Source organism: Peromyscus eremicus, chromosome 13 (genome assembly GCF_949786415.1).
Source record: "Peromyscus eremicus chromosome 13, PerEre_H2_v1, whole genome shotgun sequence".
NCBI lineage: Eukaryota > Metazoa > Chordata > Mammalia > Rodentia > Cricetidae > Peromyscus > Peromyscus eremicus.
Window position 1 is genome coordinate 4,363,779 of NC_081429.1, and position 144,179 is coordinate 4,507,957.

The 144,179-nt window shown below is 45.9% G+C and overlaps 2 protein-coding genes across 2 annotated transcripts; both read left to right on the forward strand.

Annotated features, from left to right (window-relative positions):
* Positions 1-13,834: 13,834 nt before the first annotated feature.
* On the forward strand, positions 13,835-84,368 carry Trpm8 (transient receptor potential cation channel subfamily M member 8). Its single transcript, XM_059278151.1, has 24 exons — positions 13,835-13,951; positions 16,743-16,816; positions 21,121-21,277; positions 22,095-22,272; positions 24,215-24,387; positions 26,189-26,363; positions 27,803-27,870; positions 33,658-33,855; positions 39,617-39,719; positions 41,157-41,275; positions 44,064-44,354; positions 45,827-45,922; positions 46,983-47,112; positions 47,483-47,628; positions 50,614-50,726; positions 51,441-51,657; positions 56,491-56,582; positions 57,302-57,443; positions 58,618-58,789; positions 61,859-62,036; positions 72,928-73,118; positions 78,794-78,893; positions 80,188-80,221; positions 84,275-84,368. The coding sequence occupies exons 1-24, from the start codon at positions 13,835-13,837 to the stop codon at positions 84,323-84,325; spliced, it is 3,315 nt and encodes a 1,104-aa protein (XP_059134134.1). The 3' UTR covers positions 84,326-84,368.
* Positions 84,369-107,028: 22,660 nt separating this feature from the next.
* Spp2 (secreted phosphoprotein 2) lies at positions 107,029-119,537 on the forward strand. The gene is made up of 7 exons (XM_059278888.1): positions 107,029-107,095; positions 107,188-107,312; positions 111,075-111,194; positions 112,319-112,426; positions 116,064-116,118; positions 117,222-117,272; positions 119,452-119,537. Exons 1-7 carry the CDS (start codon positions 107,029-107,031, stop codon positions 119,535-119,537), a joined length of 612 nt encoding a protein of 203 aa, XP_059134871.1.
* The last annotated feature ends 24,642 nt before the right edge of the window (positions 119,538-144,179 follow it).

The following is a 144,179-nucleotide window of genomic DNA, read 5'->3' on the forward strand; positions in this document are numbered from 1 at the left end:
CCCACCTTATTTCTTGAGATAGGTTCTCTCAACGAACCTGCACCTTGCTGATTCAATTTGACTGGCTGGCCAGTGAACTCCAAGGATCCTGTTTCTATCCCTCTAGTTCTGGGATTACTAAGTGCATACACCCTACACCCAGCTTTTATGGGGATGTTGGAGATTCAAGCCAGGCCCTCATGCTTTCCAGGCAAACAATGGGTTGACTGAGCTGTCTTTTCAGTTATCAGATCTGAAACTACACTCTCCTGTTTCTACATGTCTATAGCCTGTACTCCACATATGAGCATAAACTGAAAATAATAGCCAGTACTCAAAGGCCCCCCAGTTAGAACAAAGGCATCCCATTGGTGGTGAGTCATTTAAGGCTGAAAGCTACCCACTGGCCATTCCTACATCTTCTCTTCTAGTCTAGTTTTATAAAGACAAAAAAGTGTAGAGGGGACTTACATGGAAGTAACTGTAAATTAGCAAAGCTGGTCCAGCTCACACTCTTAAGCCCTGCGTGGGCAACTCAAGGCTGAATGAAAGAGTTGAGAAGGTCTACAAATCTGTAAAAGAGCAACACCAGTTAAATCACTTCCATTTAAGAGTGTTGACCTAATCTTAATTAAGGCTTTCAATTCATTAATTAATCTCATCATCATATTTCATAATGAGCATTTCCCATCTCATTTGTGGTTTTTAAAATGGGCCACTAACTGTAGAAATTAGATTTTCCTATGAATTAATACCAGTGGCAAGCCAAGAGTGGAAATCCAGAATGCTTATCTCATTAGCATTTAATAATTACCTTCTTAGCATCTCTGTATACTCAGGCATGGCTCATCCCTATTCACTTGCTAAAACTGCTCCTCCATGGTATTAAGTTTTCTTTTTCCTTTTTCTTTTTTTTTCTTTTTGTATTTTTTCTCTTCAAAGAAGCTTAGAGAAGGAGGCGGGGCTGGGACGGCTTTGCCTATAAAGCCCTCCCTCCTCCGGTGGGAGAAGAGACAAGCAGGCTCTTTGGGGAGAGAGAAGTTCTTGGCTGATTGAGCAGATCCACGGTATGTTCTCAGCTTTTGCTTTCTCCCCTCTGTGAGTGCTGCCCTGGCTGTGGCTTGTGCAGTCTGTGTGATGAGTTTGGAACCTCTGGTCAGGGCATCATTTTCTGGAGAGATTGAAATCTAGGTCCCTTCAAGAGACAGGGGCAAGCTGCTGCTTCATGGATGATCTCCTCTCCCTTTGAGTTGGTTTATAAATGTAGGGATTTCTTCTAGAATTTCTGGGGCATGATTTTAAAATATGATTGCATGTTCCTTTTCCTGAGTGACCATTTAAAAAAAAAGTCCTCAAATTAGCTATACTAACAACTCCACTTCTCTATTGGGAATCAGAATAAATTAAGTTTATTTCAACACTGTTTTGAAATGGAATAAACTCAAGAAGGGATGTATTCAAGTAGCTAATTTCTTTTGCTAGTAAAAGAAGGAAAGTGGGCTCCACTTGTCTTTCCTCATTGTGGCTTCTGGACCTCTCAGCTGCTTGGAATGGGCATCACTTGTGTTAGTTAGGAGTCAGTGGGCAAGCGGAGGGGCTGGATGAATAATTAAAGATGTCGTTTCTAGTTCACGGTAAGAGTTCTGCGGATGTTCTTGATGTTAAGACTGTGGAGTGTCGGGTGCCCTTTGCATGTGTCCTAGTTACGCTAACACAGTTGTCCTCACCGCGGCAGGAGTTCTCCCTTCTCAGTCTTGGGAGCGGAAGGGAGGCCCTTTCGACATTGTGACTTTGTGTTTGTCTTTCTCTAAAGTTTGGGGTGAAATTTTTCTTATCTAGGACTATATTTCTTGTGTGAATTGGTGTTCTTCTTGGCACCTGTGAAGGCAGCAGGTTCCAGCCCCCTCTGAGATGTCCCTGCTGCCTGTCTCGTTCTAGAAGGCTCTTGGCAAACGGCACTTTAAGTACTATCTGCTGCCTGTGCTCGCCCATGTCTCACCTTAGAGCAGGGTACAGGGTGTGGGGGAAACCAAATCATCTTTTCTTACTTTTATTTATTTATTTATTTAGGTTTTTGAGACAGGGTCTCTCTATGTAGTCCTGGCTGTCCTGGAGCTTGATATGTAGAAAATGTTGACCTCAAACTTGCAGAGATCCTCCTGCCTCTGCCTCCCAAGTGCTGGGATCCCAGGTGTGGGCACTACGCCCACTGTGACCAATAATCTTAAACATCCACAAAATTTTCCATTTTGACAGTTTTTACCCATTTGTTCAAACATGTTGCAATTAGAAAAATAGGAAAATGTCTTCAACAACAACAATAAATTAAAAAAAAAATCAGTCTTTTTCAATAGTGAATGACAGATGAGGGCCGAGGTGGATGTTCCCCCTACAGCCCACGCACCTCTGCACACACCTCTCCAGTGTTATTGCCAGAATGAGGATTCGTAGATGTTTCTGGGTATATGTGTCCTGTGTGTCTGAAGTCCCTGCAAGTGTCACCCTCCCCATTACGATGAATAATTGATGGGGAGGAAGAGAGGAGCAGGGCTGCAGTTGGTGCCAGGCCCTCTGGAGCATTCCCAGAACACGAACAACTGCCTCTTCCCACTCGGAGCTATACAAGCGAGCGTCTTTCTCATTTGCGTCCGTCTTTCCTGAAAATGGTACCCGAAGACCAGCTTGGTTACTGTGAGAGTCAAGCTAAGAGGCAGTTGTAAAACATGCCAAATGCCATTACTGTGTGAAGACAACAGCAACACTGCTTTTCATGTGTGTCTGGTCCAGAGAACGCAAGAATGTTCCATCTCTAATGATGACATAGATTGAAAAATTATTCCTAAGCAGTAATAAAAGTCACGGGGTGCTGACGAGATGGCTCATGGGGAAGGGTGGCTGAGCCAAGCCTCAGGGAGTGGATTTAATCCCTGGAACATGTTATGTTGGAAAAAGAGAATCAACTCCTGCAAGTTGTCCTCTGACCTCCGTATGTGTGCTGTATACACACATACACACACACACATACACACACACACACACACACACACACGCACATACACACACACAAACACCACATCTCACACACACACAAACACAGACACATACATCATACACACCACACCACACCACACACACTTCACACACACATGCACACCACACCACACCACACCATATACACCTCACACACACATGCACACCATGCCACACAACACATACCACACACACACACACCACACCACATACACCCACACACATACACACACACCACACCATACAACACATACCACACATACACACACACCACACCCACCACACCTGTCACACACACAACATATCTCACATACACCACACCACACACACCTCACATACACCACACCACACACACATACACACCACACCACACTACACAACACATATCACACACACACATACACACACACCACACCTTATACCTATTACACCCATCACACATACAACACACCTCACACATACCACACCCACACCACACTCATCCCACACCCCACACCACACACACATCATTCAACACACTCTGTTTCTCTCCCCCTCTTTTAAAAATCAGCAGTAGCCAGACTCTTATTTAACAACGACAACACAAGCTTTCTAATATTTACAGTTGGTAGTGTATCAGCATAGCAATAATGACAATCCCTACCTCCTCAATGAGACATTGAAGTGGCACAAAGCTACTTACCGTTTCAAGGCTGGGCTTGTGGGACGGCCTGCTTGGGTTGGAACCCTGCATTTTCTTCTTATCAATTGTGGGACTCTAGAAAAGTCTGCTTCTCTGTTTTGTTTTCCTCCCCTGTACCAGGGAATCTCACGGGAAGGTTGTCAAGATCTCAGCTCGGAGCCTGGCACACAGTGGGCGTGCAGCAAAGCTGTTCTTTATTTCTGGCGTCTGCAAGTGTCCCTGTGCTGGCAGAGTAGATTGAATTCATTGTTCAAGAGTTGAAGTTGTTTGGGGAAGAACACCGATCTGAAATTTATCCGAGGCTGCCTCTTCAGGTCTCAGCAATTACAGGCTGTGCTTTTGAAAGATTTGATTAGATGTTCTGTGAACTTTTTAGTGCAGTCTAAGAAGAATGTTCACTGTATAACCTGTAGCATTCCAGTGTGGACCGGAAGTTCCCCAAGCGTGGTTCAGAACACAGCAGTACTGCAAGTTTATTCCCAGAGCACAGGAAGGTGAGTCTAGAGCAGTGGTTCTCAACCTGTGGGTCTTGACCCCTTTGGGGGTCACATATCAGCTATCCTGCATACCAGATATTTACATTATGATTCATAACAGTGGAAAGATCACAGATATGAAATTGCGATGAAATAGTTTTTATGGTTGGGGGGTGGGTCACAACAACATGAGGAATTGTACTCAAGGGTCCCAGCATTAGGAAGGTTGAGAACCACTCATCTAGAGTCCCAGATTAGTCTATTGTTGAGTGATGTAAACCTCTGCTGCCTGGGTGGGAAGTTGGAGGAGCTGCTGTCTTTGGCTTAGAGCCACCCCCTTCCTCCTGGGGAAGGAACGGAGCATCTTTATGGCATACTGTGAAGTTGTAGGAAATGTAGATACATTCTAAGAGCCCACCTTGATTCTATTCTTTGCTTTGCTTTTTTTTAAAAACTGAGATAACCTGCCAGTGGACACAAGGAACCCATTAAATGCACTAGATCCCTCAGAAATCTCTGAAAGCACTGCATATCAAAATAATTGAGATATGGAAGGAAATATAGAGCCCAAACTTTCACAGTTAAATAAGTCCTAGAACCACATCCTCCCCGTCCCCCGTGGGCCTGGCTTTAAGGTGCACTCACTGAAACTGTGGTGAAAGACTCCCCCCCCCCCATGGGTGTGACTTTAAAGTACACTCACTGAAACTGTGGTGAAAGAGAGAGCTTCATTCAGCGTGCTGTAGGAAGCAGGCACGTTTGTCTGGTGTCCCAGGAACTACCTGACTGGAGTTGCAGGTATCACACAATAGGAACCATAGGTGTTCCGTAATCGGAGCTGTAGGTGTTCCCTAATTGGAGTTGTAGGAATTATAAAGTTATGCCATGGATGCTTCTGACCATGAGACTCAGGATGTTGAGACATTTTTCTTTTAATTTATCATCATGTTGAAAAAAACACTGCAGAGCAGTGCCATGTGTCTTTCGCTCACCCCCTCCAACTGATGGCATCACACATAACTGGATTTTACTAGACCTAGGCCCAGGAACTGATGAGGGTACCGACCGCAGACATCACTGAAACTCCCCAGTTTTTCATGTACTCATTAGTGTGTGTAGTTTTGTCACATGACTATCAAGTTTTGGAATTGTCCCATCTGTAGAAAAGTCCCTGGTGCTGCTCTTCATAGCCATGCCCACCCTCCCTATCCACCTGTCCCAGCTGTGGTTCTTACACTGGCTTCTGCATGGTGTGGGGTGTGTGTGGCCTTGGTGCACCTTCCCAGCTTTTCAGAGCTTACAGCTGGCCATGCTCTTCTGTGGTTGGAGGAAGCCTTCACAGCCGTCTCTTTCTCTTATTTTTTCCCATTCACTTCTTTCTGTTTGCTTCCTTTCTTTGTGTTACAGAATCATTTACTTAGCTTAGCTCCGAGGGGATTTATCCTGTCCATGTCTCCTGCATGTAGTACCTTTGCTTCTTAAGTGATGATTTCTTATAGAAATCTCTATGATCACCGTGTGTCACCAGACACAGGAGCTCCCATCCCTGTTGGGTGGATTGGAGTCTACATGCAGAGCCTCACTGTGTTCTGCCTTCCTGGCTCCCTGCTGGAATCAGTGTTGATCATGCAGGACACTGTGGACAGCCGTCTACTGCCAGCTCATGTGATTTCTCTGGTCTGACCTCACTATGATTTGACATTGGCCACCATTTGATGCTGGTCATATGATGCTGCTGGTTTTTGCCATGTCTATGAGGGTACCAGCTTCCTGTAGAAATGAGGACCAATAGCAGTTCTGAAAGGCACTCTGCTGTGGATGATTGATTGATAAAGTGCTAATTGGCCAGTAGCCAGGCAGGAAGTATAGGCAGGACAAGGAGAGAGGAGAATTCTGGGAAGTGGAAGGCTGAGGCAGAGGGAGACGCTGCCAGCCTCCACCATGACAAGCAACATGTAAGATATCAGTAAGCCACAAGCCACTTGGCAAGGTATAGATTTATAGAAATGGGTTAATTAAGATATAAGAACTAGATAGCAAGAAGCCTGCCATGGCCATACAGTTTATAAGTAATATAAGTGTTTGTGTTTGCTTGGGTCTGAGCAGCTGTGGGACTGGCGGGTGAGAGAGATTTGTCCTGACCATGGGCCAGGCAGGACCAGGAAAACTTCAGCTACAGCACTCTACTCACAGATCTTACATTCAGCTCTGAGCTACCATATTCCCTCTTTCCCTCACAGTTGTCTTTGTGACCTGTTATGAATCTGAAGAAACATAATCTTGTGTGAGATCACCCATGCCCAGGGGAGGCTGTAATCAGAAAACAACAATATGATTTCCAGAAAACAAAAACAGACTTGAGTTTGCACATAGGAGACTTTATGATCAATATGAAAATTTTAGACCCATTTCTAGCCAGAATCAATATAAACTATTAACCCTGATAAATAAGGGACAAAGGCGTAAATGTGATACAGACAGAACAGCATTGATGCAGCCCATAAAGTTTACTTTACAGGGTCCAAAAATATAATGAAAACAGAATCAAGCTTGTAGCATTGGAGGTAAGCACAGGTCAAGTTGTCCGTGTGTGAACTCTCTGCAAAGACCCTCACACCGATACCAGCCTCCTGGAATGCACACTTCTTGTCATGCTCCATTGAAATCTTCCCCATGGTGTTTTCTGATGCTGATGGATGAGTCCAGGGTGGACCAGCCAGGAAGGAAGGGCCATGGCTGCCAGGAAGGCCAAGAGAGCCACCTGGGAGAGTGGAAGATGCAGAAATGACCATTAGTAGGGAGATAATATTTCTTCTCCAAGAAGAATAAGTACATGTAACAAAAAGAAGAGCTGAATCATGTGTTGGGTCAAAGTCAGATAAAGTTGGGCACTGTAGTAAAGTGGGGTGATAAGTGTCATGGTAATTGGCAGACAGGAGCGCCAACCACCATTTTAAAGGCTAGTTAGGGGCACATGGTGGGAATGTAGGTTACTTGTGAGTTCTGTCCCCCTTTTCTATAGTTAACTCTGAGTCAGGCGCCTTAGGGGGGCTTGCCCTGGGGTTACACTGTGGGGCTTGAGTAGTATTTGGTAGTCTTGTGGTCATTCTTGGCATGATATTATATTAAAAGAGTAATTACATTCGATAAATCAAGAGTACTGGCAGTGACTGTTAAATTAAAGGGTGCAGTGGTAGACAGGCTTCTGAGATTCCCCTAGGATGCCCAGCTTCCAGTATTCAGTTCTTCCAGCCTTTCTCCTTGAGTATGGGCTGGACTTAAAGTTCTGCTGCCCATCAAAAGAATATAGAAAGTGTGATAGGTTGTCGCTTTTATGGTTGGATAACACAAGAGTGTGAATTTGTCTTGCCATCATGCTTTCTGTTACCTTCTTAGCCATTTGTTTCAATAAAGCAAGTTGCCCAGTTTAGAGAGGCTCACATGGACCAGTCTCCATGTTGGAGAGGCCCACTCAGAGCAGTCTCCATGTTGGAGAGGCCCACAGAGACCAGTCTCCATGTTGGAGAGGCCCACTCAGAGCAGTCTCCATGTTGGAGAGGCCCACAGAGACCAGTCTCCATGTTGGAGAGGCCCACACAGAGCAGTCTCCATGTTAGAGAGGCCCATACAGAGCAGTCTCCATGTTGGAGAGGCCCACACAGAGCAGTCTCCATGTTAGAGAGGCCCACTCAGAGCAGTCTCCATGTTGGAGAGGCCCACACAGAGCAGTCTTCATGTTGGAGAAGCACACATAGATGAGTTCCTATGTTGGAGAGGCCCACATAGATGAGTTCCTATGTTGGAGAGGCCCATATAGCTGAAACTTGATGGTGTTCTTAGGCTCACAGCTGAGAAAAGACAGAGACCCTCAGCCTAACAGCTCTCAAGGAGTCAACTCCTGCTAATAACAACGTTCTTCATTGAGTCCAAAGGATGACACCCCTCTACCCCACTCACGAAGTCCCCCCTTCTCTTACTTGCTCTTCCACATTTGCTCCCTCTGCTTCTGGTCCTTTAGGATGCAAATCTAATTAGGTTCTTCCAAGAATTTATGTAGTACCAACCCTTCCCAACACCTTCCTTTCCATCTCACACCACTTTCGTTGCTCTTAGAAGGTCTCAACACGAGTTTAGTGGGAATAGTTCAGATCTGACACTGATGCCATTTGAACACCATGCCAAGTCTGATGTAAAGACATGTCTTCGATCTTCACCAAAAACCCACAGGGCTAGGCACAGCCCCAGGAACGAAGGACTGAGACTTGAGAGGCTATGTTAGCTGCTGACTGTCAGGGAGCCCAGCCTCAGTCTGGTTTTTATTCAGACCCACAAGCCATTGCTTTGGCTTTTTTCTGTACTGTGGTAGCTTTTTCTTCCTCCAGTGTTATGCTAGATTAGTGGATGTTTCTTAGGTGTGTTTATTTGACTTCCTTTTGACATATGGTTTTCATTGCTATGGGAAAGTGTGTCTTCCATTCCTCTATGATTCTTGGAAGTGAGGGCTTTCATGCTTCATTCCTATCCCCATGACTTAAAAAAGTATTTTTATTTATGTGTATGTGTGTATGTCCAAATGAATGTATGTGCACTCCATGTGAACAGTGCCCATGGAAGCCAGAAGGAGCCACCAGATTCCTCTGGAACTGAAGTTACAAATGGTTGTGACCCTGTTCCTGGAAACTGAACCCAGGTCCTCTGCAAGGGCAACAAGTACTCTTAAGCTTTGAGCCATCTCCCCAGCTCCCTCCTCTATGATGTTTTAGAAGCAGAATAGGGTAGTGAGCAAAGCTCACGAATTGCATGGATCCATCCTTATAAAAAACCACCACTCAGTCTTGCAGGGCACCTACCATGCTGTCTTCCTAGTGGAGTCTTTTTCATGGTGGTCATCTTCATGAGCTGGCCCACGTTAGGCAGTGTCTGTCATGTTTTTCTTGACTTCATTGTCCTATTGCTCTCCAGAGTTCCATGATTGAGAGAAATACACTCATGTGGAGCAAGAGATAAGCCAAGAGGCCCTGTACTTGAAACTTACATTTAAGGAAGTGTTCTGGATGGCAGAGAACCAGTACCTGCTCTAGAAAGAAGCAGCATCCAAGAAGCATCTCTGGTGAGCCTTCAAGAGCTTGCGAATCAAATAGCATGGGTATGTTATGCCATTCTGTGTTGTACTGTGTTAGAACCTTGGGGTTATGAATCCTGTCTTTCAAGGTCTGTGTGAAAGTTTAATTCCCAGTTGTAGGACAGGCTGACATGAACAAATGCCTCAGCTTTAAATTTTTGAGCCCTGTTCTTATTAAACTATTTCTAAGTGATTTTTTTTTCCTTGAGTGAAGCAGTGTCTCCCTCTCCATTCCAAGAGACAAGAGCTACAGAAATTCCTCTGGCCACCTGTGCAGTTATATGACCAGAGCAAATGGACAGAGTGGACCAAGGGCACCAGGGCAGATGTTTGTGTCTAAATCCTTATGCAAAAGGAAACTTTTTAGAACCACAAATAAAAAGCCTGATGAAGACTGCTTTGCTCCTATTCATATGGAGAGAGTCCCTGAGGGGACTCTTTGGAAGTTATATCTCTGGCTGCTGAGTGAGCCCCCAAAAGCCTGTGCTCTTGGCTAGACTTGTGGTTCTCTTAACCTATTTTATTTTCAATTGCTCATCTCTCCCGTTGACCCTTGAGATACCTTCTGGTCCCTGTACTGTTATTGTTAACAGTATTATATTCTGATATTTACTCTGGACTTTGGTTTCCCCCGATCTGTTAGTTTCCTTTCCCGAGACTCAAACTTGATACTTCCTCTGTAGAGCAAACGACCCATGATGACCTTCTCTCTTCCAGCTCTGCTTTCCTCTCCATGTGCTCTGGAGACAGAGACCTTTGTGTGGCCATCTTCACCCTCTCCACCTCCTGCCTCCTGGAGGAGAGGGGCTATCTTCACCTTATCCAGCTCCAAGATGCTTTCCTTTTCATTAAAGGTTTTTTTTTTCAGGTGGCATACATGATATATTTAATTTGGGAAAACATGAAAAGTTAAAGAATAGAATTAAAATCATGCATAGCCCCCTTCTGCCCACACAAGAGTGGCTAGCACTTTGATGGATCTGGATCCACATGTCTTTGAGTGTTATGTGTGCTGCATTTGATAATTACCTTAACAGCAGGCACGCTGCCTGACTTGCCTGTGTAGGGAAACTGTGTCCGGAAGCATTCATTTAAGGTCACAGGGGTAGCACTTGAGCACAAGTGCAGAAATCAGAACTTTTTTGTTACTTCCTTCATCTTGATCTTTCCCTACATGCAAGAAGCCCTAGCAATTTCCCATATCATCAGGACTCCTCTGTCACCACATCATCTTCTCATCTATTCTGGGAGAAACATTCTCCTGGTGATGGAAACATAGGTTGTTTCTAGTTTTTTCCTGCGGCAAGTAACTCACTATTGGACATCTTCCAAATGTAACTCTGTGTGTGTGTGTGTGTGTGTGTGTGTGTGTGTGTGTGTGTACAGGATCTCACACTCATGTGTATGTGGGTGCACATGTACACACATGTGGATGTCAGAGGACAGTCTGTGACGTCAACCCTCAGGCAGTCCTCAGGCATGTTTCACCTTCTATTTGAGACAAGTTCTCATTGGCCTGGAACTTCACCAAAGATCTGCTTGTCTCTGCCATGAGTGTCCTGCTCTTGGTGTGGTTGGAGCATACTATCACAGCCAGCATTTTAATGGGTTTTCTCAGGACCTGAACTCAGGTCTTCACACTTGGGAGGCAAGCACTTTACCAACTGTCCTCAGACCCTGGAATACCATCTTTTTATTGTTTGGTAGCTCAGTCAGTAGAACATGAGACTTAATCTCGGGGTCGTGGGTTCATGCCCCATGTTTGGGTGCCAAATGTAGCTGTATGTGTCTCAGGTCCCACCTGGCCCCCACGTGGTCCAGACAAATCTCTCTTACCTGTGGTCCTGCAGCCACTCAGACCCAAGTAAACACAGAGGCTTATATTATTTACAAACTATGTGACCTATGGCAAGCTTCTTGCTAGCTAGCTCTTATAACTTAACCCATTTCTATTAATCTATAAGTTGCCACATGGCTGAGGCTTACTGGTACTTTCACATCTTGCTTCTCCTGGCAGTGGCTGGTGTCTCTTCCTACTCTCTTTTCTTCTCTCTGTATCTCTGCTTTCCCACCTGCCTCTAAGCTGCCTCACCATAGGCCAAAACAGCTTTATTTACTAGCCAATGGGAGCAACACTTATTCACAGCATACAGAAAGATATCCCACAGCATTTGAGAATGCCGTACATATGATATGTTTTAATCTAATCCACCTCCATGCTCTCCTTCAACTATTCCAACACCCTTCCCTCTTGTTCTCTCCCAGCTTTATGTACTTTTAGAAACTCTCACTGAGTCTGTATCATGCTGCCAGTATGTTCATGGGTGTCGGGCCATCCACTGGGCTGTAGACATTGCATTGCAGATGAAAACTAAGTCTTTTATCTAGATTCCCTAAAGCCAATAATGATCATTCTTGAAGTTTGCTGTTTGCAAGACTTAAGCTTGCTATGTCATCACTAACGACTTTGCTGGAACTAAAGAAGTTTTTACCCTACCTTCCACCCCTGATCCTCACCCCCACTGTCTAAGAGTGTCTGTCCCAACCCTCTTCCCAACACACAATACTGCCTTCCATAAGTCTCCCTGTTGGTGCCTCATTGTTGATGAACTTTTCCTGTTTGGTTACAAGGAGGCTGAACAATGTTGATTAGAGATTGTATCCCCTGTCATGGATTTAGATTTCAGTCTTTGGCCCATTTTTTTCTAGCAGGTTCAGGATTATTAGATGTGGACGGGCATTTGGGGGTGGACATTGATTGGACATGTTGCTGCCCGCCCCAAGGCCCAGCTTTCTTTCCTTCTGTCCTTTCTGGTTTTTGTCAGTCTTTCCAGTTCCCTCTCCTTTGGGTGAGTTTAATCCTCTTTTCCTTTCCTGTGACTCCCCTAAGGCCCTCTCTTCTCAGCCTCCCTCCAGGCCCCTGGGAGCTCTCTTCCAGTCTTTTCTCTTGGGACTTCTTCAAAAGTTTGTTTTATTTTTCACACTGAAATGTGTCTAGAGGATCAGTAAACGTGCACCTGTACCATGTGTTACATGAGACATCATAAAAAGTGCCTGGATTCACATGGATTCATGTGGTCAGCTGACCTCGGACCAATGCCCGAAAGAGACGGGAGAGGCCTGCCGGCTGCACAGCTTCCATGGTTTGGTGGAGATGTGTTCTCCAACGCAAAAACACACCTTTTCCTTTGCAGGGCAGTAAAGTTTCTCATTGCAAAGCAAATGAAATTGCTTCTCGACCGTCTGGGCCCCACTCAGAAGCAATTTGCTGTATGGGAGGCATCTCGAATGCATTGCAGGATTGATTTGCGGTTTTACAGTAATGTATGTGAAGTACCTATTAATACTCTGTGCGGCTCTTTGAAATGCCTGGTAGGGGAGAAGTAAAAGAGATGTTTAGTACTTTAACCAGTTTGGGCTGTGCACGCTGAGTGGGTTCTAGGAGAGCTTCCAAGATCTGTGGCTCAGGAAGTAGGGGACAGTCTAGGATGCATGTGGTCCCTAGAGGAGAAGACAGTGAGGAGTGTGGGTAGTGTTTTTGTTCTAGAAATGTCCCGTTTGCTGCATTTACAGGTCATATGGTCTGGGTTTTGTCTGGAGCTTGGGATGTAGGTCAGAGTTTAGGAGACATGAGGGAATGGGTCTTCGGCAGCAGAGATGAGTGTCTTCAAGTGAGATGAAGAGTGAGGACAGCAAGGCCCCCTCAAGACAGAACTTCCCTGATGCCCACACAGGTGGGAGGTATGGGGTGTCCCTGAGACTCACATACCAACCTCAGAGTTTCAGGGAGACCTGGGGCATGTGACTTGTAGGCCTTGCTTGATTTGGATCAGACCCAAGGTCCTGTCTCCACTGTGGCCATGATCTGACTGATACATGATGCCAGCCAGAGGCCAGCGAGCTGGCTCAGCGAGTGAAGAAAGTACTTGCCACGCAAGCCTGAGGTCCCGAGTTCAGTTCTTGGAATGCATTGTGGAAGGGAAGAGCCTACCCCCTTAAGTTGGCCTCTGACCTCCACATGTGCCCTGGAATGGAAATGCTGATATATATATATATATATATATATATATATATATATATATATATATATATAGAGAGAGAGAGAGAGAGAGAGAGAGAGAGAGAGAGAGAAGGAGAGAGGCACATAGTAATTTTTTATATTTTTTTTAGTGTTAGCCATTCCACATTCATCAACCAAGTAGACAATTAGTGCAAACGCAGTGGATGGTACTCTGGGGTGGGTCACCCAAGTTTGTCTCAGGAATGCTGAAGTCATAAAATGCTGTCATGCCTGTTGCTACCAAAGGGCGGCAGCACTGAGGCATGAGGGGTGGGAGAGGACATAGCGCCGAGGCGCAGAAATGCCTGCCGAGTCCCGGAGGATGAAATAGGTGCAGGGTAGATGATGCAGGTGAGCCGGATGGAGCATAGTCCACTGCCTGTGGTAAGGAAAGAGAGTGGGAGGAAGGTGCAGCAGGCCACACGCTTCTGGGGAAGTCCTTTTACTGTGTGTAACCCGCTTGTCCTCTAACCTCCACAGGCAAGATGTCCTTCGAGGGAGCCAGGCTCAGCATGAGGAGCCGCAGGAACGGGACCCTGGGCAGCACCCGGACCCTGTACTCCAGTGTGTCTCGGAGCACCGATGTGTCCTACAGCGACAGTGTAAGTCCACACTGAGGCCGCTTGACGCAGTTAGGGTTATTTAGTGACCGACTGGCCGTCTTTAAAAAGATAATCTCTTGCGTCCTAATTAGTATTTGTTTTATGAGTTATTTTTTGTAGAATGTAGAAGCATATTCGTTGCTGTATTATATTTCTCTTTTAAGATGACAATTATTTTAATAAGCCATTAGGAAAAACTTTTTTTTTTTTTTTTTTTTTTTGGCTTTTCGAGACAGGGTTTCTCTGTGTAGTTTTGCGCCTTTCCTGGGACTCACTTGGTAGCCCAGGCTGGCCTCAAACTCACAGAGATCCGCCTGGCTCTGCCTCCCGAGTGCTGGGATTAAAGGAGTGCGCCACCACCGCCTGGCCCATTAGGAAAAACTTTAAACACTGTGTTTCTTAAATCATTTTTTTTCTGGTAAAATTTGAGGATTTTATACAATTATACTATATTTGTCTCATCTCCAACTCCTCCTGTGTCCCCCTCACAATCCCTTATTGAATTTCTGACGTCTTCTTCTATATTGATGTGTGTGTGTGTGTGTGTGTGTGTGTGTGTGTGTGTGTGACTTATTGAGTCTAATTAGTGCTGACAGTTTATTTGCATGGATTGTCCTCCCCCAGCAGCCACTGACTGCCTGTAGCTCTTCATCTAGGAGTGAGGCTTTATGAAATTTTCCTCCATCTGTGGTGACATGTGGATTAGTGTGGACTTTTCAGGTCTGTGCAGGCAGCTGCATTGTTGTAGACATCATGCAGACAACATCCTGGACTTCTGGTTCCTACAACCTTGCCCCTCCCCATTTTCTGATGTCCCCCAAGTGTTAGGCGTCGGGGTTGTAGTGTAGATGCCCCGCCTGGGCCTGGCAGCCTGGAGTCATTTATTCTCTTCATTTTTATCGTGGTTGTAGTGTTGATTTCACTGCCCATGATTAACACTTTCCCTCTTGTCCTGTGGGTTCAGGACTGAGTTATGACATCCGTGTCCTTGACTCAGTGTGGTTCCTTTTGTCTCCTGGTTGCTTCCTCTGGCCCATCTCTCCTCATCCTGAACCAGTACCAACACTGCCGACAGGTCGTGGCTTCTTACTGGAACCAGCTAGCGGGACACCAGGAGGCTGTCTCTTCTGAGTTTACTCATGTCGCACGTGGTCCCCTCCGGCCAGCTCTCCACACTGCAAGTCTTGACACACACTTTCGCTTGTCAGAACACTGTAGTCTGATGTCTGGCTCCCGCTGACTACAGCATGAAGTGTTGGGATGGAAGTCGGCTTTGTAAAGGAGAAGGAACAGGGGTGGGGGAGAGTCAGGGTGCCTGTCATGCCGTTGTTTTCAACGGTTGACCGTGTGGATCACTGAGCTGTCAGCAAACTCACAGAGGGGAACAGCAGAAGCCGGTGCCTTCCTCCAGCTGAGACCTGCCTTCCACGGCTGGAATGAAGGGGAGAGGTGCTCAGGACCCTCGGGTGCCGCTCCTAATCCTGCACACCCCCTTAGAGTTCGTCCCCATGTCTCACTTCAGTGCTGCCCCGTAACAGTGGACAAAGGCAATGGGGACCTCTCCAGAATTTCCAGGTCTTTCTCTCCTCCTCCTTCGTCTCCTTTGACCCCAAGTGATGAAGCACTACCGGAAGGCTCTCTCCAGAGAGCCAATGGCCTCAGGCACTGGTGCCCCTGGAAGTGGGATGAAGGCTGAGGCTTCTAGCTTCCAAGAGTTCCTGTTGGACCCCTGAGCACACACATACCTCTCAGAAAGTGCGCCTTCAGAGGGAGTTTATTCTAGCAATAAATTATTTTAAAAAATCATCACCCCCTCCTCCAGGATCATTCCATATTTCCTACAGCTATTGAGTTTCTGCCCTCCACATTAGGAGCACTCAACATGTGGCTCATGGGAAACGGTTCTCCCCACGGGTCCTCGGAGAAACAGCTTCATGTGCGATTGTCCTGAGTAGTACCACTTTACTCTCTCACTCATTGCGAGTGTGAGATCCTTCACCTTCCTCCTCATCTGCAATGCCTGCCAACTGTCATTTTGTTTTAGTTTTCTTGACCTGGTGGATGTAAAGTGGCCTCTCCACATGGTGAGTTTTTCACGTGTTTATGGCTTTCCTGTGGACTTCTTTTTTTTTTCCGTATCTGCTCTGTCTTGCTGTTTTCCCATTGGACCATCTGCTGTGTTTTTGTTGATTGACAGTCCTTTTGTATCTTGGTCACTATTTATGATACATCGCTATTGCCAATTCCCTCACTGTGAGGAATGTGTTTTCAAATGTCTTGCTCTGCCAACATAAGAGACATCTTTGGCTTATAAAGGCTTGGGCTGGTTCTTAGGACGAGATCCCAGCTACGCCTAACCACCTTGCCCACAGTAGCATATATACAAATGTAGGACATTTTGGAAAACATCTCCTTTTTAAAAACTAGGCAGAAGAGGGATGAAAATATGCATTGATAGTTTTTTCTAATTCCAAACTACCATCCAACACTTCTGTTCCCTGGTAACTGTGAAGAGAGAAAAACATTGTGTGTGTGTGTGTGTGTGTGTGTGTGTGTGTGTGATGCCATTTATACAAAAGACAACTCTAAGCAACTTTTGGAAACATTTTCATTTAGTTAAACAGCTTAAATGTATGTGTCACTAAAAATAAACCCAGAGTACACTAAAAGAAACAAAAAGGATGCCATGACAACCTTTGAAGGCAGGCTAGGACATAGCTAGTGTTCATTAATACCAGCAGGCCTGAGAACAGATGAGTAATGTATTACTCCATATTTTTTTTCTTCACAGGATTTGGTGGATTTTATTCAGGCAAACTTTAAAAAACGAGAATGTGTCTTCTTTACCAGAGACTCCAAGGCCATGTAAGCTACAGCTTTCTTCCACATTCACTTCTGTGTTTCAGAGTCCACTGTCGCTGACTGTTAGTACAGTGAACAGACACCTAGGAGGTCATTACTGGAGGTGGTTGCATCCCAAAAGTCCCCGATGGCATGTGATTGGGATGGACTTGACATGCCTGTGGAATTTCCTGGTTTTGTCCTTCCCTGTCGTCTTTTAGCTTGGGCAACACTGCAGTTGGTGAAGTCACCGAGAGGGACTGTCACTCCCTCCAGTACTCCCACGAGCTCAACGCTTTGCAGGCAGTTCTACCCACATGCTCCTATACTATCTGAATGTCCCTTCTTCACAGCTGTGGTCCTCGGGGCGTCTCTTCTAAGTGGGTGCTCCTCTGCTCTAAGTCCCCTGTGCTTGGGGGACCGGCTGGCTCCAAAGAGGCCCCACCAGCCCAACACACAGAGGGTCTTTCATTATGTTGATGAGCAGGTGAGAAAATGAGTGGGTTCCATCCTGTACGATACAAAACGAGGGGCTCAAACGAAGTGGCAAGAAATCCTGATACCCCCATTTTGTTGTTACTTGTAAACTAGAGGACACAGGCCGTACGTAGATAACTGCTGGGACCCTGGGGTTGGCACGCATGTGCTAAGCCCAGGTGGACCTTCACTTTCACCCCTAGTGGATGTCTGTCTGAGTGGTCCCTGGAGGAGGATGCTGGAACTTCTCCTCTGCTGGGCATCTTTGAGACATTATGTAGCTTAGCAGCTACCTACTAACACTCTTAACGTGGATTCCCACGGATCTGGTTTGTTCTCTTCGGCTCTTGCTTCCTTATTCAGGTTGAATCCTGTATAGAAACAGGAAGTACTCTGTCTGCAACCACAGCTCTTTGCAACAAAACTTTCCTGGTATCAGTGCTGTCAGCATGGCAGCGCCAAGTGACTGCTGATCTCCTGAAATGTGGCTAGTGTCACCAAGGAACTCCTTTACCAGCTTTAATTATTCTTCATTCAACTACAGAATCAAGTAGCCACATGGTTCATGGCCACAATAAAGATGAGTCTAACTCTGTGGGATTCAGAACTTTGGTTCTGAGGTTGCGAATTAGGATGCCAGTGTCCCCCCAGTCCTTTCCAGCTCTCCTCTCTGCTATCCCTACCCCTCCTGCACATGTCTATACCCCCAGTTCTTTTCTGGCAAGCCCTTTTCTCTGTTTCTAAACAATTTCATGCATATTGGTTCTTGGAGGGCTCCAGCCCATAAAGGAGCCAGACAACTTTTTTGGTCAATAGGTCATTTAAGATGTAACCCTATCTTTGGCGGGGAAAAGGCGTCTATCTTTAGCTGTAACAAGGACAAGCGGGGCGTATGCTACCCTACTGTGAGCTTGGGAGGCTGGGGACTTGTGCCAAAGGAGAGTGGGATGGTAGGCAGCAGTGGCAGAGCAGAGAGAGGGACATGGGAAGTAGCCTTGTCCCAGGAAGTCCCCCGGGACTTGGTAAGAGAAAGGCTTGCAGATGTGGCTCAGTCCCTACAGACTCCTTTTTCCTTGGCTAAGCTGGGTGAAGCTCCCTGGGGGGGGGGGGCTGTGCAAACAGAGGCAACATCCTGCCAGAGGGATGCGACAGGAGCTAGTCTGTAGCTCCATTTTTATAATTAAAAAAATTTAATATTTTCACAGATGCTTTAAATCAGGACAGTTTTCACACTCTGCAGTCATTAGGGGTTTCTCTTAGAGAATTCAATGAGTTGAACTGAAAAGAGGGGACTTGCTTCGAGGAGACAGGAATGTCACCTAAGAGCAGGCAGTGGCTGGGTCCCTTGAGCAGTTAGAGCTGTGACTAGGTTTGTGGGGACTCGGAACGTCCTGTCTGCCCCCCTTTTGTCTCCACTCCTTCCTGCACCTGCTTCCTCCTTCTTCCTTAGCACCCACAGAACTCCTGTACGGCCTGGAGGGAGATGAGGACAGAGCTTCTGGTCCTAATTCTGATTTTGTTCCCAAATTTCCAAGAAAGGGACACCAATGTCAAAAGTGTCCCTGGGCCTGTTGACTGTAGGCAGATGCTCAGGATTTTGGTGCATAAACAAGGTCACTCTGATGCAACTGTCCAGACGGTGTTGGGGAGCAATGGCAGTCTCTTCAGGACCAGGTCAAGTGTATGCTCCCCAGCAGGGGCCTGCAAGTGGAGGCAACAGCAATACCTTCCTGGGTGACAGTAGGTATGGTGAGGACTCCCGATGAGATGCCTTTGCTCCTCATGATAGTCTCTCCCCTGATGGCTTTGGTGGCTAGTCTTGCCTCAGTACTTCACATGGAGCGCTAATAACAGAGAAGCACTGGGCCCCTGGGATGCAGCTGAGGTCACTGCTTCCTGGCAGTAGAAACAGGCGGTTTGGTTTGGTCACAGGTCATCTACTTCTGGAGTGGTCATGACACTTGCCTCCTGAGCTGTGAACTTCTGTTGACTGTTTAGAAGGAGCCACAGAAACATATCTCACCCTCATCACCTCATAAATGAAGATATGACCGACCTACTGCCAGACAGTAATCTTAGGGCTCGCCCTACATTTTGCCATATGCCAGACAAACTCAACAGTGATGAAGACCTTGAAGCACAGAGCTTCCTCTGGTCTATGACAGTTGTGTGTATGCATCCTTGTATCTTGGAAGAAAAGCCAAAATATCTACTTTACACAAATCATTGAGAATGGTTGCAGATATAACTTATTTATAGTAAGACCGATCAATGTCATTCCTATTTGCTCATCCATTCACACAGTGTTTGCTAGATGTCAGTATATTTTTGGATAGAGAATATAAAGTGTAGAATCCAGCCAGAAAGAAGATTTTCTCAATTGACTTCTCTTTATCTGGCTCAGCCTGTTGTGGGAATCTTTGCTCCAGGATCACTTTGTACAGTTGACCGAGTGTGTAAGGTACTAGGATGTTAGAAGTGGGTGGATCTTTTACACTGTCCCCATACCCTGGAATAGGTCCACATCTTGGGTCATATACTTTATTGTGAGAGTGGAGACAGTGGTGACAGTGAGAGACATTGATCCTCTTAGCCTTGGGCAAAGGATATAAAATAGGCCGTTGGACTTTTGGTCAGCCATGATGGTGCTAGATGCCATTGTCCGGCTCCATTGTTTCTTTGCTCTGTCCTGCACTGTTGTGCTGGTCAAACACGGACTGTGTTTGCAGCTGTTTTTGCTGCGCCTTCCCTTCTTTTTGGTTGTCAGTCCTTCCTTGTTCCTTGACTCACATGCATGCCCCACCCTGAGCTGCAGGGCTCCTTGGCGGAGCATGCGCTGTGCACCAGGCCCACTCGATGCTTCGCACCGTTTCCGGCCCTCACAGCATGCCAGGCAGGAGAGGGGCTGTGCCGGGAGTTCCTCCAAAAGGAGGCATTTGGTTGGATTCTCCATGTCCTTTGCCAGACTTGTACTTAGCCACTCCAGGGGACACAGAGCAACTTGAGGGCAGAAAATCACATCGGTCTCAGCTTGGGATGCTGCAGATGTCGTTTTATCGTAAGCGGTGCTCTCAGACACTCGGTGAATGATTACAGAGTATTGTAGAAGGAAAGGATAGTCTTTACTACTTTCTGTGTGTCTTCTTCTCCTCTTTCAGTTTCCTGTCATGCATATGTGTCCCTGAGTGGACAGTTAATATTGAATTCTGTTGCACTCCCAATGGGAAGAGCTAATGCTCACTATGGCAGGTTTCCTTGTCTAGGCCAAACTATTATTAGCCCAGAGTCATCTAAGCACTTACCATCTGGTAGAGAAAGGTGGTTTCTAAGCTTGGAGAACTTTGGGCCTGTGCCAGGGGACAATGTCTCCCCCATGAGTGCAGCTCATGGAAAGAAGTTACCTCTCCTCAGAAGAGCATGACTTGCTGGGCATCTGGTGAGGCTGGCACTAAAGCACTAATGCCTGTATGTTCCTGGGCTCCTGTGAGTTAGCTCAGGCCATGTGAGATGCAGAGCAAATGGTTCCCAGATTCCTGAGTTCCACCTCTTATCAGCTTTGTGGCTTCTCACATACCTAATGTGCTCCATGAGGGCAGGGCTCTGCTCTCTGCCTCTCTGCCCCCAGCACAGGGTAAGCTCATTGGCAAACAGATAATTAGCAATGGGAACAAAACACCCAACTAGTTTCTAGACAATCAACCGAGATGAGGGAACTAGTCTGGGAATAAGAGATGGTGATAGAATTTCTTCTTGTGTTGGTTTAAGTTTATAGTGCATAGTTTATCCTAAGATGTGACAAGCCATTTAAGTAGATGGAAATCTGTTGCTTCCCCCAAACATGGCCGACTCAGGGAGAGCATATGCAAGTGTGGCTATGCCCAGAGCCAGCACATTGAAGGCACCCAGATCAACCAAAACGAGAAATGGAACTACAAGAAACATACCAAGGAGTTTCCGACAGATGCCTTTGGTGACATTCAGTTTGAGACTCTGGGGAAGAAAGGCAAGGTAAGAACCCGCCTTCTGCTTTAATATATGTACTAAGAGCTTGGGTTGCCTTAGTTGCCTTGAGTTGTCCAGGAACGTGGAGGTGGGGGGATGGATAATTACCAACAGTCGTTGCAGGAGAAGACAAGTTGTGAAAGTCAAAAGACAGTGACTAGATTGTGCTCGGTCAGAAAAGTCAGTAGTTAAGGATGACGTCATGACTGGAGCTGTAGTCTAGTCATGTCGTGGGTCCCTGTGACATCTGCTGAGCCTAACTGGTAGAGGATGGGAGAATACTTTGGTGAGTAGTCCCTTTAGTTTGGGATAGCGTTCCTGAGGGTATTCTGTAGCTCCAACTAAGGTGACAATTCTTTATATCTGTGAGTTTTACAAGGATCTTTCCATTAGAAACTCATCTTCCCCACGTATTCCCATGCTTTGTTTCAATGATAGCTCAGTCCACAGGCTGGATGACTGGACCTTGATCTCATGCGTCCACAAGCTCTGTCCTAGTGGTCCCTGCGCACATCCAGCTCCGCCCACTGTCTGAGGCTCTGCTTCATGCTGGGTCAGTGACTTTCCCCACAGGCTGCCCATCTCCTTGGCTCATCCAGGTGTGCCAAGATGGCAGTTTGAGGACCCCTTCATCATCTCTTGCCTACCCTGCTTCCAATACCTCAAAGGCCAGGTGGAGTTTCAGGGTCTCCATCTGGCTTGTGGAAGAGGCCCTGGTAGCAGCCTTGCCTAGGACACCCTGTCTCATGCCCCAGGAGCAGGCAGCCACCCAATACCCCAGGGCAGAGCACACAAACCTGGTGCTTTTATCTTGCCCCCACAGTATATCCGCTTATCCTGCGACACGGACTCTGAAACCCTGTACGAACTGCTGACCCAGCACTGGCACCTCAAAACACCCAACCTGGTCATTTCTGTGACTGGTGGTGCCAAAAACTTTGCTTTGAAGCCACGCATGCGCAAGATCTTCAGCCGGCTGATTTACATCGCACAGTCTAAAGGTATGCAGGCACTGAGAGAATGTCCAGGGATCATTATTCCTGGTCCGCACTGCATCTTGGGTGCAAAGGACAAAGTTTCCACATGTCGCTTTCCTGCAGAATCCAGGTGCTCCTAGAACTATTTGCGTCTCTGTGGGTATGTGCACATGAGTGCAAGTACCTGCAGAGTCCAGAAGAGGGCGTTGGAGCTGGAGATACAGGCAGTTGTGAGCTTCACTTTGGGTACTGGGTATTGAACCCTGGTCCTCTACAAGAGCAATATGTACTCATAATGGCTGAGCCATCTCTCCAGCCTGGGGAAATATAGTTGTTTTATTATTATAAATAAAATTCTCAGGTAGGTGGAAAGATAAGATGTTTTGGTTGGCAGATTTACAGAGTAACTCTCAGTTGGCATTAAGGAGGTTACCTTGATTACAAAAAGAATATCTCCCAGTAGTTTTATTTCATTATTTACACATATAAAATTTTAGTCAGAATATTCTAGTAAATCAAAAAGAGCATTTTAATAAGATTTCTCTTTAATCTTGGAGACCACTGATGTACTTTTGGAAGCAGAGGCTGCAGGATAGGTTGTAAGACTGTGTAGTTGTATGACCCAGATAATGGTAGCTTTGACTTCATGTATTCAACTTAGTATGTTCTCTCTTTTTATGTTTTTTAATTTAAAACTTTCAAGCATTACAGAAATGTTTCAAGAGTAATATGTTGAACATATGTGCATGCTTCTAGATTTACTGATGGCTGGTATTTCCTACATTTGTCTTCTAATGTTTTATGAATATTCATGTAGTAGGGTTTGGGGCAAAATAATTTGAGAGTAGACTGCAGACATCATGGCTCTTAGCCCCAAATTCACTGCATGCATCTCCAAAGATTGAGGGGACCGCCCTAAGGATGGAGAGTATCCTCCAAGTGGGGACTGCCCTAAGGATGGAGAGTGTCCTCCAAGTGGGGACTGCTCTAAGGATGGAGACTGTGTTCAGGGTGAGGACTGCTCTAAGGATGGAGACTGTGTTCAGGGTGAGGACTGCTCCAAGGATGGAGAGTGTTTTCAAGATGGAGACTGCTTTTAGAGTAGGGACTGCCCAGGCAACAAGTCACACTGTAGTCATTTCCATTGTACTAAATAACATTCCTGTTGTTGTTTGGTGTTGGGGTTTAAACCCATGGTCTGACATGTGCTAATAAAACACTCTGAGCTACAGCCCAAGCCTATAGATCTTTTGTTTCTTTTATTTTGCATTAAAACTCTGGCCCGTCAGTGGTGGTGCACGCCTTTAATCCCAGCACTCGGGAGGCAGAGGCAGGCGGATCTCCATGAGTTCGAGGCCAGCCTGGGCTACAGAGTGAGTTCCAGGAAAGGCACAAAGCTACACAGAGAAACCCTGTCTCAAAAAAACAAAAAAACCCACAAAAAAACAAAAAACAAAACAAAAAATCAAACAACTCTGCAACGTGCTTGGCATTGAGAAGATCATTAGCTATAAACCTTTAATAAAAATATGCAAAGTTGTGAGAAGCAAAGCAGAATTGCTGGGTCTAGGAAGGGTTACTCTGTTCTGAGCAGCATGAGGTCTGGAGAGGGAGCACACTGCTATCTTTGGATGCACTGGCCAGCTCTCTTACGGGCTCAGGCCAGGCATTCACTGTTCATGAAAGCATTCCCCTGGAGACCCATGAGTCCACCTTCTGTAGAGGTTGAGAATGCATATCTAGAATGGGGCCCAGAACTTGTGCGCTCTAGTGCGTGCCTCTCAGGAGCCCTTGATGACCTGGGACCCTCTTCTTGTCTGCCGTGTGGTCCCATCCCATAGCCCAGCTCTCAGTGCAGACAGAATCTTAGAGCTCATTGCCGGAAGGGTTCCTTAGGAGTCTGGAAATAGGACGAAAACCTCACTCAGCGTCAGGCGATGTTCAGCTCCCGCTCCCTCGTCCACAGGTGCCTGGATTCTCACAGGAGGCACTCATTACGGTCTGATGAAGTACATAGGCGAAGTGGTGAGAGACAACACCATCAGCAGGAATTCAGAAGAGAACATCGTGGCCATTGGTATAGCGGCCTGGGGCATGGTCTCCAACAGGGACACCCTCATCAGGAACTGCAATGATGAGGTACCGGTGGGGCAGGGAGGTCTACAAGGTTCTATGGGAGAGAGACCAGGGCAATGGCTATGCCTGAGTGCTGGGGCTCTGTGATGGAGCCAGATCGTGGGAAAGCCCGGCTTAGGAGAACAGCCTATGGACCTCAGCAGCCAAAAAAACAAGGGGGAGGGGGTATACTTAAGGGACTCCAAAGCAGGAGCTAACAGTGGAGGCATTTTGTCATTAACATCTGTCCCCAGCAAGCTCATGTTAGATTTGGGCCTATTGTTTTTATAATTTATGATCCAAATCCATCTCAAAAGGGTTCACTTGAGGGTGCAATCCTGCACTGCTGTGCTAGATTCTTGAGAGTTCAGATCCATTATTGCTCTCTGTCCTTAAGCCAGTAAGGAGAAGGCCTTGAGACCCACACCACCAAAAGTTTCTTGAGAACTGATTTAGAAGGTAGCAGACCTCCCTCCAATCATGTCCAGAATGCACTGTAGACATATGATATCCACTGTCATATGCGTGACGATTTGGAAACAGTGAGAAACTCCTCAAGTCCTACTCAGATTTGGGCTAGATGTTCAGAAATCTAAATTCAGTGCATACCTCATTCCATCTGTGGCTCACTAGACATTTAGATAGTAAATGTTAAGGGCTGTGGTTTTAAGAAAACATGTTTCACTTTCTTGACTCTGTCACTATTTTTAAGGCTACGAAGGGGCACAGGAACCTAAGAGTTAAGTCTATGTTCTTCCCAGAACACTGTTTAGACATGTATCAGGAGTGTAAAAACTATTTATAGGAAAGTCCAACAATTACATTAATAAACTTGTCCTTAGAGTATTTAATATTCGGGCAAAGATGTTCATTAAAATATTTCTGTAATAATCAAGAATTGATACAAATCTAGATATCCAGCAATACTTGTGACTAGATATTTATTATTAGATATTATAATCTAGTAATGTTTATTGCTAAAGAGGGAAGTCCAGACATATTACCACACAAATCAAGAATAATCATAGAAGTAGGAAAATACTACTTCTGAGGCTGTTTTGACAGCACGGTTTAAAATGCTTATAAGTGTGAAATTATGAACCACACAGATATATGCATAGAAAATAACTAACTGCACGTAACATCTTAATGACGACAACCCACGGCTCTTAGAATTAAGCATAATTTATATTTTCATTTATATGCTACAGTCTTCATTTCTGTAGAAGACATAGTTTTTAGAGGCTTAAATTATACTGCTAGTTTTTATTTGCTTTTTATTTCCGATGACAATCTTCAGTAATATCATGGTTTTGCCATAAACTCTTGTGATATTGTGGCTAGCTTCCTGGTTTCTCTATTATTTTCCTGGGTGACAGTGTTTGGTCTTCTGTATGAAACAAAGTGATCCTAATAATCTTGTTGGCCACATCTTCTGATGCAGGCTCACAAGGCTCACTATAGCTCTCTCTCTGCTATGGGTGGAACAGGATGGAGGCTCAGCCAACCTGAAAAGACAACTGTTTGAAACGCTTACACTGTACTACATTTTAGATCTGCTTTAGAGAATTTTCTTAGCTTAAATTCTTGGATCAGTATTCTATTTTTGAGTCATGAGAACATTATATGCGTATGAAAAAGACAGCACAGCTCTCCTCGGTTTTCCGTCTACCCTAGGCTGTTCGTGTTTTTTCCACTTAAACTGGTCTTCCTTGTCAGAACAGTCACAGGAGGACACACATAACAAACACAAGTTCTCTAACTTCAGTAGGGTCATGATAGTGTCACCCTGCATCCCAAAGACAAGTGTCCCTGTGCTTTGCAGGGCTATTTCTCAGCTCAATACATCATGGATGACTTCAAGAGAGACCCTCTATACATCCTAGACAACAATCACACCCACTTGCTGTTGGTGGACAATGGATGTCACGGACACCCCACGGTGGAAGCCAAGCTGCGGAATCAGCTGGAGAAGTACATCTCTGAGCGGACCAGTCAAGGTCAGCAGTTAGGAACCGGGAGGCCAGCCATGCATGGCTGTTGTGGTGACAGCTGGGGGAGCCCTCTTGATTCTGCTAAAGAGGAGCTTATATTTCTCCTCTTTCTTCAGCATCCCAGGAGTGCTCTGCCAGGGTGACATGTCCTTCAGTGTGCTGAAGGCAGTGACAGATACATTCTTGCATTCATTCATTTAGGAAGCCTGCTGGCTTTTTTTCTATAGGCGTCTGGAACAAGTGAAGCCCCTAATGGAAAAATATGTGTTTAAGAAGCAATGCAGTTGTAGATGAATGAAAAAAAATAGGAATAAAAGGGAAGGAAGAGGACATGACCATTCCTAGGTATGGTGGAGGAGGAGGTTTATTATTATAGATATGTGGGAGAGCGTAGCCAGAGGCAGAGACATCTGGGAGAGTCCAGAGTGGACATGATCAGACTGAACTGAGCCCTTGGGTAGAAGGGGAAGGGGAGACAGAGGGAGAGAGAGAGGAACAGAGTGTAGCAGTTGAGAGGGCAGAAGTACAAAATGTGGAAGGTAACCAAAATGTCTGGATTATCTAGGGAGGAGCCTCTGGGGGAAGAGTAGCCCAGCCCAGCCCCTGGGCTGGAGAGTTCAGGGTTGAGAGCTGGGTATGCCAGCCATTCTCTGTAGGGTAGGGACTGAGGGATGCTGGGAGAACCTGGCAGCCTGTGTCAGTGTTGATATGTTAAATAGGCAGCTCAGCCATTTGCCCTGGGTTTGAGACTCAGCAGTAGGGTTGTTAAGAAGCCACCCACTAGTGTCACAACTGGAAGGCTAGCTGATGTTTTAAGTTTGGCTCCTTCTGTGCTCTACCAGAATAGAATCACCTAAAACATTGGTTTTGCAGAAACTGAGTGTCAGACCTTATCTGCTAAGCTGCACACGTCTTCCTTTCCTGTGGGCAGGATGCTGAGAGGTGCCCTGCTTTGGAGCAAGGTTGTCCTGTGGTTTAGTGATAGACTGCCTCCTAGGACATAGTCTCAATTGTTTTCCCTTCAACTAAGAGATAGCTTGGGAAGCTATTTATAGATGCACTAAGCTCCATTGCGAGAATGCCTCATTATGCAAATTTATCACCCACTTAAGAAAACCTGGGATTATACAAATGAGGGAGAGAATAAGAGCCAACTTCAACCCAGTCTAATCAAACCCACAAATGTTACTGAAGCACCAACTTTAGCATTTTAAAAAGCAGTGACCAATGACAGTACTACCCATGCCACCCTGAGGACGGTCTGGCGTACAGGGACTCCTTCATTGTGATCTATCAGCTCAGGGTCAAGGTCACACCCAAGCAGTTATTACCTACTCCATGAGCTCTCCTCTCAGATGCTCCTCCCATCTCCTGCCCCATCCTACTTCCTGTCATACCCACTCTTTAAGGCCGAATCCAAAACAGACTTTGCTCTTGTTTTACAGATTCCAACTATGGTGGTAAGATCCCCATCGTGTGTTTTGCTCAAGGAGGTGGAAGAGAGACTTTGAAAGTGAGTTCTGGCTTGGTTTCCTAAAAGGCTTACCCAACAGCTGCATCCCCCCACTCCCTAACCTCCCCCACCCAGTCTTTTGGGTTTGTCTAATCACTGAAAGCTACATTTCCAGGTAGTGTATAAAATGGGTCTCACATGGCCTGTTCACACATGGTTATTCCTGTACTTTCCTCATGTTCGGTAAACTGACCCCTCCCCACTTCTTCAGTCTCTTCTTTCCTTCTCCCACACAGTCCGTTCTCCCGTGTGTGTGTGTGTGTGTGTGTGTGTGTGTGTGTGTGTGTGTGTGTAAGTCTAGATTCTGCATACAAGAGGAAATACAATTTGTCTTTTCTCATTCAACATTATTATCCACAGTTCCACCAATTTCTCTACAAATGACAAGGCTTCATTTTTTTATGGCTAACAACACTCCCCTGTGTACACATCCAATACTTTATCCCTCCATCTCTTGGGTGGCTTGTCCGGTTACATATCTTAGCTATTGTGAACAGTACCCTAGAGATCATGGGCGTGCTGGTGTCTCTAGTGCCTGCTGACTTCGGTCCTTTTGGGTGTGTACTCATGAGAGCTACACTAGGTCATATGGTTGTTCTGCTTTTGGTTGTACTTTGAGGTCCCTCTGTATTTATTCCTATAGTGACCTCACTAATTTAAATTCCTGTAGTGGCTGCACTAATTTAAATTCCCACCGGAAGTGTGTAAGGATTGCTTTTCCTAGGCCCCTTCACTGGTGTTTGGTCACTTCCTTTCTTGATGCTGGTCAGTCTGACAGCACTGAGATGCGCTCTCAAGGTGGTTCTCATTTGTGTTTTCCTGATGGCTAAGGATGTTAAACATATTTTCTTTTTTGCCATTTGTATTTTTCTTTTGAGGACCATCTGTTGAATTTGTTGTGCCCAGATCGCAAGACCACCACAGAGCCATTATCCAACAAGCACACAGAGGTTTTTAATAACAAAACAAGCAGGCTTGGTGCATCCAACATCAGACACAGAGGGTGGAGGAGGACGCCCCTGAGCACTCACTTTAAGGGGTTTATATAGAAAGGTTTACATGCAGCTTGGGATTGGATGAGGGGGCTAAGGGTGAGGTAGTTCTTTGAAGTTACTGGCTGAACTATAAGCATGAGGTTACTGATGGCTAGCACGATTCAGGGGTATCTACTTTTGTTGAAAGGTATCCTGCTTTTGTTGAACCCAGGGTATATACATTCAGATTTATTGTTGCAGTCCTGTTCTCCTATAAGTTCAATTTCTGGTCAGTTGAGCCCATTACTCCCCATATCTTGTTCTGCCAAGTCCAGGATACATAGATTTATTGTCCCAGCCTTATAAGTTCAACTTCTGGTCACTTCTAAAACTGCTGGTCAGCAAATACCTTTGGAGGAGGGGAAGGGGAAGGGTCTCTCAAGATGGCTACTGATTTTTCCCTTTCAGAATTCAGTTGCTCATTTGCTGACTGTACAATTTGGGGCTTTGGGGCTTAACTATTTGAGTTTATAGGTTCTAGATATCGATATCATGTCAGCTACATCAATAGCAAAGATTTCTCTCCCGTTCTGCGAGCTGTCTCTTGACTCTGTTAACTTTCTTTTGCTATGGAGGAGTTGGTTAATTTCATGCAATTCTGTTTCTCAACCCTTGCTGCTGTTTCTGGACCCACTGGAATCCTTTCCATCAGGGACTTGCCTACGTATATATCTCGAAATGTTCTGCCCGTGTTCTGCTGTGCCAGTTCAAAGTTCCAGGTTGGGTATTGAGGTCTTTGGTCCATTTTGTTCTGATTTTGGTACCAGGGGAGAGAGAAACATCTCTCTAGCCCCCTTCTTCAGCTTTAAAAGGTAACTTTTTCAGGCATGCTAATCTTTTTGGCAGGTTTTTTTTTTTTTTTTTTTTTTTTAACTTCCAGGGATTGAAGTTTGCCATTCCTGACTTTCCTGACTTGGGGTTTCTCCCAAGTCATCTGGTGTCTCTAATGGGGTTGTATTTGTGAGTTGGTGTCTTTCTCCATAACTTTAGATATTACTTCTTTGTGGCCTTGGCATTTCAGCTCTAATTTGCTGTGGCAAGATTTTTCCTGACAATATGTATTTAGGCTTAAAACATTTCTTGTGTTTGGATGTTCCTTCTTCTCCCTAGTTGGATTTTTTTTTTTTGGCTATAATTTCCCTGGATGGCTTTTCTGTGTTTTGAGTTTTAATCATAGCTCCTTCTTCTCTCCCACAAAGTCACTGATTTGGTTCTTTTTGATGTCCCAAATTCTTGAAAGCCATGTTCATGAGCTTTCTTGACTTTGTCCTCTATACATCCTAAGTTCTTTCCTGAAGCAAGTAGGAAATGTTTTCTCACCATGTGTTGGTCCTTTACTAGATACAGGATGCTCCTCAGCTGAGAAAGTTAGGGAGATGCATCCAGAAAGGCAGAAATAACTTCCGGGATCCTAGACTCCACGTGTAGGAATCTCACATCTAAGTGCTGCTGCCGATGTGAGTTCCTGGATGACTCTGCACCTGTGAAACTCACTATCTTGGCCAAGACTCCATGTTCCCACCATATCATGGGTTCTGATGTTACTGTTGCATCTGCCCAATCCAGGCCTCTGGCTCTCTAGAAATGAACATTGGTGTGACTGCATTGTAGTTAGTGTTTAGATACGTTGCCTTCTGAGGTTTTTTTTTTTTTTTGTTATAGAAATAAGATCTTATAAGAAAATAATGTCCAACTTCTCTCTTAATTATTTCCATGCCCCCCCTCTCCTGTTTTAGTTTAAAACTGGGGTTAGAATAAGCAGATCTACACACAGTTACTGGCTCTAGCCCAGTGACCAGACCACACTGGAATTCCCAGTCCTTGACGGCAAAAATGTCCTGGAATTGTAGAGGAACACTCACTGTCTTTTTTTTTAATGGTGTTCCTTTTAGTTTATTCCTTCAACAGATATTTATGAGATATTATGAGAGCTGCTGTTGAGACTGCTGTTGGAAAAAAAAGCCATTCAAGAGTCTTTCAAAGAAAAAAGTTTTAAAAGAAATTTCAGGGAACAAGTAAAATTGGCCATTTTTTTTTTTCAGTGTGAAATGATCACCAGATAAATGTTGAAAAGCAGCCAAAGAAAGAGGAGGTGGAGAGAGGGGGTGTGAAAGAGATGTCCCCCTTAGGGCCAAGCATTGTGCAGTCTCTCATTCTCTACATTTTGCCCAGCTGTGGGTGGGTCTCCCATGTGACTCATCATCTACCACAAAAAAGAAGCTTCTTCGATAAGGGTTGATGGATGCACTAATCTATGGGTATAGCAATAAGTCATTAGCAGTCAGTTTAATACCATGCCTGTTTAGCAGGGTGACAGTCATAGGTTCTCCCCTAGGGTCTGGGTGTCTCATCACAGGTTCCTGACTCCAGTGCCAATTCTGGATGTGAGTTTCATCTTGTGGAGTAGGTCTTGACTCCAATCAGAAAGTGATTGGTCTTCCCCGTGACACTCATGCTGCTAGTGTCCCAGTGGCATGACTTGCCAGGCCAGTTGCTATTACCACTCATGGGACCCACAGCTGGGTAGGACTGATGAGCACTTTCCTGCACCATGACTGCTTGTCAGCAAAGATGAGGCTTCCAGGTCAGTATTAGCTTGATTTCTCCATGTTCTGTAAGTCATGCGGATGGTGTCTTTAGCAATAGGCTCTTACGGTCAAGTACAATACCCCGTAGTGTTTGGGGGTCTATGGAACCTCACTGGCCCACAGCTCCCCCAAAGGGAACCCATTCCTGTCCCGGGACTTTTTATTTATTAGCCCGTGGTGTCTTGTAGGGCCTTTGCTGCCCACTTGTTGGTTGGCTAGAGAAACAGGGAGGGAATGATCTGGGAGGAGCTGGAGGAAGGGAGTGACCATAATCAAAATGTATTGTCTGAAATTCTCCAAGAACTAAGAAATGAGAAAAACTAAAGAGGAGACAGGGAGTGGTGTCAGATTAAAGAGGCGGAGAGATGGTGGATAAGTGAGATGGAGAGTGACGAACTGGGAGATGGCTGTATGCCTACTCTTTCTCTGGAACTTAAGATTTGGAAAGAAGATCCATCTCTTGTCCTAGAGTGGAGGGCAAGATGTTTCTTTCCTGCTGCAACATAATGGAAGGGATCTCTATCTTCGAAGATCTGTGCAGCTCGTACCCAATGTTAGGATTCTGCTGCGTCTTACATCATCAGTATGGTCACAATCTGCGCCTTAAAGAGCCGGACTCAAACCCCCACCCTCTCTCTCTGCCCTCTGCTCTCTGCTCCCTCCCACCAGGCCTGGCTCCCCTCTCTTCCCCCCACCTCCACCTTTTCCCTCCTAATAAGCTCTGGATACTGATATTGGGTTCTGTTGTGACCGTGACCTTTCTATGTGGTAACCAGCGCCGCCACCAGCGCGTTTATCTTTCACTGAGTCCTGGGAAGCAGGGCCAGGAGAGATCGGGAGGCTAACTAACATCGAACTAATGTTTCTTGGGCTCCTCAGTCCCACATCTTTTAGCTGCCATCCAGCACTTACACTTACATCTTGAGTGTAGACTCTGAGGCACGTGGATGGACACCCAGCCTGCTGCCTCAGACTCATCATAGCTCCATGCTCTCGGCCCGATAGACTGTGTCTTCTCTAGGGAAAGCCTTAAAGAAGGGGACTTACAAGTTTTTCTGTGCCCATATGTAGACTAACCCCTTGATCTTGAAGTCAGGTGATGAAAGTCTGAGTCCCCTCTACCACCTTCTGAAATTCTTGCAAAGAAAACATTGGTGTGAGAGGTGTTTGTCCAGCAAGTAATTCTATTTCACTTTCTCACAACAAGTGAAGAGGAGAACAAATACATAGAACACACGGCCAACTGCTTTTAATGTATTTTCAGGGCATTGATAGCTTCTTTTCGATAAGTTGTCAATACGATTGTGTTGGATCAAATCTTCAGAGTTGTCACTTAAGTATCACACCAGTTTTGGGAGTGAACAATTTTGTATATAGGCTATTTTCAAAGTACTTCTGTATGGAAGATGTAAATATTACAGGTGTCCTTGGTGTGGACTGTTTGTTTAACTAGACAAAGATGTGTTGCATTTGTTTATGCTGCATTTGTTTAACTATGTAAAGATGTGTTGCATTTGCATTCATTAAATAAAATTAACCTGGGCCCAGAGAGGCGGGGTTAGCAACTGGCTAACAGGAAGTAGCAGGGAGGAGAGAGAACAAAGAACAGGGTTTTTTGTTTTTTTTTTAGTTGGGGCATTGTGGAAGGAAAGAGGCTTCTGGGGTCACCAGCTGAGAAAGAAAGTTAGCCAGGTGTTATTGTAACTCTCTGCACTCACAGGATTTCATCCTAGCCTTTGAATCTTGAGTTTTCTTAGAATGATAAAGATTTAGTTAAAACTACCTTTAGCGGCAGCAACAGAGCCATTGTCTGGGGAACAGAATTCCCCCCAGGCTAGGGCCTGGAGAATTCCCCCCAGGCTCCCGCTCCAGCAGCCAGTGTTAGTAGTTGAAGGCGTAGCCGCTGTGACAAAGGTGAACCAGCATGCCCTTTTTATGGAATTTGTCTTTTTTCTCAGGATGTCAAACAACTGGTTCCCTTACCCCATTCATGAAGCCACTGCGGTTGGTTTGATTTTGATTTGAAATAAAAGCCACAGTGGGAAGGGCAGTAAGAGGCGTCAAAGCATCTTATGGACCCCCTTGATTTAGAACCTTGGTCCTGAGCTGGATCGTGTTGCTCACTGCAGCCCCTTCCGTGTGTCTAACTCTTTATCCCTCCCTAGGCCATCAACACCTCCATCAAAAGTAAGATCCCCTGTGTGGTGGTGGAAGGCTCAGGGCAGATTGCCGATGTGATTGCCAGCCTGGTGGAGGAGGAGGATGTTCTGACCTCTTCCATGGTCAAAGAGAAGCTGGTGCGATTTTTACCACGTACTGTGTCCCGGCTGCCCGAAGAGGAGATTGAGAGCTGGATCAAATGGGTGAGTTTGGGGAAGATGCTGGAGGCTGGGTATGGGGAAGGCAGGTTCCTGGGATGGGAGAATGTCTCATGTTATCGATTCCACCAGCAATGGCAAGTATTTAGTTTTTCTCCACAACTTTGAGGACATCTCTACCAGGTGTCTTGCTGGAAATTGAAATTCAGATAAGTTCCGTGACTCTCCAATGATCTGTTCTTTAAGTTCAAGTCCTTCACAAAGCTTGTCTTTCTCTTGTGCCACAGTGCCAACACTTGTGCTTCTGGGTTTGGTATGCATCACTGATAGGGAGGGAGGAAGTCTCTGGCAGTGATATCTGAGAATTGCAGACTCTATCCAGAGTCTACACCTACTGACGTCATCAGTGTGGAAGAAGTGCCTTGCTATGCTCTGACTGTGGTTGCTTTGAAATCTCTCATCTTTCCTAGCAGTCTTGTGAGAAAAGCTGACATACAGGGACACTTCAGCTTCTGGTTGATAGTCTTATGAAAACATTTGGCCATATTAATTTTGTACGTTCTTCCTTTTCTTTATTTCATGATTGCTGTTCATTTGTAACAACTCCTTATCCAGGCTGCTCAACACACAAGAAAGCTTCCATTTCTGTCAGCAGGTTTATCCCCACCAGCTCATTTAGAAATGGCCACATGTGTTTGGGTATTTTTAGGAGCATATTCTGCCACTTAATTTTTTTTTCCCAGAGGAAATAACAAACTTAGAGCACAAGGGTTATTTTCATCATGGAGTCAGTGGAAAGCTGGGTTTAGTATAAAGGATAATAATAAGATTTTTTAAAAATTAGATAGCAGTTCTGGCAGTATTTAGTAGAGGCCCTCAAGATATCACATGCAGCAAACTTTAGTCTTCAACATAAAAGATCACTTTTCTTTTTTGCTTACAATATTACTTACTGCAATCCTGGATAGGCCAAATACTGACTGTGAGCTGACGCAAGTTAGCCCTGCTGCCTGTGTTGCTGGGCACTCTACTAAGTCCCACAGAGTGGGGCCTTAATGGCCTCCTTTAATTTTACCTGAGAGGGTGGCTAGCTCATAAGCCTAATGGAATGGTGGGATCCAAAATGGTCAGAAAACAAGTTGTTTCTAGATTAAGTCCCATTGTCTAAAATTTGGAGCCTAGAAATATGGTTGACTTTTCACCTCCACAGCTGAGGGAAAGCACCTGTGTGGGCCAGGCATTGACTAGCGATGGCTTTTGTGATCTCCCTAGAGAGATACTGCAATTTTTAGATTTTTACACCAAAAGGTAAAACTGGTGGTTTTGTAGGAAAGTCCTTGCAGCGATTTTTTTTTCATCATGTCCAAGTCTAGCACAAGAATCAGGAGAATAGAGATGAAGATTGAAAAGTATGGAAGGTGAAGGCAAAGTTGAACAAAGAGGCTGAGAGGCATCCCGCCGTTGGCATCCTTCCTTGTGCTGAGTCCCAGAGTGCACTGGTTGAGCCCACACATCACAGTCAGTGTGAGACAAATACTGGCCTCCTTACACCAGAGTATCACATTCTGCAAGTACCAGATACCAATGAGAATAATCATCAAAGATCCAGCTAGGGAAGATCAAACTCACTGTCTACTGGGAGATAGGGAAGTGGTAGAGAGTGGCCAGGTGACTCAGCCCTTGGCATTATTTCCATGTGGAAATCCACAGTGGAGGGTGCTCACTCTCCAAAGTGGAAATATTGCATACCTGGATAGCTTTAGTTAATTCTAACAGGGACCAGACCAATCTTAGTCATAGGTAGTGCATACTTATCGACTCTCCATTTCCTGCGGTGGGTGGAAATAATCAGTGGCCAATGCAAGGATACTCAGAGAGGAAGGAGTAGAGAACTATTAGTTTGTCTACCTAACACAGACCTGGGTCCATTCCAGTGGATTTCTTTTTTAGCCCTTCTACAAGTTGACACCTGGAGTCTGGTTCATGTTACAATCAAAACCCAGAATGGTCCTAATGGTCCTCTATTCTTTATGAGGGATTTGGATTTCTACTTCAAGAAAACTATCAGAAACAATTCATCTTAAGCTAAATGTCAGGCTAATTTTGCTGCCTTTGATTATATTATCATTTCTGTGATTCATATCTAATTCATATTCACATCTGATTAAATATATTTATTTCTAATCATGTCAACCAGAAGACATACATAAAAACGGAAATTACTCTGGCATTTTAGCTATGTATTCATATGGAATTGTGAAATTGGTACAGATTTCCCAAAGGACCAAACTTGAGAGTAGGATTATTAATTAATTAATATGTAAATCAGTGAAATATATAAGTAGCCTTCCAGTGTAGTCTTGAGTGACCTCGCTGGTCATGTGGATGGCTGACCACCAAAGCTAAACTCATCCTTTCTCAATCTTTCCAAAAAAATCCCTCTCCTTCTGCCCTTGGGAGCTTGCCCAATGGCTCCTGCACAGTGACGCCACACAGCTACTCCCAGCCCATCAAGATCCTGACTTTCCATAGTATCTGAATATTAGCCTTGCCATACACCATTCATTCAAACATCTAAAGCTATTCCATCTTCTGTTCATCAGGTTGGTTCTTATTGTGTGTATGTCATGTGCTAGATTTAGTTTGGTCACACCAAGAATTGTGTGTACATCAGAAACAGTCTATGGCCTCACATGGGGAGCATAAGTTAAAAAAGACTTCATGTGAAGTTATTATAGAAATTGCTCTATTATTTCAAACTGAAGCAGGTATGCATTAGTTCTCAGTGCTGTGCACAAATGCCTGGCAGGGAGTAACTTAGAAGAAGGAAGGGTCTGGTTTAGCTCACAGTTCTAGGGGCTACAGTCTGTCATGGTGGGGAAAACATGGTGACTAGAGCATGGGACAGCTGGTCGCTGTGCCTCTTATGGAGTGCCCAGAGTCCGGAAAATATGCTACGTCTGGCATAGGATATCTGAGGGGAAAAAAAAAAATCTATGTACACTATGTTCTTATTTCTGTTAACTTTATTCCGCTAAGACAAAATTCTATCTTTACAGCTACAGTTCCACCGGGCATTCAGGGCAGGAATAAATCTAGATACACCAAGCTCCTTGTCTGTCTACTTTATTCCTCTGGGGTAAAATCCTATCTACACAGCTACAGTTCTGTACTCAAGCCTAGTTCCTTTCTTGCCTGATTTGTCTCTACCTTTATCTGTTGTCCCCTGTAAGTTCTATCTTAATTCTCTCATCTTAGTTCTGCCTCACCTAGGTCTTTCTCACCTCGTTCTTACCCATCTAGAACTTTACCCTCTGGCTCTTCCTCATCTTCCATCCTGACCTCCAGTTCTCTAGTCAAAATCCTCTCCAGCCAAAATCCTCAATATCCTCTCTTCATTCTCCTTATACCTCAGTTCCTCTCAGTCTCTGAGGTGTTCAGTTATAAACCCAAGTCATAGTGATCCTCTGGCAGAGCAAGGTCACCGGGCTTGAATTCTTACAGGGTCATAAAGGTAGGTAAGAATTTTCCTCAGGCAGTGACCCTCAGGCTTTCTTTTACAACCCAAAATGGGAGTGGTAAAAGAGGAAGTCAACTGAGTGCTAATGACTGGTTAGTATATCAAAAAGGGGATTTGTGTGCTTAGTCTACATTCCTAGAAGTGGTTAGGTGTCTATTAGTAAGACTGTATAAGAAAGGAGGGTCTCACCCTAAATAGCACAAGAAATAAAGCTATCCCCGTGGCCTAGGAAACAGATGTTGTTTCATTTGGCCTTGGATTCTTGATAGGTATTTTAGATAAATGCACTGTTATGAGTTCTTAGAACCACACATAGCATTACAAGAAAATCATTGTAGGAACCAGCTAATATCTATACAAAAGCTAAAATATCACCAAGACTTCTTAAGCCATGGCTTGACCTTTGGAGAAGTCCTTGACTTTTCCAAGTAGTAGTTTTTGTGATAGTAGCTGAATTCCATTATGTTTTCCTGTGGCTTGCAGCAGCCTCTATAATCAAAAACAGAGAGAGAGAGAGAGAGAGAGAGAGAGAGAGAGAGAGAGAGAGAGAGAAAGATGAATGCCAATGCTCAGCTCTCATTTTCCTTTTATCCAGCCCTGGACCCCAGCTCATGGAATGGTACCACCCACATTTAGGCTGGATCTTCTCACCTCAACCCAGTCTAAACAGTTCCTTATAGACATGCCTGGAGTTTTGTTTTCTAGGTGGGTCTAGATTCGGTCAAGCGGACAACCATTGTTAACCATCACAGGGTATTCTGAAGAAAGGCAGCATGTATAGAGACAGGTGTGTTATGGTGTGGGGCTTTGTGGAAGGCTCACAGCTGAAGTGATGTGGGAAGCAGTATCTGAATGATGGAGAGTGAGTGAGGTGAGGATGGGCATCACAATGGTGGGAGCAGCATGTACAAGGGTCCTGAGGTGAGAAGCTAATACATTTGAAGAACTGAGTGATGGCAGAGGGGACATATTTGTGAGCGGAAGCTGAAGTGCTTATGAGAGTCCAGAACAGGCAGCTCTCTGAGCACTGTTTTCAAGTTTGGGTCTTGATCAGCTGTCGTGAGACATCATTGGGAGCCCAGAAGCAGGGAGAAAATGAGATCTGGTTTACAGTCAGGAACTCACACTGGTTGCAGCCAGGCTCAGGATGGGAGGAGATAAGGTGTGTGGGAGGGGATAGAGTTAGGGAGTCTTTGGAACCCTCTCTAGGTCTGGTGCTGTGCTCTGTATCCATGCTTGTTCTCTTTTCTTCCCTTTTCATTACAAAACCTAAGATGTCTTACCCCCATGGAGCTGCCCACTTCACATGTGCTCCACAACCCTGGGCCCTAGATCCGCCTCCTCACTGATCCTTTGGCTTGAACAAAACATGGTGAAGGGTCTTTCCTGCTGTGCTCATCTGTTCCTCTCCCTCAAAGTCCTCATGATTTGTATTTTGTTGAAGCTCCAGTTTCTCTCTCCCATCACCACTGGGTACACATCTTCTGAACCTAAATCTTCATCATCACCCTTCCCAAGGAACAGAGGCCTTAAAAGTTCACCTCCCAATAGCCAGGCCCAAGAATTTTCTCAGCCCACATCTTTTTCAACCTTCCTGTAGCAAGGCTCCGAGACCCCTGGCTCTTTCCTAGCAGAGACACAGAAGGTCCAGGTCTAAATTTTGCTAGGGAAATCACTATCATCTAAAACTAAGCTAACCAAAGCAGACCTGATCATCCCATAGAAGGAGAAGTTCCTTTGGGTAAAAGTTCATTCTTGCCAGTACCTGGAGCCTTGGAATTAGATGCTTTTTTAAAGAATCTGTTTCAAATTTAAACACAAAAAAAATGATAATGGATAATGTACTTGTCTCTCAAAAAGGATAATGTAAGTTATTAATCTCTCTAGCTCCAAGTCCTCTTGCTTCTTGTTTGTCACTAAACTGTTCCTTTCCTCTGTTTCAGACTTTACGACCGACTGCACTTAGATTTCCACAGTTTTCTACTGCCTCTTCTTCGTTCATTTACTTATAAGATGAGAGAGAGAGAGAGAGAGAGAGAGAGAGAGAGAGAGAGAGAGAGAGATTGATTTCAAAGTAGTAGAAGGGAGGCCTGTTGGGAAGAAGGAAGGGTTTAGAGGGAGGGGTAGAGAATAAGAGAGGGAGAGAGGGTAATAGGGGGTTAGGATCAAAGTATATTGTTTGGACATGTATATATGAAATTGTGAAATAATATATACATTAAAACGTTCATATTCATCATGCTCAAGATCAGTTGGTTGACAATATTCTTCCTGACGTATTACCAGCTCAAAGAAATTCTTGAGTGTTCCCACCTACTCACAGTTATTAAGATGGAAGAGGCTGGAGACGAGATTGTGAGCAATGCCATTTCCTATGCGCTGTACAAAGGTGAGTGGAGTCAGTTCCCTGAGAGTACATCCTTGGAGGACAAAATGAGTGCTATAGAAGGTGAACTTCCTTAGATGGATGTATTTCACTGAATAAAAGTTTTATGTCACTAAAAGGCTGGTCAAGTGTAACCAAGGTACTCTGCAAAACTGTTTCTAGCAGTGTTTTAAAGTACTTTTGGAGTCTCAGACCCCTTTAAAAAATGTTGTAAAGACTGTACCTCCAGGAGTGTGTGCACACATGTTTCACATGCACACATGCTCATGTACCACACACACACACACACACACACACACACACACACACACACACACACAAATAACTTAGCATTCAACTTCAGGAGTTCACACATCTCCTGAAGCTTATGACTGACCTCTAGGAAAAACAATTCTCTTTAGTCTTTGCTGTCTCTTAGAATTCCATCAAAGTGAGAGGGGCATGATCATGGACGCCTTTAATCCCAGAATCTGGAAGGCAGAAGCGGGTAGATTTCTATGAGTTTGAGGCCAGCATGGTCTACATAGGACCATAGGTCCAGCTTCCAGGAAAGCCAGAGCTACATAGTGAGACCCTGTTTCAAAAAAGAATTCCACCAAAGTGGGATTACCTATAATAAATAGCAAAACCTTGCCTTCTGGATTGAAATACTTAACCAACAAATGCAAAGTATACAGAGAAGATAGGTAGATAGATAGATAGATAGATAGATAGATAGATAGATAGAAGATAGATAGAAGATAGAGAGACAGACGACAGATATATACATACATAGATACATAGATAGAAGATAGATGGATAGAAGATGATAGATAGATAGATAAATAGATAGATAGATAGATAGATAGATAGATAGATAGATAGATAGATAGATAGGAAGGAAGGAAGGAAAAGAGTAGGGAGAGAAGGAGAAGAAAGAGATTAGGTTGGAAGTTGGGCCTCTAAGATATGCCTCCCTTTGGCCCACTTCCTCAAGCTAAGCACCAACTCCTAGAGGCTCCACAGCCTCTCAGCACAGTGCCAGTAGCTAGAGACTAGGCATTCAAGCTCAGGAGCCTATGGGGGAACATTTTACACTCAAACCATAACAAATACATTGTTTTAACATGGCTAATTATGTTGTAGATTTAGATATAGGATAAGTCCGATACAACATTTGGAATATAATACCTATGGAGCCTTAATCTACAGAGAAATGTCAATATATCCTAGTTATACTATATTTGTATGTAACAGGAAGATAACAGGAAGATCTGGGTTGATCATTATAGACTTCAGGACATACGCAATGCATGAGTGACAACAGAAGGAGATGGACAGTGTCCTCTGATCCCAAGAGACCTGCTTTGATGACTGACTCTGGTATTTGGAGGATATTAATAGCCTGGCTTCCTTATGTGTGGCCTGTTGATCTATAGTTTTCTTCCTGCCCACTTCCAGCCTTCAGCACTAATGAGCAAGACAAGGACAACTGGAATGGGCAACTGAAACTTCTGCTGGAGTGGAACCAATTGGATCTTGCCAGTGATGAGATCTTCACCAACGACCGACGATGGGAGGTAACAGAAGCCTCTGAGGTTATTCCTGGGTTAGCCTGGACAATGGTCTCAACAGTAGGTGGTTGGATCCAACAAGGTCATCAGTCTAGAATCTCGTGACTGATTGTTTAGTTCTAGCATATCAGTGGTGTCCAGCTTCCCTTTCCTTGATTGTAGGGTAGGATAATGATGTTGACTTAGTAGATTTCTTGCAAACAGATAATATAGCCAAAGACTCCCACGCAAGCTATCCTAAACACGTAATCCTGTTTCCAGGAGATGAGAGATCATCTGGTATGGAGCTATGAGTCTGCTCTCAGGAATGGATGGGTGGAGGTATGGGGACTAGAGATGTGGGATTATTGATCTGGCTTGACTAAAAAGATCAAGACAGCAGCATTGTTTGGCCACCTCCCCACCCAGCCAAATTCTGCTAAGAGATTTGTCAGGGATGGGGAGGTATGAGGGGAAGGTGGAATACTATGCTGAAGACACCTCCACCAGTGTCTTAGAGTGAGCCAAATGAATACCTCCAATATGGGAGTTGCATGTGTAGTTAAAAATCTATAATTTCCCAGCAGATCATTTTTCTATATTTTTTCAGTTTGATAAATGTTTACGGTCCCATTTATGGGAGACCACTTGCATGCATCTAAAGTTCAATCAGCCTTGGAGGCTCTGTTCAGAAGGAAGAATTAAACCATCAAACAGAGATTTACAAGGGTGCATCTTTGTGTCCAGCTATTCTCCATTAATTGAAGTCATTATGGGCAGTGAGGTTATATTTGATTTTATGTGTGTATGGATGGATTTGAAGGCTTACATAACTCAACTTCCATCTTCAGCAGCTAGCTTTAGAAAACACCCTCATACATACCACTGTGTCATCAAAGACCAGGATTTGATTTACATTAACATATGATCAATTTTAATGAGAGTAGTGAAAATAGTAATGGCTCATGAATTCTTGAGTTATTCATCCCTTTAGCAAACATTGTCTGTGTTTGGTCTTTGCACCATAATGAACCTATTACACATCACAAGGCTTTCGTGAATGGAAAGCGAGTAGAGCTGTAAGTGCGTTAATGAATTGATTCATAAGTGAATCCCTCTGTATACATTGTTTAAATAAGGTCAGGTGGTAAATAAACAAACTCGGATGTGTATTCATGTTGTCCATTTAATTTTGTTAACTCAGCTGAAGGTGGTTAGGATGAAGGGCATAGTGCTGAAGTCTGAGTGCTGGAGTAACGGTCGGTGCGTCCTTGGGCAAAGTTCTCAACTATGCACTGGGTCAGTTCCCTTTTAGAGTGGCATGCTGGAGCCAACTCATCCTGGCTTGCAAAAACTAGCTGCTAAATTTTTCAGAGATTTTTTTTGGGGGGGGCGTTTGTTGTTGAATATAGTCATTATTAAAAATCAAATTATGTAAATTTATAATTTGAAAAAATCTTATGAAAATCAAAGGTAAGAAATAATCAAAGTGAATGACTTTGTGGGCTGTGGAGATAGCTCACTGGGTTAGAACATTCACTCTGCAAGCATGAAGCCCTGAGCTCGAATCACCAGCAGTCACATAAAAATCTGGGCACGGCTGTGTGTGTCTGTAATGCCAGCATGAAGGGAGACTGATGGATCGCAAGAGTTCTCTGGCTAGACAGGCTAGCTGAAGAGACAGCTTCATGTTAGAAAGAGATCAAGACTCAGGACAATAAGGAAGCAAGGAATAGATGAAGAGATGTGGTGTCTTGCTCTGATCCTTGCATGAGTAGGAACAGGCACACATCTGCACATACACACACACACACACACACACACACACACACACACACACACACACACACCCCACGTGTACAACACTCCCTCCCCATGACTTTCTAGTTATTTTGCTGCACTTAGGAATTGTGTTCCGGGTTACTTCTGTTCCTGCCATGTACTGTTATATGGTGATGTGACCCTCTGTGTCTATTCCCAGTTCTGCATTCGCCAGTGTCACAGTAGGAGCTGAAAAATCACCATGGTGGAAGTATGCGCATCATGAAGATCGGCAGACACTACATCTGTGTTCTCTCAGACAGCTATTGATAAATATCTGTCAGGCTCTCCCCAAAATGAAGGGAATTACTGGAGTCCCTTCCTCGTGTGTTACACTGATTAAATTAGATGATGTTTCTAAAGGACCCAGAACACTGGCTCCTTCTAAGCTCTATACTAGTATCCACTTAAAATTTTGTTCCAATGCTTTGAACTAGAGAATGGTAGGATCAAGGTTTGGAAACAGATGTATGTCTGTCTGCAAAGCTTTTCCTTTCCCATATGCAAGTGGTTCTCAGTTTGGTCCTAGGACTCATGACAATATAACCTAGAAATTTGCTAGTGGTGTAAACTGCCAGAGTGTTTCTCTCTTTCTCCTTCCTTCCTTCCTTCCTTCCTTCCTTCCTTCCTTCCTTCCTTCCTTCTTCCTTTCTTCCTTCCCTCCTTCCTCCCTTTTTCCTTTCTTCCTTCCTTCCTTCCTTTTTTTTTTTTTGAGACAGGGTTTCTTTGTGTAACAGCCCTGGCTGTCCTGGAACTCACTTTGTAGACCAGGCTAGCCTCGAACTCACAGAGATCTGCCTCATGCTTAAGTGGGCATGCTCTCTCCTGGGTAAGTAAGAACCCAGGTCACATTCAAAGGTTCCACTTTGCTGTTTTCCCACCAGGATGCTGAAAAGATGAATTTTACTGTCAAAGTGGGATAGAGAGGGAAGCTGGAGCCGTTAGGACTTTATTGGTCTTATGGTATGCACTCTCTCCCACTCTTTCCCTTTAGTCGGCTGACCTTCAGGAAGTCATGTTCACAGCCCTCATAAAGGACAGGCCCAAGTTTGTCCGCCTCTTCCTGGAAAATGGCCTGAACCTGAAGAAGTTTCTCACCAATGATGTCCTCACGGAGCTCTTCTCCACCCACTTCAGTACCCTGGTGTACCGCAATCTGCAGATCGCCAAGAACTCCTACAACGACGCACTCCTCACCTTTGTCTGGAAGCTGGTGGCAAACTTCCGTAGAAGCTTCTGGAAGGAAGATAGGAGCAGCAGGGAGGACTTGGATGTAGAACTCCATGTACGTAACAGTGGAGCTGTCTGTTTGAATTCAGTTCTCTGCTTTCATATTTCTATTCCCAGAATTCAGTTCTCTGCCTCCACCTTTCCTGTTCTCTTCCTGATTGCCATAAAGCAGCTAGAAGGGTGACATGCATTTTCTCTACCATCTTTCCTAAAGAATAAAGTCACTGGTAAGTTTTCTGATGTCTTGCTCTAGCCCCTGGCTCTGTTTAGTTACATCATTTTTAGATCACAAGATTCATGTGACACACTTTCTAAGTCTATTTGATGGGGAACAGGGACAAACAGATGGCTTCCTGCTCATGTTTCAGCCTGTTTACAAAAATAGCTCGCTGCTGCCCAGGTGAAAGAATGAAGGACTGCCAGTAGTTCTACGAATAAATGGAGTAGCGGATATTTCCATCAGAGCAGATGTGAATGCCCTGTGATTCCTTTTTGAGTATGGGCAGGTATGGGCAGGTCCAGTTCCACTCAACAGCATCAGCAATTATTACCAGCATTTGCTCTGATCAGAGTCCAGGGCTACTGAATGCCCCAACGGCCCCCCATCTAGAGGAGATGATTCGGGGGCACAGTGAAGTGAGCTTCATGGCAGCCTGCTTGGTGATGAGGCTTCTATTGGTCTCCTTCTTTTCTGACTTCATTTCTTCACTCTCTAAAACACTTTCCTCAAATTCTTACCTCAGGATTGCTGCTGGGGAAACCTCAATTAGATCATTATCATTTGTAACTCTGAGATTTTTACGTGTGTGTGTGTGTGTGTGTGTGTGTGTGTGTGTGTGTGTGTGTGTGAATGAGTTCAGTGTGTGGTTGGATTGAACGTGTAGATCTTCGGATTGACATTATTTATGTTAAAATTTTTGAAACACAGCAAACACTGGGCCTCGTATGTACAGTTTAGAGTTTAGTAAGTCAACAGGGGAGCTGAAGGGGGGCACACACAGCCACTTTCCATCTGAAAACATTCCTTCGAAGATACAGAATCTTAAATATGAGCCAGACCTCCAATCTTCGAATAACAGTCCGAAGAAATAAGCACATTTTATGCGGTGACAATTGGATGTAAGCCACAGGAAAGTTAGATTTAATCTGACCACGTTTTTCCTCTAGGTGAGAAACTGATCTATAGAATGGAGAATTGCTTTCTCCATGGCGTATCCAAAGTCATTTAGTCTTTAAATTGCTCTCAGCACATTTTCCCCTTCATACCGTCTCATACAGTAGTACTTTGTCTTTTATGCTTGATGAAAGATTTTGTGTCAAATCACACCACCTGCTGATCTGCAGTGAACAATGAGAATCACACCACCGTGCTGCTAAAACAGACTCAGCCCTAAGCCCTAGAGGTCTCCAAACAGAGGGGCCTGTTTCTCATCTTTCTGACCATCCCATTTCAGTGATAGAATAATGGACCTAAAGTGGGTTACATTTGCATGTGGTGACCCGATGTTCTGACCCCCCCCCCCCCAGGATGCATCTCTCACCACCCGGCACCCCCTGCAAGCTCTCTTCATCTGGGCCATCCTTCAGAACAAAAAGGAACTCTCCAAGGTCATCTGGGAACAGGTAAATGTCCAGGCCCACACTAAACTGGTGCCAAATTCATGCTGTGTTATAGGAGTCTGGTCTAACATACACTCATATGCCTACTTTAGAATTGGGGGATTCTGGTGCACAGGTCCATGGCTATGCCTCTGGTTGCATGTCCTTGGAGGTGTGCCTAGGATGGGTGGTCCCCAGAAAGGAGTCAGGTAGGGGTCCTCCAGTACACTCCTGCTCCCCAGGTGACTGTGCATTTTTTCCAAGTATAAGAAGCTTTGAAATTTAACTTAAGAAATTAATTTCTAAGCCCTTACCTCACATGCACAAGGCCTTAGGTTTGATCCCCAGTACTAAGTAATAATAAGATTAAAATAAAAGCCGGGCGGTGGTGGCACACGCCTTTAATCCTAGCACTTGGGAGGCAGAGGCAGGCGGATCTCTGTGAGTTCGAGGCCAGCCTGGGCTACCAAGTGAGTTCCAGGAAAGGCGCAAAGCTACACAGAGAAACCCTGTCTCGAAAAACCAAAAAAAAAAAAAAAAGATTAAAATAAAAACAATGATCTCTAGCTATATTCCATTATGAATCAGGAGGTAGGGCCTATAAAAAAATTCTGCTTTGAAGTAGTTATTGAGAATTTTCTTACGGTTTGGTACGTCACTATTTCTATAAATATGGACTTCTGTCTGTACTTCAGCCCTTGAGTGCTGAATTCAGACACAGCCTTTGGTTACATGGCTCAGGTCTTCAATGTTCTCATTCACTCTCCCTGTATCCTGGCTGTTCCAGCATGATAACATTGAGATGATGGGTTAGCCAGGCTTCCTGCCATCAGAGACATAATGTCTCCCAATATTTATTCAGGGATTTTCTTTTTATGTCCTGATTCTACCTACAAGACCAGGAATAGTTTGCTGAGGTCCAAGTCTGTCCCAAGCACATTTCAGACCTGACTTTGAATCGCAATGAGTAGTTGACTTTGCCATTTCCTGCTTGTCTATATTTTTCAAAAGTTAATGTCCATGTTACTGCTTCAAGAGATTATGAATTAACCAACATTTCCCCATCCCTGCCCCCCTCCAAAAGACCAAAGGCTGTACTCTGGCAGCCTTGGGGGCCAGCAAGCTTCTGAAGACCCTGGCTAAAGTCAAGAATGACATCAATGCTGCTGGAGAATCAGAGGAACTGGCCAATGAGTATGAGACCCGAGCAGTGGGTGAGTGTCCCATAGCGTTTGCCAAGATATCTCCCTCAGAAGGCTTGGGAGGGGTAGAGGATCCTGAGTCCTTCCCAGAGAGCAAGGCCCTTCTGCCTGTGTCCGGAGAGAATCCCGTCACAAGAGGGCACTCCCTAGGTGTTGAAGGCAGATTTGAGATTCCGTAAGCATGTATCAGTACCCTCTGCATTAAAGAGCCCTGACGACTAGTTGTGTCTAAAGAAAGCATCTCTGTAGTAAAGGTCACATTTGGACAGCTTTCTCTATGCCTGGATCCTCATGCCCCATCTGCTCAGGTTTTGACGGGGGTAGGCAGGCTAGACTCCATGTCTACCAGCTGAGCCCAGTCCTCCCCTCCATGATGATGCAGAGTTGTTCACCGAGTGTTACAGCAGTGACGAAGACTTGGCAGAGCAGCTACTGGTCTACTCCTGTGAAGCCTGGGGTGGGAGCAACTGTCTGGAGCTGGCGGTGGAGGCTACAGACCAGCATTTCATCGCTCAGCCTGGGGTCCAGGTAAGCAAGAGCCAGACCCTGAACAGTGTACCCAGGAGTGGGCCTGACATCACACACTACCGGTAGCACTAAGAAAATGACATTGATAGTATACTTTTCTCATCCTGTGTAAAGACCATGGAGGGAGTGCCTGGGTGACAATGAAGGATGGTGACACATTTGCTTTTGTGAAAAGCCTCACCTTAAAGATGGTACAGGAGTGTGTCAGTCAACTCTCCACCACTGTAGCAAAATGCCTGAGGTAATCGTCTTAAAAAGAGGAGAGGTTTGTTTTGGCTCACAGTGTCTAGAGGTTTTAGCTCATCGTTGGTTGTGCCCATTGCTTCTCGGTACATGATGAGGCAGGGCGTTATGGCCAGAGCACCTCATGGCAGCTAAGAAGCAAAGGGGAGTGGGGGAGAGGAGGAACCAAAGTCCCTTTGAGGGTCCCCCAATGGCCTAAGATCTTCCCTTAGGTCCCATCCTCTTAAAGATTGTACCACCTTCCCAAGTGTCACACTGGAAACTATGCCTTTAGGAATGGACCTTCAGAAAATATCTAAGACCCAAGCCACAGTGTGATGCCTAGCTTTAATTGTCAACTTGACATACTGGAGAATCACCCAGAAAGAGTCTCAGGAAGGGATTGTCTAGATCAGGTTGGCCAGTGGATGTATCTGTGGGGGGTTGCCTTGATTGCTTGGCTGATGTGGGAAGACCTGGCCCACTATGGGCGGTACTGTTTCCTAGGTTTGGATCCTGGACTGTAGAAGAGTAGAGAAGGCTAGCTGAATATGAAGTACACATTAATTTCTCTCTGCTTTTGATTGTGGATGTGATTGTGCCTCAAGCTCCTGCCTTAATGTCCCTGAAATGATGGACTACGATGTTGGACTGTGAGCTAAGATAAAGCCTGTCTCTAAGATAAAAACTGTGCTTTTTGTCAGGTGATTTCTATCATAGCCACAGAAATGAGACACATGGCAAGGAGAAAGAATTCTTTGGGATTCCACAAAGCAAAATTACAATGATGAGCTGTCTCTGGGTCCCCCACCTAGGCCTTGGTCCATTAAAGCAGATGTGAGATGATGGACCTCAGTTTTTATCTGTGAAATGGGCAGAGTTGTGCATGTTAGGTATTTTTCTGTGACAAATTAATGGCAGAGACGACTTAAACAAGGAGAGACCTGTCTGGGCTCATAGTTTCAACCCATGCAGCAGAGTTCACAGTGGTGACACTTCAGTCCCGGTGGACTGGGAAGCAAAGAGTGGGTGTGGGACCCAGCTTAGGCTATAACTCTACAAGGCCTACCCTCAGTGGTCCACTTCCACCAGTCAGACTCAAGAATCCCCCCCACCCCCAGCATCACCAGCTGGGGATGAGGTGTTTAAGCCCATGAGCCTGTGGGGGATTTTCTTACTCAAACAGCAGCACTGTGGTTGTCAGAGGGTTGCTATGGTGATGCCACGAAATTCTGTGTGAAAGGGAAGGTCAGCTGGGTCGGCCGCTACCACTGCCGTCACGGTGAGTGATGGAGAAATCACGAGACGGACGAAGCTGGTCCTGAGGCGGGTTAATCAGGCAGCAGCTGAACTGCGTCCACAGTTGCATTAGACTGTTGTAGATCTCGCCAGGTAGGGAGAGAGGGAAAGGCCGTTGCTTGTTATGTGTTTCATCAGCACCTTGCTTGTGGACATGGGTGTAATTCATTTTATTTTGAGGATTCAGGGCTCAGAGAGGTTCTGGAATATTTCCCATGCTTGCTTGCTAGGAGGTAGTAAGTAGTGCTGGGATTTAATCCTCTGTGGATTGCCTCCTATTTGCATTATACCAGGTGGCGGGCAAACAGACCCCAGACAAGGCTTTTAGTCTAGCTCTGGAGGTGAGCTGGAAGTGATTAGCAGGCAGTGAGTTGGGGGAGGAAGAAGCAGACATGATGTGTTAGGAAGGAAGGTGGCCCTTGGAGCTCTTGGGAGCCTTTGGGTCCCCTGTAGAGCCTGCTGCAGGTCCCAGGGTGTCTCAATATGCTGCTTGCTGGGTGCTCTTTCCGGGGTCTATCTTTTTTTTTTTTTTTTTTTTTTTTTTTTTGGTTTTTCGAGACAGGGTTTCTCTGTGTAGCTTTGCGCCTTTCCTGGAACTCACTTGGTAGCCCAGGCTGGCCTCGAACTCACAGAGATCCGCCTGGCTCTGCCTCCCGAGTGCTGGGATTAAAGGCGTGCGCCACCACCGCCCGGCCCCGGGGTCTATCTTGCCCCTCCTCAGTCAAGCACATATCTGTGGAGTAGCCCCAAGAGGACATACAGGGCACACAAGAGAAGCACTTGTCCTCCACCCAGTAGAAGAGCAGGTACAGGGCTAAGTCCAGAGCTCACCCCTGCCTGGCTCGCTTGCTTTGCTTTACATCTGTGGGTTTCTTTGATGTAGTCAGGTCCTTGTCGCTGTCTATCTTTTGGTGGCAATATGATGTTTCCAGTTTCCACGTCAGGGAAGCCCTTTCTGCCCCCATCTTCGGGGGCCGGCACAGTGAATAAGGGGAGGGTCCACATGCATTCCATCTTGACTTCATCAGCCACTCCTTCCCTGACTTTCTTTTAGCTTCAGAATGAAAACATCTGTCTGCTTCCACCCAGGAACCCCTGGGGACTCCACAGACTGCATTGGCCCTGCCTTTGAACTTAGCATCACTGAAGACCCATACTTGTTTAAGCTTACACAAATAAGAACTATAGTAGTTAAAAATTCATAGGTTTAGTGAATTTTCAGTCACACCACTTTCTTTTTTAAAGCTCATTGAATTGAACTTAGAAAAAAAGACTTGAAAATCAAACAGAATTTTAAGTTGCTTCTTCACTCCTTAGAATCCAGACAACATTTGAAAAATTAAAGACATTAATGTAGAGGTTAAATATTTCAGGGGTGTGCAGGGCTGGGAAGAATGGCTGTGTCCTGTTCCCTGTATACTTATATCAACAAGGACTGTGTTTTCTATCTCTGTTTCCTTCTAGAATTTTCTTTCTAAGCAATGGTATGGAGAGATTTCCCGAGACACAAAGAACTGGAAGATCATCCTGTGTCTATTTGTCATCCCCCTGGTGGGCTGTGGCCTTGTATCATTTAGGTGTGGACTGGGGCATCTAATCATGTGTGTGAGCATCCGTGTGGTGTGTGTGTTTGAGCATCTGTGTAAGTGATTGTACGCCTAGAACTTAGAACATCCATTGTGGCATCTGTATGCTTGGTCCGGCATCTTCCTGGCTTTCTCTAGGTTGGATTTCAAGCAGGTGGGCCTGAGGTTGTCTTCAGTATCTGAGTCTGAACTTGGAATCTCTGATTACAAAAAAAAAACAAAAAACAAAAAACAAAAAAAAAAAAACAAAAAAAACCCCCAACCAACCAAACAACCAAACAACCCAAAAAACAAAAACAAAAACAAAAAAACAAGGGTGTGTCTTGGCTTGGTCAGCTTTAGGATCTAGTTTTGTCCTGTCTATCTGTCTATTCCTTGTCTGTGATGGGAAGTAAGCCATAGCTCTTCCTGTGTGTGTGTGTGTGTGTGTGTGTGTGTGTGTGTGTGTGTGTGTGTGTATGCGTGTGTGCGTGCGTGTGCGCGTGCACGCACGTGCCTGTACATGTGTGTATGTCTGTTTGAGTACGTGTGAGTGTGCATGTGTATCTGTGTATGCAAGTATGTGTGTTTGTGCATGTGTGAGTGATTGTGTGTGACTGTATCAGTGTATATGAATGTATGAGTGTGTGTGTGTGACCGTGTGGGTGTGTATCAGTGTGTGTGAGTGTGTGTGGCTGGTGACTCTGTCCTGCCTGCTTGCTCCAGGAAGAAGCCCATTGACAAGCACAAGAAGCTGCTCTGGTACTATGTGGCCTTCTTCACGTCGCCTTTCGTGGTCTTCTCCTGGAACGTGGTCTTCTACATCGCCTTCCTCCTGCTGTTTGCCTACGTGCTGCTCATGGACTTCCACTCGGTGCCACACACCCCCGAGCTCATCCTCTACGCCCTGGTCTTCGTCCTCTTTTGTGATGAAGTGAGGCAGGTAGGCAAGAGTTGCATCGCTCTTCCCAGGGAGATTGAATAAACGTCTGTTCAGGCCAGACGAGGCACTGACCACACACCAGAGAGATGATTCCACACGAGTCTAGTTTACGGAACCAGTGACCTTACCGGGGTAACTGACAAGAGAGTGGGTGACTCAAAGGCAGGTACGTCATCAAAAGTCCACCCAGACACGTGACAGCTGCATCTCAGGAACTCAAAGCCTAGTCCGGGGACACATTGCTCCACCAGAGTCTCCTGCCCAGTGACTGTAACTTGTTACATATAACCTTGGGGAGGCGCCTGTGAGTCCTGTAACTTTCCGAGTCCTCTGAGCCTCCTTGCCACACCAACAGAGAATGTTTCAATTTGGAGCAGAGGATGTTTCCATAACACTGGGCACTTCCCCAGGGTGCGGGCAGTGGGTAGCAGCTTCCCGACACCAAGAGCAATTGGAGCTGTTTATGAAGTACAAATGCAGTCATTATGATGCAAGTAGATTCCTACCCGGTCTATGGACCTGAAGGTGATTTTCAAATTCTAGGCACCCCAGTGAGATCTCCTAGCATTAAATTCATGCCATGTTCCCTAACTAATGTTAACTGACAGGCATGGCTCAGCCAAGGAAGATGCCTGCCGTAGCTTTAATTGCCAGTGTGACACAGCCTGCAGGCATCAGAAGAGAACCTCCACTGAGGAGTCCTCATCTAGATAAGACTGGCATGAGAATGTGTCTGTGGGGGTTGTCTTGATAGCTAATCGATGGAGAGGTCCCAGCCCACTGTGGGCAGCACCATCCCTAGGCAGGTGGTCCTGGGCTGTATAAGAAAGCCAACTGGGCATGAGCTTGTGAACAAGCGATGTTCCCCTGTGTTCCTGCTCTAGTGTCACTCAGCAGTGTGACCTAGAAGGAGAGGTCAAACAAATCCTTTCTTCTCCGAGTTGCTTTTGGTTAGAGTATTTGTATCAGAGCAACAGAAATAACCTAGGACAGAGGAAGAGGTTGAGAGACCTTGGACTGAGCCCCTCCAGCATCGGGAGCCTTCTGCACACCCACCTTCACCATCACCAGGGACAGCTTGCCAAGCAACGGGATCTGGGGGCCTGTCCATCTAGAGCACCCTAATTCCTAGCACATCAAGTCTTGTAATGATCCCTGTGGGTTCTTTCTGGTCCTTGTGTGTAGTTTCTTGGAATGTGCAGGTTCGGGGATCCTTGCTCTGCCATTGAATGCACAGTCTACCCCAGGCCTTATGGAAGCAGGTACTTAGCAAGGTAGTAGACGTTGAAGAAATTCATATGGATGGTGAAGATGGCCCTGTCCTGAACCATGATGAAAACCGGTCTCAGGATGTCCTTTCAGATTCTGCTGTCATTTTGTTGTCTCTTCTGGACCCGAACCTTAAAATACACACCATTTAGCAAGTATGTGCTAGGTACACAACTTACGGGCTATTTACAGTTTACAAAGGCCTGGTGGTGGAAGAGATTTGAAAGGGCAGCAATGCTGCTCATGCCCTTGTAGGCCCTGACTAGTCTAAGAACACGAAGTTGGCTTAAGTTGTCATGACAACTCTCTCCGATGGATCTTTATGTGCAGTCTCCAGAGCTCCTGGGTCGCGAGGGATGCTGAGGACTTGTTTGTCGGTTCTCAGCATGGGTATGATTAGTGATTATGGATGTGGGGGCTGGGAGGGGTCTTGTCACCAGTGTCCATGTCTTCTTGACTAGTAGGTAAGTAGGTAAGTGGTGTGGAAGGTGGTGGGGTGTCAGTGGAGGTGGAGGAAGAAAGCCCCAAGACACAGAAGATAGCTTGAGTAACAGTGGACTGCCTACAGTTCTGGAGGGCTGAAGACCAGGAGGAGGGTGCAGGCTGGGCTGGCCCCATTTGGTTCTAGGAAGGAAACCATTCTGTTCTATCCCCGGCTCCTGGAAGTTTTCTGGCCGTCTTTGCCATTCTGTGCCCCTTGGATGTGACACTTTGACCCCTGCCTTCAGGTCCATATGGTGCCCTCCCTATGTGCAGGTGTGTCCTAATTTCTCCACTTCCTGGGGACAACAGTCATGTTGGATCAGGACTCCATCTTGACCTGTCCATTTCCATCTGCAGTGACCTGATTTCCAAACAAGGTCACGTGCCCAGGTAGAGGGTTGAGGACTTCAGTCTGGAGGTATAACTCAGCCCACAGCACTTCCGTACAACCTCTGTCTCTGCGGCAGGTCTTTACTCCCCAATCCTCTTTGTGGCTTATGATGAGTCACTAGCAGAGTGGGGCTGAAGTATTCTGTGTGATAATCAGAGTGAGGGGACACTCAGCATTCGGAGAAGAACCGCCTGGGTTAGAGAGTCAGTGGACTCAGAGCCGATAGGGGATTAAGTCCTGAGGACTGGGTGGGGAGGGGAAGGGAGGGGCAGCGAAGGAAAGGGGAGGGGAGAGAGAGGAAAAACCCAGCTGGAGCTGCAAATAGGCAGTAAGTGATGTGTAGTGATTTGGTTTCTTCCCTTTCTTTGGGTGCATTTCCTACTGAAGAAACTCCTGAGAGAAGCAGAAACATAGATCGTGTTGCCTTCTCTTGTGCTGACCCCGTCAGGGAGTCCTCTGAGCTCCCCAGGTCCTGACACATGCTCTGGTGGTCCTCAGAACAGCATCAAGCGGGGGTGATCTACTTTAGACTTCCATTTGCTGTGCATACCTGAAGCTGAGAATGTTGTGTTAATACAGGAAGGTACAAGCAGGGTGCTCATAAGTCACTCCTGAGGGTCACCATGGTCATAGCTACTGAAGCCAGGGATGAGAAGATACACAGAGGGACCCTGTCATCACTCCCTTTTGAGCAGAGAAACCCTGGTGGCCTTTTCTTGGAATGACTGATAGAACATGAGCAAGACTGCAGGCTGCTGCACTGAAGTTTTGTCCTTCAGGAATATGTCACTAGAGGGCGCTGTTTCCCTTCATTTCTGCAGAACCTTCTCTTTTGAGTCCTAAACTGGGTTTAGTTTCTTTCAAGGAAAAGCTCAGCAGGCCTGTGCAGTTTTACCAGACAAGATTCACGGTTGTTAGGCAAAACCCCTAAACAGGACATTGTCTGTTTTAAATTGTACCTGGGGCTCAGAAACCCAGTGCTCTCTGGTGACAGGTGATGTCCCCTTGCCCAGGGAAGGATGCTCACAGCTAACTGGGGATTCCTAACCTAGACAGTCAACAGTGCAAACCCAGCTAACTCACTCCTAGCAGAGCTAAGCAGATGCGGTGAATGTTGGTTTAAAATGTGGTAAGTTCCACCCCGCCTTCTCCAAAAGTTCCTTTAGTTCCTGGGCCATCACGGTGAAAGAAGATGATGGATGAAAACATCCTGGCGTTTCATGAACACAGCTTAGCCTTGCACTTTCCCCCTTAGACAAGAGCTTCTTTTCATTTAAAATCCGAAATCTTTTCTCCCTGTAGTGGTATTCTAGTGGCCCAGGGTTCGTCTATTATTCCTGTAATACAGGTCAGGCGAGTCCTTCAGGTGAGGATGGGCTGGGTTAGTAAGGATCAGAATGTATCAGACTCCCAGCAGGGAGGAAAAGGAGAACAGGTGGGCAGGGCCTGTGCCAACCACTCTGATCTTAGCAGGCATGGAGTAGTAGCAAATGGCTGCTGGTGCCCTGGGGACCAGCACTGCACAGACAAATGGATGCTCCTGTGTCCTTCCCAGGGTCCTAACCTTTGAACCAGTGGGGAGCCATGGTGGAACACAGTCTGACCCAGGCTACCCAGACCTGGGGGAGTTCACCATTCCATCGTGATCTGGCAAAGGATGCTCTCCTCCTTTGCCCACTCACGCTGTGTACCCTGCCTCCCTCTGCATTCCAGAGTGCAGGATATTGATGGATCTGAGAAGCCCACTACTCCCAGGATGGGCACCTTAGCCACCTTGTCTTGGTCTTGGGGTCTGGGATACAGTAGGAGACAGGATAGCTGAGATCCAGAGAGACTTGATGGGTGAGTTCATGGGAAGTCACGAACATTCGTCTTTTATGGGAATCAGTACCACACCTTGTTGAATCCACTGCCCCCTGTTTTGAGCTGTCCCAGGATCTGGCCCTTGGGCTCCTAGTAGCCAGATTCTGAACAGGTAGGTAAATGGAAGGGCTGCACAGCTAGGCTAGAGTTCTTCAAACCTAGTCTGTGGAGTCCAGTTAATAATCTTCCCTCCCGGGGCTGGAGAGATGGCTCAGAGGTTAAGAGCACCGACTGCTCTTCCAGAGGTCCTGAGTTCAATTCCCAGCACCCACATGGTGGCTCACAACCATCTGTAATGAGATCTGGTGCCCTCTTCGGTGTACATAATAAATAAATCTTAAAAAAAAAAAAAAGAAGTACCACTTATAAAAAAAAAAAAATCTTCCCTCCCTGTACATATTTTAGAAAGGTTTCACTAATCAAGTTGTCCTACTATGTGCATTCTATTATATTTTTTACAGTAGATACACAAATCTGTGGTGACGGCAGTCAGGACGACACTTGGTAATTGCGCAGTGCACAGTCTACACTGCTGTCCACAGTTACCCGGCTGTTTCATGTTTTCCCACACAGATCACTCTCGTTCTCTGTGGCTTCATTTCGAGAGAACGGGAGAACACAGCCCCTTCTCTCGACTCTGACAGCTGCACATGTGTAAGAGAGCGGCTATCTTTCCGGTGCCCTGGGGACAATGGGGTTCTGGTAGGTAGGGCTCACTTGACACAGATATCTCGAAAGTGCCCTGGGAGGAGCTGAGTGGACGTTTCCAAGTCTGCAGGACTGGTGTCCAAGCTGCCCATTCTTTGTCTGCCCCTTTCTTGTCACAGTGGTACATGAGTGGAGTGAATTATTTTACCGACCTGTGGAACGTTATGGACACTCTGGGGATCTTCTACTTCATAGCGGGTATCGTTTTCCGGTAAGTGGCTTCTTCCACCTTCCTACCTTTAGGCGTTTGGGCACAAAAGATGGAGAAAAAAATCTTGGACATCTCAAGTCCATGGATGGGCCACAAGAGGCCATTGCCCCAGCCCTGTGGAGACACAACTTGACCAACATAAATTACTCCTTCCTCCCCACCCTGGGTTCTTCACAATTTCCCTTTTTGTTTTTCAAATAGACTTTGGGGGGCATAATTAGAATCCAAGGAGAAGGTTCTGGGGTGGTTGAGTGTCTTCCAATGTTGATCCATTTTGGCCCACTTAATTTAAGGTGCATGTGACTTTGGCCAGCATGCTGGCCCCGCAGTCACCCGTCCAACCTCACAGCCAGAGTGTGTGAGAAGACAACTAAATCTCAAAAGATGACCAAAGGCTAAACTGAGCTGGGGAGACGGCTCAGTCAGAAAAGTGCCCGCCATTCAAATGTGAGGACTGTGTTCAGACCCACAGAACCCATGTCAAAACTGAGGATGACAGTTCCCATCTGTAACCCGAACCCAGGCTGGGGCAAGATAGGCAGCTCACTGGCTGAATGGGTGAGCTCCAGGTTCAGTGTGATACCCTGTCTCAAACCTCGAGACACACATCACAGAGTGGGATACCCGCTGTGCACACCAGGATGCACGCACACACACACACCATGGTGGACTGTGAAATGCTGTGTCGTGTCCCACACATTCTCTTTTTCTCTCCGTAGGCTCCACTCTTCTAATACCAGCTCCTTGTACTCCGGGCGAGTCATTTTCTGTCTGGATTACATTATATTCATCCTAAGGCTCATCCACATTTTTACCGTTAGCCGGAACTTAGGACCCAAGATTATAATGCTACAGCGAATGGTAGGAGCCAGCAACCCCAGCAGGTGTCCTGCTCTGTGTCCTTGCTCTGCTCAGAGTCCATGGCTGACGGGAGGATGTTGTTCACGGCATAGCTTGTGGGTTTTTTTGTTTGTTTGTTTGGTTTGGTTTTACTGTTTTTTTACCAGAGGCCACTTCCAGCGGAGATTTTAGGAAAGAGGACTATAAAGAACCAACAGCGCCGGCAAGTCACTGGGGTTTCCTGAGAGTTATACTTTGTAGCATCTTGCATTTGAGTCTGAACAGCTCCCTCAGAGTATATGCAGGGAGGGCCTTTTATGCCATTTTTAATAGATGGGCTTGTTCTAGCTCAAGGAGGTGAATGCGTTTCTCTAGAGGCAAATGGTAAGCCAGATGCCTACAGATGATGGGGTCCTAAATCCCTCACCCTGTAATACCAATGTGGGAGAAAGGCCCCCACCACCGGGTTTGTGCTACACACACACCAGGAGAACATGGCAGGCTGGGCTGTTGCTCCCCAGGGCTGGTTCTGTCTGGAAATCAGGTGGGTCACTGGATGAGCTCATGTGGACATCCCTTTCCAATGCTGAGGCTGAGTGTGTGGTTTTAACTCCAAGCACCTCTCAGGCATCCAGTCACCTTGATGTCAAGCTGTGTGTGCAAAACACAGCAGGAAAGAAAAGTAAATTGTTCTTGTCTCACAAGGGCTGCTTTTGTTTTCTGAAAAAGTAATTCTGTAAAAATAATTTGGGGGTTGAAAGAATGCAAGCATTGCTGGGTGTGGCTGGAGCCAGCTCGTCCCCGGCAGAGGTTTTTGAGCTGGACCTTCCCTCACAAAGCTGCTGTGTCTGAGCTTTTAGAGCTCAGCAAGCAATACTGCAGGGTTTGGGTTTCATTCTGGAGACATCTGCAAACCTAAAGGTGATATTCTATTTTTAAATTAGTGGCTAAGGGTTGGGAATGTAGGTCAGTGATAGGGTACTTGCCTGGCATGTACCAGGGTCTTAACTCCCATAGCTAAGTCAATCAGTCAGTATGAGATAAGTAAAGAAGTGGCCAGGCAGCTCGGTGACTTAAACTCTCTGGGTCCTTGAACTTCTCTCTGCCGGTCTCCGTGGCTGGCTGGAAACGGCCAGGCTTTGTAGCCAGCCTCCATGGGCATAGTTCTAACTGTTCTGATCTCCTCCCTCGGCAGCTGATCGACGTGTTCTTCTTCCTGTTTCTCTTTGCTGTGTGGATGGTGGCCTTCGGCGTGGCCAGGCAGGGGATCCTTAGGCAGAACGAGCAGCGCTGGAGGTGGATCTTCCGCTCTGTCATCTATGAGCCCTACCTGGCCATGTTTGGCCAGGTGCCCAGTGACGTGGACGGTAAGCCTGGCTCTGTGTGGGCAGCGGTGGAGCTGGCGGTGATGGTGCTGGCATCCTGGACCCGTCCCTGATCCTTTCACCTCCTTTCTTTGCTCCTAAATAAGATCTTACCTTGTTCTCAGTTCAGTCTTCATGTCTTTTTATTTCTTTACCAGTATTTCTGAGATGAGGTCTCTAGCCTAGGTTGCCCTTGAATTTCCTATGTAGTCAAGGATGACCTTGAATTCCTGATCCTCCCACCCCTGCTGAAATTATAGGCATGTGCCACCATGCCTGGTTATTGTCATGGTGGGGGTTGAACCCAGGGCTTCATGCATGCTAGGCAAGCACTCTACCAACTGAGCCACATGCTCAAGTTTTTAAAAATCATGACATATCTCAGTTAGCAGGGTAGAGTGGGACAGTCCTTGATGGTTCAGACAGGAATGTGTCGACTGTACCTCCCTATACGTCACAGTGTCCAGATTCCCATTTATTCCTAACAAGCATGTAGAAGATGGACCTTAGCACCTTCGGTTGAAGGTTCCTCCATCATTAGCTCACTCTCCAGCAGGCTGTGGAGTAAGGCTGACGGTGACATGGTGGCTGTAGTGTGCCCATACTCAGGCTGTAAAAGTCAGGTACGGGGCATACACAACTTTGTGTGCTGGGCGGACTGTGAGGAGGGGTTTCGTGATGTTGACAGTAGTCCTGACTTCTTGTCTCCCATCCTGCCAGTATGAACTACGCTGACTGACAGTCTCCACGAGCCAGGGCTGGGCCTGGCTGGTGGCATTTCTCGGCTCCTCTGATTTTCCCTCCTGTACTCTCTGCCTCTCAGCTGAAGCCTCTTCCAACTCTGAGAAACAGGACTTTTCCATGCATGCAGGGGTGGAAAGGCCCTTGGGACCCTCCAGTTGGCACCGTGATGCACTTGGTCTCAAGGAGAGCTCCTTGTGCTGGTGGGTTGGGTCCTACAGAGGAGCAACACTTAAGCCAGGGCAGGCATGTATGCCGTGTGCATATTTCATCCTCTGGGTTCTTTCAGGGGCCACCTGGCACAGCACCATCTTCCCACACAGCCCGGCTGTCAGGGCTGAGAACAGGGGCTCTGGCTGGGTGCCCTCCTCAAAGCCAGAGACTCTGTCTCTGTGGCCTTCTCTGAACTCACACAGATCCATATTGGCTAGTTCAAATAAAAGGTCCCCACCTCCCTTGCAGACCTGGGCTTCCTCTAAGGGCCCTGCTGGGCTTTTCCCACCAAGGCCACAGTGGTGTGCATCAGAGCCTTTTTGTGACATGCCACTCTGGTCCTGGGGACCAAACGGGGCCTTATACTAGCTAGGGAAATATTCCACCACTGAGCCATATCCCCTGTCCCTAGTATGTCAGACCTCTGAGGTCCTTGACAGACCTGTGTTACTGTCACTTGCTGTGACAAAACACTCAACAGAAACCAGGTAAGGAAGAAAAGAGTTGTCTTGATTTACAGTTCAAGGGTGCACAGTCAGTCCATTATGGCTGGGAAGGCGTGGTGGTAGGAGAGCGAGGGGGCTTGTCTCATCACATTCATAGGAAAGAGAGAAAGAGAGAGAGAGAGAGAGAGAGAGAGAGAGAGAGAGAGAGAGAGAGAGAGAGAGAGGACTGCTGATGCTCAGCTCTCTTCCTCAGCCCATGGGAAGGAACTGCCCATACTGAGGGTCGAAATCTCTGGAAACACCTTCGTGGACATGGCCAGAGTCACATCTCCTAGGTGACTGCAAATCCCATCAAACTGGCAATCAAGATTAACTCCCAACACCTTCCCTGACACAACTCCTAGATGCTGGCGCTCGGCCGGCTTAGTTGATTTTCATAATCCCACAGCAACCCCACGTAGAGCGTTCTTATCGCCAGTGCTCTGGCATCTACTCAAGCTCTCCTTGGGTCCTCTGGATCTTTTAGCTGTGTGCTGCAGCCACAGCAGTCCTTTGGTGAAGAATTGCTCTCTGTCACAATCCTCTAACAGTGCCGTGACTTCCGCTATAAGCACAGCGATCCGGCAATACCGTGCAGCTCAGTTTCCTCCCCCAACTCTCTGTCTTACGACCACAGGGCCTTGAGTGTGCCGCCGCCACTGCTTTGGGCACCTGTCCCCGCCCATTTGCTCACTCAGCTGTCACTCACCCTTCTGTTCTTTCCGAGATGGTTTCTCTGTGGGAAGCTGTTTCTGGGTGATCCAATTCAGATTCTGGCCTCCTTGCATGTTGCCTACTTCCTTTTGGGGCTTTGTGCAGGTTGAATCTTCAGACTGACTGAAGAGGTTGGATGCTTCTTGCAGCACAGAATAAGGCCACACTCCTTGTTCTAGTTTCTGTTGCTGTGGTAAGACATGCTGACCAAAGGCAACACTTCCAGCTCATGATTCATCACCGAGGGAAGTCAGGGCAGGAGCTTGAGGCAGGAACCTGGAGGTAGACCCACAGAGGAGTGCTGCTTGCTGGCTGTCTCGCTGGATAATGCTTAGCTAGCCTCCTAATACATCCTAGGTTGTACCTCTATCCTCCTTCCAGCTGCCTAGAGATGGCACTTCCCACAGTGGGCTGGGCCCTCCCACGTCAATCATCAAGTAAGATAATCTCTCATAGACATGGCCATACTGATCTTGGCAACCCCTCTAATGAGACTCCCTCAGATGACTCTAGGCTGTGTCAAGTTGACAACTGAAGCTAACTAGGACATCTTCTTCCTTTGATCTTAGTCTTTTTTTTTTTTTTTTTTTTGATTTTCCGAGACAGGGTTTCTCTGTGTAGCTTTGCGCCTTTCCTAGAACTCACTTGGTAGTCCAGGCTGGCCTCGAACTCACAGAGATCCACCTGGCTCTGCCTCCCGAGTGCTGGGATTAAAGGCGTGCGCCACCACCGCCCGGCTGATCTTAGTCTTAATGAAGTCCTGATTTCCCAGTGGCTGCTAAGGAAGCTGTCTGGTGGGCATGGATTTCTGACGGTTGTACCCAAGGCATCAGGTGATTCTGATCCCACATCCCCTGGCCTGCCATGGTCCTTGTTTCTCCAGAGGGGCCTCGTTGACCTCCTGGTTCTGTGTCCACAGGAACTACATATGACTTTTCCCACTGCACCTTCTCGGGAAACGAGTCCAAGCCTCTGTGTGTGGAGCTGGATGAGAACAACCTGCCCCGCTTCCCTGAGTGGATCACCATCCCTCTGGTGTGCATCTACATGCTCTCCACCAACATCCTGCTGGTCAACCTCCTGGTCGCCATGTTTGGGTATGTCTGTGTCACACATTCATGGACTTCTCTGGGCTGTGCCTATGACAGGCAGGCGGGAAGAGTGTGAGCAGAGGTAACACCTACCTTGAGGAGCTGAGAGGAGAGGCCATTGGGAGCCTGGTAGTCTTTGGTGGTTGGGGGCCTTAAAGGGACCGTATTAAAAACAAAAACACAGGGTACTCTATAGGCCATTCTTTGAGTGATTTGACACCACAGACAGACAACGTGACCAGTTCCATTAAATCCAGGCCATGCTTAACATCGAGTCATAGTTCTCCAGAGAGCAACTGAACTAACTGCTTTTCTTATTGTTGTGGCAAAACAGCCAACATAGGCAGTGAGAGGAAGGATGGGTTTGTTTTGACTCCTGGTTTGAGGGTACAGTCTATCATGGTGGGAAGTGGGGGTGGTGGTGGAAGGCAGGTGGTCACATTGTGTCTGGGTTCAGGAAATAGAGAGGTGAATGTTGCTGCTCATCTTCCTTTTTTTTCTTTCCCCTTTTTTATTCAGCCAAATACCCCAACCCATGAACTAGTGCTGCCCATGTTCAGAGTGGGTCTTCTTCCCCTGTTAAACCTCTCACAGACACCCCAACAGGTGTGTCTCCTAGGTAATTCCAAATCCAGGCACGTTGCGACAATGGCTGTAGTGCAAGTCACCTCCAAGGTTCCTTGTGTGTGTGTTTTTTTAAAAATAAGACAAACTACCAAAACAAACAAACAAACAAAACCAAACTGTAAGCCAGGTGGTGGTGGAGCATGCCTTTAATCCTAGCACTTGGAAGGCAGAGGCAGGTGGATCTCTGTGAGTTTGAGGCCAGCCTGGTAAGTACAGTACAGAGTAAGTTCTAGGACAGCCGCAAAGCTGTACAGAGAAACCCTGTCTTGAAGTCTTGAAAAACCAATAAATAAATAAATAAATAAATAAATAAATAAATAAATAAATAAATAAATAAGACAAACTTACACAAGACCATACGTAACATACACAACAACCTGTAACACCTCCGATGTATAATCCAAAAGTTAAAAGTCCCAGGGGTGCCATTCATCCTGAAGTTGGAATGTGTAGATATCAGAGATTGCTTCTGGCACAGTTTTGTCTTGACTTCTCCTGGGAAACACTTGCCTAGTTGCTCATGAGGTTGCTCACACAGGCTTGCTTCCATGGGTTTGCGGGGCTTCATTGGGTCTAAGCCCCACATTGTTTAGGTGTGGTGGGTTTCTCAGAAGCATGAAAGATCCTTGAAGTGGCATCTAGATCAAACAGAATGATCTTAGTGTCTTTAGCTGTGAGGAGCCTCCCTGATGGTTCCATTGTGCCTCAATGATCGTTACATAATCTGCCTAACTGGTTCACAACTTACGGATTTGTTCACAACCCATACAGCTGTTATAATTTAAAGTTTGCATTAGAATGTCGATGAATGAGGGGACAAATCTATAACATGCAGATTGTTGATCTGGTTCTGATGGCCAGTTATGGTGGGGTTTCCTTCTGAATGTTAGTTCTGAGGCTAGCTAGTTTTCGAGGGAAACCAAGTGTTCCTTGGTCACAACCTGAGTCGATCCATCTGTTTCAAGAATAATGTTCCCGATGGCTCTTAGTGTAAAGACACCTGGGGTAGAATCTTCAGAAGCTTCTAAGAGGCATAGCTGTTTTCATAACCATTTTAACGCACGCCTTTGGATCATCTGAAAGATGAGAAATAGCCAAGTAGCTGTCTGCCAATGCTTCCAAATTGTTGTGATATAGGAGACAGATAAATTAGGAACACTTAGCTCTACAGCATCTAATACAGTCGCAAATTTCTTGTGCAAAGAAAATCAGAGGTTAGAAGATGTCGAGGTAATGTTGCCTAAGCAACCACATGCTAAAAATGATATCCCGAGCCAGAGAGCCAACACTGAGTTAATGGCACCACACTTGATAATCGAGTCTCAGAAACTAGCCTGTCACCTGCAATGTTTCCAAGATTACACACAGCCTGTCCACTGCTGTGAGCATGGGCAGAAGCCAGCAGAACACTGGCATCAGGGGAAACTGACCAAATAGATCTGCAGAAATTGTGGTTTAAATGTGAACTGTCCTCCACAAGCGCACATGTTTGAACGCTCCGCCCCCAGATGGGGGCGCTGTTTTGGGAACCTGCAGAACATTTAGTAAGGCCTGGCTAAAAGAAGTGAGTCCTTGGGGGCATGTTTGAGCTATGCTTCTGGTACCAGTTTCTTTCTCTCCCTCCCTTTTACCCTCATTCCCATCTTCCCTCTTTTTTGGTCCTCTGAGATGTGAGCAAGCCGCCCGGCAGTTCCAGCTCCTAGCTGCTCACACTGTCATACCATGATGAACTGAATCTTCCCTCCCTGAACTTGCTTCCTGTCCGATCACAGTGACTAGAAGAAGGGCCACCAGCAGCCAATGCCACGGCATGGAGTTGTCAGAGGTCTTAGGATCTTTGTGCTGGGAGCTGTCATAGCAGCTGCCTGCACGGAAGGACCTCGTCCTAACCACTGGTCATCTGCCCTGTGGTTGGGAAACAGGAATCAGGGCTGTGCTGGAACTTTCCTGTTAAAGAGATACCGGTAACGAAGAGCTGCACCTGTGTTCATGGAGGTGCGTGTTCGTGGAGGTGTGTGTTCATGGAGGTGCGTGTTCATGGAGGTGTGTGTTCATGGAGGTGCATGTTCAGCTTACGTCAGTGTCTTTGGAGGAGTCATTACACCCCACCCAGCTGTCACCTCACTCAGGGCTTCAGTGTGATGGCTCTTGTCACCTTCCCCTGGGGCACCTCTTCCAACATCCCTGGCTTAACTTCCTTTCAGTGATCCTTGGCTAGGAGCCAAGAGCAGCGGAGACCCTACTATGTTCTGTGAGCCAGTCCCTCACACCCCATTTCTAATGAGTGCTAAGCTGTCCGGAGATTGCTCCCTGAGCAAATGGCCCCAGGATGTCACCCCTGTGTGAGACCACATCACAGTATTTAGTGAAAAGCTTATGCACCCACAATGGGGACTTCATTAGCTGCATTACAAATGTGTCCGTGGGGATGGTCTGGGGTCTTAGAGTACTGGGGACTGACTAGATGGGATTCCACAGAAAAGCCAGAGGCACTAACCAGTCTGTGATGAGTCTGCGCTGAACTCAGCCCTCCGGGAGGAAGGAAGGGAACCTAGAGTCAGGGAATGACTCGGACATGTGCAGGTGTCAGGCTCCAAGGTTGGCGGGCAGCTCTGAGAAGCACTCCCTAACCATGCCAATTGGTGTAGCTTCTAAGAGCCATCTTCTTGTACCCTAGGAAAAATGCACATTTATTACCATATGTAGGAAAGTAGATAAGAGTACCCCCCAGGCACAAGTTAAAAGTTTGGTTGTGATATCAGTGGTCTGAGGGAAGCTATGGAAATGGAGTTTAGATTTTAAAAAGACAACAGTTAACTGTAATGATAACAGATATTTATGGAGCTTTCCCATCCAAGTGCCTTGTGTGTGCCATTGTGGGGGCCCAGGCTCCTGGTGTTGTCACAATGAAGAGGCAAAGACAGGTCAAGTTCCTGCTGTGATTGGAAGAAATGACATGCCAATATTTAATATGGCAGCACATATTATAATAAAATAGTAAGTGACCATCAGGCCTGGTGGTACAGTCCTGTGAACTCTTCTACTTGGGAGGCTGAGGCAGGATGATTTCAAGTTCAAGTCTTGTGTTTGGTTCAGTCTAGGCTGCATTACTCTATAGCAGCGCCACGTACTAAACCGAATTACTGATTCAAAGGCAGGTGAAGGAATCGCTGGCGCCTCTTCCATTGGTTGTTGGAGGTTCTGTGCCTGCTCCTGCCCTCACCTCCCACATCATGATAGTTACAATTGTTTTACGTCATCAGTGGCATCCTTCGAGATCTTCTCTGATCTATTTCAGAGCCCCATTCACTCTTTCCTGTCCCTCTTACAAAACCTCTTCACGTTGAAAATAGTGCAAATAGCTATCATTACTTTTTTTTTCAGCTTGCCGTTCAGTTGCTTAATAGATGTTATTCTGGTCTGAACTGACACATAGCACTATGCCTGTTCATGCTTATGGCGTAATGTTGGAATGCACATATACAACACACAATGATTGAACTGCAATTTGAGTCTCCATCTCCTCAGACCACCATCATATCATCTTTTTGTGTTGGATGCTTTGGGCTCCTCCAGTTACTTTATTTTAAATAATGTTTGTGTGTGTGTGTGTGTGTGTGTCTGGTGTGTGTGTATAGTGTATGTGTGTGTATGTATGTCTGGGGTGTGTGTGTGTGTGTGTGTGTGTGTAGCAGTATGCAGTATGTGCATGTGAGTGCAGGTACCCACAGAGGCCAGAAGAGGGTAGCTAATCCCTTAGAGCTGGAGTTACAAGCAGTGTTATGGGCTACCCAATGTGGATGATGAGAAGCAAGCTTGGACCTTCTCTAAAAGCAGTATATGCTCTTAAGACTGAGTCCTCTCCTCATCCACATCTTCTAGTTGATTTGAAGCACATTGATGCTAATGATGAAAGGGGATTAGGAGACAGCAAACATGTCAAATGTACATGCTGGGCAGACACAGCTCAAGAGCCAAGGCTATCCCTGGGAACAGAAGCAGTTCTGATTGGACATTACTGGTGCGCTTGGGAAGGAGGGGCCTTAGTCCTCTGTAACACATTGAAGGGGTTACTTGTTGGGTAAAAATCTAGCTGAGGGACAGAGAGATGGCTCAGAACCAAAGAGTGCTTACTGGTCTTGCAAAGAACTAGGGTTCAGTTGCCATCCCCCAGGTGGTGGCTCACACCTGTCTCTAGCTCCCTTTCTGGGAACTCTAACACCCTCTTCTGGCCACTGTGGGCTCCTGCACACACGTGGTGCACATAAACTCATGCAGGCTCACACACATCCACTTGAAACAAAAATAAATAAATCTTTGAGAAAGGAATCTAGCTGAGAAATCTATTTGGATTTTAATTTATTCTAAAACCTGCTGCTGTTTTCACATCTATTTTTTTCTTTATAATTTTTTTTTTCAGACTGTGCATTCTGATTTGATCACTCTTTCTATTTTGGTTTTTTACTACCAAATGGTTTTCATTACTGAAGTTTGGTGTTTTAAGTCATTAAAACATCTGTTGAACAAGTTCTCCCCTCATTACTCTTACTCAAAACTCGCCTCGCTTTTCGTGCATATTTAATTGTACAAAGGAGCCCAACACTCATCTTGTGAGTTTTTTCTTCTTTCTCCTTTTGAAAAAAATATCTTGTGGCTCTTTGTGGAATTATTTAGGAGAAACTGGATTCCTACTCTCCAGAAGGAGTGGCATATTCACAGTGTTCAAGTATCTGTAGTTGTCAGTAAACTTTTGTGGTTCTTTTTGCGTGGGGCTCACAGGGGTTTTTGTTATTTCTAGCTGTTTAGGGCTGTGAGCAAATGGTTTTTTTTCTGTGATTTTTTTTCAATGACTACTTTTTGCTATATGGGAAGGCTTGTAAAGATTCGCTCATTCACTGTGTGACAGGTCTCCTTTGTGAATTGTCTCCCTTCTTTTTATTACCTTGTGGATGGTATCCTCCCCGCAATTCCTTCTCTGTCTCCCTTTCTAATCACAAGAAGACGTTCTGTGTTCCACAAGACTCTCCTGTAACTATTGAAGTATTTCCCTTTTGATCTGGAGTTACGATGCATCACACAAACGATGGATTATAGCAATGTCGTAAACATTCCACCATCCTTCTGCTCTGTGGTCATGGCATGTTATCCCTTTAATGTACATCTGGATTTCATCTGTGCACAATGCTATCTGAATCCCAAACATCTGCTGAAGGCTAGCAACATCTCTGATCTCAGCGAGTTTCTCCCTCCAAGGGGCTTCTGCTTCTCCTCTCTCCTGTCATGCTCCCCAGACGGTACTCAGTTGGTCCTGAGATGACCTTCACTGCCACTACCCACCAGGAGCCCATGGAGATATTGACAGGGACAATACCTTCCTAACAGGGACTTGGAGAGGTGGTGTGGAGGGGCAGGTTTTAGGGTTTCTTGAGGAAGACGCAGATGGCCAGTGATCACCTGGAAGACACTGAACATGGTCTTGAGTTGGTGTGGGTGAGGCTAACCCCAAGCCACTCTGATGCCTGTGTCACTGAGAGGCATTTCCACACATCAGTCACAGAGGGCCTTTCTTTGCAGAACCTAGCCTCTTCTCTACAGAAGTTAAAACCAACTTCTAAAGACTATACAAAAAATCAGAGAGCTGTGGTGGTCGCCCAGATGGTAAAGTGCCTGCTCTGCAAGCCTGAAGTCCTGAGTTCAAGCTCCGGAGCCTACATTAAAAGCCAGGCACGACAGCACAGTTGTCAGTCCCATGCAGATCCCCGGGCTCGGCTACTCAGTCAACCTTGTGAGTTGCAGGTCAGTCAAAGTAACTGTCTTAACAAAAGAAAAGGTTGACAGTACCCAAGGAACAACACCTGAGCTTGATCTATGTTTTACATAAACACACACACACACACACACACACACACACACACACACACACACACACTCACACGCTCATGAATACATGTAAATAATACAAAAATTATCTTGGTAAAGCAATTTGATGCTTTATTATCAGCCTCCAAAGGAGGACTCCCATGTCTATTTGACTGAATCTGGAGCTGATTTAAAAGAAAAAGAACAGACTGGAAGCTGATGTCATGGACCTTGGCTTTTAGGTGCTCATCTAGCTCCTTCAAGCCTCATGGGAGGTGAATCCAGGTTTTCACCATTTCTCAGGAGTGCTGCTCCCGGGGGTCATCTTGCCCATGAGGTGCAGAGGAAATTGCTGTTCTGACAGGAAGGGCCTGGAAGTTTGGTGCTCCAGAGGAAGAAATAAGACAGTGACACACGGGCTCTTTGAGGTGGAGAAGGATAGCACAAAGGCAAAGCTGTGATTCACAGGCCCTGCCCATGTGCCTCAGAGGTAGGGACTGCAGGCTGTCTTCACAAGGGCCTTGGGCCAAATGGACACAAAATGTGATGCTCCACGGCCTTGTCCCGGTCTGTACCTCTCGCTGTTCCTAGTCTTTCTCAGGGCTGTGGAGAAACCAATGAAGGGTTGCAAATGGCCTCATCTTCCAGGTCCTGCCCTACGTGATCTGGAAAACACGAAATGTGTCTCATTGAGTCTGAATGGCCAGTTCAGCCCAGGCACAGACCTCGTCCCCATGGGGCTTTCATCAGAGTTCCCCTCTGAGCTCCCAGAGTGAGGACAGGAGGGAGGCACTCGTTGCTACCTTACTTGCTGCAAGCATTGGATGTAACGCTCCCCCTCCATCCGACAGCGATGTCTCTTGTATAAAACTTTGGGAAACCACATTTGACGCATCAAAGTGGATGCAGTTGCTCTTGTCTGGAGTTTGGAGTTTTGAGCAGTCTGTCCATTTTGGAATAGGTGTGTGAAATTGTAAGACGCTCTTAGAATTAATGACTGGAGTAAAGATGGTTGTTCTGGCAGAAGGCAGAGAGCTGTGACTTCTGGAAGGTTCTTAGCTGAAGTGTCACTAATCTGGGGTGCTTCTGTAGTTCTGAGCCACTGCTGTGGCAGATGAGGTCCGTGTTCTTTGTCAATGGCAAAACCAGCTGAGGACAGGGAAGATGGTAACGACGACGGCAGAGCATTAGCCTCCCAGCAGCCTGACCTATACTGGGAAGAAGTGCCAGACAAGCTATGAGATCCATTTTCTGGATCCACAGTCCTGTTTGCTTTGTACCTAAAAGTTCTACTATGAAAAGTAGATGAAAGGGTCAGTTGGGCCGCCACTGGCCTACCTCACAGGAGCTTATACGTGTGGGCATTCAATAAGCATGGGTTTCTAACCTTTAAAGACTTCAGTGTGTTCAAAATGCACACTGCCCAAATTGCCAAATACTTTGTAGTTAACCCAAAATGACAAGTCATCCAGTTAAACTCCTTGGAAACGGAGTGGAACTATCATAACACCACACATTTTGCTCTACTAATGTGGGGATAGATTGCTAGACCAAATTCCAGCTTTAACACTTCAATTTGCCCACCCTTTCTGTGCCTCAGTTTCCCAATCTGTTTATCATAGATGATAACAGGACTTACAGAGTTATTTGCATATTAAATTAAGCAGCATAAATGGGCTGCCTGGAATAGCGTCCTGTAGGGACTGGGGATGTAGCCCAGATGGTAGAGGGCTTGCCTAGCGTGTATGAAGCCCCGTGCTGGATCTGAAGCACCACATAAGCCAGGTGTTTGTGGCTTATGCCAGCAATCCATTCCTGAGAGATGGAGGCAGGAGAGGGAATAGTTCAAGATCATCCTCAGCTCGTAGTGAGCTGGAGGTGCTTGGAATAGAGGAGAGCCCAGACAGATGAAAAAAAATCAGTGCCTTGCATATTGAAAGTGTTTTCTATTTTATAGTTTTGGTGTTTTGGTAACTCAAAAGTCATTACCATAAAGAGTTATGGATAGAACATAAAATCGACATTTTAGTAATTATGTGCATCACTCAGACTTCTTACATGGTGCTTGGAAAGTGGAAGGGCAGGAGAAGCAAGCCTAGCTGTGATACTGGAGATACCTCTGCCAGTGACAGATCCACTTCTCCCTGGAGTCATGAGTTATGTGGTGAGACTGTGCCCAAAGTACGAGTTCGAGCCTCGTTATTTCCACTTAACATATCAAATTTTTCCAAAGTACAAAAATTATTTATAAATGTGATTTCAGTGGTTGCATAATGAAATCACACTTATCATCCAATACCAGGAGGCCTGTTCTCAGTGTTGAATGTAGAGATGGTTCTTTTCACTTAGGTAAGGGGCACAGGTGTCTCTCATCTGCAGCATGTGAGGAGCCACGTGCGTGCATCCATGTCTGTATAGTTTTATAATTCTCTCCTTATCCCTAGCTTGAACTCCCAGGAGTGAAGTCAGTGGGTCAAAATGATGAATCTTTTTAAGGCTCCTTAAAAAAACAAAAACAAACAAAACGAAAAACTTTTAAGTCGAGCTCAACATGTTCTAAGCTAGTAATCAGTTACCACATCCTCTCCCCACCACTATCCTGCTATTGCTGAATTCAAAACGGGAAAAGAAGCAGAGATCAGAGCGAGTTTCTCGGGGCTCAGCAAGATTCAAAGAAATGGAAAAGCGTACTTCTGGCTAGAAAATTGAGAGCCCGTGTCTCCATTAAGAGACAATTTTTCTTTGGAAATGTTTTTTTTTTTTTCCTTTTAGAAACTGTGCCTTTCAGATTCTTCTGGGCTGTGGTGTTGTATATTTCACGGTGCTCACGGTTCCTATAACTCTGTGGTGTCTGGCAGAGACTTCCGTTAGGCTTATCAAGAGTTTGAAGAGGGCTGTGAGTTCTTGCCTGGTTAGTTCCCACAATGCAGCTGTTGAACACTGCCCCACCCAAAGTAACATATACTTACCCAAATGAAACATGGTCTCTAGTTGGCTTGCTCAGATGAAACACTTGTATGAAATTTCTAAACTGTGGATGAACTGAAAAACCACCTCCTGGTTCGTTCTCAGCTCCATTAACTCCAACTGTGGTGGAGAGAGCTGAGCACTGCCAATAGACTGGCTTGTAATCTTCACAGTCAATGAGACAGCGCTGTTCCTTGGGTGGAGAGAGACAGCTCTTTCTCGTCTTGGTTTCCAGAAATTGTGCATCTGTTAATCTCCACATGTTTACTGAAAGGAAATGTATCGTCCCAGGGCCCTCCAGACCAAGTTCTCAGCACTTGGAGATTTATTTGCCCCAGAGGGACAGAGGGCAAGGAATAAGAGACAAAGACAGGAGGTGGAGGACAAGGGAGAGGGGGAAGGGATATCTGTCTATAGGACAAAGGACGGCCTCTGTCTAGAGGAGAGACAGACACGGCACACAGGCAAACGGTGGCTTATAAAGGTGAAGGGGAAACCAGTGTTAGGATGAGGTGTTTCATTTTAATTGGGCATGTTAATGAGGTGAGCCAAAGGGGGATTTTGATTGCTCGACTTTGGTAGTCGGCCTCAGGAAGGGGGATTGGCCTAATAAGGGAATGGACCTTGCGGACTATAGTTTAGAAATTACTAGAAAAAAATTAGGGGACTGTATTTAGGAATGTAAAGGCAGAGGGAATTGGGGAGAAGGGCGAGGCCTGCCAGAGTCATATGCTGGAGTGGCCTAGGGTCCCTTGAGTGGCCTAAAGTCCCTTCATTTGCAGTTCACACAAAGTCAGATCTGCCCTTCTTGACACACCATAGGACAGTCCTCAACATTTCTTTCCAAATATCATTGTGTATGTCTCTAACTGTAATCTGTGTAGCTCACAGATGACAGTCCTTGGTGACAGCCTTTCCTAGAGTCCCTCTCCCCTTCTCCTGCCAAAGCTTGCTCCCCAGCCTTCCCTAACCCTAGGGGAAGGCATCCTAGGGGCAGCCATTTTGTTAGAGGCTCCTGAGAAATGCTGAAAAAACTTTCTCCAGACTGTTTCAATTAGACACATAAGGGGGATAAAATATTCCCGAGGGAGTCAGCATCCCTGGCCGCTTTGCGACTAGCACAATAACAGATTGATGAGCAAAGGGTATCATTGAAAGGTTTGTAAATCAAGACCATTTTGAAGTTCACTGGACATTTTTCTTGTGCAATCAGAAAAAAAAAAAAAAAAAAAGAAAGAAAAGAGAAGCAAAGCCAGATCGACACTGAGGCCAGCAGGTGGCTTGTGCCAAGTTGTCCTGGCTGTGGTATCAGCATGGATCGCTCTGATCTGCCTGGCCTAGGCCACCACATGGATGGCTGCTGCCCAGCAGCGTTACCACCGTAGGCAAATGGAGTGATGGATAGTGCACATCTCTCAGCCATGTCTCCCCTCTCTCCCGCCAGCTACACGGTGGGCACCGTGCAGGAGAACAACGATCAGGTCTGGAAGTTCCAGCGGTACTTCCTGGTCCAGGAGTACTGCAACCGCCTCAACATCCCCTTCCCCTTCGTCGTCTTCGCTTACTTCTACATGGTGGTGAAGAAGTGCTTCAAATGCTGTTGTAAGGAGAAGAACATGGAGTCCTCCGCCTGCTGTGAGTGGGGTCCCTGCCTGGGGCTCGGGTTCTGGAGCTGTGGTTCATTTCAAGGGATGTGTGGTCTGAGTCACTACAGTCGGTTCACTGTGTGTCTCTGAAGATCGGGGTCAGGCCAGCCAGTGCATGCCTCAAGAGACAGAGTAGGTTGGGAAGCACTCCAGGGCTGCTGGGCACGACTTGGGGACAAACATAATAGTAACAACATAAATAAGGTATTTCCCTAGTAGGATTCATGGATAGCGTGAAACCAGGACTTGGGTTTTAGGATGTTATTTTATTTTTGTCCCCTACTATTTCTGTGAAGTTATTTTTTGGGGAGGTTTAGCCAGACTTTCAACAGAGTGAAGGACTTTTGGGGTTGCTTTCTATCACTATAATGAAACACCTCAGGTAATTAACTTATAAAGAACAGTGGTTCACTTGGCTCGGTGCTGGAGATTCCAGTTCAAGACTGGGTGGCTCCACTGCCTTGGGCCTGGCAAAGAATGTGTGCCAGAGCAGATCACTTATATCACTAGCCAGGAAGCAGAGGGTGACTCAGAAATGGGTTTCAATATCATCTTTAAGAGCACACTGGGCCCTTCCTCTTGAAGGTGCCACCACCCCCACAGTGCCATCTTAGAGGGCAACCTTTAACACACGGGAATTTGGGGGAAAACTCATCCAACTGGTGTCATCCTACTTCCGGTCCCCAAATCATCATGTCTGTCTCACAATGCAAAACACATTTATTTCATTCTCACGGTCCCTGGAATCTTAACTATTATTCCAGTATTGTTCAAGCATCTAAACTCAAAGGCTCATCTAAGACTTCACGAGACCTCAGATGTGAGCCTTTGCCAGTATCAAAGTTACATACTTCTAAGGTCCAGTGATGGGGGCAGACCCAGATAAACATTTCTACCCCAGAAAGGAAGGATAAGCGATAGAGAGGAGACAGCAGCCCAGGGCAGAGGAAAACCCAGAAAGTCTAGTTTCAAATCCTAAAGCTCCATGCCTAGCATCTGGGGAACACCGAAGCAGAGTGACCCCCCCAAAGGGCCTCCCTGCCCGTGTGAATTCACTGGTTACAGTCCACAGTGCGACTCTCCAGAGAAGGTTTTGTTTGCTGCCCACTGCCCACAGCACACTTTTGGCACCTCTGTATCCTGGGTCTCCATTACAGCACCTTTCTTCACGGCTCCACAACACCCTCTGACAATGGTCGACTGTGTGTGGTATTCTGGTCATTTGCCCCATGGTATGTGATGAAATGGATATGAACTTCCATTACCAGATTTACATATCATGTTGGGTTGACCACTTCTCTTTGGTGGAATTCCAAACATTATGATTTAGGAAGTTAAAATATTACTTTCCTAGATATGAAAATTGGTGGCAAAATGACAAATTTTATGCAGAAATAGCCATCATTTTTGTGGGATCCTTCACATCAAACTGGGGGTAAGATATTCATGGCTGACCTTCAGTCCCATCCCAAGACTTGACCTACAGCCTGGCTTTCAGAATATAAATGCACCCCCAGTTTTCAATCAGCCTGCAACAGGAAGGATCTTCATACTCAACTTTAACAGTGTCATCCCAAGACATTAAATGCCACTTTGAGGGTGTCATTAACCAGTACACAAGTGTAATTGTCTTTCTTGATGAAAATATTTTGACAGCTTGGATAAATGGCTGTCTTTTTCCCTATTATTTTGCCTTGGAAAATGAATTGAGCCATTATTGATAAAAGAGTGGAAGTCTTCATGTTCAGGATGGGAACTGTTAGAGCAGACCTAGAAATCTAAACATCCTCAAAACCCACATCCAAATAGCAGAGGCATTTAGTGGCATGCCCAGGTCTATATTTGATTCCTTCTTGATATCGTGTAGATGAGTGTCTCCAGGATCTGGGAGAAGACTGAGGGGCAAATCAATGCCTTTGGAGGGCTTACACATTTCCTTGTTTTTTGAACAATGAATAAAAGTCATAACGAGGAAGAGAATTTGGAGAGATGACTCCATTGACAAAAGCCTCATCTCCCAAGTGCAAACACTTGGGTTCAAATCTCTGGCACACACGTAAAAGGCCAGACATGGTGGTACATGCCTGTAATTCCATTGCTGAGGAGGCAGAGACAGGAGGATCCCTACAGCTTGCTTTCCAGCCACTCTAACCAATCAGTGGGCCCCAGGTTTACTGAGGGGCACTGCCCCAAAGAAAAAGATGGGCAGTGGTTGAGGAAAGCACCTAATGCTTACTCTTTGGTCTCTACACACATGTATATGCTTGTGCATGCACACAGGTACACAGGCTATGTACACATGAACATGTACACACACACACACACAGATGCGCATACATGCACATATATACATAGATACACACATGTATCTCTTTTAGTGAGGATGGTTTTGACTCAGTATAAAGACAAAAGCAGAATCTAACCAACATTCAGTATTTTCTGGAACTGGAATGAATATTCTAGAGAATTGCTCATCACACTGACTCAGGCTGGGCATGGACTGATGGGGACTGGATGAGGTAAAGGTCCATCCTCTCAGGATCTAATCCACTCAGCCTGGCATCAGCAGAACCAGGGAACTCAGCGTCAGGAAGGCAGATCAGCTCCTGGCTTCAGGCTTGGAAGAGGACGAAATGCATCTCATGGAGGCAAGATAAGAACATTAACTGGAAACAGAACTCCCTAGCCTAGCCAGGAGGAAGGAGTTTCAGCTTAAGGAAGCAAACAGGTGTGTCAGAAATGTCTGTTATTTATCCGTCTCCCCAGGGAGACACTGGGAAAGAAACGCTCTCTGGACAGTTGGAAAAAGCCATGGCGCCTGCCCTCTCCTAACAGATCTTACTCTAAGGAGGACACAAAGAAACAGAAGGCCAGGCCCTCTCTCCCCAGTGGTGGTGGTTGATGGAGAGGGAGCCAGAGCCCAGTTCCCTCACGAGAGACTCTCCAGCCAGCCCAGTCACTTCCTGCTCACTTACCGCTTCTTGGAGAGGGCTCATTCCAGAAACTACGGCACTCTGCCTTTCCAAGGGACTTCAGCAGACAGCTCATTCCCTAAGTGCATTTTGTGTTTGCCTCCAAATGGAGGGTAGGTTATTAATTTTGAAATTGCCCTTCTTTGGAGGAAAAACTACAAGATTTTTATTTTTATTTCAAATAATGCTCAGAAAGTCAGACTCCAAACTTCCTTCCTTTCTTTCTTTTTTACCCTTGTTTGGCAATATCTTCAAGTCAGAAAAAAGTATGCTACTTGGTAATTGCACTTTTAGAAACTGTGTTGTTTCTTTTCTGATTTGAAAGGCAATATATAGTCTTTATAGAACATTTGAAAAATGCAGAAAAACACAAGTAAGGATATGCCCACCATCCAGAGGTAAATATCAACAACTGTCATTGACTTCTGTGGGAATATGTATTGCCTGGACTGTTGTATGCATATACATTCACAGAATAATTGGTTCATTTATATAGCTGATGATATACCGTAAACATGTTTAATATCTATAAACAAATAATATGTATGCTAAGAATTTTAACTAGGAAATAGTCTAGTGTATGGGTGTACCATAACTAATTTTAACCAAGCCCTTATTGTTAAACGTGTAGTTTGGCTAGGCTCTTATTTCTAACTTTTGATTGTGTGTGTGTGTGTGTGTGTGTGTGTGTCTCCATGTGAGCTTGTGTAGATAAGGGCAGGTGCCTGCAGAAGGCAAGGCACTGGAGTCCCCCTGGAGCTGGAGTGATAAGTGGCTGTAAGCTGCCCAACATGGGTACTTGGAACTGAATTCAGGTCCTCTGGAAGAGCAGCCAACATTCACAACCACCGAGCCATCTCTCCAGCACCTGGTTTGATTCTTAGTAATCTATGACGTCATGATAAAAAGTGAAATATGTGCATTTGAGCGCACGAATCATCTTAATGTTAATTCTGGAAGAGAAATGTCTAGACAAAGAATATGCATTATCTCCAATTCTTTGGGTAATGTCTCCCACAGCCTTCTCATGCTCTATTAAGTTGTAGCAGTGGATGGATTTTTCCTATAAGATGGGTGGGTGCTTCTACATATTTTTGCTGGCACATGTATGTACTTTAGAGCCTGCTAATTTCTCAGTACAGTTGGTGAAAACAACTGTACTGAGAACAGCTAGCCTAAGGAAGCAGGCCGTTTTTCTTGGCTGTTTGTTGTTCTTGTTCTGGCTGCCTGTGTCCAGGAGTTTCAATCTTGTATTGTTGAGTTCTAAGATTTAGTCTGAAGGAAAGACATTGGAAACTACTCCAAAATGCACTTGAAAGGAAATTGGTTAGGAACTCTTTTGAAAAGTAACAACAGCCATTTAAAGATAAAGGCATGTTTGCTGTATGGAATTTTCTCGAATCCGGTCACTCACATACTACTTTAATCCCCAATTAACTTTTTTCAGTCCAGTAAGGCATTAGAGTTTATAGACTCTAACATGAGAATGCACACATTTAAATGATAAGTTAAGGGTAAAACCCACACAAATCACCAGGTATGGTGGCACATGCCTTTAATCTCAGCACTCAGGAGGCAAAGGCAGGTGGATCTCTGTGAGTTTGAGACCAGCCTGGTCTACAAAGTGAGTTCCAGGACAGTCAGGACTGTTATACTGAGAAACCCTGTCTTGAAAAAATAAAACAACAATCAAACAAACAAACAAACCACAAATCCATTCCAAGTGGCCACCTACACAAACATCTCTTTCTTGTCCCCGTCGATTTCTGGGGTTTGGTGTCCACTGCAAACATTAATCATCTTAATGATGTGGTTTTTGTTTGGCCTCCATCTGAAAGGCCAGAAACCGTAAGAAATTGAAGTAAGAATCTCCTGGAACAGGTCCCAGGTCAGTTTGTACAGTTCGCCCTGACTTAGAGGAAAGGGGAAAAATAGCGGTAAGGCTTTCTTCATGACCCACTCCCAGACCGCCTGCTTCAGAGCAGAACCAATATCGTCAGGTTACTCTCCTCTAAAGACCTCCTGATTTTAGATTGAGAGTTGGAAAGCCTGGAGTAAGTATCCAACTGAGTGGTTTAGTATTTCCATGTCGTCAGAACAGAGGGGTAGAACTCACCAAACGTGGGCACCCAAATCATTAGTGGAGTGATCGAAGCCTCAAAAGACAGATGAGGTTCAAATGGATCTCTATTTAGAATAAAGATCACTGCATGTGCTGGCTGTTTGGAACCTGGGGCTTATACAGGGACACTTGGCTCAGCCTGGAAGGAGGGGACTGGACCTGCCTGGACTGAATCTACCAGGTTGAACTCAATCCTCAGGGGAGTCTTTGCCCTGGAGGAGATGGGAATGGGGGGTGGGCTGGGGGGAAGGTGAGGGCGGGGGGCGGGAGGGGGGGAGAACAAGGGAATCTGTGGCTGATATGTAAAATTAAATGAAATTATAAAATAAAAAAAGAATAAAGATCATATTCATAGTTCACATAGGCAGCTCCCACCCTCATTCTTACTGAGAAATTCATTCATATCCCGTCTCTCTGCTTCTGTCACTAGTAAGAAATGGTAGTCAGATCTGCTGCTGCAGACAAATCTAATTGTCTTAATTCCAGAATCTCTCGGATGCCTGGAAGGCATTGGTTTGGGAAATGGAGGCAGACAAGGCAGTGAATGGTTTCCTTTTCTCATTACTTCAGGTTTCCGAAATGAGGACAACGAGACTTTGGCGTGGGAGGGCGTCATGAAGGAGAATTACCTTGTCAAGATCAACACGAAAGCCAACGACAGCTCAGAGGAGTATGTCAGTCACTCACTTCTGTGGCAAGGCGCCCTTTGTCTATGTGAACTGGAAGGACAGAAGCAGCTTATCTGAGCATGCTCAGTAACGCATGTTTTCATTGGAGGGCCAGGCTGCCTCAAAAGTACTACTGAGGCAATTGTAGATGACAAATACTTAGACATATGAAACTCCCTCACCACAGGGAGGGGTCGAACCTCAGTTAATCTGCTTGTGTCCCTAAAGAGCAAGGGACAGAAAGGGGTGCATGGAGGCTACATCTTTCTCTTGGGACAGTGAGGTGTCCGGTGTTCAAGGTGCTGAGATTTTGAATGTAGAAGGATAGACATTTTTGGTTGTGAGCCCAGCCTTTAACGCTGAGCAGGATGCTGGTGCACACCTTTAATCCCAGCACTCAGGAGGCAGAGGCAGGCAGATCTCTGAGTTCAAAGCTAGCCTGGTCTACAGAGCAAGTTCCAAGACAGCCAGGGCTACACAGAGAAACTCTGTCTTCCAAACAAAAAGAAGATGAGGAGGGAGAAGGATAGATAGTGGCATCCACAGAACCCAGAAACAGGAGCCACAGCTGCAGAAATGAGCCCAGGAAGCCTCGGAGGTCATGGGTACCAGCATTATCTTGAGGAGCCACTGGTGCGTTGGTCTGCCATGCTGAACGACAAACAGAGGGAGAGGAAGCTTGTGGCAAGCCATCTCCAGAAAGTGCTGACTATCATGTTTAAATTGTGGGGGGCTTTTTATAAATCCCCATATGACCCCCCAAGTCATTCAATTTCTTGCAGATGGTATATAAGTAGTGTGTTAGGGGGTCTTTGAAAGCCTGCTCCTCCTAAGGTTGGCCTTCCTCAGTGACAGCTGTCGCTTTTTCTAAGTGCTTAAACACACCTCAAAATGTACTCTAGCCAGTAGGAGTAAATATGAGTACAGCTAATCTCTTTGTTAGAATCAACCCAGCGACTGAGGGGTACAAGATGCTCTTTCTCTAGAGACAGCATAGATACCTGTATTCTAGACTCCTGTAGTTTGGATGTGGAGGAAGGCAGATCTTCTGAGTTAATTTTTACCACCCTGTCATCAGACATAGCATGGCTTTTCTATCTTTCTAATTGGGGTGAGAAAGGAATTCTGCTTTGCTTGGGGATGAGGAAGAAAATCAGAGAAAATCTCTCTGATTTTCTGGCCTGAGCCCAAACTGAAGACTACATAATCTGTCTTCTGTCCTTTGAAAGATGAAAAGAGGGCTGAAGAGCCTCCCTCAGACTCTTTCTCTTAGTTTATTTTCTAATTTCCTTGCAGGATGAGGCATCGGTTTAGACAACTGGATACGAAGGTATGGCTCAGAGTTCCAGAATGATTTATCTGTGATATCTTGGAGTGTTCAGCCACAGGCTGGTGTATAAAGTCCGACAACAAAAGAAGACATGCATTGTTAAAAAATTAGACATGGTTCTGTTCAGCTGTCTGCATGGTTCACCTAAGGACTGGAGCCTGGAGCAGAAATACTTCTTAAACTCTCAGCCCTCATGTAGCATAGCCCAGAAATGCCACTTCCAGTAGATTTAACTGTCAACTTGACACAATCTAAAATCACCTTGGAACCGGGGTCTCAGTGACTATCTAGATCAGTTGGTCCTATGGGCATGTCTGTAAGGGACTGTCTTAATTACATTAGTGAATGAAGGAAGACCCAGCCCACTGTGGGTGGCACCATTCCCCTGGTTTGGGTTCTAGACTGTATAAGAATAGAAAAAATGAGCTGAGCTTATATATTCAGGTATTCATTTCTCCTGCTCTTACTGTGGATGTGATGTGATGAGCTCCCTCAAGCTTCTGCCACTGTGAATATATAATTAAGGTATACAGTTGGATGTTTTGACACATGTATACATCACAAAATGATCACCACAATCCAGTGTTTGAAGCCCTAGCCACACAGTGCAGGGCCTCCTGTATCCCATGAGCTGCCTTACTGCCTCTACCTCCCTTTCTGTCTCCTTCTCTGTCCTCTTTCTTCCCACTCCAAACAACCAAAAGTCCCTCCTTTCCATTCATAGAATTTTGGGGACCATGTTCTGAGCTTTTGTTTCTAGAGCAAGCATTTAGCATATTTTTTTTCCTTTTAAATTGACTTTATTTCTAAACAGCTCCATTGAGATATCATTGACATAAATTCAATATATTTGAGGTATACAGTTGGTTATTTTGATTCATGCATACATTGCAAAATTATCACCACAATCTAGTCCAGCTAATTTACATACTTATACAGTTACTATCTGCATGTGTCCTAGGATTCAATTAAGACCTGTGATCTCAGCACATCTCATGTATATAGACAATATTAATGTCTAGGTGGATATTAACACATGAGTACAGTATAATAGTAATCATTCTCACCTCAGTGTACAGTAGATCCATTGGCATTCCTCCTTTCCCTAAACCTTTTGCCTCTTTTAGGCTGTACATGCCAGCGAGATCATATGGGAGGGGGTTACCTGGCTGTGCCCCGCTTATTTTACTCAGCCCAGTGTCATCTTGACCATCTGTGTCCCTTCAGATGGTAGAATCTCCTTCCTTTCTTCAAGGTGAAATTGTTCTCCACTGTGTCCATGAACCACATTTTACTTGGGTTATTTCTGGGTCTGTGACTAGTGCCGCAGTGAACAGGACAACATAGGATGCCTCATCCTCCTGACATCAGCTCTTTAGCTGTGTACCAGGAGTGGGGAGTGGGGCAGCTAGGTTGTTTTTTTTTTGTTTGTTTGTTTGTTTGTTTGTTTGTTTTGCTAGGTTCTTTTTAACATTTTGAGGAACTTCTGTATTGTTTTCTGTAACAGAAATACCAATTTTACCAAGTTCATTCCATTTTTTTCCAGGAAAAGTTTTTGGTGGTGTCTTTGTTACAAGATACTATTTAATACCCTATGCAAACAGATCTAGATAGTTTTTATTTCCTTTTCTTACCTGATCACGTGGGCTATGGCTCCCAACACCATTTAGAATAACAGTGGTCAGAGTGAGCAGTTTTGTCTTAAGATATTAGAGATGATGGAATATTGAGTATGGTGATAGTATTCTTCTTTCATAGTCTTTGTTGTGTCTACATAAGTCCTTATTTTCTTGAGTTTCTATTGTGAAAGAAATCTGAAATTTTGTGCTGATTTTTCTGCATCTGGTTTATGGATCATATTGCCTCTGTTTTCCATTTTATTCATTTAGTTTACTGCACCCATTGGTTTTCATATGCGCAACCATTCCTTCTGCTTGTTTGTATGTTTTTCAAGACAGGGTTTCTGTCTTGTGTGGCCCAGACTGTCCTGGGACTTACTCTGTAGACCAGGCTGGCTTTGAACTCATAGAGAGCCACCTGCCTTTGCCTCCTAAGTGCTGGGATTAAAGGCGTGCAACACTACCACCTGGCATGCAGAACCATCCTTATATCCCAGGGATAAATTGCATTTAGTTGTGGTGTATGGTCATTTTCATGTTCTTGAATTGAGTTCCCTATTATTGATGTTTTTGCCTCTTTATTCACTGGGATGTTGGCCTGTCGTCCTCTTTTCTGTCTTTATCGGTCTTTGGGACCAGGGTAATCTTGGCCTCATGCATGGAGCCTGGAAGCAGTCCCTCTTCTGTTTTGTGGAAGGGTCTAAATAGGATTGGGGTTTGCTCACCTTTAAATGTTGGATGGTATTGACTCACGAAGCCACCTCTGTTCCTGAGCTTTTCTCCATTAGGAACGTTTGATGTTGATTCTTCTTGTTTGCTACTAGTTTGTTTGAGCTTTGTAGTCTTTAAAAATAGTTATTACATTTTCATTGTGTGTGTGAGTGTGTGTGTGTGTGTGTGTGTGTGTGTGTGTGTGTGTGTGCCACACTGTGGGTGCAGAGGTCATAGAACAACTCTTATGATTTGGTTCTCTCCTTCAACTGTGTAGGCCTGGGGGATCGAACTCAGGTCACTAGGCTTAGTGGTAGGTGCCTTTACCTGCTGAGCCATCTTGTAAGTCCTGGGTTCTGTATTCTTGATTCAGTCTCGTTAGGCTGTATGTATTTAGAGAAGCCCCTGGCTAAGTGAGTTTCCAGTACGATAGTGGCTTGCAACCTGCCCTCCTGGGAGATGAGAACTGGATGGAAGTGCTTATTTCATAGGACACCTGTTTTATCTAGCATGTGGTCTAATGACCTGTGACCAGCCTGTCCCTGGAGCAGGAGTTTTGAATGGACTTGCAGGTGCCTTTGTGGCCCTTGGCTAGCCAGGTGCATTTTATACCTGTCTGCCCATCACTCTAGTCACTGGAGTTCTGTGACTGAGTTCTGGAGAACTGTGTTCTCCCCACATCCAAGGAAAATCCAGGCCCAAGCAGCCCCTGGTTCTTTAAGTCAGCACATGGCTACAACAGAAACAGTTTTGATTGCAGTCTAGCTAGAGGTTTGTTAGTTTTGTTTATCTTTTCACAGAACTAACTCTTAGTTTTGCTTATTTTCTTTTCATTTCTCTGTGTCGCTTATTTTACTCTTAGAGTCTTGCGCTCTCCTCAAAGTGGCTTATTAATACCATCTTACTAGTGACAAAATCCCCTGGGGGGAGCAAAAGCCTTTCCATCTCATTATAACTGAAAACAAAGTTAGTTACAGCTGACCTGAAGCCTGGAAGTGGCTTCTCGCTGTGTCGTTTTCACTGAGGCTACCACGTGCTAGCCACCTCGGGCTCTCTTGTTCTTTTTTTGAAATTAAAGGAAGAGGTTCTCACTGGAAGCAGGCCCAACTTTAACACACATATCTGTCGTGTTTCCCTCCCCCCCCCCCAGCAAGTAAGTCACCCAGCAAGCTAGGAGCCAACTATACAGAAATCAGAACCTGTCCATTCACATATATAAAGTACATCAAGGTGGCCCGTGACTTAAAATGAGGCCACAGACCTCATATGATATGCAGAATAATCTTATAAATCATTTAGGTAAGTTATATTTTGGAGTTTACTGTGTGTGTGTGTGTGTGTGTGTGTGTGTGTGTGTGTGTGTGTGTGTGTGTTAGGAAGCATACAGTCATATCTTACTAGCATCTTCATAATTTTTAGTAGTGTTATATTTTTGTACAGCAAAACTTCATTAGTATCTTATTAGTAACATCTTGCATACATTTGCACACATTACTTCTGTGCTGTCATAGTTTTGTGGGTCTAGGAGGAAAGAAACCCTTTTTGACTTGCATTTCATGGAGCCGATGTTGGTATTTTTGCTAACTGCTGACCGTAAGTAAGCAGTAAGCAGGGTCTGCCCTGTCTTCCTGTGTCTCATTTACTGGTTAGTGTGCTTGGCATTTAAAATGGAATGCTGGAAATCTGTCTTAAGACCGAGTTCTGTTTCTCCCCTCTTCCCAAGCTTAACGATCTCAAAGGTCTTCTGAAAGAGATTGCTAATAAAATCAAATAAGGCGTGTGAGTGCTCATGGAGAGAAACCAGATTACAACAAGGTGAGTTGGCTGATGTCTTTTTTCTTTGCTCTGAAAATTTCAATGTTTTAAGGATATTTTAAAACTGTAGTAGTCTTCTCATTTTTTTTGTATGTTATCAGCTTTGATGATAAAACATCGTACAAACAAACCAAATAATTCACCGTCTAGAGATGGTGGAGTGGAAGTTCCTTCTCACGTCCCTCCCTGATGGCGGCTCCAGGGCACAGTTTCCTGCAGGGTCTGTGTAACATTTGCCAGCCTTATAGCCAGTTTCACATATCGAAATGAGGTCATACTGACCTAATATTTGCTATTTTTTCTTCCTTAATACTTCATCATAGATGTTTTTGTGGAAACATGCCTAAAATGTCCCTTATTCTTACGGTTTCTTATGTCTACTGCTGTGGGGTAGGTAGATGTATGCTGATCCCTTTTTGTTAACTGAAAAGGTTCCAGGAGGCATGGGAGGGTTTTAACAACAGCTCATTTGCACAATAATGTGTAATTCAATTAATTGGCAACATTGGACTCAAGGCCTTGCTCCAGGATCTCGCCATTTGTTTTAATCGTATTTTCCCAGAACCTGTCCAAATCCTGAGACCAAATGTTGAAAATTTTGGGAGCATGGGGAGGTGGGGAGAGAGGGGCACAATTATGGGCATTCTATTGGTCTACAAGTAAACTGTAAGGAATAGAAACACAATGAAGAATTCCCTTCTCTGTTGGTATTGGCAGTGTGGCAGAAGGGTTAGGACCGTGTGTACTGGCCTCTTGCATTAACCTCTTCCTCTGGTCCCTATTGCTGACCCCTCACATCAATGTCGAGCACCGACCCCTCATACTGACCCTTTGCACTGACCCCTCACACTGACCCCTTGCACTGACCCCTCACTCTGACCCCTTGTACTGACCCCTCACGCTGACCCCTTGCACTGACCCCTCATGCTGACCCCTTGTACTGACCCCTCACACTGACCCCTTGTACTGACCCCTCACGCTGACCCCTTGCACTGACCCCTCATGCTGAACCCTCACACTGACCCCTCACACTGACCCCTTGCACTGACCCCTCACGCTGACCCCTTTGCACTGATCCCTCACACTGACCCCTCGCACTGACCCCTCACACTGACCCCTCACACTGATCCCTCGCACTGACCCCTCACGCTGACCCCTCGCACTGACCCCTCACGCTGACCCCTTGCACTGACCCCTCACGCTGACCCCTTGCACTGACCCCTCACGCTGACCCCTCACGTTGACTCCTTGCACTGACCCCTCACGCTGACCCCTTGCACTGACCCCTCATGCTGACCCCTTACACTGACCCTTGCACTGACCCCTCACGCTGGCCACTTGCACTGACCCCTCATGCTGGCCACCTGCACTGCCTCCCACTGGCCCCTTGAGCTCATCCCTTGTGCTGTTCTTTGGCACTGGCCTCCTGTGCTGCCCTTTGTGCTGATCCTTACCTGCAGGAAGCACCTGGACTGTAGAGTTTCCCTCTGCAGAGTGGTCATGCTGCAGGGAAACGCTGGGGTCTTTGTCCGTTTGTCCTTGTTCTTTGAGCCCTGGCTGTCCCAGCTCGTATCTACAGACCTCCATGAAAGACTTACACCTGATAGAATCTGAAGCTGATTGGCACCTCCTGAATGTCCTGAAGAATTCAGCCCTGAGCACTCAGGAGGAGCCCATTTTAACCAACACCTTCACAATGATGCTTAATTTAAAAAATTAAAGTTTAAAATAAACTGTACTTGGGATTTTGAAACAGTTTTTCTTAATGTATGAACTGGAAAAACAGGAAGGAACAGACAAAACAATTCAAATGATAAAAATAAATCTAAATGTGACTAAAGAGTAGAAATAATCACAAGGGATTCAAATCCATACTAGTTCACCCGCCCGGAAAGCTCTGATCTCTTCCTTTCAGGTTTTTGACTGTGAGATGGACAGACAGACTGGCCTCTGACCCACCTACCCTGCACTTAGCTTTGGCCTTGGTTAATATGTGCAGAGTTGATGAAAGGCTGAATAAAAATGACTTTCAGGGTGTGATATTTACTCTTGCATGTGTGCACCATGTACTGTGTGTACACAGTGTATGCACAGTGTGTGCATGTGAAAAAGAAAGACAGGACAGAGAGAGAATCTAGGAAAACAAGTATCAAAGCCAGGTGTGGCCGTGGCACTGGTGGAGGTATCTCCATCACTGGGGAGGCCGAGACAGGTGAATCTCTGTGTTTGCTGGCCGAGCAAATCAGAGAGCTGTGGTCTGTGAGCTGTGAGAGACATGGTCTCAGAAGGTGGGCAGCGTCTGAGGAACTACACAGGATACTGTCCTCTAAGTTCCACATGCAGAGGCACACACACACTAACACACACTAACATATACACTAACACACCTAACACATAGATTGGTACACTAACATATATTAACACATACTAATACAGTAGTATTCACTGACACATACACAGCCATATATGCTGATACACCTACCGAGACACACCAACATACATGAACACACACACTAACATGTATACTGATACACTAACATATACTAACACACAATAACACACTGACATACACTGTAAAGCAGACTAACACACAAACACATGTTAATGTGCATTAACATGCACACTTACACAGAATAAAAACACTAACACATACACTGACACACACACAGAAGAAAATACATGTCCCGTGAATTTCACTCAGTGACATCTTTAGAGACAATGAGTTTGTCAAATGCGATCTTTGCATTCTTTTTACTTCCAGATAAGTTCTTGATGTTCATACCCTTAAGAAAAAGCTTTGCTGGCCGCCAGCCCTAAGTGTCTCAGACTTTGGTCTCTCTTGGTTGGTTCTGCTTTCTGGGGTCACGGCCTTTCCCTGGGATGGTATGACAGGCAGAGAACGTCAGCCTTGGAGGACTGAGAGCTGGTACAGGGTTGGGCAGGCAGACGGGTGTTTAACACTCCTCCCATCTCCATCCTGGTGTCAGTCTTTGGTCCAATTCGTGTGCCTGTTTTTTCTTTCTCCTACACTATGGCGGAAGTAAGACTCCAGAGCAAGACTCGCCATTTGCTTTCTGTACTTTGTACCTCAGGAGTAGGCAGCCTCTCCCAGAACCACAGGGCGGGGAGGGGGGTGGGCATCCTTGGAGACAGCCTGTTTTCCAGAGAACGGGCTCCTGGTTGCATCATTTCATTTTCTTTCTGAAAAAGGAAGCTTTTGATGACCTTTCGAGAGTCATTTGAAAACTGCATTTTGATCAATGTTTTGGTTTTCAACTTGATTATTCTATATTTTTGATTTCATGGAGCAACCGCTGAGCAAAGAAAGTCCTTACTGGTTCTCTGAGACTTCACTTGGATGAGTCGGGGCTTGCTCAGTGGACTTCACAGGGCGCACCCAGGCAGACTCCCAGACTCTTGGTTGTGGTGGCATACTCAGACCTCTTCCCAGCATATTTTTGAAACAAACCTGGCTATCAGCGAGCGGAGGTGTGGAACTTACTCTGAGTTCACCATTTTCTTCTTTTCACAGGTAAAATCAGCCATCTGGATTGGGAGGCTCATGGGACACTGATGGACAGTACGCTATTGACTTCTGAAGGAGAGTTTTCAGGTTCCTGAGCACAGAGCCAATGACTCGTAGTCACCCTTGAGGGCAGAAGTCAGGGAGCAAAGTGTATGGAGGACTTTGTCCACGAAGAGGGCTGTAAAGGATCACATGTTCCTCCACGAGGGTCCCTGCACATTCTGCATCTCGGAGCCCTGTGCTGACATCGAGTGTTCAAGTGTTTGCACATCTTCTTCGTCCCTTGAACTTGACCGCCTTTGTCCCGTGCATCTCCCGTGACAACCATCCTGACCCTGGCTTTATACCTGTGCTGTTATTTCCTATTTTCCCCTTTTCTGCATTGTATGATGAACTCATTGACATACTGTTAAAAAGTTCTACCCCCGCCCCCAGTCAGGCCAGATTCTAGAGGAACCCTCGAGAGGCATCCTCGCTCATTTCGTTTTTGCTGGGTGTGCCCCTCCTCTGCTCCCATTCTTCCCCATTAAAAATAGCAAATGGATATGGCGGGGAATTAGACAGTGTAGATGTACATAAACAATCCCCCATCCCCTCGTGTAATCATTGCTCACACTTCTGTGTGTTTGCTCAAGTCTAGCTTTTTCTATGCATGATATACTTCACTTTTAAAAATCTTACATAACGTCATCATCTGCATATACGGCTTGTATAGGCCTTGGCACCAACTATTTTATCAAAGTTATTTTCTTCACAGTCTTCACAAGCATTATCAGTAATTCAGTAATATTCAAGCCTCTAGCAATTTCCATAATGTAGGTCATTGATAGCTGACTCCACCTGGCTATCAAAATGAACACCTTTGAGCATGTGTCTTCTTTCTGCATTAAAAGCATCAAGAAATCTCTCTAGGATTCTAGATTCTTTGGGATATTTGTTGATTATCAAACCACTTACAAGACCTTTTTCATCAGTGTATAGAAAAATAGGAATTACTGACAACGCATAAGGCATAAGATATGTGGAGCTCTCTCTATTAAGACATGGTGTTAGATTTAGCCTTTCCATTAGGAAGAAGCCAGTGTTCTTGTTTGGGCATTGCGGAGTGTGCAGGCATTGGTCCGACTTCCAGCGGTCATCTCTGCGAGCACTCCACATCTCCTTGAACCGGCAGCATCTGTGCTCAGAGATGTGCTGGGAGAGCAGAAGGCGCGTTAGCACTTGTAATTAGCTTTTCAGCTTTTTCATCGACTGTAGGCTTCGCACTGGAGGAGGGACCCTCGGCGGGAGGCCGGTGAATGAATATTTAGAGGAATGACCAAAGCATTAAGCCAGACGTGTTTATTTTTATTTGGTCTGGCTGGCTATTCACACCCTGCACAATGATAGCAGAGACCAGAGGAATAAAGGCTGCCTGTTACTTAAACCCACCCTGACCTCACAGGGCTCTCCTCAGGGTGAGAAAGCAGAGAGTGGATGAGACGAATTTACATAATGAAAATGGCCAGTGGGTGGAAAGTTGAGCATTTCTCTGTTAACAAGAACATTCCACTTCCATTTCATCCTGATGACCAAGGTGCTTGCCATGGCTGAAACCACCAGGAGGAAGGCTCCATCCTCTCCTTAGGTATTTGCAAAAAATAAAATTTATGACAGCACATAGACTGTGTGGACATTAAGTCCCAGGCCCTTCAACTAAAGTAAGGAACCGGAATAAAAGAAGTAAATGAAATTTAAAATTCCCTGTAAGACCAAGTTAGCCTAGTCTGTCTGCCAGTCCACACTTAGTGAATGTGTCCACATGTTCATAGTTCCATTCCGCGTCTCAACTGGCTTAAGAAAACAGCCTTTGCACACATTATGCTCCTGTTGACCCTAAAGAAGAATTAGACAATGCTCAGAGTTTTCTCTAGTTCAGTGTGGAACTATCAAGCTTTCCAAGTGGGATCTCCACATGCTTACTCTGCAGGATGTATGCTCATATGACATTATTTCTACTGTATCTCATGAAAATATCACGTGTGTTTGGCTGTTTGTCAAATCAAAGGTGCTAGCTACATACTTCAGTCTGGTACTAGCCATCTGTAGACTTGTGCACAACTCCAGGGAATCCTGCAACATGTCTTAAACAGTGTGTGAGAGCATTAAACTATGAAGGAACTGTCCTGGCTATGGGTGTCGTTCTAGTGAGAGTGGAAAGTAAAAGTCACTCACCGAGTTATAGTTGCTCCGAAAGGGATTCGGTTCAGAGTTTCGGGGCGGATAACTGGACCACTCTGGGTGCAGGAGAAGCAAGCCCCATGGCTGCACTGGGCATCAAGAGATTTTGATCCTGCGGTAATCCTGGTAAACGTATTAACTACTTTCCCATTGTGTGATGAAGCACCATGATCAACAGTAACTTGCTGCGGGCATGGTGACAGGAGCAGAGAGCTGAGAGCTCACATCTTAAACCACACACACACACACACACACACACACACAAACCAGAGAGAGCAAGCTAGAAGTGGCGAGGGCATTTTAATCTCAAAGCCGGCCTGTAATTTCTGCAGCAGGACGATACCTCCCGAACCTCCCCAAACAACATCACCAGCTGTGAATCAACTGCTCAAAACCACCACAGTAGGTTTTGCTTAGGCACTCATCTGTAACCTAAGGGTCTCCAGCTACTGACCCAGAGGTACCCCATTGTGTTCCCCATGCTTTGTGAGGTTACAGGGGTTTAGATGTAGGCTTGTCAGCAGGCTGGCAGATTACCCTGGGCTAACATGGAGTCTTTCATCCACAGCCTCACTCCACAATAGAGCCACCTGTGCCCAGTGTGGGACGAGGGTTGCTTGATATAGTTATGTCCCTGCTGGTGTTCCTGAGTCCTTCTGCTCCAAAGGTGCAAGTTTTTTATTTTCCATGAGGAATCAGGGAAATGCATCTTCCCCCACCTGCTTCTTTGTGGTCTGCAGGAGACTGAGCATGTGGTTGTCATGGAGACGGTTGCTGCCTACAGCCTCTGTCTTAAAAACAAGCTGCTCAGAAGTCAGGCCCTCGGTCTGTGCTGGAACTGGGCATCTTTCTTTACCCTCTGCTCCAAGCATGAGGACATGGGACTTTATTCTCCTGAAGACAAAAATTTCAGTGTTTGGTAGCCTACCCCATTTTTCTGATCAGACACCTCTGAAATTCAGGTAGTTGGGGTCCAGCTGGGCTATGTGAAAACATCCACACCAACCGTCAGCACCAGTGCATTTGATCAGTTTGCATTTTCCCCTAGAGAAGTCTAGTTTGTCAAGTTCCCCTCGTTCCGCATACATGGCTGTGTTTTTGTATCTCTCCTGTGAACACTTCATTGGGAAGGGATTGGCTTCAAATAATGGGGAGGAATTTGGCTCTGCTTTCTACCATTTTATAAACCTTTGTGGGTAGAAGAAGTGAATTTAAGACAGAGAGTCAACACCAAAAGGTGGAATATTAACTAAATGCAGGGTAGGTTCGAACACAGAGAGACTGAGGATGAGGACGGGAGGGTGAACGGGCTCTCCCAGGATGCAGCCTTGCTGTAGCAATGAGATCGGCTTCCTCTGAACTCCCCTCAGGGAGACCATCTGGTCTTTGCACTTAGAGTTTGCCTCAAGAAACGGGATGAGGTGGGGACAGGGCATGCATGATGGATGCTGGGTAGTCACTGCTAGGTATCAGGCAGTGATGGGGCATTTGAATTCGTTGGAGAATCTTGTGAATGCAAGGAGAAGAGAGAGCAGCTGAAAAGGAATGAGTTAGAGGAATGAGTTGAGGGGAGTATGTTTAGGACCCCTCAAATTTGTGCAACAGTACAAATCTTTTCTAGAAGATGTATACAGATCTGGGCTGACCTAAAACTCAGGCTAGAGCATTTGTCCGATATGCATAAGGTCCTGGGTTTGACTCCTAGCATTGTGTTTATACACTCATACGTGCCCGACATACACAATGTAGTCAATCAGATCAGGAAGTCACAGAGAATCTTCTAGAACATGGGGCACATTTTGTCAGGCTGTGAGGTCCTGTATCTCCATCATGGTGAGAGACATCTTCCTCGGATTCAGGGTGGAGCCTCCCTTCTCCTCTCTCAAACAATCAGTGACTCCCCCGTGACTGTCCTGCCCTGAGTCCTAATGCAAGGTGTTGGGGGACTCGGTAGCCCTGCCTTATCTCTGTAGCCTCATTGTGTGACATCCCATAGCTATCTCACGTCAAGACAGCTGTCTGGGCATAAATGTCATGGTAGTTGCCCAAGAGCCCTCTTTCCTTGTGCTTAGCGTCATGTCTTCCCAGCAGGAGCTGACCGCTGACCACCCAAGCACTCCATCCCCCAGGAAGAAGACCAAACTACTCGTGTTGAGCTTACTACTCATGGACTTTTTCCCCTCCTGTGCTTCACACCTCAGTAGATCTTCTAGAAGAAACTGTAGAGACTCACTCAATGATAGGACAAGTTGCCTTCACTGGAAGCTTCTGTGCCTGAGGAGATCATGCAAGCGCTACGTCTTGATTTGCTTGTCTGTAGAATGGCCTCCTTTCCTCAGAGGGGTGAGAGGATTTGATGTGGTAGCTGGGAGGTTCTGGGGTCTTGGCATGGCACTTTATTATAGCTCATGTTAGCATTCCTTACCTCTGCCATTCTCTACTATTCCTCTTACCCAAAGTCTCTTCACCATCTTTCCCTCTGGCAAACTCTTAGGCTTCTGTCAGAGCCCAACTTGAAGCTCACGGCCTCCAGACAGCCTGCCTTGAGAGCCTCTGCTCACAGGGCAGCCCCTGGCGTTTCTGTCCTGTGGAGCCTCCCTGACTCCTCCACTCAGGTACCCACAGGTCACCCACGTTAGATGAAAACTTCAGGGCCTTGGCAGACCTATAACCCATTCCTCATCTGCCATCCTTGTTGGGATTCTGTGGTTACTGGTCTCCAACACAGTCTGTTTAGAAGGCCCCCAGCCGATTTGTCTGATTCATTCTGTATGGACACTGCAGGTGCCCAGAGGGCAGTGTGGCTGAATGGCACCACTCTTCAGCATGCCCTGAGATGCCCTCCAGGCTCTTGTTGCTTCTCTTTTCTTGCCTGGTTGAAATATTTCCAGCCCTAGCTAAGCACCCCCTATTTCCTCAGGCTCCCAGCCCACCAGTTCTTCCTCACAGAAGGATGGAAGCCAGTCTATAGGTTTAATGACAACCCTGGAAGCCTGTCATGTGGTATTGTGGTTACTGTGGCAAGGTTCTCTAGAACCAATGGAAGGTGTCTTCAGAATGGGGTTTATCAGGAGGCTAAGAAGTCCCACAATCCACTGTCTGTGGTGATTTCAGTTCCACCCCAAGTCCTGTCTTATGAACCAGGGCTGAGAGGGTTCAAGTCCCAGTCCAGGTGCCAGGAAATGTGGGTGACACAGCTCACTAGTCAGGAAGTGCAACCTCTCCCCATTCTTGCTATGTCCAGGATAGATGGGGATAGAGGATACCTTCCACCCCAGGGGAGGAAATCTCTCCTCTGATTACAGAAATGCACACACTAATCCTATCCTGCAATACACTCTAAGACAGCCCCAAAATAACACCAATCAACTGGAAACAGAAAAATCACCATCCCAGGTCTCTTTCTCCACTGGATCAGGAGCTTTTACAAGATAAAGACCTGGACTTTTTCATTCATATATTAACCCATGCATATGACACCTAAGTTGTGTGTATCATTGGATACAGCCCTGAATCCATAGGGAACAGCTGTCCACCATAGCTGTCATCCAGTCATGAGCTATGGTGGGGCTTTAGTAAAAAGGATGTGGAAGCAGCGAGGAGGCACCCAACTAGCTCTGAGGGAGAAGGCAGGGAGACATCCAGGACCCGTGATGGGCAGAATGGAATTCACTGAAAAGGAAGGGTTAAAGAACACAGAACACAGTGTGGCCAGTGGTTGAGAAGTCAAGCTCTTATTGTCTCCCCGGGGCTCAAATGCCACCTCTGGAATGCTATGTAGTCCACCGTGTGCTGTATTGGCTATTGGAGCTTACAAGTCACTGGCAGCCTTTGCACTTTCTTGTTCTGGGCAAATGTTTCATGATGTGAGCTTGTATGTCATGGGTGGTTTTTCTAGGGGCAATAAAAGCAACTGCTCACGGAACTGTATAGGGCATGAGGGTCCTACAGGACACAGAAGACTGTCCAATTGTGAGGTTACTGAAGCCCATCTTTTTAATTATTATTATTTTCATTTTCCTTTATTAAGAAATTTTCTACTCATTACACATGCTATCCACAGACCCTCCCTCCTCCCTCCTCCCACCCCCAGCCCTCTCTCCTAAGCCACCCCACATCCCCACATCCCACAAATCGAGGTCTCCCATGGGGAGTCAGCAAAGCCCAGCACACTGAGCCTAGGCAGGTCCAAGCCCCTTCCCACTGCACCAAGGCTGTGCAAGGTGTCACACCACAGGCACTGGATTCCCAGAAGCCTACCCATAGAGCAGGGACAGATCCCGATCTCCCTGCCTTGGTGCCCCCCAAACAGTTCGAGCCAAACAACTGTCTTCTGTATCCAAAGGGCCTAGTCCAGTCCCATGGGGGCTCCACAGCCACCAGTCCACAGTTCATGGGTGAAGCCCATCTTCTAAGCCTCAGCCCAGAATGCATTCTTCATGCAGCAGAAGGCTTTATTAGCATATTAAAAATAACAGAACTTCAGGCCTCTACATTAAGAAAGAGTCCAATAGCACTTTTAACTTAGGAGACCAGGAATAGCGTGTGTAATGATTTTATGTAAATAAAAGTAAAATTCCACATGCTCTGGGTTTGCACTAGGTCCTCTGCGTACATGCTGTGATTGTTAGCTTGAGGTTTTTGTGGGACCCCTAAAGGTGGGAGTGGGGGTGTCTGTGACTCCTCTGCCTGCTCTTGGGACCCTTTTCCTCCCACTGGGTTGCCTATTCCAGCCTTGACAGGATGGTTTGTATCTAGTCTTATTGCATCTTGTTATATTGTGTTCAGTTGGTGCCTGTTCCTTTCTCAAGGGAAATGGAGGAGCAGTGGATCTGTGGTAGAGAGAAGGTGTGGGGGGAAACAGGGGGAGTGAAGGGAGGAGAGGCTGTAGTCATAATGTACTGTATAAGAGAATAATAAAGAGAAAAAGAAGTTCCACATGCTCATTTGGCCAATTGCTTTCAAGTAAAATCTACCACTACTAATAACAACCACAACAATAATACTAATCAATGTTTCCCAATCTCTTGTTCCTCAGGGGTGAGATGTTCCTGTCCCTGTTGGCCGTGGTCCTCTCCCAGCCTCCCCTTTTCTCCTCCTTTCCTTTTACTTTGGTGCTGGCAAATGCCTGTAATGCCTCATTAATTTTTCTTACATGAGTGAAGAATAAAAGAGTAATCATCCTTTTAAGATGGATATAGAAGCCTTCTGTCTTCAGTCTTACTGCTTCCAGCCCCTGAGACGTCTCCTTATAGAGGCAAAACCACTGCCAAGTGCAATATCCCTGGGGCTTTCTTGATTTTGCTCTGTATGACGGCTGTTCTTGGTTGTCAACTTGACTACATCTGGAATGAACTAAAACCCAACACTGGCTGAGCATGCCTGTGAGGGATTTTTGCTTAATCCTTTGAAGTGAGAAGACCCACTTCTAATGCAGATCTTTGAGATGGGAAGACACACATTTAATTCAGATCATTTGAGCTGGGAAAACCCACCTCGAATGTGGGCCACACCTGCTAAAAGCCTATATAAAAACATGAAAGAAGGAAGCTTTCTGTCTTTGCCTGCTTGCCCTTGCCTCACTAGCAAGTCCATTCTTTCACTGGCATTAAAGTCCACTTCTTTAGAATTCTGGTGTATACTAAAAACTAGCTGAGACATCCAAACTTGTGGCCTGAACAGCTACTGAATTCTTGGCTTCTACCCATAGGCAGCCATTGTTGGATTAGCTGGACCACAGCTTGTAAATCACTGTGAGTCATTCTAATAAATTATATATATATATTCATTCATTCTATAAGTTGTTACTCTAGAGAACCCTGTCTCTGAAACTGTAGCTCTCCAGTATCCTTTTGGAAATAAGAAATGCACATCATGGGCAGCCAGCTGTCAGTTTTCAGATGCATTAGGCAATGTCTACATGCTTTATTCTGAGATGAGCACCCTTATTGACCTGGAAATTATGAGATTCTGGAGTTTGTGGCATGGGGACAGGAGGGGAAGGGGAATTCAGTGTCCCCAGAAAGCCTAACCTAATGGAGAACCCCAGGGCAACAGTACACAATAGGCCTATGTTCTCTGCTGAGCCCTGTCCTTCACACACACACACACACACACACACACACACACACACACACACCATCCAGGTCAAAGCCCAGCTGAGCTCCTGGCTCTGACCCTTGCTGTTCTTTGGCATCTCTCTGGAGGTTGCAAAGCTCTCGCTCCAAGTGTGGACCATTTCCAGGTCAGGAAACAATTTCTTTCCCGCTCCTGAGAGCCTCTGCCTTGCAGCTCTGAAATCCTTTTTTCATTCTTTTTTAGGTTTGCTCTTCTGATCCTTCTGTAATTAAGTGGCACAGTTCCTCAGCCTATTAGAAGCCAGGAGGCTTTCATTACCAGAGCTGAAGTGCACATGGCTTGAACTTGGAGAGGGAGGTGAGTTCATTTCCATCAGTTTGATCCAGCACCCACTGTGTGCCTGGGGCTTAGATGGGTCCAGACTAATTCCCTGATATTTCATGGTCTCCAGGATGCAAGGTCCCTTCTGGTGGGTTGGATTGTGACACCTCCTGGGGTTTGAGCCGCCTCATTAGAAAAAGGGGGCCTTGAGTGAAATAATCACTCAGGCTGTCCCTTCTCTGGGACACTAGTGTTTCATCTCTGGATAGAGGAAAAGGAGAAAGCCTTTGGTGAGAACATCCATCCTTTCTTCCTTCTTGGTTGTGAGTTTCTCTGAGTTATTTTTGTAAAGGAGGCAGATGTTAGATGAGAGAGACCAGGAATCCTCCTCCCACCTGTCCCCCTGCAGTCTGAGAGCAGGGATTCTTGCTCTGCTATTCAGCCATCTTTGGGGGTGGGGATGAAGTAGCTGCTGGTGGGAAAATGAGGGGATGTGTAGATGTTGGAGGTCAGGTGGGCAGTGGGGAAGGAGGCCTGGCTGGCTAGATCTGGAGTAGAATATATGGGTTTGAGATGGGAGGTGGCATGGAAGGACTTGACCCCACTCCGTGTGTGCATGTGTTCTCAAATCCTGAACTCCAGCCTAGATTTCCACGTGAACTCTGGGTGAGCTTACCCAGATGGTTGTCTGAACTATGTTTAGATTGTAATGCTTTGACCAACTGGCTAGCTCTATGGAGACATCTGCACTGTGTTCTCTCTCTCTCTCTCTCTCTCTCTCTCTCTCTCTCTCTCTCTCTCTCTCTCTCTCTCTCTCTCTGTGTGTGTGTGTGTGTGTATGTACCCCCAGGCTATACCTGACAGTACTTTTAAAATCTAAGCACCTCTCTTTTTCTCTGCTGCTTGTTCACCTTGGATTGTTGCCTTGGCTTGAACTGAGCAGCAGCAACTTCATCCCCACCCAAGCAGGGGGAAAGGTGGGAGGAGAAGGGGTCCCAGTCCCTCTCATACGATGCCTGCCTTGTTTACAAAAGTAACACAGAGTCTCAGGTAGGAGCCTCTGGTTCTTATTCCCTTCCCCTCTAACGTCTCTATAGTTAAGGCCAATCAAAATCTGACTGAATAGTGTTCATGTTTAAGACCCTTTAATAGCTTCCTGTTGCCATGAGATGCATGGTCAGGAATGTTGTCAAGAATCAGTGTGGCTTGGCATATTCCTATTCACTTTCCCAGCTTTATCTGATGCAGGACTCTGTGCCTCACCCTGAACTCTGAGTCTCTCAGTTTCTCATGAGACACTAATAAGAGGGCTTGGGATGCTATTAATGATTACTCTAAGAAACAGACATACTTCGGAATTATCTTAGGCAAACCATGTGACTTTATCTAGGGCTCAGGATGCTATTAATGATTACACTAGACTGCAGTGGTTCTCAATCTTCTTAATGCTGTGATGCCTTAATACAGCTCCTCATGGGTGTGATGACCCCCAACCATAACATTATTTTTGTTGCTACTTTATAACTGTAATTTTGCTAGTGTTATGAATCATAATGCAGATAGCTGTGTTTTCCAGTGGTCTTGGATGACCCCTGTGAAAGGGTTGTTTGTCCCCCAAAGAAGTTGTGACCCACAGGTTGAGAACTGCTGCTCTAGAGCAACAGATACACAGCAGAATTGCCTTAGGTAAACTGTGCGACTCTGTCTAGGGCTCAGGATTCTATTAATGATTACTCTAGAGTGATACAGAGGAATCACCTTGGGCAAGCTGTGTGACTCTGTCTCTGGGGTAACATGCTTGTTCCTGCCCCAGAACTCTACTGCCTCTAGTCTGTCTGTCTGGGACTCTCTTGCCCTGCTTTTCTCTCTCATCCATTCTGAATCATCCTTTATGTATCAATCATATATCAGCTCATATATCAGTACTTGCTTTTCCAAAGAGCCTTTCCTAACTATCTCAAGTCCACCCATGTTATACCTTTCTAGAACCTTCTATGAAACATCCCTCTAGTGTGACTGACTAGTTCTTGGAGGGTCTTCATTGCTGCTGTCATTTTCCCTGCACTTATGAAAGCCACAGGTTGATAATCACTCCCCTCTGTTACAGGTGCTCAGCAGTCAGGAACTATGGTGGGCCTTGCTCACATGTGTCTCCAGCACATTGGTGACTGAGTCAATGAGAATGACCTCCATCGCTGGGAGATGGTTATTCATTGGTTCCCAATGTGAGAGACTTGCTGACTGCAATGTTCCTGTCTAACTAATCAAGGATTTTTGTGTAATGAATACAGCTTTGGAAGACAGAAATGATACCCCCTCAGAACAAGAGACTAGCACACTAGCTTTCCCATTTAATGATAACACATTCTGGAGGAAGAAAGGCCAGTGTGCTGGATAAATGCTTTGGGCTCTGAGGTCAGTGTTCTGTAACACAATTGGCTGCAGACATGGGTAGGATGTGGAACTTCGCATATTATTCATGTCCATGGCAAAACCTGCAGAAACTCCAGCTGTGAGGGATGGCCTGTTCTTCACCTTGGATTGTGTATCTTCCAGCATCCATGCCACAGGCATGAGAGGCCTCAAACTTGTCTCGGGTCTTGACATGAATTAATTGGTTTTGACTATTCTGTGTTGTTCAGTAACAATGTGCACGGAAGTGAACCATGTGGGTACTTTGAGTGCAGGCCTCTGATGCTCTTCATGCCAGACAAGAGTCCCATTCCTGGACCATTTCTCTGTGATAACCTGAAGCAAGAAACAGTCCCCACCCTCTCCCTCCCTTTCTCCCTCCTCTCTTATCTCATGTGGGTTAGGCTGGCCTCACATACACTAGGTAGCTAAATATGACTTTGAATCCTCATCCTCTGCCTCTACCTCCTGAGTCCTGGCCTCACAGGAGTTTGCCATCAAGACTGGTTGATGTGGTGCTGGGAGCTGGACCCAGGGTTTTCTGAGTGCTAGGCAAACCCTCTACCAAATGAGCTGCATCCGCACTGTGGCCATCTCTCTTTACTGTCTCTCTGCTCTCTCTGTCTCTGTGTCCCTCTCTGTATATGTGTGTGTTCTCTTTTCTCTATTTCTAGTTTTATCATGTGTCTTCCTCTGTCTTTATACTCTATTCCTTTTAAGATGTCTACACTAATTTCTCCCATGATGTTAGCTGAATTTTACAGGGGACACATTTTAAAATGGAAATACCCCTAAGGCTTAGAAAAGTATTGTAGAAAAAGAAACATAATGTTTAGATGAGTACCAGTGCATCTCATATGATATAAAGCAGGTCAGGAGACTCCAGATCCATTATCTGAATTCATTTATTCATTCATTCAAAATTCATTAACTTAATTACTGGTAATAAGTCATGTCTCTGCTGCCTCCCAAGGACTCACAATCTGAGGAGGAAGACAATTCAAGATTCTGACAGAGTGAGCAAATCATGACAGCAGAGGTTGTCTGTCGCTGAGGCTGTATCAGGCCTGTGGGGCAGCAGAGGAGCAGGGAGGGTCAGACCGTTGTGCCGAGGATCTGGAGTCTGAGATGAGCAGAGCGAGAGGCAGTGGCCTGGCCTGAAGAAGGCAAGGTAAGAAGTTTTAGTGAACACAAGCTCTTTGTGGCTTCTATTGAGGTTTTCCTTGCCTTTGCCCACATAACAGGCTCTGCTTCCATGCTCGGGTCTCCCCCATCTGGAATGGTGGTCTTGGGGTGAGTCTCTACCAATAATTCTCACACTAGGAGTAGACGATGTAACAGTTGACAAGAGGAGCCAGGCACCTGCCTCTCTGAGAAGCCTCCCTGTTGGCCCCAAGGAGACCACATCATGACTGTTCTATAGGGCAACTGGGATGCTGGGAGTGTTTAGTACAGTCCTTGGCCATGGAAGCCATGTGGCTGCATTTAGACTAAGGGGATTAGGCTGGATTCAGTGATAACAGCTGTAAGTCTGGTATTTGGGAAGCAGAGAAAGGAGGATTACGAGTCTGAGGCCAGCATTGGATATGCAGTAAGTTCCAGAATGAGTCCCCTGATTGGTATTCAATACAAAATGGTCAGGTCTGGAACCATATGTACACAGACAGCAAAAATGGACTCAGCAGGTTGCATGTACACACAAATACATTATATAACCATAATAATCAAAGAAAAAGGCCATCAGTTTGAGAGTGGAGGGGTTATGGGAGGATCTGAAAGTAGAACAGGAAGGGGGGAAGTGAGGTAATTATATTTTAATTAAAAATGTATATGAAACAACTTAAGCTAAAAAAATGTAACTTCCTGGAACCTCACTACGCACTGGTCTCTGATGGAGTGGTTCAACAACATGAATTTGACAAAAACCCCAAAATAAAATAAGGCCTAACTTCGATTCCCCCCCCCCCATCAAAGACTGAATATCATAGCTGTGGAGAGCTGAACTGTTTCAGATCAAGGCATTTTATCTTGGACTGACTTTGGCTTCTTAATTGTCACTGGTGTCCCACCTCTGTGTCCCACCGAACATCCTTGCCATTTTAGGATGTTAGGAGATGGCCAGCTCCCACCAATCCAAGAGCTAAGTATCTCTTCAAACAGCATCTGAGGCCCAGGGCAGATTTCTTTGTTTCACTGTAACCTTGTCAACCTGACGTCTCCATTAAGGTATTTTTAAAAATCCTTTGACTTATGTCTTTCTGCTGTTCTGTAACTATAAAACCTTCATGAGGCATTTCCATGTCAGAAACTTGGGCAACTGGAATCAGTGTTCCTGGGAAATAGCCATTCATTTATCTCCAGAATAAACTGTTTCTTACTCCCTCTGAGATGAGAGCTATGTTCTGCATTGAGACATGTGACCTTATGGTGCACCGCACGAGGGGTTGACCTGTTACCAGATACAGTTACTGAAGGCGTCAAGGCTGCAGAGTATCTTCAGATGGAGGTCATTCAGTTCTTCAGTGGCGGCCATTCCATTCCTCACTTCCTTTGCCCTGACATCGTGTGCTGGTATGCTTGCTGACAGTGAAGGTGGAACCAGACACAGGACTTAACTCTAGGCCTTCCGTCCGCAGCTTCGTGAAAGGTCATAGAATGGAAGGGTTGGTAGGCCATCTCACCACGTGCTTTCCTTTTCTCCCCCAGGTACTGGTAGCAGATGGAGGGAAAGCTAGATTCTGTATTGGAGGCTGGAGTCAGCACATACACGTTAATAGGTCAGCACCAACACTGCTCATGGTGTGTTGGTTTTGATTCAATCCTCCTCCATCCCAGATGCCCCTGGAGGAGTACAAATTGATATCAGCGTACATTAACTAGACTCAGTAATTTGAATTTGGGAAGTGCCTGAGCCCACGCACCCAGAGAATGAGGGAGGAGTGAAAGGGATGATAATGAGAGCCAGACATCACATGTCTCCGAGACATAACTTGATCAGAGGGCCAAGATCGAGCTCCAGGATGCCTGACTGCCTCTGTTTCTCCGGCCTCCTGAGTCTCCCTACATAATCTGCTGGCTGATGAGCTGGAAGGCAGGATTTTTTTAGGGTGTTAATCCACTGATTTCTCAGATTGCCAGGTCTCTAAATAAAACACAGTTGAAAGATTGAGTTTCTGTCTCTGCTCACTGGCATTTGTGGTGGTAGCACCTATTCAGCATGCCAGTTGCAGGCTGACACATGGTGCTGATGGGCATTTTAAAGAGCTGAGACCGTCTATATTAAGTACTTGGGGTATTTCTCCTAGTCTTGAGACATCCAGTTTATTTTTTTTCTTTTTCACAGCTATATTTGAGGCGGTCTCATGAGACGCCAGAGATTATTATCACGTGTTCATGACCGCCTTTCTTGTACATGTCTCTCACCCTCTCTTAATGCTCAAGCTTAAATTCTACATTTAAGACAAACTTCTGTTTCATAAAAGAAATAATATTTGACCTATTTTAGAAAACCAAGAACATGGGGCTATTTCTTTTTTTCTTTTTTCTTTTTTTAACACAGGGTTACTCTGTGTAGCCCTGGCTGTCCTGAAACTTGCTCTGTAGACCAGGCTAGCCTCTAACTCAGAGATTCACCTGCCTCTACCTCCCAAGCGCTGGCATTAAAGACATGTATTCCCACCATCTGGTAAATATGGGGCTTATTAAAAAGTAGTAATCCTTGCCTACCACATGTTAACAGAAAGCTGAAGACATCATTCATGACTTTGGGGGAAAAAACAACTTTTTTGCTTTTTTCCCCTGCTCTTTATCTTCATATTTCAAAATGGTAGGCTTCTCTTGCTATTTCTTGAATCTTCAGATCTTCGGTGTCTGGATGTAGAGAGTGGACTCTTGGCTCTTTTCTGTCGCAACCCCAACCTTACCTTGTACAACTAAATTTTTCCAACTCTTTGTTCTCCCAGGAAAACTACATTACAGTTTTTCTCAAGTGCTCCAAGGCCACAGAGGTGTGGTCTGTTTGTGATCCTGACTACACTGTCCACGGACTAGCACGTGGCCATCCACGGCTGGCTCTAGTGTTCTGTGACTCACATTTGCTTCTGTCTTAGTCAGTGTTTTATGGCTGTGAAGAGACACCATGGCCACAGCAACTCTTACAAAGAAAGCACTTAGCTGGGTCTTGCTTACAGTTTCAGAGGTTTAGTCCATTTTCAACATGGTGGGGAGCATGGCTGCACCCAGTTCTAGGCAGATATGGTGCCAGAAAAGTACTTGAGAGTTCTACATCTGAATCTACAGGCAGCAGGAAGAGAGAGACATTGGGACTAGCTTGGGCTTTTAAAACCACAAAGCCCACCCCATCCCCAGTGACATACTTTCTCCAACAAGGTCACGCCTCCTAATCCCTCTCAAGTGGTGCCACTCTCTAATGACCAAGCATTCAAATGTAGGAGCTTATGAGGGACAGTCTCATTCAAACCACCACATCTACCATGGGAGTACAAGATGGGCCATGCTTTCCTGATGACTTCAAAACCGGAGTTAGTCAGAGCCATGTGGCCAGCTCTAGCCAAGGAGTTAAAGGCGGGAGAGTTTCTTGGTGTGTATAAGTCCTCCAGAGCTTTCTCTGTCTGGCCTTGCTCACCTATGAGCACAAGATGATCGCGAGTGGTACCACACAACAGGACAGTAAGTCTCAGATTCTTCTTCCCACAAAGTAGGCACTAATTTAACATCGTAGGACAGTATCAACATAAAACCTGTGGCTTTCATCTTTAAAGGAACAAGAGATAGTTGATTCTGGAGCCATTTTGAGTAGCCATGGCCCAGGAACACAGACTTAGGTGACCCTAAATTCCATGTTCCAATATGGAAGCAGTTTAATGAAGCTTTTATAGTTTTTACAGAACAAAGAAAGTCATAAATCAAGGCAAGTTTAAAATGCGTTAGTGGGTCCATCCGAGAGGTGGTTACAGCAAGATGGGGGAGCTTTTACATAGGTCTAAGATACTATCTGATGACATTTTTAGCTTCAGGGTTAGTGGAAGCTAAGCCAAGAGATTTCAGAATGTTTCTAAATCACAAGATGTTAGTTCAGACGCAGCAATGGACAAGGAATGGCCATTCCAGGGCCTACAGCTAGCTTGAGATAAAGTCATTAGCTTTGAGACCCATACAATTTTAATCTCTCCACAGTACTGAACTCCTAACCAGTTACCCTGTCTCTGCAGACACAGCTTCTTTTCAGTCTCCATCCCTAGTGAGTTCCTTGCACAAGAATGTCCAGAGCTAGTGACGGGGTCTGGCCCCAACTTCAGAAGGGAAGTTGTAGGGCGTCCTGTCCCCCAGGCAGCACTGGACAAACAGATGAGAGGAGAGACCCACCGGCCACCTTCCACCTGGGAATTCACAGAGGCAAAGTCCAGTACACACTGTGGCTGCCTGGGGGGCTGATTGGGGGACTACTCGGGTTTCGCTCACCTTGGGGAGCTGATGGAACCAACGCCTCTCTAAATGCTCAAATTGAGAGTTCAAGGAACTAGAAAAAAAAAATCATGTCCCAAATCAGCTGAAGGAATAAAGTAATAAGGACCAGGGCAGACCTAACCAAAAATAGAGACTAGAAAAACAGTAGGAGAGAACTAGCCCCACTGTGAGCCACCACTGGAAAACAGCAAATTGATAAGCCTCTGGCTAGCTGACCTAAAGGGTTCAAATGAATCCAGCCAGGAGATGTGTAGATGATTGATGGGAATGTGAAAAGATGCCCAACCATCATGAAGAAAATGCAAATTGAAGGCAGAGTGAAGCTTCACTTGACATTTGTTAGGACGGCCATTATCCAGAGAAGAGAAAAGAACAAGTGTTGGTTAAGATTTGTGGACACTAGACCCTCGGAACACGGTTAACAGGGAGGTAAGAGGGATCGAGCTGCTGCGTGAACAGACAGCAGGCAGTTTTCTCAAGTTCTTAATTTTCTTAACTGAGTTGCCTATGGTTCCTCAGAACATTGTGTCAGGGGGTTGTGGAGGCACAAAGCTGACCCTGTCAAGGCAGCCGGAAGTTGAGAGAGCTGATGAGACAGGAAGAAAGTGCTCCTTGGGGCCCACGTGTGAGGTACTTCCTTTGTTTAGGCCCCGCCTCGTGAAGCCAATAACACCACCAGCAGAGGTAGCCAGTAACACAAGGACCTGTGTGTGTGTGTTGGGGGGTCATATTCAAGACATAACACTCACATGGGCAAAGTCCCCCGGCTGAGAATCTCTCTTCTGTATTAGCATTTCTCAGACATGACTGTGGATCTGAATCAAAAAGGGGGAACGAATTTCTACAGGGTGGTGGTGGGGTTTCTGTCAAATAAAAGTGGCTGGTCCTGTATCTGGAGTCTCTGCTGGCTTCTTCTGGATGGGTCTGAAAGATATACATTTTCAGCAAAATCCTAGGTGGTTCTGAAGCTGTGGGTTTTGCTGCTGCAGTGTGACGATCATCCTAACGACGCCATTGACATTTCCGGATCACAGAAATACTGAGATGAGGCCAGCAAACAGACTCTTGGCCATGGAGCTCAGTTTAGAAACCATGATGCCATAAGAAATTAGAAGGCAGCTGTGAAGTTCGTGGTTTGGGGATCAGTTGAAGATTCCATTTTTACATTTGTTCTAAATTTAGTGATCTACTCACCACCCCTCCCCGTGCAAATAATATGACAGCAGAGATGAGAAAAAGGAAGTGACCTTGGGGGAAAATGCATCTTTGTTTATGATGCAGCCATTGCCCACTGGTCCTTGCTCAGTGTGTTTCCAGGTCCTTCTGTTAAATGGTCTGTGATGCTCTTTATATGATTTTCCGGGGACTTTGCAAAAAGCGATACGATGCTTCACTTACTGCCACCTAATTCCGAATATCTTGGAGCAGGCATCTGAGGTTGGAATAGCAGAAAATTGCGGGGATGAGTGTGGCACACATTTCTGCACATTGGAGTAAGAACAAGAAATCACCATAGCATGAGCGTGTCTGGATGGCTTACATTTAATCTTCTGGGTTTACAAGACATGATGGAATTCTGCAGGGGCATTTTAAAAACCATCGCTTTTTAGCTCTCCTCAGAGCCCACCCTGCATGCCTGGTGCTAACACTTAATTATAGCCAAGAGAATCTGAGCAATCCAGCGCTCCCTCCTCACCCCAGCAAGCGTCAAGCAAAATCAATAGCCCCGTGCTGGCAGCACGAAGCTATTGTCGCCTCCTTCATCCCCTCCACGCATCCGCAACTGCTTTTATTACTGCAGTTCATTTAACGAGACCAGAGTGTTTGGAGCCAGATGGTGATGTTCCTTCAATCTGGAAGAGTCTAATGGAATTGAGTTCAAACCAGGTTAAAATTAATGGAATTACACATTTTAGTGGTCATTTTCTCTTAGCAGCACGCTCTGGGTACTTGTTATACAGCAGAAGTTAGTGCCAGCTTCAAATGAAGGACCTGAAAGACAATTCAGTGAGACCTGGTATATTCATACACTCCCTCATTCAACACATACTTCATTATGCTCTGTGTCACAGACACGGCCATTGCGGTTTCGGAATCATGGTCCCTGTCACGCACTGGGGGTGGCAGGCAGAGCTAAGCAGGCAGGCAAAATCACTCTGCGTGTGCGCGGTCTCTAGGGAGGAAGGAAGCTGGCATCGAGAGACGAGGGTGCAGGAATTTGAGGACCAGGTAAGGAATAAATACACAACTGCTTTAAATTCACCATTTTGCTGGGTCTACAGTTCTGTCCCCTCCCCCAAAGAATGAAATGCAAAGAGAGAAAATAGTCACCGTGCATGGAGACCTGAGCTTCTCTGGATGTCTCCTGCTGTGGGCTAAAGTCCCATGGAAAGGTCCAAACTTCAAAAGTGGCCTCAGCCTGGACCTTTTCCATAGGAAAAGTCAGCAGTAAATATTGACACCAGAATCAATCATCGCTGTTGAAGTTCCGGACTGCTCCAGCCAGCCAGGGCAGCCAGGTCGCAGGTGACAAGGATAAGACAGCCATCCTCAGAAAGAACTGTCATCCTGAAGCTTTGGAGAGGCCGTCTCCCGGGCTCTGGGTCACAGTTCTCAGGATGAAGTGGGCCACGCTGCGGACGCTCGTTATGTTGGTGCTGGGAATGCGCTACCGGTGTGCCTTAGGTAAAGGACCCGCTTAGCCACCTGCTCTAGGGGATCAGAGCCCTCTCCGGGTTCCATCGCCTCTCACTGCGGCCTCTGTTCTTGCTGTCCAGGTTTCCCGGTGTACGACTTCGACCCTTCCTCCCTGCAGGAAGCCCTCAAGGCCTCAGTGGCAAAGGTGAACTCTCAGTCCCTGAGTCCTTACCTGTTTCAGGAGACCCGGAGCTCCCTGAAAAGAGTGAGTGACTGGGGACCCCTTCCCCCACCTTCTTTGACATCTCTGCCATGTCCTTGCTTACTTTCTTGAATAGATCATTTTTATCTTTCTGTTTACAAAGATCACAGCCGGTCCTTTTTCATGCTGACTGTTTCAGAGAAGAGATTTTAATTATAGTTTTTGCCCCGAGGTTCTCCAAGCTTCTTGGGACATCTGATTCTTCCTTCTGTGTTTTGCCTCTGACCTTGGCTTCTCTCTGTGCGTGTCCTGGTTTGGGGTGAAGAGTTCTGAAGCCCTCCTGGTTCCTAGGATGCCGTTGGATTGGTAGGAGCTGTTCTAGTGAGAAGCCTCTCTTCCCACTCAGCGTTGGGCTCCCAGTGTTTATAGGAAAGAAACACTGGCTTCGGAGCCAAAGAAACGCCCCACTTTGTCAACCTGATAGTGCTGTTTCCTGATCACCCAGAGAACTGAGCAAAGTGACATTATCTTGGGCTTGCTGTGACTTGGTGTAGCAACAATGAGGGGGAAATGGAGCAGTATCATAGAGGAGCATCTCTCCTTCCTGCCCCCTGAAGATTTCACTGTCTTCTTATTGGCTTAAGGGGGCTCAGAGGAAGGTAGGGACAGAAATGCTCTCTAAGCAATTGATGTTTATGCTAAAGATGAGGAAGAAATAGAGCAGATAGGCTCATGGACACAAGAGTGGAACCACGTGGCCACATGACCAGGCTGCCACTACCACCACGGAGAGGCCATACTGCCACCATAGTCTCTATGGCTTCCTTTCTTCTCCACCCTACTCTAGACCCATGGCTTCTTACACTTAGCTGTTCCTCTGCTACTCAACAGAGTGCACACTGCACTTTCCCAGCCTGCCTTCACGTAGGACAAGTCCCTTTGGCCTCCCTTTTCAGACACTGGTTCCGTGTTTTCTTTTCCGAATGCAAAGCAAATTCATTGACCAGCTTCAGTTGCCTTTTATAGCTGGGTGTGGTTATGGAGATGTGGGCTGAGCTATAATGAGGCACCAGCCCCCAGACCTGACTGTCAAGGCTGGCACTGAACACTACTGTGGGGAGGCACTTGGAGGCGGGTATAGGCAGCCGCCAGCCAAAGGCCACACTGCTTCTGAAAGAAAGCTATACCAAATGAAGTTGCCTCTTTCTCCAACCCTGCTTTTGCTGGCATCTAGGCCGTGTTCTGTTGGCGCCGGATGCAATTCTTTTAGAGTGTTGTAGAACCCCCATCCTCTTGCCAAATTTGCAGATCAACAGTTTAAATTCACTTATAGTTTAGCTATTGCTCACTATAGAACAAGGCAATTCATTAAATAGGAACACAGGGACAGATCCAGAGAGAACTAACCGGGGACACCATGGACAGGTTAGCCAGTGAAACATGGCTAACCCAGAATATTCGGACCATCTTGGCATGTGGCCATCTTGACATGACTTGGCCCACGTACCTAAAGGTAAGTCACTGACAGATGACTTACGTGATCCTAACAGATACTTAGTGAGAAACTTGCTGTCCCAGAGTATTGCTCCCCCACTTCGTGCTTTTCTGCCTGTTCCTGCTCCTCCTTCGCTCTCCCCCATCATTTGAGTGTACTGGTCAAGCAGCATTCTCCATGACGGTTCCTCAAGCTCTGCATTCCACAATGTCGCAGGAAGTGCACACAGGGCCACCGAAGTTTCTGCAAAATTACAGAGCAGAGATGGCCTTTACTCCTCAGTATTGTGTTCTTCCTCTGTGAGGGAGACTTGCCCAGGCTTCCTCACGAGCCAGATGGCCTTTCTTCTCTGCACCCCCTTACAACCCCATCAGAAAACCACGGCATCTGACAGTGAGCAGCAAAGTGCCAAAGGCTGCGTCCGCCGCTTGCATCCAACGGGAGGAGAGCTAATTAGTATAAAGACAGAGTTTGGATTCAAAGAGAAGCCAAATACAAGGTCCTGGAAACCCAGCCCTCTAGCCTGGTTGCAGAAAGAATGAAAAAGTATGTTTGAGAGAGAATCATAAGGGTATGACCGAGTGGATGTTGGCAGCAGAAATGACCGTGGGTGGACAGAGAAGCCTGGGTTGCCTCCGTACTCTGTAGACATCCCATGGCTGACAAGACTACAGCTTGTCTGACATTCCCCATCTCTCCAACACTGCAGTAAATGAGTTTCCCCTCTTTACACTGCGCTGGTAGCATGGGTCAGACTTTGTCCCGGGACACTGGGCTCTGCTCTTCCCTCAGACAACAAGGCCCATCCTTGGAGTCTCTGCTTACATTTTCCCTCTTCTGGAAGGTTCTTCTGTGTCTTTTTTTAATAACACAACTACTTCCTCCTTTCCCCCATCATCACACGCTTACTTGCTGTCATTCTTCAGCACGAACTTCCAAAATGGTCTTGCTTATTATTATTCATTTATTTATTTTTTGCAAACATTTGTGGAGTGGTCCCCACTCTGGAATCACAGCTGCCTGACATCTTTACTGCCCTGCCTCAGGTGCCCAGGGCACAGGGAGGGGCTTGGTGCATCATAACATCCCCTGTTCTCAGACCACCCACGTTCTTCAGGAAGTTTGAAAAGAATTAGAAAACGATGTAGATTTAGTCACAGGTCAAAAGTGCTCAACCAGGGGATGGCCTGTGGCTCGTTTACTTATTATAGGAATTGGTGCACATGTATGGTGCCTCCATTAAGAAAATGTCACTTGGAGTCCATGCAATCTATTCTTGCTGTTTTCTAGACTGAACTGGCAAACACTAGACTCCTCGGAAAGATCAAGAGAGGGGTTCCCAAGAGCTTTAGGACACAAGACTTTCACTGACACATTCAATATGTAGCCTTATTTTTGTGAGTTTTTTTTTTTTTTTAGCTTATTGGTGCCTAGTACAATATACATTGTAGATTCATTAGAATGGAACTCACTGCCCAGGAATCTAGGATTTCCGCCCAAAGAACCCTTACTGAATGCATGTGCTCTCTACATAAGGCACATCACAGTCTCTTACTCTTGATGCCAGACAGACTCTAGCACTAGCCTGGGGACCAAGACAACCCAAAGAAAGCACCCAAACGCCAATCACAAGTTTCCCAACAGAACACAAGCACTGTATTCACAGCGCACAGGCTGGAACAAGAAGGCAGACCACTTCACCTCCTCCTTCCCGTTAGTTGAGGACATGCACATTGGGTAACTCAAAGCTTTGCCAGTTCGTGTGTTTCCAGGAACAATGGCAAAATCTAAGTGACTAATTTAGGAGTTACAAATAATATTTGGTCACTAGGTCAGTTCATAAGTACGAACTCCACAGAGAAGGAATTGCCAGCGTAAATCTTTAGAAGCAATGTTGGCCTTGGTGTGAAGGCATACATTCTATACCATCCATCCCTCCCTCCCTCCCTCCCTCCTTCCCTCCCTTCCTCCCTCCTTCCCTCTCTCCTTTCCTCCTTCCCTTCCATTAACTATTGTTTGGTGACAGGATCTCTCTATACAGGCTAGGTTGGCCTCAGCTTGGAACTTGCTGCCTCGGCCTTCTGAGCGCTGAGATTTGAGGGGTGCCCGCCACACTCAGCTTGTGGTTCCACAGCTGTCAATGTTGCATGGCTTTTCTCTTCAGGCTTCAATGTGAGTGCATGCCACCACATGGATGCTAAGATAACACTTAACTTTTCCAGTGAGTAGGTGATTCTGTCAACATTTTCTCGTTGGGCAGAAAGAATCATGCCAGCACCGTGAATCTCAGAAACATGTCTATTGCAAATCCATGCTTTGCTTTTGTGAAGGTCAACGTCCTGGATGAAGACACCTTGGTCATGAACTTGGAGTTCAGTGTTCAGGAAACTACATGCCTGAGAGACTCTGGTGATCCCTCCTCCTGTACATTCCGAAGGGGCTACTATGTGGTAAGTGACCCAGAAAGTAATGCAAGGGAGACCCTCACTACTTCAATGGCCAGGAGTGGGTCAGGGGTCACCAGAGGAGCTTGGCCACTGCCTGTCTGGCACTCAGCCACACACTGGGTCACTACAGAATTTTCTGCCATGAACTGTGTGTTCTGTGCTTAAGAGAGCAAGCTCTTGATCTTGAAATCTGCAGTCTTTGGTGATACTGGTCAATTTTTTAACCCTTACTGCCCCAGTGTCCTATTCTCTAAAGTACAGATGAGCGCTCCCATACATATTCTATCAGTCTCACAAGGTGGGGATGGTTTGTATCAGGCACAGTGGATGCAAAGAGGCCCACAGCAAAGAGAAGCCCCAGCACATTTGAAATTGCCCAACATGAGTGTGAAACTGTGAGCCTCACTTTGGTACACTGTCCATGATTGAGTGTTGCCCTCAGAGTGTCTCCCCTTCTCCTTCAGGTCACGTGGCCTATTTGTTTCTGCATTCTCGTGACCAGAATGGTCAGCCGTTGTGGGGTGGAACCCTCGCTGATCAGAAGGAAACCACCGGTCCAGATCCAAAATGTTTCCAGCCAAATGAGTGACTTTCCGAGGTCTCATTAGAAAGGGAATAATTTGGTTATGTATCTCATAAACTTCAATGGGATTCTGTCTTACAAAGGAGGCATGCACTTCTAATTAAATCTTAGGGCCAAGTGACTTATCCATATCCATATATATGGCATATACACACATGCACACAGAGATATATACATGTGTGTATATATGTATGTATGTGTGTACGTACATACCTATGTATGTATATGTCATATAGTCAAATATGTGGCATCTCTCCCACTTGTTTCTGTTAAAGCAAGACTAGATTTCAGACAGCCCTTTTGTACTCATGAGGGAAGGAGGGCTTTTCTCAGAGACTGGTATTAAATTCATGGAGATATTTAAACATTCTTTTTATTGCTGCTTAGTTCTGCAGAGTGTTCGCTTTGGAAAACTGAACCACCTCTGTGAATTTCCCCTTTCTGCCTCATTTTGCAAACCCTGCATTATTTCCCAGTTTGTTGTCCAGGGGCCAACCCCTCCCACAGGGTGCTGAAGAAGCAACTCATGACTCTGTCTTTGCAGCCCACAGCTGCTTGCAGGAGCACCGTGCAGATGTCCAAGGGACAGGTGCAGGATGTGTGGGCTCACTGCCGCTGGGCCTCCGCATCTGATTCCGACAGCAGTGAGGAGGTACGACGGGGCCTGTCTCCTTCCAGCTGGGTCTGGGGATGGTCTGTGAAAGCTGAGCTGTTTGATGAGATAGCTGGATCATCATTGGGACACCAGGAAACAGAGTTCTGTGCACACAGCTGGATTCTCCCTTGAACAACTACTGTCTCATTTTCCATAATCCTTACTTCTCTCCACCTCACTCCCCCAACACAAAATACAGCAGCACAGCTCTAGATTAAGGGAATAAGAAGTAGTTCGTTTGGGAGCTAAATGTAAGTGATCATGGCCTGGGAGCACAGATTCAGTGGACCCCAAATGCTCTGTCCCAGCGTGGTAATTTGCTTTTTTATTTCATGTTTTTATAGGCACAGAACAATTAAAGTACAAAATCAAGGGATTCTCAATAACGTTTGTGTAGATGTGATACAGCAAAGAGGGAAAACCATTGGGGGCCTCGGATGCATGTGATGTCGCTTTTAGCTTCGGGGTTGCTGGGAGCTAGGGATCTGTACATTCCCCAAAGGATTTGACTTGATGATCACAAGGATGTTAGGCCATACATAGAGGTTGGCAATAAAAGGCTATTGGGGGCTAAGATAGACCAAGAGAATTTGATCTAAACCAGAAACTTTCTAGCTGTCCACAATCACCAAAACATAACCAGTCAGCATATTAGTCAGGGTTCTCCAGAGGAACAGGGCTGGTAGAATCTCTCTCTCTCTCTCTCTCTCTCTCTCTCTCTCTCTCTCTCTCTCTCTCTCTCTCTCTCTCTCTCTCTCTCCTGTTCTCTTCCTCTTCCTCCTCTATCCCTTCCTCTTCCTCTTTTTCCTTTTAACCCTCTCATTCTCTCATTCTCCTTCTTTCTCACTTTTTCTCCCCGAGATTCAGGACTTGATTTCAGAGCATCACTTACCAGATTTCAAAGTTTCCAAGTCTGTAGCTCAGTGGAGAGCACAGAGGCGTTTTTGTTGGACCAGTGTTCAAAACTGTTAGATCTGCAGCTCTAGGTCAGGATTCTTAGCCTTCTTTTAACCTCCATGATCTTCAACTTCTTCACTTATTAAATGCTGAGTAATAAAGACACCAGCTGTCACCAGAGTTTTTAGGACAAAGGCCTGGGCTGCAGTCCCAGCAGGTGTGGTGGGGCAACCATTCCAATAAACCAGTGAAAGAAACAGTGAAAAGCAGAGAGAGATTTGTTTAATGGGGCCACAGTGGGAAGAGCAATAGGCCAAAGGGTCCAGTGACCTCCATGTCCATCTTTGAAGTCTAGACATGAGTCTAGAGTCTAGGTTTAAAGAAAAAAATGGAGCAGAAGGTGATAGGCATATGCATGACTAAGCAATTCTTAGCAAGATGTGGTGCCTCCATCACTGACCCATCATTATTTCAATCCCAATCTGTCTTGCAATCCAATCAAGTAAATTGATAAACTATTAATCACTTTCTTTGCCGAAGGGAACCAGCCTAGTTCCTACATGTGATGACTTCTATTCCAGGGTGTAGTGGGTAGCCTCGCCTTCAGGATAATTGCTCTGCAGGGTAGGGTGAGGGGCATCCTTGAAAGTTTTGATCCTCCTGGAATGGAAAATGACCTCAGGTTTAGGATATTGACTTGCCTCTGAGCCTTCAGCCTTGAAAGGGAATGAGATAGGTTAGATAAACACTTCCAGAGTGATTGACGTGCTAATCTGTAGTGTAGAGACACCTTAGAGTCTGTCTTCATTCTCCCTGTGAGCCCCAATGAGGCGTCAAAGGATGTGAAACACAAACTCCAGAGTCTGATGGGTCAGAGATGTTGAGTCAGTGGCAGAAGCAGCCTTTTTGTCCCTAATTGCTGTGGACAATGTATTAGTGACAAAATCAACTTAAGGGAGGGTTCCTTTGGGCTCACAGTTTGAAGGGACAGCCCATCATGGAAGGCAAAGCATGGCAGCAAGGACAGCCTTAGCTGTAGTGGCAGGGCTGTGAGGTGCTGGTCACACTGTGTCTGAAGTCAAGAAGTAGAGAGGTGTGGGGGTGCTGGTCCTCAGCTGGCTTTCTTCTTTTCCCCATTTTATTCACCCTAGGACCCCATGCCATGGCATGGCACCACTTGCATTTAGTGTGGGACTTCTCACTTAAACGTATTCATAGACTCTACAAGAGGTGTGTCTCCAAATCCCATCAAGTTAACAGCCAATATTAGCCATGACAAAGTGGTTTGCATTATTACTATGAAATCAATGATATACATTTATGACTTGATCTCCCATTACGTCCTTGACAACTTTCCCTACTAGACTGCACCTCCTGAGGCTGGGGGATGCTAGTTTTCATCTACCTCATTTGTACCAGATAGGTGCTCAGTAAATACTTGTTGAAAGAATACAAGAATGCTGGGGAAGAAGTGGTCAGGAATACGGCACAAAGAAGAACCTTCTAGACTCCAATGGTGTGATTAACATCACAGTTATATCATTTGCTCCTTTGTAGCAGGGTAATATTCTTGACTGGTGTTTAAATCTTTTCTACTACTGTGCAGCTGTATAATAATTTTCTCTACATGTCCTATTTTTATTCAGTTTGCCGAGATAGAGCTTTATTATGAACATTATATTAAAAAGTGCATAAAACTCTAACTCAAGAATTATAGCTGGGCAGTGGTGGCGCACGCCTTAATCCCAGCATTCGGGAGGCAGAGCCAGGCAGATCTCTATGAGTTCAAGGCCAGCCTGGTCTACAGAATGAGATCCGGGACAGGCACCAAAACTACACAGAGAAACCCTGTCTCGAAAAACCAAAAAAAAAAAAAAATTGTATATGAGCATTAATGCCCTCTGTAGAGTCTACATACCCACCCCTCGGCTGTTTCATAATGAAGTGTGTGAACTGTGGAGTTTTCTACAAACTACTATTGATCTCATGAGTGTAAATTGGAATTCTCACAGAGACATTTCCTCTAAAGCTCTATGTTTTGACCTGAACTTGGTCTAATTATCAAGTTCCACTTCTGCTCTGCAGCGTTTAGCAGCAGTGAAAGCTTTGGCTTTGACTGAAATTTCATGTAACTTGCTCTTCTCCATGGGATTTCCTGCCCTCTCCCTCCCTCCCTCTCGCCTTCCTTCCTGGCTTCTGTCGTTTCTTTTCTTTGTGGGAAGGGCAAAGTCTCCCTTTACAGCCCAGGCTTGTCTTGAACTCATGATCTCCCTGTCTCTGCCATTTGACTGCTTGGATTCAGGCATGCATCATCCCACCTGTTTTTCCTGAGTTGTCTTTTTCTGAAATTGTTTTAATTAATTAACTAACCACTGAGCCATCTTTCCAGCCTCCTTTTTTTTTTTTTTTTTTTTTTTTTTTTTTTTTTTTTTTTTTTTTTTTTGGTTTTTCGAGAGAGAGTTTCTCTGTGTAGCTTTGCGCCTTTCCTGGAACTCGCTTTGGAGACCAGGCTGGCCTCGAACTCACAGAGATCCGCCTGGCTCTGCCTCCCGAGTGCTGGGATTAAAGGCATGCGCCACCACCGCCCGGCCTTTCCAGCCTCTTACTGTGCTCTCTTTAATATACACATTAGATACCACAGAGACCTACCCTTATTTCACTGAATGCATTATATATCCGAGTCCTCTATGTAGCATTTACAGTTTTCTCTTTCATCCTGATATCTAAACTTCTCTAGATGACTTTTGGGGACATGGCAAGATCCTACAGACGGAGAAATGATTATCTGCTTGGTAAGTTGAGAACTATGACCTTTAAATATTATTTTTTTTCCTTCATACAACTTCAAATCACAGTTCTCTGGGAAGCATTTCAAGTTAGATATGTCTAAATTTTCTACAGATAACCTTTGAACAATTAAAGTCATTACAAAAAGCAAACACTTGGTTTTACTTCTGTTCTTTCTTATCTCACTGGGTAATGATGCAACCATTTGCTTAAGTATTTCTACAGAGTTTCCCATGCAGGATTGCATTCAGTGGTCCCAGCTTTGGACCGGTAGGGTAAATGACAATTTCCCCTTGTTCTAGTCCTGTTTCTGTTGCTGGGATAAAATACCACAACCAAAAGCAGCTTGGGGGAGGAAAGGGCTTATTTGGCTTACACATCTCAATCATGGTCTATCATGAAGGGAACTCAAGGCAGGAACCTGGAGACAGGAACTGAAACAGAGGCCATGGAGGAGTGCTGCTTACTGGCTTGCTCTCTATAGCTTGCTCAGCCTGGTTTCTAATACAACCCAGGACTGCCTGCCCAGGGGTAGCACTGCCCGCAGTGGGCTGGGCCCTCCCACGTCATTCATCAATTGAAAAATGCACCCCCATAGACTTGCATACAGGCCAATCTGGTAGGGGCATTTTCTCAGTAGAGGTTTTCTCGGATGACTTAGTTTATGTCAAATTGACAAACAACTAACCAGCATATGCATTAAGAGGACCTTACACTTGAACATGCTCATTCCTCCCTCATGCAAGCCGTAGGGTCTAGCATGTGGTTCTGTGCCCAATCAGGGTAGACTCAGCCATCTCCAGTCATGGGACTGGTGTTCATGTCACTGTCTCTCAAGGTGTTTTGGTTGGGTCATAGAAGGCTCTTCACTTTCCCTCCCTGCACAATGTTTAGTTGTAAATGGCATCAGGTTCACGCTCTGCCATTTAGAAGCCCTTTTTTATGTTTCTGATGAGTTTTCCTATTGGTGTTAATGTCAATAAACTCCTCTGCTGTCATACGCGGCTCCTCTGTCTAAGGAGCCTATTTGCAGGTTCAGCTCCAGGATTACAGCACTCTCTGGACATGGGTGGGGAAGTCTGGCCTGATCTCTGTTAATGTGTTACAGGTTTTCTTTCTGATGAGTCCAGAAGCGAACGATTCCAGGACCGGTCACTCGGTAAGTGGTCTGTTTCCTCCTCCTGGGAGCTGGTACCAGAGCCTTTGCTCATCATCGGGGCCCACACTGAAGCCGTTGCACAAAGGACAGACCCTGAAGTAGGAAATCACATCAACAAACCAGAACATTAATGTATAGACTTGCTTTGTAAACCGTGAGAAGGGAACATTGAGACACTGGCTGACACAGAAGCCTCCAGAAATCAAATATTAAGTCAACTTGGAAAGTCATCACTGGCCTTTCTTCTTGTCCCACCTGGAGCATTTTCTGGGCCACCTTCTCTCTGACTATCTCCCTCCTTTCAGACTTGACCAGACTTCTCAGTAAATGAAGAAACTGGAACTTTAGTCCGTCCTTGTACGGTCAGTTTCCTTATTCCAGTCTTCTGGGCGGCTCTGTCAGCCCTGTGGTCACCACTTACACCCAGAAGAGCTCAGTTCTGAGAACACTTGGTGTTAATTGACAGACACAGAGTACATCCCCCACACTTGCTGCTTACCAGGGCTTCCCCCTCTGACTCTCACACCCATACTGTGGCTGCACTGGGTTCTCACCCTCCTTGGAGGCTTTTGTAAGGTACTTCTCTCTATTTCTACAGATGTTTTTCCATTCAGTGGTCCCAACGTCTCTGCAGGCAGGAGGGGCAAAGGTTCCCCTTAAGAGGGTCTCGTACTTGTACGCACTTATTCCTCCTGCGTACGTTATCTGAGTTATAGGGGCCAGTGTGTGGCAATGTTCCCCTTGAAGGGTCAGGACCCAATCTCATCTATGTAGTCAGGGTGGATTCTGTTGTCCCCAGTCATGTGACGAGCACAGAGGCCAGGACTTTGAACCAGGTCTGTGCATTCTCCACACTTGTTTCCAGCATTGTGAAATCCACCCTGTGTCCAGAGCCCTGTTATAATAAGTGACACCGATATCCACACCTGTCTCATCTTCACGCTCCAATTGATCCTGAGTGCTAGAAATTAAACCTGAAACTTCAGTTTTTAAATCCCCCCAAGGTTTGCCTCTTTGGGAGAACATGCACACACACACACACACACACAGAGTTGACATAGCCATAATCACAGCTCAAGTGTTCTTTTCGACATTTATAACAGAACTGCCTTCAGAATCCACAGCCTAGTCCTTGAATGTCTGCTACAGTAGGAACTGTTAGCTCTTGGGATTTGATTCTGGAAATGGTCAAAAACAGGAAATAACTCTGATGAGTCGGACTTTTAATCTACATGGGAGCTTTACTACCAATTGCTACACACCAGCATATTCCCAAATTCAGCATCTCTGACAGCAAGCCATCATTACCTTGTAGTTTCTGGGGTGAAAAACATAGGAACAGCTTAGCTGGGTATCTCTGCATCAGAGACCATATGAAGAGGTAGACAGGCTATTGATGAGCCTTTCAACTGATGTTGACTGGGACCAAAGGATTGGTATTCAAGTTCCTGACTTGCTTGTTGGAAGGTCTCAGATCCCCATGGGCTTTGAACTGAAAATTAGTTTCTTACTACATGGGTATCTTGACAGGGATGTGTGAGTGTCCATAAAACATGTCAAATTTCCCCAGTGAGGAGAAAGAGGAAGAGAGAGCTAGAGAGCAAAAGACAAAGAACACTGGAGAAACAAGAAGAGACAGAGACACAATCAGATGGACACACAGACACACACACACACACACACACACACACACACACAAAGAGGGTAGTGTACAGAGAGAACAAGGGATGAAAATAGAGTACAGATGTAAATTCATGTGACCAGTCCTCTTGTGTGTGTCAGAAGGCATCTCCAAGCCAACACTTAAGCACATTTGGGCCTTGGAGCATCGTTAATGCAGATGTACAGCTGTCTCCGAGATGCCTTTGAACATAATGATTTAATTTCATTCCACAAATGTGTCTGACAAGCTTGAGGTGGCTTCCACGGAGGACTGAAAGAGAAATGTGACAGTTCCTGCCCTTGAGGGCTTGCAGTTGCGGCTGAGGGTGTCACGTGGGCTAAAGAGTGAGAAGTCAGCTCTGGGTGCTGCTGTGACATGAGAGGGCCTGAGGCTTGTCGAGGAAGACAAGAGATGGTGCCTTGGGTGTTCCGTGGGCAGTGAGGGCTCTGGATGTGCTTGACTTGTTCTCAATAATTCATGCCTGACAAAGTCTCTGCTTCCCCCTTCCATCTTTAGAGATGGTGAGAAGGGGACATCCTCTTGCATATAGAAGGTTCCAGAACCTCCATCATAGAGCAAGAATAAATTCTGGCTTCGAGTGACATCCTGGAGGTAAGAGAGAGCATTTACATTACGATCATTTAGAAGCACAAGGAACCTGGAGTAAATGCCGTGTCTTCGGAGGGCTCTGGCTCTCCTTCCCATGCTCCTTAGTGCCCATTCTGGCTTTCCATTGCCTCCTGCCTCCTCCAACCACTGTGCTTCCATCTCATGGACCCCCGTCTTTCCCCTGTGGCATCTGCTGCTATTGACATGGTCAAGTTTCTCCACTTTATAAACCACAAAGAGAATAGGCCCCTGCTTTAACCAGCCTCTACCCCAACCCTCCTTCCCTCCGTTCTTTCTTCCCAGGAGGCTCCATAACGTTTTTCATGGAATCTTCTTTTTGTCATTTCAACACTGCTGGCCACGTGTACTTTCTCAGCCCCTTTCTTTCTGTCTTCTGTAGATCACACTACCATCTCTTCCTCTTACTTGTCCATCACTGTCATTGATGGGTAGATTATCTTAAAATGAGTCACACTGACCCAAGACCGGGGTCCTTATGTCAGCTGCCTGTGGGAGGCACTGGCCATGGGTCTACTGTGAGATCCAGAAGTTCTGCTACCCTCCTTTCTTTTGATGCCATTGCTACCTACCTAATTTTCCCAACTTAAAGATCTGGGGAGCATCACTGAACACTCTTCTCTGTCCTTCCTCATCTCCTGGTATCTGTGGGATGCCAGGTTGGTTGTTGTACAGGCACATTTATCTGACTACAGCCTGCCCTTTCTTTCCTCACTACTGACAACTGACTGCATCCCGGCCCCAGGGCCCCATCCCACACTGCCTGCCTTGCCTGCTGTCCTTGAGTTTGTCCTGAAAGATGAGGAGACCTTGATCTTCCTCTGCTGCCCTCTGATGCTGACTTCACTTGCGGGGTAAAGCAGAGGTGTGCAAAATCAGACAGTGAGAAAAACAGAACAATGCCTTTTACACTTTCCCTGGTGCTTTGGGGAACTGTAGGCCGAGCCCTGGTCTACTAAACTGTCACTCAGCATGGTGGAGTCTCACCGCTATACACATTCCCAATCACCAGGCATGAGAGCAAGCAGATAAGTATTCTGAAAAGTCACAAGCATCAAAGGGATTCCATGAAGGATGCGGTTAAAAGGAAGCTTACAATCCAATTGCAGAGGCTGGACAGATGGCTCTGTGGATAAGAGTGCTTGTTGCTCTTGCGGAGGACCTGAGTTTGATTTCCAGAACCTACATGGTGGTTCACAACCATGTGTAACTCCAGTTCCAGGGATCCAGCCCCCTCTTCTGACCTCTGTGGACACCAGACATGCATGCGGCATACATACATGCATGTAGGCATTCATACACATAAAATAAGTAAGTCTTAAAAAATTAAAAAGTAAATAAAAAGTTGGAATTACAGGTGTGGATTCAAGGGCACCCATGTTTACAGGAAGACACACAAACTACTAACAAAATTACTAACAAAGCCTTAGTGTTCATGCACTTTACATTTTTACAGAAAACATTTATTCATTTTATGTGGATGAGTGCTTGCCTGCATGTATGTATATGTGCCATGTGTGTGCCTGGTGCCCTCAAGTACTGGGAACTGAACCTAGGTTTCCTGCAAGAGCAGCTCTTAACTGCTGGCCATCTCAGCAGCCCTTCGCTCATTTTATAGTGTGTACAATACTGCATGCTTTCAGACATGATCTGAATGCCCCAAAGGCTCACAGTAGCCTTCCTGCTTCAGCTCTGCACACACGTCTAGCTTTGTCCTTCCCCTCCCCCATACCCCTGAGCTCCCATGATGCCCATGTTCAGTTCCCAGCACTGGAATGGTAGTTCACAACCATTTGTAACTCCAGTTCCAGGGGATTCAATACCCTCTTCTTGTCTCTGAGGGCACCAGGCACACACACACGGTGCACATACATACATGCAAGCAAATACTCTCATTGCTGAGTTCAGGGAGCTTCCTGAGCGTTCATTGCAGGACCCTGTAATCAGCCCACGACACTGGGCACATCCATGCTCAGTCAGTGTCTTTTGAGCGGGTGCTGGGATCTTTCACACTGGGTTCTTGAGAGGCTTCTGCCTGAAAGGCAGCTAAGCATGGCATAATTAATTTTAACGACTTACAATTTGAAAGAAGTCAACTGACATTTTACTAAAATAGAGAGAAAATTCACTATGGATGAAAGATGCAAGCAGCAGATTTTCTTTTTAATCTAAAAATAAAAACCAGCTTCTTACTGAGATCAGGAAACTATGCATCATGAAGAAAGAGACTCATTGAATTCTTCACATACATGTGAAGAAAACTGCCCTGGTAGAGCATCTGGAGCGAGGGCAGGGTGTGGGGAAAGAATTCTCAGTGGGTCGGCTGTGCTTTGTGTATTGATGATATGATTACCTCGAGTGTGCATGCATGCATGTGTCACAATAGAGTTGCCTCATCTAACATCTGCAGAGAAATGAATCACCCCAAACACGTGTCTTTAAATGCAGCACAGACTGAAGGCCAAACGCAGCAGCTTTGGCCTGTACATTGATTTTTGCTAGTGTCCCGGTTACGTCTCTGCCCTCGTGTGACCTTCAGCAGGGCAGGTTTTGAAACAGTCCACCATGTTGCAGAGAGTCACAAAATGAAGCTAGTCATGGTCACACAGTGGGTCTAGCGAGGAGGCAGCCCCGGTGTGCTCTGGGCTCAGCTGGTCTCTTTCTAAACCTGCACCGTGGCCTCTACCAGGCATCCAGCCCTGAGAGCAGGGCTCAGCACCTCCAAGGCTGCGTGTCAGGCTTGATTTATTTTTCTTCCCATTAGTCGGTGAACTCTTTGCAGGTGCCTTACCTAGCCATCCTTATTATTTTAGTTCAATGATTAGTGGAGATATCCCTAGTGTCCATATAAAATTATTTATGAAAAAATCCTTTATTAATTTCATTAAATAGCCAGGATAGAATGAGTGGGTGATTGACAATTAGTGAGATTACTATTTTTAAGTTGTGAATGAATCACATTTTTCCACTTTATCATGAGCCTGCCCCAGTCCCTGGATTAAAATAGAAGCTGAGGAAATGTGTCTATTGCCGCAAATGATTTAATGCATGAGTAGAGAGTGAAACGTACTATTTAATAAAGTAGCCATGGCATTGTTTGTTAGTGGGACTCCAAAATAGGAAGTTTGGAAAAACCAGGGCCCAATTCTCATGTTGAGAAGGATCTGCTTGAGAGTTCTACACTTTCTTAATCTTTGTAGCGCGACAGTTCTGTCTTGTCAACTGTGGAGTAGCCAGAAGAATCTGAGCCAGGGCGTTTTTTTTTATTCTGCTCTGTGGCTGTCCATAGGCTTCTTATCTTGTCCCCAAGAGCAGTGGCAGAGGCAGGTGTAGACAAAACACTTCAGCACAATCAAAATATCACCACAGGCAGGTCTGATGGTTTTGTTCTATAAGCCAACAGTGAAAAGATCAGTCCCATGGTTTTCCCACTCATTTCTTCAGCCACTGTTGATCAAATGTCCTCTCTGTGCCTAGCCACCACACCCAGGAAGGCCATCACTCACATGTTTAGTCCCTTCACACACATTGCCTCATGTCAATTCTATAGCAATCATCTGTTTCTTAGAGAAGGGGGCAAGGTGCTCAGACAGGTCCTGCTTGCACAGATGCTGTTGGGATTGTTGTTTACCTTCTCATCTCTGCTTCCTACACCTCTGGTTTTTTTTTTTTGTGATACATCTCTACATGAAACTTCAATGTTTGAGCTCCATTTATGACGTGCTGAGCGGCCCTATATGTGTTCTTGATAACTAGCCATAACTTGAGCAGCGTACCTACCACCACCAACCAGGTGGGGGCACTGTTCCCTAACACCTGAGGCACTTTGGCCTCTTGGGGAGGGATTTCATTGTTCATGTTTCAGACTCATTAGTGAGAATTTCTTATCATCTCCAGAAGATACTCACCTACCGAAGGGATCCAGAACCCACAAGAAAAGAGGCGGGGAACCCCACTAGTGCCCAAGAGGCAAGAGCCTGATCACTCTCCACTTTCCCCTGGCTTTCATTCCTGCACCCTGCAGCTCTTAACAATTGTTTTACCAGGTCCAGTGAGCTCCCAAGATCTGCATTAGTTATGGTCTACACACGTGAGAACGTGGACTTACTAAATCACTGCATCAACGAGAAACATAAGGGGAGGGAGCGAGTAGGGGCTGAGGTTCAGACCCTAGAAAACGTGATCATTTGAGGAGCAGGAGGAAGAGTGCTCTATGAAGAACAGGGAGTTCTGGCCAGAGGGGGAGCCAGGGAAAGGAGGAAGGAAGTCTCAGCAGCAACTCGGAGCTGTGTTCTTGACAGTTCCTTAATAGAGTAGTATGCAACACAGTTTCATGTGTGTTTCTGACTAGACGCCTTATTGAATGTATTTTATTGATTCTTCTTTTTTTTTTTTTAAACATTAAATGCATGCCCAATGTGTTGTAACTCTGGCTAGAGAAGAACACATTCAAGCTGAGCCTGGTGGTGCAGGGCAGAAATCCCAGCTTCACAAGAGGCTGAGGCAGGAGGGTCACAAGTTCAAGACCTTCCAGGGTTACAGAGAGAGTTCAAAGCCAGCCTGGGCAGCTTAGTGGACCTTTTCTCAGAATGAAAAACAGCTATCAGAAAGGCAACGGCTGCAGCCCAGTGGCAGAGTGCTTGTACATCATCTGAGAGACCAGGACTCTGTCACCAACACACAAAACATCACACACACACACACACACACACACACACACACACACACACACACGGAACCATAGAACATATAGGTTTGCCCATAAAGTCCGCCGCAGCCTTCTTGGATTTAGGAATACTACAAAACACTACCCTTGCAAGACATTTTAAACAGTAACCCATCAACACAAAGTTAAAACATGGGAAAAAATCCGCAATAGCAAATAAACTTTACAAAGGACGCTTGTTTCGAACATAAGAATTGAGACAAAAAGATAGGATGTTTCCTTGCTGGACCTTAGCAGGGAACACACAGACAGGATGTCTCAAGGATTGGGTCACTCTAAACTTGTCCACAACCGAACAAGAGACCATGAGAATTGACTTGGGGGTACAAGCAAATATGAGTGAGTGGGTGAACCCACAAACAGAGCCGAGACTGTGGACTGACTGTGCCATGGTATATGCACTCTGTAGCTGGGGTATCCTCGGCTCCTTTGAGCATCTCTTGCTGTATGTCTCTTCCTATCCTCTTGAAATGCAGTTCATATTGTCTGAGTTCTGAAGGGCCCCCCTAACCTGAAGGGTGTGTCTGAGCTCCCGAGTACTATGGCACATGGACAATGACCCCAGTAGTGTGGTCTCTGCCTGTACCCCTTGTTTGTGTCCTGGTTTCCTCCCTCACACAGAAGGCTCACACAGTACGCAGTTCTTACTAGACCCTGGGTTTCACCTCCATCCCCAGGTCCTGTCCAGCTTACTTGAGGGCATTTCACTCACTGCCCTCTCCAGGAGCTGATTGCCTTGAGTGTCTGTAGTCAGACACCTGAAACCTCAGAGACATCCATCTTCTCCACTACTTTCTGACTTTAAATATTTTGGGATGTCAATACTGTGTCTTTTTTTAATCTCTACAGTCCTCAATGTTTAATGTATTCTTGCTTACTGAACAGATTAACTGATGGATGAATGCGTGGGTGGATTTGTGAAAATTTCATCTCCAGCCCCATCTCCTCAGATTACCACCACGTCTGGTCAGCCACTGCTTTCCTGGGCTCCTCCATCCCCCAATTCACAGGCCAGCACCTGGCTAGAGTCTTTGCAAGGAGTCTCTCTGGTCCTTCCTGTTCTGAGAAATGAACTCCCTTTGTGAGGCTGTGTCTTTGTCTCCTGACCAGGTCACCTCATCTTCCCGTGGTGTCTCTCACCCACTCTTTGGTCTTAAGCAGGCTGCTTTGTGTAGCTGTTCAGGTCTCCTGTGGCATTTGGATCACTTTTTGAGCAACTCCCAGGAATCCCAGGCCGGGCCTCCAATGCAGGGATGCTGACGCACATCAAGGTGGTCTAACCTGCCTCTCTTTCTCAGGGATGCGGATGCATACCATGGTGGTCTAACCTGCCTCTCCTTCTCTCTTGAATAGAATCCGTGACAGGAAGAGAAGCCAAAGCAGCCATGAAGAAAGGCGTGTGGCAAATTGTGTAATTTTCTCTTTGATGAGCTCCGCTCTGCAATAAATGCCTTTCTCTTCCCAAAAGACTCTCTCATTGTCTGGTTCGGAAAAGAGTATCATTAACTATCCAATTTCAGATGAGAAACTAATGTCACAAGGAGGGTGTTAGGGATGGAGACTCACAAAGTAGCTGTGTTTCATGTGTTTTTGCCCAATGCACGATGGGTGTAAACGCCTTGTTATTCAAAGCAGGGGGGCTCAAGCAGCTTGTTCTCCTTCCTTTAAAGTCAGCATGATGACTTTTAGGGCAGGAAAACTATCCCGTGTGATACTGCCAAGGTGGCACACGACACCATCCACTCTTTAAGTCCCAGAGAACAGAGGAGGCCACAAACAGCCGTGCAGCAGGGTGTAGTTGGCAGTAACACAGCAGCCTGGGTCACCAGGCGGCACAAATGCTGGCGGTAACACAAGCGGCTAGCAACAGAGAACACCCTTGGGTGTGAGAACAGGTTACTCGGTGTCCTGTGTGTCTGCAGACCTAAAACTGCTCGGAGAATAAAGTTTAGTGGGCTATGGATGGCTCAGTGGGTAAGACTGCCCGATGCCTAAGCATAGGAACCTGAATTTGAATCCCCAGACCCCATCTATTAAAAAAAACAAAACAAGGCTGGGTATGGGCACGCATGCCTGTAATCTGTGTTGATGGGCAGGCACACCCCCCGCACTCATTGGTCAGCCACACTTGCTGAAATGGGGAGCTTTGGGTTCAATGAGAGATGTCGTCTCAAGGAAGGCAGAGGGTGAGGGAGCTAGACACCTGGCATCCTCCTCTGGCTTCGGCACACATATGTTTTTAACAAATAAAAAACTCGTCCAGTGGCTAAGGAGTAAGAAGTATTGTAGCCAACAACTGTCCCTACAGGAAACATCCCCCCACCCCAACACACACACGCTACTGCTTTTCCTTTGGCTTTCTTATCTAATAAACCAGCTGCAGAATGAATTATCTTTCACAGCAGGTATTCCCAAGACACTCCCCACTGCAGGGAATAGGGCTATATGCTCAAAGCCACGTGTTTCGATACCACTCACAGTTTGGTGTGTATGTGTTATATATGTTTATAACTATATATATATGTATGTATATATATATAATATATTTGTAATCATGAGATGGCATCCATTCCACCATTAAGAGTTTAGCATGCAGGGCACAGTAGTGCTTGCCCATGATGCTTAAGAAGCTGAAACAAGAGAATCATAAATTTGGAACCAGCTTAGGCTTTATGGTGAGACCTTGTCTCAAAGGAAGATGGAGCTGCTTGTGCCAGCCTTCCAAAAGCAATCAAAAGTCAAGACGTTATAAAGGAACGGTTCTTGTGCTCAGCTTCCTGGCACAAAGAGAACGCACTCTAACCTCGGCCCCCACCCATATTCTGTTCATGGCATATGTTTTAGACGCAGACATGTGTGCTTCAAGACTGAAGAATTAGAGCGAGGAGTTGGGGTATGGAACTGGCCTGGCAGGGATGAAGGTATTCCCTCCCACTGACTAACTGGGAGACAAGGCACTCCAGGGAAGTGGAGTTTCTTCTAGGAATCAATCTCACACGGGGAAAGGGGGAAGGCTGGAGCCTGGGACCAACCCAGAAGTTACTTTCTGGAAAGAGATTCCACCCCTTCGCATTCTTGGAACCCCTCCATCAGCTGGTCAGGATTTTGAGGTGTTTTGCTGTTAGTTTAGGTTCTGTGGTCTTCCCAGTGGGAATACTGGACTTACTCCTTTTTAAAAAATTAAAACTTTTTTTTTTAATTTCCTGCATTCATATTGTATTCACATCTTTTTCTCCTTCCTCTCTTCAACTCTTCCCAAGTCCTCCCTACTCCCTCTCAAGGTCATGACCTCTTCCTCTTTAATTATTATTGTTATAGAAGCCATTTAGTGTTGTTCCTGTATGTATGTGCTTAGGGCTGACCTATCGGGGGATCACCCCAAGAGAAAACTAATTCTCTGTCTCTCTGTTTGTCTGTCTCTGTCTGTCTGTCTGTCTCTTTTTGCAGCCATTAATTGCCTATATTTCTTCCTCTGGGGGGCGTGCCCACACTGACACATGAGCCAATGCTGTCATTGTGCAGATCTTGTTTAGGTGACCATATTAAGACGTCCTGGCTGCAGCTTCTCCGTTCCATACAGGAGACACTATCTCACTGCAGACATCCTGCTCCTCTGGCTCTTACAATTGCCACACCCCTATTCAGCAATGTTCCTGAGCCTTAGGTGTAGGGGTCCGGTTGTCAATGCATCAACAGGGGCTGGGCACACCACGATTTGTTGTTCTTGGCATTTTGCTCATTTATGGCTCTCTGTGATAGCCTCCATCTGCTACAAATGAAGCCTCTTTGATGGAGGGAGGGAGCTATATACCTGTGTGCATGGGGATAAGTTTTTAGAATGGAGGTGGAGATTATAAATGTGTTCCTGCTTCACTTAGAATGCTTACCCCAATATTCATAAATCGTAAACTCTCTTCTGCCTTTATGGTTGAACCCAATCACTTCCTCTGCCTCAGTAAACTGCTGCACTCTGGACCCACCGAACACCTCATCTGTAAACACCTGTGTGGGGCATCAGGGATTTCCTTTATGGTCAAAGTAGGATAAAAGCTATGCACAATTTAGTTATTAATTTCCATATTTTTGTAATTTGCAGTCTTTAAATTCACTAAACATTTCTTCCACACACACCCCAGAGAAGACAGCAATAAATACACACAGGTGTGGAACGGCTGGTCCTTGCTCAGCAATTGTCATTGGTCCTGGAGAAAGCTGGGGTGGGTGTGAGGAATATCTGTAGGCAGAACTGTTTGACCCTCATGAGTCTGTGCCTTGGGAGAGTAAGAGCCAACACCCCCACTGAGCACGCCTAAACGCACAGCTGAGGATCCCAGGCCTTCTTAAAGGGTAGCTGTTTCTTCGAGCATTTGCTAGCAAGCTAAAATATGAACAGTCACTGGAGAAAGTGGCTTCGTCAGCTGCTGCCAACAACGGAGACATCAGGAAGATGAGCCGAGCAGGTGAGATCCGTAGACTCAGAACACTCAGCCCAGGCTGTTTCTAAGACTTGACATATGTGACCATTCCCCTTCAGACCAGCACGATGTGAGGCATTTTCAATTAAACACATCAGCCTTTTAGCTGCTCTTGGAGGAGGATGAGGAATGTGCTCCATGCTAGGATTCTCTCTTGGCTCTGTCCACAGTGAAGACAAACAGTGACAGCCCTCTCCACAAAAATGTCATTGTGCCACCATAAGGCTTCCAGCAGAGAAATCGGGCTTCTCCCTAGAGGCAAGTGTGATGGGAGTCACCTGCAAAAGTGACTATTTTTTTTTTAAACCACAGGATCAACAGTCACATCAGGCGTGACACTGTTGCGTTCTTCGGAGGTCCTGGGAATACGCGCACAGCTTTGTGGATGGTGTTTACCCTCTTGTCATCCCACAGCTGGGAGTTAAAAGTTGCCCAGAGTTCAAATGTTTAATTCTCCCCTTGTGTTCTATCCCCAGCGGGTCTCATGTGTGGCCTGCTGACATCATGTACTATACTGTCCCTTCATCACCTGGTTCCTCCTGTGGGACAAGCTGGCTAGTTGGTGCCCATCCTTCTGAGGGCTTCCTCAGCCTGGAAATCAGTCAAGGTCTTAAGTTTGGAGGGAACTTCCTCAGACTTCCTGTTGTATGTTGTCTTCCTTCCCAGATTTGCAATAAGAGATGGAATTCTGATCCTGAGAATGATTTGTGCACGTCTTATAATAAGGGTCTCATTTCCTCAGTTATGAGCTGTTGGTAGCTGTAGAAAATGAACATAAGAGAAATGTGAGCTGGGTGGCGGTGGCACACGCCTTTAATCCCAGCACTCGGGAGGCAGAGCCAGACGGATCTCTGTGAGTTTGAGGCCAGCCTGGTCTGTAGAGCGAGATCCAGGACAGGCACCAAAACTACACAGAGAAACCCTGTCTTGAAAAACCAGAGAGGAGAGAGAGAGAGAGAGAGAGAGAGAGAGAGAGAGAGAGAGAGAGAGAGAGAAATGTGAAGGTCTTACGGTCAGAATTATTCTGCAGAGTGTCCCCTGCGGCAGATGGGGCTCAGTTCTAGTCTAGCCCTTTAAAGTGAAGCTGGAGTTAAATCAGAATAGACTGATTGATTCTGAGTTTTCAAGACTACTTCTGTCTTCCCCTCCTTTCCCCTCCCCTCTCGTCTCCTTCTTCCTCTGTTTTTCCCAACATGCCTGTTACATGCGATGCTTTAGAAGAGGGAGGAGAATCTGAGTGAGGATGTGATGTTTCTATGCATTGAGCAGAGCCCACTGACCTTTGAAGTCTAAGCGAAGCCTACAAGAGGTGCAGTGTGGTCAAGGGCCCAGCTGTGGTTGCTATGGTAACAGCTGCAGCCACCAGTCCAAGTAGCACATGATCTCTTGTTGGAGCGCATCCCAGGGGCTTATAGAATGACTTAGGAATAGGGGAGAGCCAGAAATATCTTGGTCTGTCTGGGCTGCTATAACCAGATACCACAGACTTAAGTAACAAAAATTTTTTTTTTGTGAGTCTGGCTCTGGGAAGTCCAAGATCACGATGCCATCAGTTCCTAGTGAGTGCTCTCTTCAGGGCTTACAGATGGTGGACAGCAAGCCCTGCTTTCACGTCTCCTCCTTAGAAGGACAACAGTCCTGCTCTCGGGACCTCATTTAAGACGGCTCACCTTCCAAATGCCACCATATGGGGAGTTAACACGTGCATGGAAGGGACACAAATATTCCTTTCAAAACAGACAGTCATGGGGCTAGAGAGATGACTAGGTACTAAGAGCACTGGCTGCTCTTTGAGAAGATTCAGGTTCAATTCCCAGCACCCGCTGGTGGTTCACAACCTTCTATAACTGTAGTTCCAAGACATCCAATGCCCTCTTCTGGCCTCTGTGGCACAAGGCACATTGTGATGCACAGCCATACATGTGGGCAAAACATCCATACACTCAACGTAAAAAATATGACAAATTGAAAAACAAAACACAAAACAAACTGACAAACAAAAACTGAGCCATCATGAAGCATTAGACGAATCAGACCCCAGGAGCTTCGAGAGCAGTCACCACCTACTCTGCCCCAGTCCCTGCCCTGTGCTATCTCATCCCACAACAGGGGACATTTCTGGCTCACAGTCTTGACTCCACTCTTCAGCTCATTCTGTAAAGAAATGGGTCCCTCCTTTCCTCTTGGAGACACAAAAGAAGAGAAGCGATTCAAACCAACTCATTCTGGCTGACTTCCCTAGGACAGTGGGACAGTGGAAGACACCGCCATTCTGGGATTCCCGGACTTCTCAAACGCACACACGTGGGTTGCATATTCACCACAAACCCACATCTGTCCTCGTCCCTTCTTCTAGCCCTGCTTTCATCTCCTCTCTCCACACCTGGCATCTCCACGCCACCCCTGAGTGTGCCCCTAACAGCTGACTTCCCCTTTCCTCTGTCCTAATGCCCTCCCCGCATGGAACGTGGGGTGGGTCCTGATGTCTGTTTGGGTTTTCATGCTTTACTTCCATTGTCCTCTAATGAGTCAAATCCTGCCAAGCCCCAGAGAGTTACTCACTCTCTCTTAGGTCAGTGTTAATGCACCAGGCTTCCCCCTCCCCCTCGCTGTTCTGTTCTGTGTGTTGTGCTAGTCTATCTTACGCTCCCACTCATTTCTAAAATAGCATCTGAGTGTGGCCATCCCAGCACACACAGTGGTCAGCTTTGCAGCCAAGATCTAGTTGTCTACGCAGGCAAGGAGGAAATGCCTTGTTTGAAAAGGAGCTTTTGTCTTTCTGGTTCAGCATGGAAGGAAGGGTCTTAGAAAACCCTATCCGGTCCCTAGAAAACAAAGAAAATCTAAACAGACCCCCAAATCAACAACTTCCCTTAGAATTGTGTCACAAGAGCCCACGGAACAAATGGATGCCTCTGAAATTGGAGAGACAGACAGACACAGAGAATCCCAACTTAACCAGCTAGAAATCCAGAAAGAAACCATTTTGAGGTAGAAAAACTTGAACTATAATCAGCAAATTTCTAGAGGACTGAAGTTGTCAACAGACAGATACAGAGAATCCCAACTTAACCAGATAGAAATCCAGAAAGAAACCATTTTGAAGTAGAAAAACTTGAACTATAATCAGCAAATTTCTAGAGGATTGAAGTTGTCGAATCTCCATGGGGACCTATCCTAGACACAGGCTCACTTTAAATACCTCCTCTGCAGACCTTCTACAAGGTCCGCACCGTGAACACACCTCCATCAATACTATGTCTAACTCACAACACAATTTATAAAGTATAAAAGAGAGAGTGAGAGATACACAGAGACACACCGAGAGACAAGAGAGACAGAGAGACAAAGATACATAGACACACACACACACACACACACACACACACACACACACACACACACAGAGTTTGAAGTATCTAAGCCACAGTCAAATATGGCAGGAATGTATGAATTGCCACATTCATGTCTAGGTGTCTTAGTTTTCTGTTTCCTTAACAGAATGTCCCAGACTGGACAAAATATGAGGGGCAGAATTTGCATTGGCTCATGTTTCTGGGAGCCCAGCAGTCTAAGATTACAAGGCTGCCTCTGCCAAGGGCCGAGGGTCCTCACACTGCAGTATAACACAGTAGATGGCCTCTCACTGCAGTACAATGCAGTAGATGGCCTCTCACTGCAGTATAACACAGTAGATGGCCTCTCTCCACAGTTATGATGGCCTCTCTCCACAGTATAAGGCAGTAGATGGCCTCTCACTGCAGTATAACGCAATGGATGGCCTCTCACTGCAGTATAACACAATAGATAGCCTCTCTCTGCAGTATAACACAATAGATGGCCTCTCTCTGCAATATAATGCAGTAGATGGCCTCTCTCTGCAGTATAATGCAGTAGATGGCCTCTCTCTGCAGTATAATGCAGTAGATGGCCTCTCTCTGCAGTATAACACAGTAGATGGCCTCTCTCCGCAGTATAACACAATAGATGGTCTCTCACTGCAGTATAACACAATAGATAGCCTCTCTCTGCAGTATAACACAATGGATAGCCTCTCTCTGCAGTATAACGCAGTAGATGGCCTCTCACTGCAGTATAACACAATAGATAGCCTCTCACTGCAGTATAACGCAGTAGATGGCCTCTCTCCACAGTATAACGCAATAGATGGCCTCTCACTGCAGCATAACACAATAGATGGCCTCTCACTGCAGTATAACACAATAGATAGCCTCTCTCTGCAGTGTAACACAATAGATGGCCTCTCTCTGCAATATAACACAGTAGATGGCCTCTCTCTGCAGTATAATGCAGTAGATGGCCTCTCACTGCAGTATAACACAGTAGATGGCCTCTCTCCGCAGTATAACACAATAGATGGTCTCTCACTGCAGTATAACGCAATAGATAGCCTCTCTCTGCAGTATAACACAATGGATAGCCTCTCTCTGCAGTATAACGCAGTAGATGGCCTCTCACTGCAGTATAACGCAGTAGATGGCCTCTCACTGCAGTATAACACAATAGATAGCCTCTCACTGCAGTATAACGCAGTAGATGGCCTCTCTCCACAGTATAACGCAATAGATGGCCTCTCACTGCAGTATAATGCAGTAGATGGCCTCTCACTGCAGTATAACACAGTAGATGGCCTCTCACTGCAGTATAACGCAGTAGATGGCCTCTCACTGCAGTATAACACAATAGATAGCCTCTCTCTGCAGTATAATGCAGTAGATGGCCTCTCACTGCAGTATAACACAATAGATGGCCTCTCTCTGCAGTATAACACAATAGATGGCCTCTCTCTGCAGTATAATGCAGTAGATGGCCTCTCACTGCAGTATAATGCAGTAGATGGCCTCTCACGGCAAGGAGGCACAGGGAAGCGAGAAAGAGCCCATAACGACGAACTCCACGCAAAGTGATTTGTTCCCACGACTGTGGTCCTATTCTCCTCCTGAGGGATGTGTTCCTACGACCTGATCATGGACACCATCAAAATGACAAATGTTGACCTGAGTTCGGATGGGCCATTCAAACTACAACAACCATGGATTTCAAAGCTAGACATATCATTAATATGCCAAAGCCTCTAACAGAAAAAACAGACAACGTACAAGACCAGATAGATGTTGCAACCAGAGAGAAGGAAACTCTAATGAAAGAAAAAAGTAATGTTAGAAATAAAAAAAAAAAATGGAATTGGAATGAAGAATGTGTCTGGTATCTCCACACTCCTGTTGACAGAGTCCCTGAACCTGAAGATGAATGAATACATGTTTCTTCTTTTCTTTCTTTCTCCCACCCGCCTCCCTCCAGAGACAGAATTTCTCTGTGTAGCCTTGGCTGTCCTGGAACTCACTCTGTAGATCAAGCTGGACTTGAACTCAGAGATTCGCCTGCCTCTGCCTCCCGAGTGCTGGAATTAAAGGTATGCGCCACCACTGCCTGGCTCTGAATAGGTGCTTCTACAGCAAGGAGCACATACAAGAGAGAGCAGAAAATCTGATAACTGTAGGCCAACTATAAAAGGGGGCAACCTGTGTGTGAAGAGAAAGCTAGAAGGAAAAAAAAGAGAGACTGAACTGACTGATCTTCACCCCAAGATAACAGCAGACATCAAGCCCCAGGGCCAGGAAGGAAGAACACCAAAGTCAAACACAGGGATGCACATCGTCATACCCAGATTCAGGAGGTGGGTCTCTCTAGAGTTTAGATCTGAAATGCCCCTCCCCCGAACCCTATGTTGACATCTTGGTTCTCAGTCTGTGCCACTATTGGAAGGGGTGGGGGGCAGGGCACTTGAAAAGTGGGGCCTTGTGGGAAAGTTTAGCTCATTGGAAGGAAGCCAAGTGGCAAGTGGGACCCTAGACACTTCCTCTTTTGCCTCCCACCCAGGAAGCCAATGGCTTTACTCTGCCCAGAGTGTTCCAGCCACAGTGTGCTGCCTCACAGAGGCCCAGAGCAGTGGGATCAGCACACCGTGGATGGAAATCTCCACTCGACAGAAGGTGGGGTGGGAGGGAGTCGTTTTCCTGAGAGAAGAACAGAGGTCAGAACTGTATTTGACTTTTCCTCAGAAAACACGCAGGGAATTAGGGGAGAAAATCTACGTCAACCTAAACTCTACATCCCATGAAATTATCCTTCAAAATTCAAACAGAAGTAAAGGCTTTCTTTAACAAAAATCGATGGGATTTTCTGCCGGCAGACCTGCCTTGCTGGAACGGTAAAAGGCATTCTTTAGGGAGAAAGGAAGAGAGCACCCTGCAGCTTGGCTGTGTGTCAGGAAATGAAGATCGCTGGAGACGGAGCACGTGAAAATGAAGTAAAAACTTACGTTTTTCTCACTCTCAGTTGCTTTAAATCATAACAGTGTGTTTAAAATAATAACAATGGCCGGGCGGTAGTGGCACACACCTTTAATCCCAGCACTCGGGAAGCAGAGCCAGGCGGATCTCTGTGAGTTCAAGGCCAGTCTGGTCTACAGAGCAAGATCCAGGACAGGCTCCAAAGCTTCAGAGAAACCTTGTCTCGAAAAACCAAAAAATAAATAAATAAATAAAAATAAATAATAAAAAATAAAAATGACGTATTTTTTTTTAAAGATTTTCTTTTGTTTTTATTTCTATCTGTGTGAGTATGCCACATGTGTGCAGGTGCCTACGGAGGCCAGCAGAGGGCGGTGGATCCCCTCCAGCTGGACTTAGGCAGTGGTGAGCACTTAGCTGGCCAGAGAAGGGAGTCATTGTGAAAGTCATTCTCTCCCCATGATCATGTGGCTTCAGGGATCAAACTCGGGCTGTTGGGCTTGGCGGCAAGTACCCTAAATTTATGTTTAATTATTTTTTAAATAGGTCCTAAACCAGTGTGGTAGATGGTATGACTGCAGCAGAGGATTTATATTTGTGAATGTATAATTGTATTGGTTTTCTGTTGCTGCTAAGTAATGCAGATAGTGTATTGGCTAACACAAACTTACCTCCTTATACTTCTGGATAATAGAGGTCTGAAATGGAACTCGCTGCGTTACAATCTCGGTGCTGGCAGGGCGGTTTCTACATGGAATGTTCCAAGGGAGACTCAGGGGCCTTGTCCTTGCAGTGTCTCCTAGGTACCTGTATTCAGGAGGCCCTGGGCCTTCTTCCACCTACACAATGCCCACTCCAGCCTCTGCCTCTGTCCCCCACAGCCTCCTCTCTCTCCCTAACCATCTCCTCTCCCTGTTATGAGAACCTTGGTATTCCATCAGGCCACCTGAATAATCCAGAGTAATTCTGCCTTGAGATCTTTGACAACCGCAAATCCTGTTTACTATATAAGGCAACAATCACAGACTGAATTGTATTCCTGCATGATGCCATGCAGGTAGGTCTTCAATGCAGAAGGACTAGTGTCCTCATCAGAGAAGGAAGCTAAGGCAGGGCACACGAAAAGGACCTTGTGAAGATGCAGGAGAAGGCAGCTGCCTGCATGCCAAGAAGAGAATCTGGAAACATCCCAGCCTGCCAACACCCTGGCCCTGGACTTCTAGTCTTCAGCTCTATAATAAAATGGGTTGCTGTTGTTGGAGCCCCACGGTCTGTGGTGGTCTGTTCTGAGAGTCCTGAAGGATGGATGCAGGGATGTGTTTGCAGGGTCAGGGCTGAGCCCATGGACATCTTGGAGGGTTGGGATGTTGTTTAGCCTACCACAACAGCTACAGTGAGCCCACCCAGACAGCTCAGTGTGTTAAAGCTCCAGGCCACAGGAGCACTTGATAGGTATTATAGCAGGCCATTCTTTCTTTTTTCTTTCCTTTGTGAGACAGGGTCTCATGTAGCCTATGCTGGCTTCCTGTTCACTATGTAGCCAAACATGGTCTTGGATTCCTGATCCCCTCACCTCACTCTTGTAGATAAAAGTTTTCCTGTGCCTGCCCAGCTCCCATGGCCTTGTGGTCCCGCAGCCACTCAGACCCAAATGAACACACAGAGGCTTATATTAATTATAACTGCATGGCCATTAGCTCAGGCCTACCACTAACTAGCTCTTACATTTAAACTCAGCCCATTTCTTTTAATCTATATGTTGCTGCATGTTCTGTGGCTTTACCTGTATGCTGTTACATGCTGCTCCCTGGACAGAAGACTGGCATATTCTGACTCAGCCTTCCTGTTCCCAGAATTCTCCTTGTCTGTTTACCTCGCCTATTCTTCCTGTTTGGCTACTGGCCAATCAGCTTTTTATTTATCAACCAATCAGAGCAACACACACTCACGGCATACCGAATGACATCACCATCACATCCAGGCATGGCTTATGCAGAGTTAGGGAATCACATGCTAGGTGTCTGCTGCATTTCTATTGCTGTGAAGAGACACCATGAACAAGACAACTGAACAGGAAACACGTAATTGGGGACTTGCCTACAGTTTCAGAGGGTGAGTGTATGACCACCACCATGCCAGGGAGCATGCCAGCAGGCAGGCAGGCATGGTGCTGGAGCAGTAGCTAGGAACTTATATCCTGATCCACAAGTTGAAGGCAGAGAGAGGGACATTGGGCCTGGCATGGTCTTTTGAAATGCAAATGTACCCTCAGTGATACGTCTCCTCTAACAAGGCCACACCTCCTAATCCTTCCCAAAGAGTCCACAACTGGGGACCAAACATTCAAACATGAGCCTCGGGGACCATTCTCATTCAAACCACCACACTGAGCAACCACTATACCCGCTGATGGATATCCTCAGCCGTATCATTTCATTATTAAAATAACCACACTGGACAGCAAGCATTCCCAGTGAGGACGCCTTAGAGAAGCACTTGTCTTTCACTATAGTAAGAGGGTAAATCAGGGACAATGCCTTAGGTATCTCCATTATGTCTTCTGCTTTCTCACTTAGCGGTTAAGGGCATACACTGCTCAGGCAGAGGCTGGTTCCCAGCCCCCATGTCGGGTGGCTCACAACTGCCCCTAACTCCAGCTCTAGGGGCCCTGTCACCCTCTTTTGGCCCCTGCAGGTACTGTGCTCCAATGTGAACATCCCCACACAGACTCACAGATATACACACATACTTAAAACAAGAAATAAATACTAAAAATAGCCACTATGGGCGGCGGTGGCGGTGGTGCACGCCTTTAATCCCAGCACTCGGAGGCAGAGCCAGGCGGATCTCTGTGAGTTCAAGGTCAGCCTGGTCTACAAAGTGAGATCCAGGACAGGCACCAAAGCTACACGAAGAAACCCTGTCTCAAAAAACCAAAAAAAAAAAAAAAGTGAGCAGTGGGATTGCTGTCCTCTGATAAACATGAAGAAAATGAGACAAGAGCCTCTCTGAGGACTAGCTAGACCTCTGTGGCCACTGGGTATTCCTGCGTCCTCTTCTTCAAAGCCCTGGCAGGCCCACCGGGCATCCTACACACCCTTCCAGTGAACGTGCGTCAAGAGGCTTCCTAAGCCAACCCAGCCACCTTGGCCCTTTATGGTCGCCATAAGGGCGTCCTGCAGGAGGGGTGGGGAGTGGGGGCCCAAAGGATCCTGTTAAACCTCACTGCTTTGTGTGCTTTCTTCTAGTGGGAAGGCCTGTGGTTTTCAGCCCCTAACATTAGACACGGAGTTAGGAGACCTCCAGGTTTTTCTCTGCCCATGGCCCTGGCATACTTTCTTTTGCTATCCAAACAGACACTCCCTTGGCTCCCACTCAACAAAGAACTGGCGCCCCAGAGGCCAAATAGTCTCCTCTCTGAAGAGCAAACAAAACTAAGACAGGTAGGAAACCTGAGCCTTGTTTGTCTCTGAACAGGGTGCTATGGGGGTAAGAGGCCTGTGAGTCACCTGAAAAAGGGGGACACAAGGCTGATGCCTCAAGGCTGCCTCCTGGCCACCCTGGGGCCTGCTGAGCCGAAGGCTCTGTGCGGCAGAATTGGCTGCCTGGGCCCTGGCTGTGAGGCGATGAAGAGTGGGCTTGGTGTTTACAGTTGATTCTGTTAACTAGGCCACGTTAAGTGTGTGTGGATCTACGACAGAAGCGTAGGGGCCGACACTCTCTCTAAGCATACCTCTCCCAGCAAGCCCCGCCCCCAGATCCATCTGACTGTTTTATGCCACTCAGGTCGGGGTGATTTGTTACAACAGGAAGCTAATAACTCTAATTATGTCATAACCATTTTCCCTCACAGCAGCGTATTACTCTTGGTATAAAGAAGCCAGCCAACCTTCTCTCATAAACTATTTAATGTTTGCAAATGGAACTGCAATAAATATGAATTAAATACACTTAAGCACACATTTTGAGAGTCTGTTCTGAGACTGGAATTCCTGGAACAAAGACCACACCCTTCACTTCGGCACAGTGCATACCTCTCTTGCATGAAGCCTAGCACTCAAAAGCCTGTAATTTCTGTAAATATTATTTTATACTAGTTGGTACGAGACGTAATAGCTCTGTGACTCATTCATGTAACAGTGATGACAGGAGCCTTCCTTGTGAGTATAAAAATGGGCCTTCCATAAGCCAGGCACAACCTGGTACTTTGGCCGTCTGGGTTACCCTTCCTATATGTTAGTCATCGTGAACTCACATCTGTCACATCTGGTTTGGGTGCCCAGTGTGGACTTAAAACATGCTTCTTTGTAATTTTTCTTTTATTGATCTGAGCTCTAAAAGCAAATATTAAAACACAGAAAACAACTCCTAAACATCCTGGGACAGGGGTGCTGTGGTGACCTCGACCTCAGCTTTTAACAAATTGGTAAAGCAGTGCTTCTCAACCTTGGGTTGTGACCCCTGGAGTCAAATGACCCCTTTACATGGGTCACATATCAGATATCCTGCACACCCAATATTTACATTGCAATTCGCAACAGTAGCAACATTACAGTTATGAAGTAGAATCAAAAATAACTTTATGGTTGGGGTCACCACAACATGAAGAACTGTATTAAAGGGTCGCAGTGTTAGGAAGGCTGAGAACCACTGTGGTAAGGTAAAAAGATCTCTGCTGGCCATTCTGAAAGCCTACACAGGTTTCCAACATCTCTGTCCTAAAGAAATCAGCAAGAAAGACCAGGAAACTGTCTGTACTGGCTGGTTTTGTGTGTCAACTTGACACAAGCTAGAGTCATCAGAGAGGAAGGAGCCTCAGTTGAGGAAATGCTTCCATGAGATCCAGCTATAAGGCGTTTCTTAATTAGTGATCAATGGGGGAGGGCCCAGCCCACAGTGGGTGGTACTATCCCTGGCCTGGTGGTCCTGGGCTCTGTAAGAAGGTGGGCTAAGCAAGCCATGGGAAGTAAGCTGTAAGCAACTGTCCATGACCTCTGCATCAGCTCCTGCCTCCAGGTACCTGCCCTGTCTGAATTTCTGTCCTGACTTCCTTCAGTGCTGAACAGCAATGATGAAGTGTAAGCTAAATAAACCCTCTCCTCCCCAACTTGCTTTTTTTGTCATGGTGTTTCATTGCAGCAATAGAAACCCTAACTAAGACAAATTGGTACCAGTGTAGTGGGGTATTGCTGTGACAGACCTGATCACGTTTTGGGGAGGATTGTGGAAGGACTTTGGAACTTTGAGCTAGAAAAGCCATTGAGTACTAAGAGCTCTATGGGGTGTTCTGTGGGAGCTTGGAAGATAAGAATGTTGAGATCAGTGCAGAAAATGGAGGCCTGGCCTGTGAAGTTTCAGGGGGAAGTTTAAAGACTCTAGCAGGGTGATTTGTTATTTTGAACTAAGATCTGGTGAGCTGGGGCTGAAGAACTAGCTGTAATTAACAAGATACCAGAACTGCTAAAGTGAAACCTTTACATGACTGGGACAATTGAAGTTGGTCAGCTGGAGCTAAGAAATTAGCAATGATTAAGAAGGGACCAGCATCACTGAATGACATCTTCTGGGAAGTGTTTCCTGAGAGCACAGAGGAGCTGTGTTCCAGAGGTGGCCATGGTTGTACCTCATGTTGGCAGCGGGACTTAGTAATGTGTAAACATCACCCGGGTGGTACTGGTTCTAAAGACATGAAGGGGCCGTGGAGAGCAGTTGCGGCATGGCACTGTGAGAGGCCGGGAGAGACCACTGGTGAAGGGTGCAGCCTCGGTAGCAGTTGAAGGCCCAGGATTGAAGGAATCATGCAAAGAAGTTGAGGCTTGGCACCGTGAGGAGAGCTTATGAGAGGCTATTGGTGAAAGTGCAGCCCAGTTGCAGCAGAGACCCCCAATGGTTTGGAGATGCCAGGACCATGGATGACCACCAAGAACAGCAGCAGCAGTGGAGTGGAGCCAGCCGGAGCCCAGAAGACAAGCTGTGTAATGCAGAGGCGGAGCTGGAGAAGAGACCCAAGCCCTTCGGAGGAGTCTAGAAGATGGGGAATGGATCCCAGACACTGGACAGTTGGAATTCTGATTGTGAAGTCAACCCTAGGTAATTGGATGTTGAGTTATTTATTCCGTTACAGTTTGATTTTGCTTGGTTCAGATTGTGACAGCCCTAGTTCCTCCCTCTTGAAGAAGGTATTTAATTTAACTTTAAATTTTAAAGGAGCCCACAGATGAAAGACTTGAGCTTTTAAAAGAGATCGGCTATTTTAAGGAGACTAAAATTTTAATGTGTTTGATTTTGTAAAGACTGTGGGACTTTTAAAATTATGATTTTAATGTGAGATCTTGGGGATGAAGTAAGGGTTGTGGCTTAATAGTGCTATGTGTTTTGACAAGGGGTCAGTTGTACTGGCTGGTCTTATGTGTCAATTTGACACAAGCTAGAGTCATCAGAAAGGAAGGAGCCTCAGTTGAGGAAATGCCTCCATGAGATCCAGCTGTAAGGCATTTTCTTAATTAGTGATTGATGGGGGAGGGCCCAGCCCATGGTGGATGGTGCCATCCCTGGGCTGGTGGTCCTGGGTTCTATAAGAAGGCAGGCTGAGCAAGCCGTGGGAAGCAAGCCAGTAAGCAGCTCCCCTCCATGGCCTCTGCATCAGCTCCTGCCTCCAGGTTCCTACCTGTCCTGACTTCCTTCAGTGATGAACAGCAATGCTGAAGTGTAAGCCAAATAAACCCTCTCCTCCCCAACCTGCTTTTTGGTCATGGTGCTTTGTCGCAGCAATAGAAACCCTGACTAAGACACTACCCATCTGGAGTCTGGGGATCTGGGCTTTGATGTGCACTTGACTGACATCTAATTAGATTTTCCTTGTGAATGTTTGTGAGTGTCACTTAAGCTTGCTGGTATGTTGTGGGCAATGACAGAGTGTTAAACAGAGTCTAAGCGTGTCTCAATCTGCTGCTCGTTCGTGCTGATGGCCAAGGGGCCCCTTTGAAGGCGTGGGTATGTCTCTTTCCAGGACCTCGGCCATGTGCCTCAACCGCATCATTGGACAGGACTTTCTAACCACTGTACTCCAAGGTGGCATCTGGAGTCAAGGTTTTACCAGAGAACAATCCAAAGACCGTGATTATGTAAAACACATGCAATTGTTTCAGGAGCAATTTTTTTAGTTTTCTCACATGTATAAAAGTTTTGAGTGATGGGTTAGAAAGGTGTCTCAGTCTGTAAAGTGCTTGCCACCCAAGTGTGAGGACCTGAGTTCAGATTCCCCAGGATAATAAAAATCCAGGTGTGGCATGGTGACACGTCTATAATTCCAGCATGGGGTAGAACCCTATAACTAATTGGCTAGCCTAGCCAATCAGTGAGCTCCAGTTTCAGTAAGAGATCTTCTCTCAAAAGAGAAGGTGAGGTGGGGAAGAGAGGAAGACACCCAGTGGAGACCTCTGATCTCCCCATATATGCATGTGCACATATACATACATATACACTCCCCAAATCACTTTTGGTTGTTACATGAACTATTATCTTCATGCACAAGATTATAATTAGAAACAGTAAATAAGATAATAGAATTCATGCTGAACTAGATACTGAACAGAAGTGTAAACTCTGAATGGATAGTCCATAAAACTTCCACGGCCACTTGTAAACTTAGAATAAGAGTTTTCAGTTTTGATATGGAATCTGAAAATGACTTTAAACACTTCGTCTAGGAAGAAGTGATTAGTATTATGATAATGGAGGTTCACTGCTATTTGGACCAACAACTATGGAATAATGTCCTGGTTGTATAAAAGGAATGTAAACATACATGCACAAAATACATGTGTACACACACATACCTGCACATACAGGGTCCACAGGGGCCCACACATGCACACAGGCACAGACATGCACATGCACGCACACATTGACAAGCATGAGGCAGACACAGATGAGCTCTCCACCGCTCCTCTCTGCATCTCCATATGCCTATGTCTCTTCTTTGGGAAGAGGTAACATTTTTTTCCTAGAGCAAGTCTTTCCTTGTCAGAATAAAACCAGCATAGGTGTGGATGACCATTTGTATGTAACATCCCTTAAACATTTATGGAGATTAAGTGACTCACAGATACTCTACATAGGGTGGCCTCTATGTAGAAGACACGTTACCAGATACTTTAGCTGAATTATACTTTATTTTTCTTTAAATGCCTTTAGTGTGATGTCCTTCACTTTTTGAGTCTTAATTTATTTTTTTCATAAAATCTGTTGACTCATTAGAGTTAGGTAAAGTTTTAGAGAAGCCTTGCAGTGAGTGTGGAGTCTCTCCAGCCTTCTCACCTCTCTCACAACTGAATCAATGGTAGGAAGATCAGCTCCTTCTACCAGCTTGGAAATAGATGCCTGGCCCCCCACCCCACCCTATGGCCAGGGTCAGCAAGGAGGCGTTTGCTTGAGGCCGCTGCCTTATCCCACACCCCTGTGGCTTTCGTGGAATCTCATTTTATACAAAACAAAAGACAACAAAAACCAGAGTCCACTGAGCCAAAGCAAAATAGAAATAGGACCTAAGACCCTGGGATGTGGGGGACAGGATCAGGTGCCAGCACCCTGCCTCCTGGGGACCGGTGTGCTGTTCTTTCTACCTCATAGTCCTTGTGAGCACGAATGATGTCTTCCAACTGCGCTGTGCCCTTGGTCTCTTCTGAGCATCTTGAATGTTAGAAGAAAGTGAGGCCATCAATGAAGCAGTGTTTGTTCAAGTGATCGTATCTTATGATCTCTCTTATCAAGCTCCCTGTTGATGCTTAAGGAGCCCCATGGTGCTGGCCTGGTCAGTAACATTTGAAGAAGTTGATATTAACAGTTGGGGTGAGCTGTGATTTCTGTTCTCAAATTAGTTAACTTTTGAGCTGAATGTTTTTTCTCACTGCAGTGGCATGCTTAGAAGGCACTTCTGGTTCACAAGGACCCCTTACACATTCCTTCCTGCTCTAGCTGTGCCTCTCAGGGAGAATCACAGAGGCAGGGGGATGTTCTAGACCTTTCCTGTAGACCTGAACCATCTTTAGGTACCACAACTCACTTTTTGTTTCCATTTCTTCTCTTTGTGGCTTTTATTAT

Bases quoted from the DNA above. Each gene is read 5' to 3' on its own strand.
- Trpm8 (XM_059278151.1), top strand. From the start codon at position 13,835: ATGTCCTTCGAGGGAGCCAGGCTCAGCATGAGGAGCCGCAGGAACGGG. The intron at 21,278-22,094 runs GTAAGAACCCGC...TTGCCCCCACAG, and splicing joins CTCTGGGGAAGAAAGGCAAG to TATATCCGCTTATCCTGCGA. The intron at 26,364-27,802 runs GTCAGCAGTTAG...CTTGTTTTACAG, and splicing joins CTCTGAGCGGACCAGTCAAG to ATTCCAACTATGGTGGTAAG.
- Spp2 (XM_059278888.1), top strand. From the start codon at position 107,029: ATGAAGTGGGCCACGCTGCGGACGCTCGTTATGTTGGTGCTGGGAATG. The intron at 107,096-107,187 runs GTAAAGGACCCG...CTTGCTGTCCAG, and splicing joins GCGCTACCGGTGTGCCTTAG to GTTTCCCGGTGTACGACTTC. The intron at 112,427-116,063 runs GTACGACGGGGC...AAACTTCTCTAG, and splicing joins ATTCCGACAGCAGTGAGGAG to ATGACTTTTGGGGACATGGC.